Raw genomic sequence first — 121,896 nt, forward strand, 5'->3', positions numbered from 1 at the left:
GTGTATCCCATGACCATTTACATACACTGGGAATGTGTGTGCCGGTGAAAACAGGAAGCAGGTTGTCGACTAAACATTGTGGGAAAGTAAGAGCCTGGATTTCTTTTCTTGGACCAACGACTGCTAGAAGTTGAAGTGAAGTGTTTGCAAGACTTTGCATTCAGTGATAGAAGTCAAGTGACGACTGATCAGAAAGAGAATGCAGATGATGCTTCACATGGAGTTTTCAAACTTTACTGTTTTAGGTGCTAGAAAATTCTGGAGTGTCAACAACAGGCATAAAGGTGGCGATAGTGATGTCTTTAAATATTAAATCATAGCATTGTGGATATGCCTTTAGTCGTTGATGCAAATTCCCATGTAAAACATCAAAGTTGAGCTCGACAGGGAAGATTCACACAGATCAACTTTACCCCCGGAGAACTAAGACAAACAGCAAGTTTGGGAATCCTGCAAAAAGGATATGCAGATAATTATTTATCTTATACTTTCTTGTAGTAAAAAAATATTGTTTAAGCTTTTCAGGGAAAAAACCATGATGTTTTATTTACGTCAAAAAGATCAGTTTCTCTTGATCTCAACTGTTTGATGTTTGGCTCTTCTGCTCAAAAGGGATATATCACCATGATGAACCCAAGCACTCACCACATCTCTGCACTTACTATTCGCTTCTGTTGAGGCAGAGTGAAAATGCAGAGGCCACACATTCATATGTACCACAAGTGTCTGATAATGTTATCCCACTATTGCATCTTCTGCAGCACTTGTAGCAGAAAACACTCGCGACTCTCGAGAGTCCTCATTCTCCGCTCGAGTTGACCGCCGCCCGAGCCAAGAGAGGCGGTATGAAGTCATCACACAAGTCAAGAGCTACTGTGCCACAGAGACCGATGTTCAAGGAGGGAAGAAAAGTTGGCAGAAAAATCAGTGTTGTGTCACTGGAAAGGATTCGCAAGTGGGAGGAGGAAGGAGCAAGGGGAAGTATAGTGGAGGGAGGAACTGTGGCTGAGGCGGAAGAGGGATGCAATGGAGGGAAAGAGAGTAGAAGGAGGGGTGAGGGGAAAAAAGTTCTGTGGGACCAAAGTAAAATAAAGACGGGAGCGGAGCAGCGAGACGTGTGGTTGTGGCGCAGGGAGAATGCTGGTGTTGATAGGAGAGGTGAAAGACATTTTGTCTGGCTCCAGCCCCAGCTGGTGTCTGCGCTGCTCCGCTGCGGGTGTCAGATCTTTATTCCGACCCTGGAGACAGCTGGAGATGTCAACACCGCGCCAGCCTCAGTTATACCTCCCCACAAAACTCCAGTCATGTGTTTGTGCACGCAGCCGCCCCACTGTCACAACAAGCAGATATCATGTTGACACAGGGTCTCCCCCCCCCCCCCATCTTTGGGACTATTTGTCCAACATGCCCCGGAGGCAATGCTTTGGTTTGTTGTACTGCCTCTTCCAAAACAAAAAGTGTAAAATGTCCGCTTGAAAACCAGAAGTCACTTGTGGGATTTATAATCGAACATGACAAGAGCCAAAAAGAAAAGTTATAGAGCAGCTTTCATGCCCCATTTACATTGAAACAATCACTCACTACAGGGGTTTCAAATTCTCCTGAACCGCAAACAGACATTTGAGGGGTTAACCCTCCAACTACAAATCAAACTGGTAGGAAGGCCTTTTATACGTCTCCTAATGGCTTCCAGAGCAGAGGATGGCTCTCATCTATCGCGTGTGTGTGTCTCTCTCCGAAACTCCCATGTCACCTTTAAAACTTTACAGCTCTACATAAAGGAGAGGGCAAACGCCAGAGTTTGGAAAAGATGAGAGGGAATCCACTTCCATATCCGTCAAGAGTCGTGATTTCTCTTTCGATCCGGGAGCAGCGTCCTGAAGGGGAGATATATTGTCGGGAGCAGGAGGCGAGTGCGTAGGACTTAGACACATTCCTCGGTAATGAGGTTAGTTCTGGTCTGATAGGTGACAGAGGATGATATGACGGCCTCTAAAGGAATCTGGTAACGGCAGCGTCCAGGTCCAAAGATGATAAGTTCAATTCCAAAAATAATCCTTAAAAACTCAGGAGTCAGATTTGACAACGTGAATTAGCTCCTTGAATAATAATAATAATAATAATAATTGATTTAAAAAAGACAAGAGAATGAAAAATGGAAAACATCTGTCCTCTGCCGGTCTGGACTTCCTCCAGTTGAGATTTGATAGATCACCTCTCTGGTCCGTGCAGTCTCCCTTTAAAAAAATAATGAGTCCATTTCAAGAGGAAAAAAAACATTAATACCTATAAATCATAACGGATCAGGGGACGGCGATGGTTTGGCGAGAGAGGCTGAGTTTCACTTTTTCAAAGGGAAGAAAATCATCGGACCAAAGAGGGTTTGATTAAAAGTTTGCAAGAATAACTACGAGTCCCTTTTCACAATACTGCATTTACTTACTGTAGAAAATGAAAATAAGGAGTTAGAGAGAAGAAGAATTGAAAAGTGGATCTTCCTGTTTGCTCCTTTAAAAGGTGGATTCAGCTATGAGATATGTTCCACCTCCGTCAGGTCTGAGATGTTTTACATATCGCAGCCCGACCTCCATCGGAACTTCGCCTGCAGACGTGTTTATGGGCAAATGGGATGTCTAATAAATCTGTGGCATAATGTTATTGAATTAGTTGGGACTTAGGACCAGGTACCATATTAAATCCTGTCTTTTCCAGTTCACTGCTTTTGATAGCAACATATTAGATTCCCACATGATGTACTTTCTCATCCACCATCGTTTTTTTTTCCGCCACCTTCAGCGAGGGGGGGGCTGACGATGAATAATAAATGAGCCTGAATTTTCTGATGGAATTTCCATTTGTGCTGTGAACAGTTTTCAGGAGAGAGGATTTACACTTAATACCCGGCAGTGGCCCCTCCGACAGTGGCTGTTTGTAGCACAGATTAACAGAGAGATCTCCATCTCCTCCGTGGCATGATGTGATATTTGCAGCCATTTAAAGAGATACTTAGTCCGAGCACTCAAATCTTCAGATGTTCCAGATGAATTAAAGCAGCTGCCCGTGGCATAAATATTGATAAATCACAAGATCTGCAGAATACACAAGTTTAATGCACAGCAAATAAACACATTTTGGCCTAAAATTACATCTTTACACGTCTAAATCTTATGATTTCTAATTTTCAACAAGTATTTGTTTGGAGACAAAAGCATAACTTTTAATAGTAATACTGTGGAATCAACTCCGATATATCGATGACATCGTACTTATTACATGGATAATACACAATTCACTAGTCTCACAAATAAAAGCCAGAAATCTCGACCTGTCTTTCTGTGGTTCCCTTTGATTTCCGTTCATTCAATCAACTTTGTGCCGTATACATCACAGAATGTTACTGTTTTGGCAGCAATATTCTATTTGAATAATATGAATTATGATCTTAGTTATACAGATGAAAATGTTTTGTCCTTTCTATTAGGATTATGTACCTAAATTCAAACCGTTTTTGTTTTATTGTGAATAATTATAGTGGGTAATTTTCTTGTAATGATTTGATGTGTACCTTATGGAGGCCTGAATGGAGTCATAGTATCTTGTGGGCCAAGTATCAAACCTCAAGTTATTTTGAGTCAAAAGTACCGGGAGCATATAAAGTTGTGGTTCGTTTGTTTAGATTTGAATCTAGAAATCGTGCATCTTTTTTATATTTTTATTAAAGAGACATTGTACAACTGCTCGTTTTGAGAACTTTAGCTTATTTTCATTAAATAAAAATGTGATTTGTAGAAAGTTTTTTTCTTAGAGTGAGGAAAAGTAATGTTTTGGTATCGACATTTTTAAAGAAATGTATATTTATACCATAGAGGCGACATGTGATGAACATGAGTAATAAATATTTGAATACAGAGCTTATATATAGTTAAAAAATGTATATTCTTTCCAATTTTAAATTCATTGTTCAGTTTGAACACTCGTCATAAATGTCGTGTTGTTAAAGAAACATTGGAGCATCTTGTCTTTTGCTTCCTTAAGAAACCAAATATTGAGCATGAACATCGATTCCAGACAAAGAAAAAACAATGACGCGTCAGGAAAGTGAAACCTCATTAGAACAGAGACTCAAGACAAAAGGCCGGCACAGTAACAGCCGGACTTTGATTGACAGGTGATCACAACATAAAACCCAGACTGGTCCCTGCTTATCACCCCACATGTCAACAATAATCCCGGACTGTTCCTGGTCATAAACCTCTGGTGCGTCACCTCCGGGCCGTGAGGTTTCTTCTCCTCACCGACCTGCTTCCAATGTTCAGAAACCTCACTCCAGCGTTTCTCTGGATAAAAGCAGCAGCTCGGACCCTCGGATGTAAACGTAAACACGCTCACACGCCCACGCATGGCACATACTTCCTTTCTTCCCAGCATGGCTCGTAATTGGACGCCTGGATGCCCCTTGCCATCCCTCATTACCCAGCATTCCTCAGGGCTACATGCCGAGGGCGCGACAGAGAGACCCCTGTGTGAAGCTGGCACGGGGGGGGAAGGGGGTCCAGGTGACAGTGATTGATCGGAGTATGATTGATGGCTACAGCTGATTCTCCGACTTTGTTTTCAATTGTTGTCGGATCTGGCACTTCTCACCTTGTAAAGTCGAAGAGGCGAAGAGATGGAGGAAGAGGAGGGTAAGAGTGAAACGTACGGAGGCCGATATCTGTCCCACAATATTCTAGCATCCAGTCATCACAGTGGGTCAGACAACTCGATTTCCACCCGATTATAGTCTGACTTGGAAGTTGTAGGACGTCAGGTGACCCAGGAACTACAGTCCAAAATGATTTCTCAGCATCAGTTCTAACAGAAACACGAGCACGTTTGATTTTTGAAAGATTAGAAGAGATGAAGATGATACTGGGAAACAGAGGATTTGTTCATCAGGCTGTGGAAACACGGCCCCTGTGTTTTCGAGGTTTCCTGCAGGAAGTCATTCGAGGAAGTTTAAATGTGGGGTCTGTATATTCTCTCGACCTCGACACGATGAGAATTTACAGCTCTATAATCACCTAATGTGACGCAGTTACCATCTTAACAAAATATCTTGCAGTCTGACCCCGGCATGTATAAGAAACTCTTCATTCAATAAGCCCTGTAGTGTCTGTGGAGTTCTAAGAAGAGGATTATACACATATTATGTATCAGAAACGACATATAAAATGTGCCACATCAACAGCAATAAATACACACCTGCATTTTTACGATAAACACATTACACAAATGAATGAATACAAAAGTTTTGTGTCGGTTAACAAGACTTTTCTGTTTGCTGCTGCTTCTTAAATCAAATTAGTTTACTTCTTGCAGTGTCTTATTCTACTCAAAGTTATTTATATTTTTCTATTTTCTTAACTGAAAGTTAATTTATATACATTAATTTTACACTTTGTCTCAATGCTTTTGAATTGAAGTTTTTCTTTGAGTCAGCATGAGTGCAATGCATGATGGTAAATATTGCTTGGTTAGCGACTTTTACACATTTCTTTTCATGATGCATTGTGGGATACTATCTATATGGGATATAATGATACTCACTAAACACACTGTGGCAAACTCAATGAACTAGTGAGTGATTTAGAGCTCGGCCTGAGTCTTTCAATGCTCATCTGATCGCTCCATCTTACTACTGAACACTGCAGGTAGTGGATTTGCAGACTTTGTTTCACATTACTCAGACTGGAAAGTCTTTTTTTTTCCTAAGGCAGAAATCACAGCACATTTACCAGCTCCTATCTGAGCCAGTGGTGTAGGTTGACATGTCTGCTGATCCCCTGCCTTCATTGTGGCCGTCTCGTGCTTACAGGAGGACAATTATAAATCACAACGTCTCCCTGTTTAAACGGAAATACCTATTCTCTCCTTTCAAGTGCCCACGGGTTAGATGGTGCAGTGGAGGTGAACAGGTGGCACGGCTCATTCCTCTTCCCCACCGCTCCGCTGTTTCGGCCGGGAGCCGCATAGCTGACGTCTTCCCTTTCCGAGTTCCTGCTCTGCAGCCAGGACAGAGTTACTCTGTGTCCCAGCAGGGAGGAAACCTCTCAGCAGAGCCAGGGAGCTGCACGGCATGCCGACAGAGTACAGAAGGACATTAAAGCCTCTTCTGTGACCTTCTGAGACACCAATAGCCGTCTGCCCTTTACTCCACTGCTGTGGTCCTATAGTGCTGCAGAGCACCGGACAACACGCAGCTGGTTTCAGATGCATCGACGTCTCAGTGCTTTGGTTTGATTCAACTTGCAGCCGGATAGAACCAACATTTTTACAGGGGGGGGAGGTGAAAAAATACCAATCAGATACCGATGCATTTAAAAGAATAATACATATAAATATATATATTATAAATAAAACACATGCAAACTGAGAATGAATGCCATGGAGCGTCTATTACTATCTATATGCTTTGAGAGTCATTACTGAAAATGAAAATGTTGTGTATCTAGGAATATACAACAATTACAATTATTTTTCCGTCTGCTTTTAATATTCTGAGCATTGTCATATGAGAGCCTGTGACCCAAGCATTTCATTGCAAGCGACTGCTTAATGTAATCGTTGTGTACATAACAATAAACTCTTGAATCTTGAATCCATAAAGATAACAAAACTGAAGTACTGCATATGGTACACGTCATCTTTTACTCGTGGGACTTTCTAGCATTAGATAATTGCAAATTACTGACATTATAGCAATCTTTAAAAACATGGCATCACATCGGTACATAGATTTGCGTACTCGCCGATGCCTGGCACAGGATTTTTGGCATTTCCGACGCTTGGTATTGGAAGATATCTAAAAGAAATGTGTATCATGGTGCGACAAATCAGCAGAAATCTGGTGTAAAGAGACAAAAATCACAATCATAATAGCAAATCATCAGTGAGGGAAATAAGAAATATCACAGCCACACGTCATCAAAGTCATTTCAAACTGAACGATGGTGAATGCAGACTCCTGATGTTTTTAAATGAGGCCTTCGCTGTTAGACTTTATATTAACACAAAAAAAAAAGAAGCTGCCCCTCTCTTGTCGCGTACCAGCAGACATGATTGAACTAGAGATGGAGTCTGATCTGATTCCAACTCATTCTTTGATTTGGCTGCTCAGGTTCAAAAGCTGAGGGGATTTGTGGTTTGTATGCTGAGGTAATTGGACTGATATCTAATTGGGTGTCAGGAGAGAACGAAGCAGGCGGGCATGCTAAAAAACCTCCACGCGTGTATGAGCACGAAAAAGGAGACGCTCTATTCTTTTTTTGTGCAGTTTTCTTTGTCTTAAATATATCGGAATCAACCTTGAAATGTTGAAAAGGTGTCGCTCCTGCCACAGTTTGCACGTCTTGTCCTGATTTGATTTCGTTATATTTCAGGTTTTTAATCATCAATCATCATTTTTCAACACATATAATATCGTTTTATAGTTTTCTTTGAGATATATAGCGTCGAGCACGAGAGCTACACAGACAGGAAAATAATCTTTGTGTTGTTTTTCTTCTCTGTGGCCATAGACCAGTTATGGAGTCAGGAGTTGATCGATTTGTTTCCCCTAAAGATCCTCGAAGTTGAGTGGGATTGGTGACAAAGCCGCGGTTCTGTTGATATGGGCCCCCGGTGACCTGGCGGTATTTGAACTGCCCTTCAGGTCCAGTGATCAGAATGCTTTGTGTTATAGCCACGAGCACCAGAGAAGGGGTTAAGACTCAGTTGGTCCGCAAGGGCCAAGCCTTCAACACACTGGAGGATCTGCAGTTCTCTTTGCGAGGATCATGGACCTACAACCTGTCAACCTCTGCTAAATTCATGTCTCGCTGGCCGATGGAAAATATACCTGAAGCCCACCATTCAAGGGCAGCAAATCCAGTCTGTAAACATTTTATCCTTCAGAAAAAAAAGAAGAAGAAACGTTTCAGTGTTTCCATCGATATTCTTCCAAAGTGGGAATTTATTTGAAATGACCGACATATGATTCTCTTCACTCGGCTCCAGCTTTTTACAGTTTGGTCTTTTTGGTCATTTGTTCCTTTTCAAATAGTTTAGTGTAAATCCACAGTTTATATTCAGAATAATACGTAGAACAAGTATTTTGGTGATGTTATGTACCAAATATGTGTGGTGGGAGCATACTAGGACTTCTAGTACTGCAAATAATTCAAAGTACAGAGGTGGTTGTTAAATGTAGTGCTTCTCAACCACCAGAATTCATTCTTTACACTCGCAGCTTTAGCTTTGGGTGATTTTGTTGCTTCCCGAGCCTTTCTGTCTGTAGTTCTGCATGTTCTTCATTAGTTTACTGACTTTTAGGTTAAATGTGGAGGGAATCATGTCCATTAAATCTAGATTAACCTCCAGAATAACCACTTCTCCTTCAAGATGTGCCGAAGCATCGTTTCATGCACCCAGAAATGAGAAATAAAATCTAAAAGTATATATATGTAAATATGTTCACGTTTGGCGTGTAAAGCACCAGTGTCCGATGACAACATTTATGTCTTTGTGCTGAATATGACAGCACAGCTTCAATTATATGTTGGACAAATACCACAGGAAAAGAAGAAAACAGGTTTTGTTGCATTACTTCATGCATTTCCAGGCAATTTCCACTCAAAGAAGAATTAATCTGCTTCTAACAAATATAAAACATCAAAAAGATCCTCACTTTTTGTATAAAGACACAAGACACTCTGTTTTAAACCACTTCACTTTTTACAGTTTGGGGTACTTATATAATGATCTTGCTCAGAAACCTCTCAGGTCCAATTTATCAGCCACATAACCTCTCTGTGTTCGGCCTAAACAATCCTACTTCATATGTTCTTGCCTGTGAAAGTCAGATAGCTCTGTCGAGATACAGGCCGAGTTCACCGGGTCGTCCGCAGCTGAAACTCACAAAAATGGAATGCGGTTCAATAACACGCAGATTAATTTTCGTAATCAAACTTTTTTGCCTGTGCCGTATATTTATTGAAGTAGCATGTGAACATGAGGAAAAGAGCAAAGACGGAGACTGTGAAGTCGCCCGGCTCCAGCAGACATGCACGATGAAGTCATGTGCCCCACCAGGGATGCACAGTTTGCGTGATCCATCACATCAGACATTATCAGTCATGTAATGAAGGCTTTGGTTCCACTCCCATTCTTTCTTTTCTCTCACACTCCTCAGACGGGGTTTTTTTTTTTCTCTCCCCCCCCCCAAATAATAAGCTATCTCATCCCTTTTTCATTACACAAGTATTCCAACGCTGGAGTAGCCTGAAGGTTAGAGGAGCTTTCTTGTGACCGGAAGGTCACCACAGTCGGAATCTGCTAGATTTGCAATGAAAACCCAGGTGGGGGTGGGGGGGTGGGAGTACGAGGGGGGGGCGATTGAATGAGTACATCACAACCTCCATCAGCGTGCCCTTGAGCAACACACAGTGATTCCATTGGCCCCTGTGAAGCTGCTTTGTAACCTTTTCTTTTTTGTAAAAACTACAAAAACTTTAAATGCTCATAAACAAACAAATGTATTGCTTTTTGCAGAAGAAGCTCGTCAATAAAACGGTTGATGAATGTAGGTTGAGTAATATCTATAATTCCTCTGATACTTGAACCCTGTGAGGAGCAAACGTCTCCAACTGGAGGAGGCCAAGCGAGACGCTGCAGTTGTGTGAAACAATCTGGAACCAGATTTTACACTTCTAATTAGATCTATCAGCAACTGGGGCTTTCATGTCAAAGCCAATGTGTTTCCTGTTAGCTGAACACTGTTCGTGACAGCCCTGCAATTAATTGAAACATTAGAGAGACGGGGGGGGAATGCTCCGGGGCTCATGTGGCCTTGGCTGACGCGTCGCATGCACCACAGCCCCCCCGAAACCCACGGAAAGAGCAGGCGATCCAGCGGCAGCTTAGCCTAGCCTCAGTGTCAGCGGGCTAGCTTTCCTCCCAGTCAGGGGGAACCAGATGGAACCCGGTACTCAGCATCAGCACACGTATCATATGGAGGCAGTCGCCACAGAAACATCCTTTTGTGACGAGGTTGCGTGTGTGACTGTGGAAGGAAGCTCTTTCTCACGACAGCTACGTTCAGGACGCACATGTGATTCCCTGACTTACGGAGCTGTGTGTGTGGAGAGCAGCAGGACGGACTCGCAATAAGAGAGAGACCATAAGATAAGAGGTTTAATCTCAGCCACAGCTTGTGTGTCTCTGGGAGCAAACATTTGCAGAAGTGACGTATGGTTGAAGTATAAAAAAAAGGAAGAAGCATGAAAGAGTCATGTGCAAGATTCATGTCAGAGTCCTGAGAGAAGATTGTTTTGTTGTTGTAACACTTTGCATTACATTAGCATTTGTCTGTTTGTGAACAGGATTAAACACAAACTACTGAAGCTATTTTCTTTAAATTTGGTGGAAGGCTGTAACATGAGCCATAAAACAACCCATCAAGTTATGAAACAGATCCAGGAGATTGTTATTGCTTTATTCACCATTGTGTTGTCTTTTTTTTTCACTGATTTCCCAGGTAACACTTCATTGATCATGATTGATAAACAACAGGCATATTTAGGAGAATGAAAACTATTGAGTGTCATTCTAGTTCTTTTTGGATTTAACAAAAACACATTGAGACGTTCCAACCATTTTGACCCATTGACCCATTATTTTGTGATGCTGATTTATTTTTGCGTCCATGACTGCCCTGTCATGAAAGTAATTAAATCTGATCTTTGACTTGAAGTCCTCGCTTCCCAATTCATATCCACAAGTGAAGGCCTTGCGGGCACCAACTACTGTGTGCATCTGTGGCTGCAAAATCTGCCGGCTGAGACTTTGTAAGAACTTTTAAAGACCATCAAGAATGAAATTTAATACCCATGTCAAGAGCGACCAACATGAAGGAATATCAGAGTCCCAGAATACTTACACTTCTCCTTATTTGAAGATAAAGTGAAGTAGTCTGGTAGAGAGAAATTCCTCGATACGCCGCAGTATCTCAGAAACTACAGCCAGAGACAGAAGGTATCTGGGTTCCTCAAGGTTTCGTGGACTCAGTTGTCAGTTCCACATTGGTGTTGTTTATGGTTTTATACGAGTATAATATCTGGTTGATTGAGAAAGAACTCCAACGCAGACACTTCAAACTATGCATGCCACCAAAACAGATCTTTAAAAAATGCAATCGTGATTGAAGAAGCATTGAACGAATGTTAACATATTTAGAGCTATTGATGTCATATTTAAACACGTTTGAGACTTTTAAAATTCCGATTATACATTTTAAGAGTGTGACAGTATGTGTGTGTGTGTGTGGGTTTGTTCCGTGGGTTCATTACAATGGAAACTGTTGTGTGACATTCACAGCATGCCAGATCTTTAAAAAATACAAGCGCTATGGAACAAGCAATGAATGTTCACGTATTTAGAGCTATTGATGTGATATTTAAACATGTTTGTGAATTTTAAAATTCAGATTATACATTTTAAGAGTTTGACAGTATTTGTGTGTGTGTGTGAGTTTGTGTGTGTGTGTTCCGTGGGTTCATTACAATGGAAACTGTCGTGTGACATTCACAGCATGCCAGGGGTCAGCAGCGCCCGGGCTGCAGCGAACCCACACGTCAGTCAGGAGAACGCACTTGGAAACAATCTTAAGTATTATTTATGAGGCCGGCAACTGCGATTACAATGAACTATGACATCACGTAAGCTTGGACCAATAAGCATTTATTTGCAGCAATGTGTCACCTCACACATCAAAGCTGTCCGCCTGGTATTCCTCCGACAGCCTGCAGCTAATTACATGATCTGATCGCTACACGGGGAAGGTTGTGACTGGACGCTCACGGCCGGGACAGTAAACGTACTCGCCGCTACCTCTGAGACAACAACAGCTGCTGTGCCCTTGAGCAAAGTGCTAAACCCACAACCAGTCCAGTAGCTGCTCATTGGCCGACAGCGGATGAACCGGACGGCTCCGAGATATCGATTAAACCCTTTTTATAAGGGAATTGATCATTGGATATTAGGACAGTAGATGTTTTTAAACCTGATGTTGGACTGACACTTGTCGATATAAAGACAAAAATTGATGTTTCCTCATTTTAAGCAAATTTTCTCCTTTTGTATTTACTGATGAGGTGTAACTGCCTCTTCAGAACTTGACTCGTTTTCATAGAACACATCATGCCTCGTGTAAAATCGACATAAACGTAAAGAAAAGTTGCCCAAACACTGAAAAACATTTTTAAAGAAACAACGGGCAAGTTTTTCAACAAGAAGCAGTAACGAATTAAAAAAAACAGTCATGATATTATTATTATCATTCTATATATGATTATATCTTACAATCGTATTCTTTTAAAGCGCCACAGATTTGTTTTACTGATAGAGCCTGACCTATTTATTGGTTCACCGATTGAAAAACCTAAATAAACGCTGCTCTTATGTTCACAATTTAGATAAAGAACATTTATTGTTTATTTAAATTCTATATATTTGTATTTGTGTTTTATCTATAATTGTATACCATGAACATATTTTACATTTTGTGGTTTAACTTAATTTTTCCTCCCTAATATCTGTATCGGCCTCTTAATATCAGCATCTATTTAAAAGCACTAAGAACTTTTCTTCTTTGAGAAGCCACTTGTCTCATTCTTACTGTCAATCAGATAAAACACAAATACACAACAATCGTTTCCCTGTAGCTGCATGAAAACAGTATCACAGTCACACTTTGACTCTACACACACATTTGCCCTCTGGGATCAACACAGTCCATCTTTTCCATTCTGCAACTTTAATCTTCACACAACAGTCGACAAAAAAGGTTTGATTAATTGTCATGTTTTGAGATCCTCCTGTGAGGTGATCTCAGTTTCAAGTGGAAGATCGACGCAGCTTCTTTCAGAACGACAAGAACAAACACGACTTCTGTTCGATGGAAGCAGGAAGTTCACAAAAGCGTTTTCAGGTTACTATGCCACCGTCTCCACCTGTGACAGGTTTAAGCCGCTGGTATGTTTTTCTTTTCACCACATCAGAGCATCGCAGCTCGGTTTTGTTAGACTGACGTAAATTAAATGAAAGATATTTCCTTGTTGCAGGTCTGGACTCCATGTTTGTATTAATGTAAAGGGTTGTTGATAACGACAGTCCTGAAGCTACAAGGTTTCTGTTGTGATGCAGCGTGATGGAAACTTATTTTTTTTGGCTTCACATTTTTCACTCCAGTAAAATATCAGTTACACGAACCCCCATTAAAGAGCTGAGCTACCTTGTGAAATTGAATGATTTCAATGAAATATTAGTATAAAAGGATCAATGCTTCATTCAGACCGGACATCATCGGGTTACAAACGTGTTATTGATATCTTGTGTCGCCTCATGTGATATTTATTAGAGACTTGAGACTTTATTCAACTTTAAACTTCTTCATATTAAGGGTCAACGAGTGCTCAGTGGGTTTTTTAACTCTGCCGAGTCCAAGTCGATATTTTGACACCAGAATTCTGAATTATTGTTTGATGTAGACACATGGGGCATGATGCTGATTTATTTTTGTGATTTCTGACCATGGTCATAGAGGAAAAGTTTATTTCTGCCATAAGCCTGTAGAATGAATCCATCAAATAACCCTTTAACAAGAAGGCTGCCATGTTTATTACAAATGTGCATGATCAAGAATAAATCGCTGTGTGATGATAAAAAGTAATTATAGAGTAAATCTGTATTTAAATTAAAAGCCAGAGGCCTTAAGTGCACTATGCTAACGTGTGCCAAAATCTAAACTGTATGATATGCACCATACTTTAATTCATTACCAACCAATAAAATGAAATTATCACCAAATTCAATTCATTAACAATCTCACATATTAAATTATTCTTACTCCTCTGACTCATTATAAATCCTCCATGGGTCGTTGTTGTTATGCAACAGGTACGTTCTGGTTCTTGGTCTAGAACCTAAACATTCATCCCTCTGCACAGCACTGGCCTTTACTTTCACTCGGGCTTGTGTCACCATTGTGTTGACGGGAAATCAAAGCGGCCGCAGACAGAGAAATAGTGAATATGTATACCTTTAATCCCCCTTATCCTGCTGTTAGGCCAGGGTGTGTCCCCCGGTCTTTTATAATAGTCTGCAATGAGAAGCTTGAGTAAACACAATCAATGGAAGATACTAGCATATGCACCGCAGAGACTTACCAACTCCCCCCCCCCCCTTGTTCTATTCAACCCTACATATATTCGATTACACACCTCAACCTTTGTGGGTTCCACACAAATTACAATTGATGCAATATTACATGTGGGCACCAATAATAACCATCCACATCCCAGTCGTGGAAACAAACGGATTCTACGATAGGGGTGCCCTCTCTTTTTTTGTGTATATGTGTGTGCGTGTGTGTGTGTGTGCGTGCGTGTCGGGTGCTCTTCCATGCTCTCTTACTCCTGGATTACAATCTCTTCATCCATTATTAATGAAGTTAAACTACTAGTGGCATGCTGAATGTGCTGCATGGGAGATTTGCAGCTAATCCAGCGCAAAACAGCCCCAGTCACATAATGAAGGGGAAAAAAAGCACAAATGTCAACAGTTTCACACTGGGACTGGATTAGACACCCCCACCTCACCTCTCACACACAGACAGACACACACACACACACACACACTGAATCAGTCGCACAGCAAATCTCGCATCCAGCATGAGGAGTTACGAGTCTCGGCACAGCCTCCTCCCTCCGTCACCTTCTCTGTGAAGTCTGCCCGCCGGAGGATTAGTGAACCTGGAGTACCGGATCCAGGGAAAAGGCCGAGGAGAAGCTGAGGTCTGAGACTCAGAGTCGTGACGCTGCTTCCTAAGAAGAATCCCAGTCTGTGCTGCGTCTCAGTGGTGACAGATCCACTCGGTGTGAATGGATGTAGATGTGGATGTCACTCGGGGTTTGTCGTGTCGTGTCGTGTTGTGTTGCGTCTTGTGTACAGTGCAGCCGTGCATCGTGTCTCCATGAAAAGCAGAGATGAGCGTGAAACACTGGAACTAATCAGAACACATGACGTGGGACTAGCATGCTGATTTGAGATTAGCCATGTCGTGCTCGCCCTCCCTCCTTCTGTTCCTCTCTCTCTCTCTCTTTGTCTTCCTGTTGGATACGCTCTTTTTCACATCTGTCTCTTTCTTTCTATTAAATCTCTTTGGATCACGCGTGGTATATTCTCCTCTTTGCTACATCCCCTCCCTCCATTATTTTCTTACCACGAAACTGCCATCCATTTAATTAGAATGTTTATATGAAACAAAACTAATCTTGAATGTTACAGTTCACACTTTATGTTAACAAGACAGTGAAAGACTAACGCTGCCTCCAGATGGGGTCATATTTAGCATATTTTCAATTTCGTGGTATTCACGACTGCGAACATCAGAAAGTGGTGACATGTTTACAAACATTTTCCGAAAGGGTGCAGGGCAGGCCATATAATTAATTTTTCATCGGATGCTAACTTTATTTTTAGTCGTACAGATGAGTTTCTTTGTATTGTTGCAATACACCTAAAAATGTAGATTCCCAATGGTTTCATATTTTCCCTCTGTCATTATTCCTTTGTATTTCCTGCACTAGCCTACTAGCCGACATCTTAGCCACAAGCTGATAGTTGCATTTGCGGGCCTGAAAATACAACGAAACAACCCCCATCTTAAAAGGAGATTCAGAGACCTGGAATAATAACTTTTGATATTCCATCTGCACAACTGGCCATTTTCTTTTCTGAGGAATGTTATGTATATGAATCAACTTTTTTGAAAGACTAATTTCAACGATTATCACTACAGTACAACACTAGTTTCGAGATCGTCAGTGTAGCTCGGTTGGTTGGTTCACCACTTTTAGGCCAGAGATATTTTAACATCTACTGGATGGACGGCAAATTTTAAATGTTGTATTGTAATAAACGATCTGAATAATAACGACTTTATACGAATTATTTTCACATTTAATTAGTGAATTTGTGTGAACGTTGCCTGGATCCATCTTTCCCTCAATATACTTCCACCTAACATGCATGTCTTTATTTCTTTACACATTTTTTACGGGATTGATTAGCACATTTCATCCATCCTCTACACTCTCAACTGTCTGGATGAGTCTCTGCCTCTCTCTCCTCCATCTCTCTCCTCCATCTCTCTCCTCCATCTCTCTCCCTCTCCCCATGCCATCCCTCTCTGCCACAGTGGACCAATTAGGCCTAAGCTGATTCCAGTTGTGACCTTTGGGTCCGGCTCGGCTCTGCTGACAGGAGAGTTAGCATGTAGCTGAACTGTTTTACATGTTATTGACGGGCTGGGAGGCATCATAGTCATTTTATCACACCAATTTCATTCTTGGCCGATTTCCCCTCAGGCAGGTTAGTGGCAGCTTCCCATTGATTTTTCTCGTAATTGATCAGAGACCTGCTTGAGCAATTTATTGGCCCGCTCGCACCTGTGATTAAGGCTGAGGCCGCATGTGTTTATGCATGCACGGACTATTACCTTCCCCGAGATCAAGTGCGGGCAGTAAAAAGCGTTGCCGTGCGATGCCGTCCGTCTGCGGCCGTCGGCGTAATAAATGCCGTCCGAGTCTCAGGGACATTTTTAATCACGCTTGACCAAAGCCATGTCATGTCCAAAGTCAAGAGAAAATAGCGGCGCCCTCCTCCGACTGACCAGCAATGACAGGAGTTAATGTGCTCACATAAAAACATGGACCCGAGTTTAATTCAAAGTAATCCTTGCTCATTTGAAGCCGCCTCATGCATGGGATTAATATTAGAGCAGTCTGGAGGCCAAAACCACAGTGACATCAGCTAAGCATTTTCTTTGGAAGCCTATACGGGATAATTACAGAAGAAGACAAAGACGAAGAGCTGAGTACTTTTTAAATATACACCATGTTCGCCGGGCTCGTCGGGAGAAGTGAGGCTACAGCCGAACATGCAAGTCATCCACTGGCCCTCGCACATTACGCTGTAAACCACAAGCCCATGTTGCTGAGCTGGAGTGGTTAGCGTTGGTGTAGCTCATCTCCCTTTGGTACAGTGACAGAGCTGCAATGGTACGGATCAGGCACAAAGCCGCTCAACAAGCTCAAGAGCTATCAAAGAGCCACCCTTTTAATTTGGTTAATTTACAGGCAGCTTTTTCGCTAATAACATTCTTGGAGTGATACTTGACAAATGGAAATACACACACAGGGTATTTCTGTCTCGGGAGGAGAGAGAGAGAGAGACTCGTGTAGCGTTCGGTTTCCTCATACAACAGAGTCCCACCCCCAGAGCGAAGCTGAATCCACATGCCCGTTGCTTTATTTCTAACATATTAGCAGCACATAAACTGATTTGTTTAAAGATTTGTGGCTTTGGAAACACCAATTTGACTCCAAATTTTATTACATGGCCACAGAGCGTTGGCCAGACGGAGCGCTCGGCGACAATCACGTGTGGTTTGAGGCTAAAGCTGAAAGCAAAAGAAAAACCATGGCTCAGGCAAAGAACACCCCCACCCCACCCCCCACTACACATCTGCATTACTCAAGCTTCCCGCTGCACCAGAATGATGACCATCTATAAAACCAGGACGGTAAACAGTATATCACTGAATGCTGTGTGGGAAGAAGGAAAAAAATAAAAAAGCTTTAGATTCATTTTAAGCAACGGCCTATTTGGAATGAATTCTGAAGTCGTGGTGTGAGGTGGAGGGAGAAGTCGGAGACAAGCGCCTTCTAAATGGATTTTTGTTTCTTTTTTGATTTGACTGTAATTGATTCCTTGTGGCATGAGCAGGATGCAAAGGCTGTACGAAGGAGGAAAAGGCATTTGTCACAGGGAACCATTTCTCCAGAAATTAGGTGGGGTTCAATTTCACAATAAGACTAATATCTTTGCATCACGGGGGAATTTAGCATTATACACCCTCCATTTAACAATTATTATTGATGACATAGCTTTATTCTGGGAAATATAAATATAGGCCCATATTCTGGTTGAACATGTGTATTTTCACAATACTGATGTGGCTTTGTGGCCTAAATCTTTGCATTCAGCCACTTTAAATAAGTATATATGGTTTCCTGGCCTTGCAGATGTACATGCTGCTTCCAAGGAGGGAAATATTGAGTTTTAAGCATCGTATTATGCACATAACCGGTTCTTAGAAGGTTTTAAAAGTGCAGTTTAACGCTGTAATAAATCCCAGAGAAGAATAATGACCAGAAAAAAGCAAAGCAGATTTCTCTCTTCTTCTTTCTTTCTTTTAGTTCGCCCTATAGGTTTGGGAGGTTGTGTTAGTGTGGCCAGTCAATCATCTCTCCTCTTGAAAGTGCAGGGCTTGGATGGATGCGTGCTGATGTGCATGGAAGCTAAAGGAGAGGCTGTTTGAAAGTCCGTGCGCGATGCTGCTGCAGCACCAGGAGGAAAAGTTGAAAATGTCCAAACTGTACCGAGGGCTGATGTGTGCTCGTTAAGAATCAGGAGAGAAGAGGAGCAGGTCACCCCTCGTTTCTCACATCACAGGCCCGTCAGAAATTCTTCTTTCAAGTGTCCTTCTGCGTCGCCGAAGATGACAACGAGGAATCGATAAGCGCCTGAAATGAAAAGGAGCCGCCGGTTTGGCCCCGAGGCGAAAGATCTCAAACCCGCAGCTTCCTCCTGTGAACTTCAGGCATTCCTCTGCACCTTTCTGCGTGAGAAAGAGGCGGCTCGGGTGTGTGTGTGTGTGTGTGTGTCTGTCTCCCCTCCTCTTCCTCCTCCTCCTCTCTCTTTGTATAAGGAGGTAAGAGGAGAATAAAGCAGCCGAAACATCACCACGACTCCAGACGCAGCTCATCCTCCTTGTTCTCTCCGTGCATGCAAGAGGGGGGGGGGGGGGGGGAGATGTGCATGATGTGGAGGATGTTATCTGGACGTGCTTTGGGGTCATTTACATGTATTGTGCATGTGTGTGTGTGTGTGTGTGTGTGTGTGTGTGAGTGTGTGTGAGTGTGTGTGTGCACCACAATCCAATATTAAAGCGAACAGGTCAGGTTGCGCAGCACTAAACGAGCAGTGCTGGTAAAGGGTTGATGTTTTATTATTTTATTTATTATTTATTTGTTCCTCTCGTGTTGTTTTATCATTTGACTCCACGCACTGTACACGCACATGTGTTTACATCGGTGGGAAAATAAGAAAAAAATATAATAATAATAAAACAGCTCTGGCCTTCATGGGCCTCTGTGTGGAAGAGCCATTTCCCTTAATGTGTGTTTTAAACCCACTCTTATAATTACGCATTTGGTCATTTATCATATAACATAGGATGCTGGGAGGCCAGGTTCTGATTCACCAAATTTTATAGAATGCTGGAGAAGGAGTGAGGGGGTGTGGGTGGGGGGGAGGAGTGCGTGATGATGCGCACGGTTTGCTTCAGTGTTCCCTTTTTGCCTGGAAATTCCCGTGTGGATGTGCGCATTAATTAGGCTTTAATGGGAGTATGACTAAAAATGTAAAAGAAGGATTAGGCCAGGAGGAGGGAGGATGGGAGAGGGGGGGTGCACAGGCCCTATACGTCCGGTCTGCTCTCCTCACTTAAGATGCGAATGGAAACAAAAAAAAACAAAAAACACACCAGTCTGCATCTGAAGAAACGGATCTATAAAAACATTTGCATCCGAGCCAGCTGTTCACTTCACGAGCAAATAAATCCGCTACAGGCCTCGCGAAGCAGCCTAAATACGTGTGTTCTGTTTTCCAGACACCTCTCAAATATTCTAAATATTCTGTTTTGCAATTATAATAAAAAATGATGACTTAAATGACCCAATAGATGTTAATTGGTTGTTAATTAGACGCAGATTTCGTTGATTACTTGTGGTTTGGAACAAGGAATCTTCAAATGCTGAGTTTGATTTCAAGTAATTTGATATTAAGCCATAAATGTATTTGTTTATTTATTAGTTTGAGATAATGAGAGGTTGGATTTGTGTATTTAACGTTGCAGGTTCGACATTACGCAAATTCTGGTTTGTGTATCTGTGCCACAAATGGTGCAGTGCATCAATAAACGCATATGTCTCTTTTCTTTTAAAACATGCATGTGCGGTTTCTGTTATAATGTTTTTTATTGTTGTTGAAAGTTTGTCTTCTGCCGGACTACACCAGGGACAGACGTGTACATACACAAACACACCCCTTTAAAGACGCACACACACGCACACACACGCACACACGGGGTCCCTCTCTGAGCTCAAAAAAGAAGGAGGAAAAAAATGCGCCACTCTTGAAGCGTCTTTCCAGGGGGAAAAAGTTGCGGAAGACAGAAGAGGACGAACCAAGGGGAGACTCGGATGAAAGCGCCTCCTCCGCTGCTGCTGCTCCTCTCTCTGTAAACAGATGCTTATTTATGCGCATAAATGAAAACTATCCTGCGTCTTTCTCTCGCTTTTCTTTTTGGATAACATAGCGAGAGAGAGGGAGAGCCTGATCCAAGCTATTACGCACGCGTTTCCCGGACAGAAACTTCAGACTTGTGCGTATAACTGGACCTTGAAGTCTGCTCAGTCGTCGCTGTAGAACAGATTCTGTAAAACACGAGTGGGTCCCGGACGCTGGAATTTACCTCTTCACTGTAGAATCACTACGCCGACGGCTGCAGGGCGACGCACCGGTGTTTCCACGACTGGTAAGTGAAGTGTGGACGAGCCTTTTGAGAGGAAGCGAGTTGTGAGTTAATGCAAGTGGAGGAATTTGTTCCACTTTTTTTCTGCGCCTTTTTCTGGTGTGAATTTCCAAAGCTGAGGTCTGTGGCACATGGAGGAACATGAAGTGATGTGAGAGCCTCACAGGTCGCCGGGTGATAATGGTGTATCGTTAGAGGTGATGGAGTGTGGGGAAGTGAAACACAAGGGGGAGGTTAAGGGTTTGATAGTCATGTCCTTTGGTTCGTGAGGCTTTTGGGCAAATTAAGAAATATCAGCTGAAGTAAGAAAAACTGCGGATTTTGTGCGTAATCTGCGCGTTTTGGTTTGATTTTCTGGGTTTAAAATTGCGTAAAACGTGAGAATACACAACAAATAAATAGTCTAAACACGTATAGATACAAATGAAATGGAGTAAGCACACTCCAGCAAAATATAAACAACAGTGGAAAGTGATTATAAAGTGAATTCCGGTGTTTTTTACCGTCTTCTGCAGTACAGTGTACAGCGTGTCGAGAGGGTGAGAGATTGGGGAGGTGAGTGTGTGTCTGTGTGTGTGTGGGGGGGGGGGGGGGGGACGTTCACGGTCTCACGCCTTTAATTAATACGGGACCATATGGTGGAGGTTAGTCGATCCATCTCCCGGTAAAGGCTGAGGTCTCCTGCTCCGAGCACCGTGCTGATTTCAGAAGTGGAGCCAGTGTGAGTCGGTGCCAGCTTCCTGTCCGCGCTGGGCCCGGTGCCACGGGACTGACTCACCGACCCACTGTCGGTGCTGAGAGAGTCCGGGAAGAGCCGGGAAGAGCCGAAAGAGTCCCGGGCGAACGAGACTCATATAAACTATACTAATATTAAAATACAGAAATGTGTCTTAATCTGGTTGAAGAACACTGCTGCATTTGATGAAAATTAGCAGTATCCACCAATATTATCATTATTATTATTAATGTGTTACATATATTTAAACTTCTGTTAATTAATAAAATATGCAGTTTAAAAAAAATAGCACTATATCTATATAATTCATCCCTACCGTGTTGTAAAATTAGCACATTCATTTTCATTTAAAAGGTCAATTTATCAAGTTATTTACGCATTATATTAATCTGGGCTAAATTAGTATCGTATTGGTATTTAAAATGTTTTCTACTCTTTCATTTTTCACGTTATTTTACAATTATTATTTTTATCATTTAAGGGAAATACACGCCCTTAATTTAATTGTTTGAATTTTTCAACAAAAACAGAAGAAAACATGGATTAAAACAAATGATTCGAGGCTGAAAGTGAAGACACATAAAAACTGTATAAATAGCAGCGGGACTGGAGCCTCTCATTAAATCTCACTGATGAGATAACACGCAGGCTCATGCGGTGACCTTACACCTGACAGCCTGACCCGCAACATTTCATTTTGCGGAGGACAGATGCGGGGAGAGAGAGAGAGAGAGGGGGGGGAGGTTGCACAGGTATGAGACACACCGTGTAAAACTTAACCTGGAATATATCTGCATCCTCTGAATCTAAGGCAAGAGAAATAAAAAACCCAACCCCACAGATGATGTAGAGCAGGTGAAGAGAGGAAGCGATGGAAAATGGTTAACAGCATGACTGCATGCAAATTCCCTCCGACTTGAATTATCATAAGCAAACAGTGTGAGCCTGGGCTAATAAAACCCCATCTGTGTAACTTCATATCGAGGTAGTATGAGGGCTGCGATAATGAATTTTGTAATATCCCAGCGACAGACATCTCAATCAGACTCTAATCCTGTGATTTCCACTGCTCCTCCAAAGCGGCTGCAGGCTGCAGCAGAGAAACAGCAGATCCTGAGATCAGGCCAAACACGACGGCTCCTCTGCGATATACAAATCTGAGGGATGCGCAGAGAGAAATCTGACGCTGAGGGGGGGGGGGGGGGGGGGGGGGGGAGGGAGGGATACTGAACAATGCACCAGCGAGGAAATTTAAGTTTTAGACTTTAAACAAATGGGAGAAAAAGCAGAATCAGACTGGGGAGATTTTAAATGTTCTCCAAATAAAAATAATCTAGTTATTGTGTAAAATAAAATTGAGTTTTAAACAGAAGTGTGTTGCTCTCAGCTGTGGACTCAGGTCAAATAAAACTGGAATTAAAATAAATTAATAATATTAAATAAAAAAAGGTGTAGAACAGAGAGACTCGTTCAAATGCACATTTCTCTTACTATAGTGAAACAGCTGAACATCCAGAGTTTTAATTCTGCATTTTAATACTCAACTCAACTCACTCATGTCTGAATTTGGAGTTTGTTTCTTTCGCTTTCCTCATCCAATAAGATCTAAAGAATAATATTTGAATTTAAAGCCTCGTACCTCCACGTTGATTGTGTGATTTAAAGTCTAAATGCGACTCTTCTGTCTGTTTCTTTTCTTTCTCAGGAGCCGTTTCCAACACATTTGCCATAATGGATTCCCACTGCCGCAAACTGGCGACCACCTGCGCACAAATAGGTGAGTGTCTGGTTCATGGGAATCGATCTGATATGTTTTCTACCACGAGAAAACAGCAGGTTTTGAAAGTGTTGTGATTTTATATATTAAATTTGCATGGGAATTAATCAGGAAATATTTACACATAATATAAATAAATATATATATATGGCATGGTTATTAATTCTAGGGAATAATCGATGTACTAGTCTTTAGGTTATAGGGTAAATATCCCGAGGAGAAAAAAACACTAGAACATAGATATTATTTTGATATCCCATGATAAGTAAGGTAATAATGATAATAATAATAATAATAATGATTAATAATAATGATACTTGTTCCTTTAGATGTGGCTTTAATCTTAAAATCTATTTGAAATAAATGAACACTGGTCTCTGTTCAATTTACTGTTTTTACCAAAAACAAAAAACGTTAATTAAAATGATAAATTACACAGATTTCTCCAGAATAAAAATAAATTCTCACAAAATTCTCATATAAATAATTTTACAATATTAGAAAAAGCTGCTTATGTTGATATTCCACCGATAATTGTACTAGTATTCTTTTTTCTAAATGAGTGGTGGTCTCAGGTAGTTTTGGCCTTTGGTGATGTGGAGAACTGATGGTGGGGGGGGGGGGGGGCTCCAGGTTGTTCTCTGTCTTAGAGGGACACCTGGCGGCCACATGTGGGACCTGCAGCTCCAGAGTCGCTCGGGGAAGCGTGCAGATAAACAGAGCATCATCATCTCCCCAGCATGATTTAATCAGGAGGATATTTGACGCAATTAAAACCAATATGATTATTAATGAATACAAAAGGATTTAATTTGGCTTTTACAGGACTTGTGTTGCAATAAAGCTGCAGCAAAACACATGAGGGTCCTTAAGCATTTTCAAATCTAATTCTCATTCCAAAATAACGTCCCCGAGAGGGAGGGGGGTGGAGTGGAAGGAGAATAACAAGATAACAAGAAAAATCTGGGATCCTGCATTTAAATGTGTGATTTATTAATTATTCTCCTCTGCAGAGGGGGAAATCACATCAGGTCTTGTTAGGAAGGTAAACGAATAACCGATAACTCCTCATTCTGCCTCACTTACCAGCGTCCATGTGGGACAGAGCTGCAGTCAGGACATAGCTGCACATCGGGGGCGATCATTGATTATGAATTATAAAAGAAAATAAAAAATTAAACAGAGGTGGAGGACGATGCAGAGGCGTCGAGCACGCTGCAGTAAAATATGCAGCGCTCTTGGGGATCGACTCCGGGGAGAGAGAGAAAAGGAAATGTATAGCGGAAGCCCATTCGTGAGGAGGAATATCCTAATGGAGGAATGTGATGTCTGACCTAATCCTATGTAGAAAGCCTTGCTCGTCTCCTCCTGTATTGACTGAATCGCTAATTAATGGCCCTCTATGACAGAGGCCTGCTGCGCTCGGTAATCCGCAGAAGAGAGATAAAGCATTCACAAGGTAGAAATGAAGAGGAGACCGATAATCCACTTCAGGTTTAGTGGCGTTACAGTGGAGGGAGGAGAAGAAAGGAGCAGCTCGCTGTTTACTGAGGAACACGAAATTAATACACAGAAGATGGGATGTTGTAATTGTTGGTTTTTCAGTTTTTAAAAATAGATATTTTAGATTTAGACCTTTATAAGATTGATATTATTCATGAGCCTCATTTTCCTTTTAACTTTCACTTTAGAAGATGTGGACAAATGTAGGAGATGGATTTTATGTGTATTTATAAAAAGAATAATGTGTATATTTGTAGATTTAAAAATATATGAACGACGATAATTTAAAAAGCTTGCATCTCCCAAGCAGACGAGGGGTTATTGCTCTGTGTGATCGTGTGTGAGCGTGTGTGTGTGCCTGTGTGTGTGCGTGTGTGTGTTATATATCAGGGGCTTTGGCGGGATTAGACCACTACCTTCACAACAGCCACGATTCCAAATGGCCACGTTGATCTGGGAAGTGTGTGATTATCTCATGATGGTGGTGATGATGTTTTGTGGAATGAGAGAAAATGGCCAGAATCTCACCAGCGTGCACTTTTACGCACATTTTCCCCACTTGCACTTCTGTGAATTCGCGTAATTACGCAGCCTCCTCTCTGCTCCACGGCTGCTAACCTGTCTCCCAGATGACAATTCCCCTTCTTGGAAATTAAAGTCCCCTCAATTTGATTAACCGTGTTTACTTTGCCTTTAGACGCGTCACAATCTTTAGGGACTTTTTAAAAAAATTAAAGAAAAAATGACTGCACATCAGCTCCAACTCATTAAAAGTCATTTTCCAGAAATTCTTATAGGCAAATGAGAAGCTTATCAGATTAAAAAGGAGAGAACCCACCACGCACCAGGAGAGTACTCCCTGGCGGAGGGGCTCGAACCCACAGTGCAGAGACACAGATCCTCTGATGAAGTAATCCGTCGTCAACAAACCCGAGTGTGCGCGGCTAACTGCGGCTCCGCTGGGGTTGATTTAATGGATATGTGAACCTTAACTCCGTGGGGGGGTCAAGAGGATGGCCTCATTTGACAACTATATGACTGTCAATGCTTTTTCACCCCCCTGTTCGTAACTGGGGCTGTGGAGACCAGTGAACCACTCCAGGTCAGACTGGTCCGAGTTTTTTGTTGGACAATATTTTACAACATTCATCTCCTGAAGTGTCAGAGGATAAGAGTTCCATTGGGGAAACACTTTAACTGAATTTGTTGTGTTGCCTGTGACATCCTAAATTGACATCCAATTTACTAGCACTTAAATGGCACTTACTTATAGCATTTTGTAGTTTTGCTTTATTTTTTGAAGAATTTGTACTTTCTTGATTCTTGTTGTTCCTCGGGGTTGAATGCACTTATTGTAAGTCGCTTTGGAAAAAAGCTTCAGCTAAATGTAATGTAATGTAATAACATCATCATTAACTTATTTTTTTTAATATCTTGGATGAACATGCGATATTGGAATTGGAAACCAGCTGCACATGTGCTCTTTTTAACATACTGTACATGTCTGGTAGTTAGCGTCACTTGACAAGTGGGCACTGTTTGGGACCCCCCCCCCCCCTCCCTTTGAGGCTACCATTACCCCCCACCTCTTCCCCTTTGTCCTTTCCACGGTGCCATTCTGGTTGTGTGTTGTTGTGTGTTTGCTATTCAAGTGCACATCTTTATTTTCCCTTCAATACAATCCTCTCAGTGCCTCTCGCTGTATCCACACCGAGTCCCTGAGTAAACTGCAGAGCCAGGATCTCTGTGAGCTCGGGTATAGCAATAGAACTGAACGTCGTTTTGCTACAGGCCACTGGACCCAGCTCATAAAAAACGAGGCCAAACTATGTTATTCCCATTTTTTTATTTGGTCTTGGGCTGCTGCGTAAAGGCACCTCGGAGCGTCCCAGCTCTCTATACATGCTTTTTTATTTGGAAGAGAGAGAGAGAGAAATAACGCACCCCAGCCCCGGCATATAACGCATTCATTGGCAGACATATCTGGTTTCTGCTCAGCTCCTGGTTGGTCGGGCACACTGTCATATCCACATGCACGCTCCTGTCAGAGGAGAGAATCTGGGGGCGGGCGCAGCGTGGTGACGTGGATATCTGGATAGAGAGGCGCAAGGATAGAGGCAACAGCTGAAATGAAACACAGAGCGGTGTGGTGTGTGTCTGCCTCTGGATCTAATATCACCTACCTGTCCTTGTCACTCTGACAGTCCGCAAGAGGTATAGCCGCTGATGCCATGGCTGCGATCAATGGCCTCTTTTAAAAGCTTTTATCAGCTCAGACACAACCAGGAGCTTTCTACTCCACCGCAGGAGGAACCGCGCTGCTGCTGCTGCTGTGCGTATTTCTGGAGAGCCGCTGATCACATTCCGCACTCCTCGGACTTTTTCCTGCTCATCCTTCCAGTGCTGAGAGGGACTTAATCTGATTTTTTTTGACAGCGTGTGGTGCGATTTTTGCCCCATGAACTCTATGAGGGATCCATTAAACACAGACCACCACCACCACCACCACCACACAGGGAATAAACTTGCGTCCACGCACTACACGGTTCTGGCGATGGCCTCCAGCTTGCAGCCGCTGCAGCGGTCGGTGGACTCGAAGCACCGGCATGAGGTGCACACCGTGTCGGACACTTCCAGCCCGGAGTCCGTCGGTAAGAGCCGCCCGGGGTGCAGAGGGTCTCCGAACAAAAGATGGCTCCCGGTTCTACATGCATGCAGATAGGAGATCACAGCGGTCATTTTACCCGGATAGTTAGTTTTCACTCTGGAGCGTGTGTGTGTGTGTGGTGTTGAAGTGACAAGTTCCCGTGTCATGTTAATGAAGCAGAGCTTTTCTTATGTTAAATAAAATTAGTCTCAATGTCAACAAGGAATTAGAAGATTAACACAGATCCAATAAAGCTAATTTCACACCATGAAACGTGGGGTTAGTGTTAAAAACAGCGCGTCCGTTTCCCCAGGAGAGTCGTGGCTTCAGGATTGTATTTTAAAAAAGGGCCTTTAATCCGCTGAACCAAACTAACCCTGCTCTCCTCTCCTCTCCTCTCCACAGAAAAAGAAAAGAACCAGAGTAAGAACAACAACAACGACGACTCTTCGGATGACCCCTCGAAAAAGAAGCGGCAGCGGCGGCAGAGGACTCACTTCACCAGCCAGCAGCTGCAGGAGCTGGAGGCCACGTTCCAGAGGAATCGCTACCCGGATATGAGCACCAGGGAGGAGATAGCCGTGTGGACCAACCTCACAGAGGCCCGGGTCAGGGTGAGTTGCTCCCCCGGGTGTAAACAAAAACAATTCCTGTGGATCATTTCGGGGGGAATTCGTGCCAATTGTCCGGTTTTACTACAAATATCCTGGACTTTAGTATTTTTTTTCTTTACGCACGGACGCCGATCTTTACGCACGGCTGAGATTTCCAAGAAAATAATTAAGGACACAGTTTTAGATTAAGAAAAATAAATAATCAGATTCTTGTTTAAATATACAACTTGTTCGAGCTCGATTTAATTAATTACCCTGTATTTGTTCAGCTAATAAACTAAATATAATTACATGAAGCTAAATAATCCATTTTGGGCACAAATTAATTTGTAGCTTTGCAGATTTCACCTTTTTTCTGTTATTTTATTATAAAACAGGAGAAAACGAGCTTGTTTGTTAATTACCCTGTTGAGGTGTAACAAGACATTATTGACCTTAACAGTTTGAGTCGGTGACAGATACCAGTCGTGTTCGCCTGTTCGTGTGAAAGAGGTGCAAAGCTTGTATTTTGCGATTGTCGCCCTGGTGTTGTGTGATGAAGGTCAGCGTGTTTGTGGGAGCCTGCAGGGGAATACACATCCCCGCCACATTAGGATGGTGCAGTGACAGCCCGGTGTGTATTCAGATAACACACACAGTCTAAGCGGATTAATGAAGTCTGTGTGGATTTACGCACGGTGATTCTTCATGAAAAAAAGAGATTAATTTAACCTAAAACTATTTAAACAATTACAAATTAATTAAATAGGTTTACACACAGATAATGTGCAGGGACGTAGAGGTTTTTAAAGGATAATTCACCCTCGAAAATATTTTCTAACACTTTCCAATTTTCTTTATTCCAGGTTTGGTTCAAGAACCGACGAGCCAAGTGGAGGAAGCGGGAGAGGAACCAACAAGCCGAGCTTTGCAAAAACGGCTTCGGCCCCCAGTTCAACGGACTCATGCAGCCCTACGAAGACATGTACCCCAGCTACACGTACAACAACTGGGCCGCCAAGGGCCTCACGTCGGCCTCCCTGTCCTCCAAGAGCTTCCCCTTCTTCAACTCCATGAACGTCAACCCCTTGTCCTCGCAGACCATGTTCTCGCCGCCCAACTCCATCTCCTCCATGACCTCCAGCATGGTGCCATCGTCGGTGTCGGGCGTGCCGGGCTCCAGCCTCAACAGCCTCAACAACTTGAACAACCTCAGCAACCCGTCGCTCAACTCGGGGGTCCCCACGCCGACGTGCCCCTACGCGCCGCCGACCCCTCCTTACGTGTACAGGGACACTTGTAACTCCAGCCTGGCCAGCCTGAGACTGAAAGCCAAGCAGCACTCGAGTTTTGGATACGTGCAGAATCCGGCGACGAACCTGAGCGCTTGCCAGTACGCCGTGGACAGACCCGTCTAATACCCGAGCCGCACTGCCAAGAACGACCACCCTAACAAGTCATTAAAAAGGCTGAAGTGGCGTGATTTTGCGCGTAATTGGGGTGAGGAAAATCTGGTTTTTACTTTTTTTTTTTTGTTTTTTTTTAAAATGCATTTAGGGAAACTCCTCCATCGACTGGCATCTTCTATAGTTGGAATGCTGCATTGTTTTGGCCTTTTTTCCCTCTTTCCTCAACATATCGCCACTTGCCCCCTTGAACATTCCCCAACATTAAAAGAACTGTGTGAGATTAATCCCACCCGCTCCCTGTTGTTACGATTTTTTTTATTTTATTTTTATTTCAGCAGGAAAAAATTAAGATTTGAAGGTTGGCTTGTTATGGTGGTCATTTTTTGCAGTGTGTGCGTGTGTGTGTGTGGGTGTGTGTGTGTGCGTAATCACAAACAGCCGGCCACAGGAACAAGAGACTACTACAACTACTTCTTCTTTTTTTTGTTGTGTTTTTTCATTTTTTTTTGCAAAAAGAAAAAAGGGCACTAGAGACTGAACCACTGAATCAAGCTCAGCTCCGGGAGGTTTGAGGTTTATTCCTCCTTCGATGAGTCCAGGCCTGTTTGAAGAAGATGAAGAAGAAGAAGAAGAAGAAGAAACTCAAGCCTGGTTCATTTTTCATAAAAAACTCCTCATGAGAGTTATTTTTGTTTTCTCTGGACGTTAAATGTTGACTGAAAAAAAAGGTTGTATATATATATTTGAACTCTCATCCTGTCTGTCGAGGCGAATGCGCTTTAACCCTCAAAGTTTCTCTCTCCAGGTTCAAACTTATCAACGCATGTGGAAAAAAAAAAACTAAAACAGAACAAAACAAAACAAAAAAAAAAGATAAAACCCTAAAAAGGAATCATGTTTTGCTTGCAAACAAAAAGGGAATGTACATACTAAAAAAACGCACCAGTTGTGTGTTTCTAACATATTATAAATTTATTATTAATGTCTGTGTGAATATCGATTTAGAATAGCAATTCTGGATTTAAACAAAACAAAAAAAAATAAGAAAAAAGACGCATCAAAAATGTTCCTGCGACAAATGATTTGTTTGTTTTTTTTGCTCTGTGTAAACTATTTGGTACGGAATTATGTTTCTCTCTCCTTTTTTTTTTTCTTTTTTTTTTCCAACATCCAAAAAAACTATTGTGTTTTATTTAATGGAAGTAAATATATTGTTCAAAAACCCTTCTGCTGTTATTGAATCTTTGTGTCTGGCGGTGGGTTTAGCGGCGAGCAGGACCACTGACAGTCTGTCTATAGCCTTTCGATTATGTGAGGAGCTTGTGCCGCCTAATCTATAGAGGAAAAACAATGGGCCGGCTCCAATACACATAGCAGCGAGATGCTCCGGCAGATTAACTGCTGAATACATGTCTCCGGCCCCGGCTGGGCACTGGTGCTTGAAATAACACGGGAATCAACAAACAGGAGTTGGACCACACAACAATCACAAGGGTCCATTAGAGTCTGTGTGCGTCTCTGTCCCGGCGTGTGGTGGAACTCAGGAGAGTCTCTGAAGTGGATCATTAGGAAAATAACACAAAAATCCACATTTATATTGAATTTATGCTTTAATTTAAAAGGGATTTTACTAGAGTGAAAATGTCCAAATTGTGTGTGTTTAATCTAAGAATTTTAGACAATTTGAATTAACCATTAGGATAATTGGTCATAATTGTTGCTACACTAATTTACGCAGCCTCACACACGCATCTATCCGCCTTCCTTCTGAAACTTTGAATTCAAAATTAACACGTAATGTTAACGCAAAATGCGCCAAAGCAAAACAAAAGGAAAACTATCTCTGATTCACAAGCTTAAGCAAACAATCTCTTACACACACACATACACACACACACACACACACACACAGGGAGGTATGTGGGGCGATTCTGACAGTGGGAGGCAGAGGTGGAGGGGGACGAGTGCAGATTCGTGGCCGCAGGCAGAGCTGCAGACACCGGGGAGGAAGCACCGCCATGGGCCCCTTGCAGAAAGAGCCAGACAGATAGAGTCTGGGTTTTGTAGTCCGTCCTGTGAACTGTTTTGTAGTTTATTTACCTTGTGTGATTATATCAAAGTGTCACAGCAATTAAAATATCTATATTTTGTTTTTAAAAAGAGCAGTAACTCGATGGCAGCCTCTTGTTGGAGCTGATTTAGGAGCTGGTGTCAGGCTGGAAGAGGCCTGACGTCATCCCTGGTTGGTTGGCTGGGGTGGGATGGTGGTGGTGGGGGGGGTTATTATGAAGAGAAATAAATCAGACTTACTCCAAATTGTTTTCATAAAAAAAATGTTTAACAACAAACCTCCAGAGAAGCATTGTTCTCTCTCTCCTCACCGGTTCCCTCCTGCAGCCACTTCTCCACAATCACATTCCCTCTCTCTCTCTCTTTCTCTCTCTCTCTCTCTCTCTTTAAAAGAAAAGACAAGCTGCGGCCTCTGTTCTTTTTTTTTTTGATGGAGCCGGTAACGCGGGGCAATAATCAGCTGACAGGTTGGGGGGTGGGGGGGTGGGGGGGGATAAGCCTCGGCTGCTGTATAGGGACGAATACGCAAAGTCTGCAGCCTCAATACACATCGACACTTGAACAGGGGATGACCCTGAAGAGAGAGAGAGAGAGAGGCTTCAGAGGGAAATGTTCATTTGGATGAAACGGTGCAGAGGACTGCGGACCTTTGCCCCCCCCACCCACCCTCTCCTCTCTCTCCTCTCCAGCCTGCACAAGGTAAGAGCTTATTAAAGTTTAAATGGGAAAACAACATGGAGTACACTTAATCAGCTGCTGTGCACTTCAACCATCGATTTCTGCAGAGAAACGGGAGGATTGTGTGTTTGTGTCATTGCTGCGTTGGATCAGAAATCAATTGGGAATCGTTGGTCATCTTGTGCGTAAAAAAAAAAAAGTTCGGGTCAAAGTAAGAAACGTCTCAAGGTAGAAACAGCGCCAGAGAAACACACTCAATAAACGTCACAACTCGTGTAGTTCATGTTCCGACAAAGATGTGATTCTCGGTACATGTTTAAAGCAAATTTATACTTCTCCTCCCACATGCACCCAAAACGCACAAGTACATCTTGATGTGAGATTTGTTCCGCCAGCGTGATTAAAAAATAAAAAACCCAATTCGAGGAAACACACACACACAATAACACACACACACACACACACACACACACCGCTGCAGCTTTCACCTCCACTCCGATGCGAATTCAAATAAAAAAGCGAGCGAGTGCAAATATCCAAACATGTATCGTTACAGGCTTTAATCTGAATAATTAACAAGCTGTCAGTATTCATGAGTTCTGCTAATTACACGCTGATGCTGTTGCGTTTCTAGACCGTTTTTTTGCATGAGACAAATGAACTCACACACATAAATAAAGAAAGTTGTGGTTTTAAATTCAAATATAAACAGCATAAGCGTCAAAATGTAAATCACACACATGGAAATGGTGACTTTCAGCTGTATAGATTAGTTGCAGATATTAATGTGCGATGCTATGAATGGACAAAATATTTTAGATTATGCACTTGGAGAATTAACTCGTTCAGAGAGTAGCAGGTTATTTAGTTGGATCTCAGGTTGTGTTGTTTTTCCAAGTAATAAAAGGAAGAGTAATTCAGATGCTTCTTGGATTCATGCAGAGATTCATTTTGAAGTTATAGCAATGAGGGAACAGGGAAATATTTAAATCACAACACAGGAGGAATCCATTTCTGACACAGAGGAGCTTCAAAACCTCCAAGGTCTCAAGTGAAATCAGCAATTTTCAGGTTGTTAAAGGCACATTTGTAGCTACAAGTCAGATAAGATGGTTTTTATTCTTATTTTCACACAATCTGAGCATGTTCTCAGTCTTGAAAGATCACAAATATACCAATTAAGTATCGTACAAATGCTGGAAATACAAATATATATATTAGGCCAAATCCTTATAGCCTTGTATATTCCTCTATATGTTTCGTATAAGGATTAAATATTGGAAATGTATAGAGACGCACGTTTCTTGTAACCTTTAATACACGCATGTACACATTCACTTGCACGTACCAGGGCTTTTTATTTGAGGGACTAAATATACATCCTTCTATCTTCGTATATCCTTCTAGGTGTTTCATGTAAAAATTGAATACTTGAAATAAATATCGATCCACCTTTTGTGTATCCCTGCTTACAAACATAAATACTCACACGTGCAGAGTATTTGTAGGACTCAGCAAGATATTGAATTTAAATATGTCTGTATATATACACACATCTATATATAAATCACATAAGACCTGAATAATGGAATTGTATAGAGATACAACTTAAATCTCCACCTATTTACATACAAATGTTAATGTACACACACACACACACACACAGACACAGACACACCATTATATTCTTAGATATCCTGGTTTTATGTTTAACATAAGAATTGAATAATGGATACGTATAGAGATATGTGTTAAATCCCCAAGTACATCAAAGTGTACACATGCTTTCATCTATCCAGCGACGTATTTGATCAAAGGACAAAACTCCCTCTATATACTTATAGAATTAAATTGCTACACATGCAACCTCCACCCAGACTCCACTCCTCTCCGTCCCCTGTGAGCAGCAGAGAGGACTCCTGTGTGTCTGGGGGGAGGTGGGTGCTTGTGGCTATGGGGGTTTGGCTCTGGACCAATGGCGGCTGGGCGGCCTCAGCTAAAGGTCACATGGTGTGACCTCACACATTCTCACCCTCACCTAAGGCCCGAGGAGACGTTCCTCCATAACAAGACGCACGGGCCGTCCACATCCGAGCTGAACCACCTCAACCACGTCTCTAACTCCGACCTGCTCGCTTTGTTTCTGCAGAAAATCCATGAAAGATAAATTGTAGAGTTTGCTTTTTATTCACTGTCACAACATTCTCGTTTGTTTGCCGACTGTAAGAAAAAAGGGAAAGAGAAATGTATGTCTTCGCCTCGGGTTTGTGCTTTGTGTGAAAATATTGACTCGCTGGTTCATTTCTGCCTCCGTGCTTGAGAGTCGGCCCACGAAGCCACGCATCACTTCCTCGGCGCTGCACGCTTCTTGAGAGTGAACGTGTGTGTGTGCATCTGGCGTGCATACATGTATGTGCACATGTAGCGTGCAGATGTGTGTATCAGCTCCTCTAGTAGGGGGGGGGGGGGGGGGGCTCGGTGCTGTTGGAGGGGGCAGGCGTCTGGCCGGAGCGTGTGAAAGCAGATAACCAGGGCGAATTTCTGTGACGCACACACTTCCTGCTCACTGAAGTTCTATTAGAGAAAGATGAAAACAAAACACACATCTGAGCTGTTTTCTCTGCAAATCAATTTCTGCACATTAAGCGTGCTGGAGAGATCAGCAGCACGGCTCTCATGGACCTTGAAATGGGGAGGGTGGGGGGGGAGATGGGGGGTGGAGGGGGAGAAAGGATTCATCAGGAGAGACTTGTGAAACATAAAGGCTTTAAAAAAATTAAATAAAACCTTCACGAATACAGTTTACCTGTAAGTGTCACGTGAATTTCGCCATTTGTGAGAGGCAGCCTTTTCAGGAGCCTGGGCTGGGGGGGATGGGGGGGGGGGGTTCAAAACCTCAGTTGGCATCTTCAGTGGGAAGAAGTGAACGTCACTCATCGTGGGTGGGGGGGAAATGTTGGAGGCTTCTCGGAGGCATTTTGCTCTCTGAGGTACCCGAGTGGAAAACTACAAATACGTAAAAATAGAAAATGCACCGAACACCTAGTTTGCTCCTGGAGCTCTCTCTTGTGTGTGTGTCTGTGTGTGTGTGTGTGTGTGTGTGTGTGTGTGTGTTTGTGTGTGTGTTTGTGTGTGTGTGTGTAGGTGTGTGTGTGTGAGTGTGTGTGTGTGTGTGTGTGTTATTGCAGAAGAAAAAGCTTGCATGCTCAAACTCCTCTGGATAAAAATGCCATTCAAGTGGTATTAAGCAGCATTAAGGTCGACGTACCCAGCTGCAAGGAAAAAAGAGGGAATCCTGAATTATGTTCCCTGTTGATCATATGAAACACATCATATATTCTTCTATCAGATCCTATCCATGAAGAATTCAGTGCATAATCTATGGAAAATTATATAAAATGCCTGGAAACAAGGTATAATTCATAAAAAGCAAGGAGCCTTCAGGCCCACCAGCCGCCCAGAGTCGTCCTCCTGCCTCCTCATGTTAACCTGACAAGTCCAAAGCTGCTAACATTTTAGCCTTATCTGCAGCATCGTGTTCAGACACCTCCAGTTTACACAGCCGGCCCCAGATGGCATCTCTCTGCTCTGTTTTCTTTAGGCCTGTCATCTACTGTAACGTCTTAATTGACGTTTACCTCTGCTCGCCGCTGTCAGCCGCCCGGAGTCTGACGAGCAGCCTGGCAGCACCGGGTTCCCAGGCTCCGGCTTCCAGTTGGAAAATTACACCTGAGCGCTTCTGTTTGTTTTAGGTTCCCCCCCCCCCCCCTTTCTTTTCATTTTGTGTTGGACAATTTTGTGTTTCTTTCACACGCAGAGTGAATTCAGAAAAATGTATTTGTTGCCTCTCAGTTGATGCGAGTGAAATCCTGCCGGTCCGTCACATTTATGACAATAACCCTAATTGTACCTCTTAGAATATGATAAGATCTGATTCATGCTTCAATCAGGGACTGTATCAAAAACTCTGAACATACAAACAATACAGAAACTAACATTGCACAACAGTTTAAAGTGACCTTTTTTTTGTATAGGGACGTCCCAAAGGACAGAAAACACCAAACCATGCAGAGTTGATGTCATATACTCGAAACACTGATCTGAATCCAGCTTTGGGCATTAAACGAGCAACATTATAGAGAGGACCACTTAGAGAGGAGCTTAACATCCATTATTCCAGCCTGATGCCACGTTCAGTTCAAAGCTAGAAGTCAGAAAAAGTGTGTTTCCTAAATAAAATCTCTGGGCTTTCATGTGATCCAGTTATAGAAGCAATACGAATAGAAAATGGGACATTGAATAAGGTTTAAATCATCAAACAACGTAAAACAGTTTCTCATTTAGATGATACAGATACATTTGGTTTTCCAGATGGAAAATGTAGGTTTAAATTCTCACAGCAAAAAGGGGAATAGGAGCTCATGCAATGCAAAATGTGGTTCACTCAGTAAAGTGCCACAGCTTCACATTTTCAGTAAATAGAAATTAAATGAAACTTTCTGAAGCCAGGGAACTGACCAGCAGCTAAGTTTTAACCACAGTCACCAGAGATACTTTCCCCTTGATTTAAATCACAACTTTTAATCTCCTGTTGTGTTTAATCAGTGTCAGAGTGAGCTGAGTGACATCCCACAGAAAATCTAACTTTGCTTATTAATAAACAAACGCCGGCAGGAAACCGGCTGTTTCTCACGTGATGTAATCCTCTGTGTTTTTGTTGCACTGCACGTGACCTGAGATCAATGTGCTTGTCTCTCTCTCTCTCTCCTCTGTTTCCAGAGCTGGTTGCTGCCTGTGTCCGTCCTGCCAGCAGCAGCTTGTGGTTGGACACCAGCTGTAATTCAACATCCATCCACCGACATCGAGCAAAACACAGAAGCTCTGCCTGCTTAGTCACGGAAAGATGTTTGCTCCTCGTACAAAAAACAATATTTATTTATAAACAAAAAACAGAAGTTGCATGTTCCAGTTTTCCTGCTGTGATGACACAATCTTTTTAACATGATGTTTGATTAAGCTCCAGTGGTTACAACAGATGTCAGATTCACTCTCCTGTGGACGAGCAGCTGTTTGAAAACAAGCAACAGTTGTATACAAACAGATGTTTAACTGAGACTGTGAAACTGTAAATATTGATTAAATGTTGACTGCTTGCTTGATTTTTCTCATTCTAATGTGATCTGTTACGAGAACAATGCATTAAATATTATTGTTTGATTGCAATCTCTGTTTATCATCATATAATCATGTCGTTTATCAAAGTTGTATGTTGGACGCTCGTCAAAATTTGTACAGAAATGAGGCGATTTTCAGCTCTTGACCAATCGTGAGTGAGTCTCAGCTGATGTTTCACCCTGTTTTTATATTCCATTTTATAAAATTATATATTCCCCATTTCCATTGATCGTTTTCACGTGTGTTTGTGACATCATGATACCATAAATGACCACGTTCGGCAGTGAGGTGTACGATAACGCTCCACCTGGTGTACCTGGTCGCTCTGCACCTCCACCTGCCCCCCCGCAGCACTTCCAGCCCGACAAGAACAGACGGCGAGGAGAGCGACTTATTGGATTCGATTCCCACCCAGCAGTGACTTATACGCTCAACCTATATGTCACAGATGGCAGGATTTCACTGGGGCTGATATAGGAAACCCACTAAGAAGTATTGATCTGTGCAAGATCTGCTCCCAGAGCCTGATCTCCACAGGATCTGAACATATGCAGAGAGCTGCAGGGGAGAGGAGCCGCGGGAATCTCACTCTGGACCTGGAAACACGGAAGTAATAACAAGCAGTTAAAAAATATATGTTGTTCTTAACCTAAACTTAGCAGAACGCTAGCATGATAATCGCCTCCGTGTACAAAAAACAATGGTATATAAGTATTATTGACATTAACATACATCAACATTGATTTAAAATCCACAATTAAAATAAAATGTGTTGTAATGTTGAATCTTCAGTTCCATTCACCCTGATTGATCGACCTCATGAAAAAGTGTTGCATCATATCACAGCCTTCAAGCATTTATACAGTGTAAGAAAACATCCTACATGCTGTTATTAACAAATACTATTAATGCAGAATTTAATATGAATTGTGATTTTAATTTGATAACTCAAAGAACTATCCATTTGAACCATCAGTGTTTTGGCTGAGGAACTAAATAAAGATGAGAAAAGGGTCGAGCTCATTCTGACACTTTATACTTTGACTTTTGATTCCCCTGATTATTCAGATCTTAGAATAATCTAATAAATATTAGAATCTCTTAGACAAAACTATGAGGTTAAATGCATCTGCAGAGAAAACTTATTTTTGAAATTAGTTGCAGCTTTGTATAATTTGAATCCCGTTTAATAAAGAACAACCTATTTTGTCATAGTTTACCTTTGATTTCCAGCAGTGAGCCAGTGATTTGCTGTTAAATTGCCCGAGAAGGTTGACTAAGCAAGTCCATAGATCACTAACATAGTGTGTGTGTGTGTGTGTGTGTGTGTGTGTGTGTGTGTGTGTGTGTGTGTGTGTGTGTGTGTGTGTGTCTCAGACAGTTTTAATCTCTGATAAGACAATCACGTCCATCTTCGTCGTCTGCCATGTAAACTCTGGTGGAAAGCGACCTGCTGCCTCCAGGTCTCCACGGCTCCCCTTCATTACCGTGCACGGTGGGAGAGCCAGAGCGCACGGTGTGGTAATCCCTGCTGGAAGGTGTCACCATATACTGTCATTAATGATAACACACACACACACACACACACACACACACGCATGCAGGGCCAGGATTGGCTGAGAGATTAATGGTTACAGCAGCAGCAGCATGTTGGAGATGACAGCTACAGGTTTATATCTCTGCAGGTTATGGTTGCTCATATCATCCTCCTCTGTAGGAAGCTGTACACGTTTACATTACTCTGTTGTCAGGGATATAGGTTGTGTTGTACTGTTGTGTTGTTTAATGCCATTTGCTCAGTTATGTTTAATGCTGCAACAATCATGATATTTTAGAAATAGATGGGGATTTCTGCAGGGAAATTACCCTTCAAATATCTTTTGTGGTTTCTAAATTGTCTCCTAACCTTTTAACTTTCAACCCCCTATAAGAAAGAGCTAAGTATACTGCTCTTTTTATCTACTTTATTTGAATTACATCTAGAGTCATGAAGTTGTACATTCATAATGAAATGTATTCACAACATTAATGGGTCAGTAAAAAAAGCAGCCACTGGTTTGTGCAGCAGAAATAAATGAATCCACTCATCTCAGGACCTGGCAGGTTTATTTAACGACCCCTAGAGGGCAGCCACAGCACTGCAGTAAGATGCTTGACCTGTAGCCTTTGGGTTTTTAATAGTATTGTTTATTTTTTAATTTTCCTAAACTAAATTGGTTTCAAAGTGTTTATATATGATTTACTATATGGCGAGATCACTTATTATATGTAACATGGACTTTAGCCACTGAAATCCATCTACCTAGTAATTATAAATGCTACGATATTACTTAAACACCGATAAATGTTGTAACCAAATACAGTATTTAATTTATTATCCTTAGATTAGAATGTGTTGATATTGATTTAAAAGAATTGGGCTCCATCTGAATTAACTAATAACGTTTTGTGATGTTTCTGTAAATGAAAAGTATTATTATTTAATTTAAGCTCAAGGTTGTAAAATTAAATAATTTCTCCACGGGGTTGTTAGATGACCCAAAGTCGTAAATGTTATTTTCTTGATGATTTGTCAGTGAACACACCACCACCACTTATTCAGTCTTGTAATTAGACCACATGATCCAGCAGAGGGCGCCACAGACAGTTGATTTAGAAAATTAGCTGCTCCAATATTACAATTATTATTTTTAAACGTAGTTCAGCATATTCTGTTTTTGAAAATTCACCTAATGCTTGATACTGGTAAACTAAATATATAATATCCATCATAACACTATGCTGTATATTTCTGCATATATCTCAATATCTATCAACTGCACATAATGTTTTAATAATTTATGCCATTTATCTCATTTTCTGTAATAGCATATCCATAAAATAGAGTGATAACAATTTAAACATATCTATCATTGGATCACTAGCTTGCTTTAGGCTCACATTGCAACTGTCTTTAATTTAACGTTGATTTTACACATTTACACAATCACGAAACACAAACCAAACCAAACCAAAGTCAAGCAGACGCATCAAGTGAGAAATAAAAAATGGCAGAGAGAATAAAACCGAGGGTCTGACGTGACACTGGCTCCGTCTTCTCCTCAATTTATCAGGCATCACGGTGGGTAATGAAGCAGAAAGGTCAGGGGGGGGCGATTTGTTTTCATCCGCTCTAAACCAATAGGTCAGATTTCCACTTTCCACACCACAACTCTGTGACTGCAGCTGCTGCCCTTCTGGTTAAAACAATACATTCACCTGGGCCACTCATACATCATATCACCAATTCTCCATCTTATTGGCAATGTCACAGCGAGTGCTGCCGGGGGATATTAGAGAATAGATTTACTGCTGCCTGACAGACTCGGATATGATATGAACGGCCGTGTAATGTAAGCCATACATTATGAATCCAATTTGTTTGGGCCACAGCAGGTATGTCAAGAGCAAAACAGGTCGGCCTGAGAGTCACGCTGAGGCCACTAGGTGGCGGTAGGCTGGTGAATATGGGCCCAGAGGAGGGTTTCCATGGTAATAAAACATTTATATTAAAACTAGAGTAAGTAGCTGGGACACTATCAGGCTGTAGATTATGAGACAACCTCTAATAGAGATATCTTCATTTAAAAAGGCACATTTACTGCTCCATTTTGATTTAATGAAACCACAGTTCACAGACATTTATTTGCACTTTGCTCAATTGTGGTTGTTTTTAAATGTGCTGTAAAACAAAAAGACCTGACATTAAATATCCTGCAGCATTTTACTCCCTAGATTTTCCTACTGTTCATGTTTATTTTTATATAATGTGTTGTCTCCTCTGATTCTACATTATGTAACTAGTTATTTTGTCTGCACTTTGAAGCATATACTATTTTTTAGAAAGCACTTTGGACCTTTTGCAGGTCTGCACTGTGAGGTTTTAAGCAGCTTAGAGTTCTGTCACCACAGTTACTGGGTTACTGATGACCACACATCGTATTCGAACACACACACACAGACTTTGCACTTAATTAGATTAGAAAACAAGCCTCTTATTTAAGAACTATCGCCTGTCTCATTTCTTTAAGAGACGCTTATAGGTAATGAATACATGATACAAAAAACAATTTAATGAAATAAAAACACAATAATTGTTTTTTAATCCCCTTTCACAAGTCAAAGGTGACATCTGGTTTCAGATTGCAACAAATACTCCAAAACCTGAACATATTACACATATAATATATTATATATATAATATAAACAAAAAGATACAATTTGTTGTAATTTTTTCTAATAATAAATGACTTAATAATTCAATTTAACCTTAAAAATGTACTATTTCATTCAGTATAGGCCTTTATACATTCACAGTTGTTCAGGGGAAACTGCAAATACACTTCAGACAATCTGAATCTATCAGTGATAAACTTCAGTGCATCCAGATGATACGTGTTGTTGAACTCTTGTTTCAGGACAGACGGGTTTGTTTCAAGGACACACTGCATTCGAAACACTGCCAACAACAACAGTATAGGAACAAAATGTCACGAAGTTTAAAGAGCAGAATGTACCAAAGGGGAACGGGTTGAGGGTTACGAAGGGTCATTAAGATTCATGATCCCACATGTGTGGTCATGGGAAAAACAGGTTCACAACACAAAACGGTAGAAAAGCGTGAAGTGTGTGTTTCCAACAGATAAGAATCGGCTGTTAACAATGAGGAGGTTGTTCTACAGTCACAGGTTATCTGCTGAGATTATTGTAACCGAAGCTGCTCTGGTTTGTCTGACCCGAAGTGGCAGCTCACCACAGAAGCTCTTGTTTTGTGATGCGACGATAGAAACGAGCATCGATACTCGTTCTGGTTTCAAACGTCAGTGTTTTCAGCTCAAGTTCTTGAGACACCGAAGTCTGGCCCCCTCCCACACAAACACAAACACACATAAAACCTGCGCTGCTACACGTACATGAAATACCTGCCCAACCTCTTCTTCAGGGCAGAACAGCTACACGCTCACTAACTCACTACACACAAAGGAGAACACAAACACACACACACACAGAGAGAGACAAATACCTCTGTGCAGCTCCAGATACTTTAAATACCTGCTGAACTTCTTCCTCTTCAGGGCAGGCCAACAACACAGGTGCACTCACTAACTCACAACACACAGACACACAATGCATTCACACATTCCTCAACAGCGCGGGAGATTTATTAGATGCGTAGAGAACAGGGTGTGATGATGAAATCCTGCATGGTGCTGCAGCACAGCCCCAGCAGATGCTCCACCGGGACACGTTAAGATGAGATGTTCAGACAGACAGGTGAGAGGTCACATCGCTCGCTTCTACGGCTAAATTACACCCGAGAGACTCGTGGGAAACTAATGATGCGAGGATGAAATCCAACAGATGATATTTTAGGAGGCATAATTAGGTAACCGGGGAGAAAAGGAGACGGAAGGTGCGGGAACATAAGAGCAGTTCAGTGTGCTGGCTCAGGTGGAAGAGATTCACTTATGTGAACACAGAACTGATATTTGGCAGCGAGCTTCAGCTCTACTCACAAGCCTGCGTCCAACTTGAAAATAAACCAGTACACACACATCAAGAGTCAAGTGGCAGCCAGTATAAGGACTCATCATCATCATCATCATCATAATCATCATCATCATCATCTACTGCAGAGAATGGGACATATTTACAGGCCAGAAATTCCAATGAAATTCATCAACAGACAAGAACCTCGGCCAAGGGCCCTCTCTCACTTTGTTAAAGAAAGTGATTTAAAAGTTTGTGGTCGAAATAGACGCCATGTTTGTTGCCAAGAAACCATATTTATATATAACTATTCCAGAGAGAAATGTCAAAAAAGAACATGTACCTCCACACAAAATCCCCATTTCCCATTTTTAAAGAAAGTGGATCCACACCACTTCACTCCAGCAACCTTCATGGAGATCCATTCAGTACTTTGTGTGCAATAAACCAACAAACCAACAGACAGAGGTGACAAGTGGTAATAGCTCACTTATATCTTACAACCCTCTGAATGTTATGACACACCGACAGTCAACATAACTCAATGGATATGGATATAGGCAAAATGTTGGAGGTCCTCCTGGCTGAATGCAGGTGCATCCGAGACTCACAACACAGTTGCAGAGCAGAATGATCCCTGTTGTGCACAAACTGACACTTAAATCTATTTATTTGGAGTTAAAACAGTCCTCCAAAGCTCAGTTACACACAAAACAGCAGAGAACATCTTAATATGATGATGAAGAAGAAGCTGCGTCCAAGAGGAAAACATGAAATAAATCAAATATATCCACTTCTGCAGCTACACACACACAATACTGACAACAACAAGTTTATCAGAACATGAGTGTTGATATGTGAGCTCTGTGTCAATCAGCATCAGAATTCATCCACCACACAAGAACAAGAAAGGTAAATGACCTCAGCAGCTACATGTGGATTGACAGGTGAAGCTAGGTAGTTAGCGGCCATGATGCAACAAGCAGCCGAGCAGAAAGTGGCTGAGAGGAAACACACATATGGAAACACCTGCACAGAGAAACCTCACCTCACAGTGTCTGAGCAGAAGAACCTGACCTGGTGGGGGGGGGGGGGGGGGGGGGGGGGGGAGTGACCTGCTCGGCCACATGGTCCAAACTTTACTCCAAACATCAGGAGCAACAGCTGGGTGGAAGTTCACTCCACTGAGGCCACATCAGGACACAGCAGCAGCAGCAGTATTAGTATTACTGGTAGTATAACTATTTTAATTAGTAGTACTAGTACTAGTAGTATTAGTATAAGTATTTGTGCACATTCACAGTAGTTAATGGGCAGATGCGTCAAAACAGAGAGCCCGCCAGAAAAAGGGTGCGTTAAATATTCGACCCAGCAGGGGGAGAAAGTCACGTGACTGCAGGAGCTCAACCTGAGTTAACAAAGTAAACGTTCAGTTATGTTGTTTACTTGATTTAAAGACAGTGAGAGTCACCATGAACAAGAGTGGGAGAAATATCTGTGTCACCTCTTAAGGATTTAAAACAGCAATATATGTATGTGCAAGTTATGAGTGATGTAATGAAAAAGGAATATTTTCTATAAATCTCTACAGTAAAATCCTCTGAAACTTGACTTACAGACAGTGAGAGTCACCATGAACAAGAGTGACCTCGTAAGGATTTTCTAAAATAATATTTAATATGAGCAAGTTGATATAATAAAGAAAGTAGTCAACTTTCCCTTTGTGTTCTGAATAAAACATGCACATACTATTCCTTTTCATAAAATCATTTAGTCTATTTCCTTCTTTCATTCATACTATGGACTAATGAGAGTTTTTATCTGGACATTTTGTGAACACATGACCACAATAACTGAGTTAGGGCCAAAACCCACATCTACAGATATAAACAATATAGAAGTTATTAAAAACGAGTTGAACATGATGGAAATCTAAACTCACTCATTCACTGCTGGTAGAAGAGCAGTTCATTTTCTCAAGTTTTAAACCAGGTGAATTAAAACAGACAAATACATTTTAGATTATAATGCAATTCACTTTCACAAAACATGTAGGTCAGCGTACTGCCACAGGTAAACATTAATCATGGGTTAATGCAGTGATTTAATGGTAATATTATTTTTATTTATTTGGTAGCAGCTCCTGAAAAGGCTGTTACATCATTTAAAGCAGCTTGTAAATAACAACTTGTCCGCCCCCCCCCCGCTGATGGAGCAGATGCCTTGTGATGATTGATGAGCTGTTCCTGTTCTCGGTGTAGGGACCTGTCACTGGGCCTGAAGGAGACAGATGTGGGCGGTAGTTTCATCATCCACTGTCAGACGGGATGTCATAACTCAAAGTCCTCTGACACTCAAGTCCTTATTGACTGTGCAGAGATGAGTTGTCCGATTACCTCATTTACACGTCCAGAGTGAGATGTTGTAACAGTATGAATCCCAAACTACCTTAGAGGGAATGAGGAGTTTCACCACATGTCGCTGTCACAAGGGGATTCTTAAAAATAAAATAATAAGACCTGGTGCCCTTCAAAGTTTACAGACCACCTTTACTCAGTAAAAAGTTACAGCTGTCTCAAGTGCTGGTCACTCAGGATCTTGTGTATTTGAAGATGAATGTGTAGAGAGAAATCAAAGTGAAACAACTAATTAGAAACTATTCCTCTGACATCATGGTAGTATCAACCAGCGTGTTGTTGTAGACTGTCTCATAGTAAACTATCGAAACAAGCTACTATAGTCAAGGTGTGGCCCGGAACCGACTATGCGTCGTCCTCACTGAGCCAGTTTCCCACTCAACAGCTTGGAAAGAGGGCTTGTCTCAAAACGACTCGCCAGACCTGATTTACCTGCTGTTGCAGATTAATCACATATTCTATGTTAGGGCTCACACTCTCATGGGAAACCTGGAAAGAGTGCTCCGTCGTAAACACCAATAAAACACAATGTTTAAATGAAACTTTAACTTTCTTTGTTCCTGGGAAAGAAAAACTTCATTCTTACCAACTTTAAAAGTTCATATAGATACAGTAGTTTAGCCTATCTGCCCTCTTTATGTCAGATGGTTTCATGTAGTACTGAAAGAACGAACAAATCCTTTATATCCAGATACTGAGAGCATGTTCAGGCAGGTTCTTCTCATCTGTTGGATGAGGAAAGAAATAATCCATTCATCAGTTTCCTGAAACTGTTTTAAATCTTTGAATCAGGGTTTTTGAGTTCACGTGTTTTTCTGAGAGATCTTTGTGCCTGAAGTCAATGTGAAGCTGCAATAAAATCAAAGAAGCCATCATCAGGTCATAATTGAAACACACATGTATGTACACAGGTCATCCAGAGGGCACAGCCTGAATATCAGTGCTGAGAGGATACAACCTTTAGCCGTATGAAGACGGCTTCATGTACTTACAGAATGTCTTGTATATGTCTGAGTAGTGAATGTCTCCTCGGGCGGTGCCATGAATGCTTCACTTGCCCTGTTTACCTTTTTATCAGATGAAGCTTCCACCTGCGTTGGCTGATAAAGCAGGCGAAGCTGAAACTTCCATTTTTAAAGAATTTGAAATTAACTGAATTGAAAACTTATCTCAAAGCTTTTAATTTAAATTTGTGAATGTGAAAAATCAGGAAATCTATCTTCGTATGTCCATTCTTCCCTTTGTCTAACTTATGGAAACCTGTTCTAAGTTGTATTTACACTGTCTCTCTGTGTTAGTTAAGATCAGCGCCCCCCCGGGGGGCCGCACCATCTGTTGCTCTTGTCACTGTAGAAGGAAAATGCAAATGCAACATAGCACTGTACTTACAAATTCCAGAGTTTGTAGGCGAGCTAAAGGGCCTAGACAATAAAGGCAAAATAACATGGGTCAAACAAAAGTTGAAATAAACGTTTCTGTCCTTTTATGAAGTTTCTAATCACACTGATGTTTGCTCAAGTATAATTTGTGCAGGTACGTTTGGTTTTAATCCCTTATTGGATTTGATTTGTACAATACTGGGGTGAAACATCATGATTTACAACTGAGACTGAGCTGCTATTGGTCGAGCATGTGAATAAACTGTAAATATCTACTCTTCATATTGCACATATCTTTTTCCTGGTTTCTTGTGTTTGCAATATTTATCTATGTATTATTTATATTATATAATTATGCTTACACTGACAGCCCACAGCAAATTAAATACAATCCACCAGATTTGATTTGTTAAGCTCATATTCACACTTTTCTCTAAAGACAATTTTGTGGGTAAGTTTGGTTTTAATCCCTTATTGGATTTGATTTGTACAATAATGGGTTGAAACATCATGATTTACAACTGAGACTGAGCTGCTATTGGTCAGAATGTGTATCGGTGGTAAAGTGTAAATATCTACTCTTCATATTGCATCTTTCTTTTTCCTGGTTTCTTGTGTTTGCAATATTTATCTATGTATTATTTATATTATATAATTATGCTTACACTGACAGCCCACAGCAAATTAAATACAATCCATCAGATTTTAATTGTTTAGCTCATATTCACACTTTTCTCTCAAGACGACTTGACATTGAACCCTATAGAGGCGGTGGTGGGTGGGGTGTGGGGAGGAGGGTGTGGATCCGGCGGCGTTAGGACCCGGGGAGCTCCGCCCTGAGGAAGAGGGCGTTGGAGGAGGAAGCCACGGATAACACGCGCACATCCGCCAGGTCCCGGCCACTTCGCGAGCGATGCGTGCTAGCTAACACACGAAAATCAGTTCGAACCCGGAAGCAACCGGAGCCACGGTAACGTCCGGTCTACGAGCAGCAGCGGAGAGAGAGAGGAAGCAGCATGTCGGTGCTGGCTCTGCAAGAGTATGAGTTCGAGAGGCAGTTCAACGAGGAGGAGGCGATCCGCTGGATGCAGGAGAACTGGTAAGGACCGCGACCCCCTGTTTGGACCACCCGGGTCCCGAGCCTCCTGCCCGGGGGGAACCGGAGGGCTGCACCGGGGATCGAACCCCCCCGCTGCGCCCGCTCCCTCCATCAGCCGCACACCGAGCCTCAGACACATGCACAGGCCGAATCTGACACACACACACACACACACACAGACACACACTCAGGGGTTGCGTTGCGTTACGCCTCATGTTCACAGGGAGGATTTGTCCTGTAATTAATTATCCTCATCATCACCGGTTATATAGCGCAGCTGCAGAGGTCACCAGCTGCCTCAGCCACGGTTCACTGGAACATCTGCATCAGCCTGGAGAGATGCTCCCTTCATTCACTCCACTGACACTCTCCTGCACTTTGTTAGACCTGTGCATGGATATTAGATTCAAATCTGATTCAGTGTTGCTTTTAAAGTCTTTGAAAATAATGCAAACTGTGTTCAGGGATGAATTCAAATGATCTGAGCTGCAGGAATCAGGCTCTGAAGCTTGATTTGTCCAACTGATAGTTCAAGACTCTAAGATATGTAATTTAATGGCAAAGCAGCAAAGCAGCGGCCTCAATAAGGCAAAAAACACCGATATTAGTCGATATCGCTAATAACTATTGTCATTTCTTCGCATTTATAGACCGGACAGCAGAAGCATGTGATGGGGTGAGAGTGGGGGGGAAGGGGAAGAGGGCCGGGTCAGCATCGAACCTGCGGACTGCACAGGAGGCCTCAAGCCTCAGCACATACCTCCTCCATATCCATAATTATCACCATAAACTTTTTAAAACTGCTAAACAACTACGAGGTAGAAGTTTAAAACCAACTTCCACATCCCATTCGCACAAGGCATGAATAGAGTGATGTGTTTTAAACTTTTGCTATATTACTACTGACTTTATTGCCCATAATTGAAATGTGAACTAATCAAAAGTTGCTGCAATCGCTCTGGGTCTTAAAATCTGGGTTTCAGCCAAAGCAGGAGCAGAGAACACTGATTAACTGTCAAGGGATTAATTGCCAAACAATCTCCAGTAAAGTAACATGCAGATATGAATCCCCTGGAATCACTGACAGAAAATCAAAACTGCTTTTAGACCGCTGTGTGTTTACCCAGGGAAGTGTCTGGCAGGGTTTGCACATACTGCAATATTGCCCTGGACTAATATTTCACTGTTGATAGTGGGGGTTAAGTAAATATTGCCCTGCCACTGTGCATCTCAAATGTAGGCTGTGTCCAGAAAAACCTCCATTTTTTTTTTTTATGAGCATGAACTCACTGAAGGGGCCATTCTGGCTGCAGGTCTGTGCCAGGTTGGAGCTTGGGAGCAAAAACAGAATGAGTCATGCGTTAAGTTGGTACAGGCTTCATTAGGCATTCAGTGGCACTGGATTGGTGAAAAGTAGCACAGGCGGAGCAGGAGGCTTTCGTGTGGATTCCTCTGTCGTCTGGGAACGCTCCCGTTCAGCAGAATCTGGATTCAGTAGCGTTCACAGAGTCTATCTAAAAACTGTTTTATTATTCCTATTTGTAACAAATCTGTGTGTGTGAGAGAGGGAGAGAGACAGTATGGGAGCAGTGTGCAGGAGCTGTCCATACCCGGGTACTGACAGCCGGCCAATCGCATTCATCTTCTGATGTCTGCTGACTGAGAATTGGCCAATCACGTCAGGGCATGATCTGTGCTGACTCCTGTGGTGGAGGGTGTCAGGGCGGGGGGGCCGGTGCACATGGCCGACAGGGGCAACCACCGCAATTAATGGAGTTTCAGAGAAAAAAACCGCCCTAACGTTGACGAGGTGACTCAGTGCGACTACGTGTTATTTTTAGGATTTAAGGAAGCGATGGAAAGAAAGTGAAAGCATCTGAAGGCTCGAAGCAAGAGGAATAGAAATAAATAGACTTTATTAACACACTTATACTGCACACGTTGATTTATTAGTTAGGGTTAAAACACATTCAGTAAACCTTACGTCCACTCATCAAGTACAAAAGCTCATTAAATTAGTTTTTGGCCGAGGAGAGATCACTGAGCGGAGTTCGACATTAAGTTTGAAGTTTTTATGAATCAGTTTTATGAAGTTCAGATCGGAGTTTATTTTATTAGCATTTAAAAACAATATCTGTCCTCAATACAAACTTCTTTCCACTTTTCTCTCACTCTATTTCTCTACCAGTTTTCTGTCCCTGTGCCTCACGATCACAGGCGGTATAATTGTGTAATAAGGGTAAGCAACTCCCCAGTTTAGCTGATTCTGAGGCATCATAACCATAACTGCAAATGTTACATGGCATAAAAAAAACAGCACAATATTCTTTAATATGTCTTTAAAAGTAGAAAATCTGATGTTTGTTTTGGGGTCCAATGTGTTGATAAACTATGTTAAAGTGAAAAATGCATTGTCTAGTCATGAAGGCAATGCTGTGCTGAGGAGTAATTCAAAAGCTCAGGACTCCTCAGGGTTTACGTTCTACACCCCAAATATGCTTTCTGTGCTGCAGTGTCTTTTTAAAACTGATACTTCTATCCAACATCATATTGGATAGAAGTATCAGACGTGATTCTCAGGACAATTTATCGGTTGAGCTCGTCGTGCTTTGTCAGTTTATTGTAACTAAGTTCAATCCCATGTTAAACACACATATCTGTGGTGAAGTTGAGCAACTCAGAGTTTCACTGTCAGGAAAAAATGTTCTATAGGTTCAGACACTTACACACAGACGCTAACACTTACACACTTACACACACACACACTTACACTTACACACTTACACACACACACTTACACAAACACACACACACAGAGTGATGCCACTGCAGGTGTTTTACCTTTGACACCCTTTCTAAGAAATGCCTGCAGTGACAGAACTGGATTGGGCGAGGCCAGAGCTGCAACATGCCTCACGATCTGAACCTACAAGTCTCCATGTTGTCGGTGAACTGTTCCCCTTTCTTCCCTGATCATTCCCCATGAAATCTGATAAAACCAGGACTGTGTAGATATGAAATTTGCTGTTGGTGGTCAATCTTACATTTTGATATAAAAACCTCAGACGAGGCGAAGCCGACACCAAAGATGGAGAATCGGCTTTGATGAATGAAGAAAACTCCTCAGATCTCAAAGGTAAGACAACTTTATGTTTTAATATCGCCTATTTGTTTAATATATAACATTTTACAGTGGGTGATGCATGTATGTGTGCATGTCAGAGTAATTAAATCATCAAAAATCCAGATTAGGACTAACATAACTATCAGAGCACGTATCAGATTAACTAGTAAATTATATTCCAGATTAATAACGATAATGCAACCCTGGCTTTTACTCTTTTTATCCATCAGTACGACTTTTAGCCCGATAGAATCTTTCTTTATGTGATGAGCACTTGTCTGTTTTAGCCTCCATTAACACAACCGCTACTGTTATCAAGAGCTAAATTACATTGTTGCATTTCTTTAATCTGTTATTGAAACCTGAGCTTTGCTTCTGACTCATTTTCATATTTCATACGTCATTTGAGCGGCTCAATGAGTCATAAGTAATTATTTCTGGCAGATGTTTTCGGGTCACCTCATATTGTTATGTTAATTAATCCAGTTCATTTACTGCTCTTGGTTCATCCTGTCACTTTCACTTTCTGTCACAGTTAGGAGCGACACAGTAAATGAATATGTTTCAGTAAAGTAATTGTTTTGTCTCGCCTTGGGTAACGCACGCTGTGATACATGTGTTGACGCGGTGTGTTTACAGTGTGTACATGTCATTGTTTTGCAGGGTTGAGTGGAGACTGGTACTCTGATCTGATGTGTTTCCTGGAGACCGGCTGCAAACAGATCAGCATTGTGACGCAAAGACAAAAGAAGATGAAGAGGAGGAAGGAGTGGACATGGATCAAGAGGCTGCAACGACTTCAGTATCGAACCCTTTGACCCCTTTGACCCAAGCATGAGGCAGTGAAGGAACAGGACAGTATATTAGCTTTACATTTGAATTGGAAAGTAATTGGTAAGATTTAAATATGAAAGTAACATTATGAATTCATATTAGGTTTACTTATTATGTCCAGAAATTGTATCCACTGTACTTTCTGGATATAGTGTAGATTTTGAAAAGGGGAACTTTTCTTTACACATGACAGGAGATGTAGAAATGTAAGTTTTAGTCGTGTTCTTTTCTTTTTCCTAATGATGGTGGATGTGGAGCTTTCTATGAAATGCTGTAGGTTTACACATGTGCTGTCAGATCTTTCCAAATAAAGGATGTTACATCAAACATGTCATGTACATTTCATTGTGTGTGTATAGTTTGTTAGAGATTGTGTTCCCTTTCTCCTGATTATGATTATAGGTTGTTGCTGGACCCATCAATTATATCAACAGGACACAACACAAAATAATAGAATCGTCAGATCACTTGTTTAATCAAATGGAGAGAAACGTCATTGCAAATAAACAACTATCAGGCCAGTGATTAATATAGGAATGAGAATGATCTACTTGTCATTCCGATGGATTTGCTTTAGCCGCCTGTGATCCTCTGAAGGATGAACATATAGATAATGGATGGATCCAGATGGAGCTCTTGCATTGTATCGTTGCATTTGTGTTTTATTTTCTTAATGCACTAAATGCAATTCATTGTGATGGGTTAAACCTGCAGTTCAGCCTCTTCTGTATTGAGGTTGCGTGTGTTTCAGTTTGGCATCACTGTCCTGAGGAGTTCTGCTATCTGCTGCTACACACATCTTCATCCTGCTGACTCACAATGCTTTCCCACAGACGTCACCCCCCCTCATTGCCATGCAGGTTGCTGGAGATCTGTGTTCCCCTTCTTTGAAAAAGTCGGCATCCCCTCGGGTCTCTGCAGGTTTGATCGATCACTGGTGGTTTTGGCTCTGGACTGATAAGAGATCGAGAGCCGGAGAATGTTGCGGTGAGAATTAACAATGAGATGGCTGTGGTCTGTTTTGTTAATTCTGCCTCTCCCCACAAACTAGACACACTGGTTTCCTCTTAACTTGAGGGAGATGTTGTTATTCCATTTCTCTTAAAACGTAACCTCCAACTTCTTGCTTCTTGGCAGTCGCCATGATGCATGTCAGAGATGGCACGGAATCACTACAGGCTTGTTCTGTTCCCCTCGACCGTGACCTGAGAGGCACCCAGCCTAAAGGACATCTAGTGTGTTGTCACTAACTTGCTAAAGGAAGATAGTGATATTTGTGACGGACAACATATTCATGATTTATTCCGAGTGATATTAGATGAAAACATGAACTGCTCCGTCTTTTGTTTTCCCTGAACTGCCTTTCACTGATGGAAGGTGAAAGTGAAACCAGAGAGCACTGGCACTTCCGGCAGACCGTTGGTTTCTGAGCAGCCAGTCCACATCCTCATCTTTGACTTACAAGCATCCGGCCTGGGGTGGATTCCGTGTTAGTCAAGACTTATTAAGATCATCTCGTTCGGCTCTTGTTAAAATGGCAGCAACATGCTCGGGACCAAGACTGTAGATTCAGTGTGTGACGATCAAGAGCAACCTCTAGGACTGGAAAGGAACAGTTTCTATATGAAGCCTTGTATAGTAGCACATGTCGGTTTTTGCTGCTCATGCTTTCTTTAGTTGTGGAGTTTTATCATTTGATTTTAATATGAACATCAGCTAAAATAAAAACCTGGCATAACTCAGGGATGGTTCTTGACTCACCTGAGACAGTCCCAACTATTAGCCTTAACCATTTAAAGTTTTAAATCTAACCTTAAATGTAGAGATGGAGTCTCCCAAACCCAAATTTGCGATCAGGTTTCCAGTGTTTCCCCTAGGTTTACAGCTTTGGGGGGGGGGCAAACACGGACACAAAAACTTATAGGAATCATGATGTTAATGTGTTTCTTTTAATGATTTTGAACTGTACATTGGATTTCGGCGCTGACAGGCTATTCTGTGATGCTCAGACGTCATGTGTTTGTCCCTTCTGTAGGACTGGCAGGGAGACTATAAATGGCCGGGTCTGGTTTCCTCTCACAACTGCCTGTTTATGCTGTCTACGTATGCGACATAACATTCTTAAAAACAGTGGTGTATAAAGTACTTGAAAGCCATACTTGAGAAAAAGTACAGATATCTTACTTGAAAGTGACTCCGGTTAAAGTAAAAGTCACCCGTCAGAAAATGACTTGAGTTAAAGTCTTAGAGCTGCTCATATTAAATGTACTTAAGTATCAAAGGTAAAAGTACAAGTACCAAATTTTATTTCAACTGACTAAAAAACTATAACAACACTATATATATAATGTATAATTTTACAAATTTTGAACCCGAGATGCTGAGGTTAAAATAGTATTGGACAAGTGCATCTGAACTTCTAGCGACAACAAAGAATCAACACAACAGAATAAACAAACGCCTCTTGATTCTACCTAAGAACACTAATAGACCAAATGAACCTTTTGTGTCTATTAGCTGTATTTTGCATTTTAACTGCCTGGATGTTTACCTGCCTGTAATCCTGCCCGCCAGCTTGTCCACTCATCTACATGTAAGCCTGTTTATTTATCATTAGACTATCTTCACTGAATGGGCCTGGGGTTGTGTTTGCATTTGTTTCCAGCAGGGTGACAATACACCTGTAGGGTATCTTGCCTGTAGGGATGACAAAGTGAAGACACAACCCTGCTTGAAGTTGTACACATTAGCCAGTTTGTACAATACATATATAAAGACTCAACAGCTTCTAAGTTGTGTTGAGTCAGCACAAAGGGCTACTAAGGATTGGAATTGGCAATATATAGATATATAATATCTTTGCAAAAATTATATTGGCATTATAGTGAGTGGAAAACTGGGCCTGATTACTCAGGGTTCCATTTGGGAGGTCCATTAAAAAAAATTAATTGTGTGCGTGAATACGCAGTAGTAGTAGTCCATGACACAGTGTTTGTTTTTGGTTGGGTTGGCTGAAGGTTTTTTTTGCGTTTGCTTATATAATTGGTTGTGTTTGTTTTTCCATCTCGACTTGTTTTAAATCTGTTTGTTTTGTTTACGTGGACGTGTAAGACGTCCACGTAAAGTGTAGACACGGCCAACCAATGATAGTCTATTTGCCAACAGTTTTTGTTTAAACCAACTACTTCAAATATTTTCTTTAAGAAAAGTTAACCACTTGCTGCTTCGAGCTATGTATTTATGTGCAGATGTTGACACGAAGCAGGAAAGGGAAAACGAATGTGAATCGAAAAAGGAATACCTTCAAAAAATGATGTAAAGTCACCTAATAAAAGCCCTCAAAAAGCCAATTCATTTGCCTGAATAATAATCCTTACAATTTCAATAGGGCCACATGTCTGTCAGTGCCTGGGCCCTAATAATAAAGACTGGACCGAGCTCCTGCAGGAGCGAGAGAGCGAGAGAATGGTGCGCCGTGCGTAAAGCTGCACGTTCTGCCAACCTCCGCTGCTCAAGTAACGAGCCAGTTTTGAGAATGTAAGAAGTAGAAAGTACAGATATTTGTGCTCAAATGTAGCGAGTAAAAGTTAAAAGTCGTCAGAAAAATAAATACTCAAGTAAAGTACAGATATGTGAAAAATCTACTTAAGTACAGTAACAAAGTATTTCTACTTTGTTCCTCTCGCTCCAAAGTAGAAATAACAAAGTATTTCTACTTTGTTACTTCCCACCACTGCCTAAAACCAAAAAGAAAACTGAAATAATCCCCTATTCATTCTCTATGAACTGTAATTTATCTATCTATCTATCTGGCTATCTATTTATTTATGCATGCATGTATATATGTATGTATGTAATGTACGTATTTACTGACTTCCATAAGTAACCTGGATTGCCGGAATCCGGAAACATTTTTGGATCCGGTACTTATGTTTATCTCGTCCACACGAAGCCCTTTCAGGAAAACACGGAAACGCTGCAGCGGAGTGGTTGAAATCGCTGTAAAGACGTCATGGAGCATGCGCTTAAAGTGAAACAAGACTAAAGTCGAGATCCTACTAGCAATCTTCCCATCACGACTTCTCTACCACCTGAAATCACTGTTACCACAGCAATCAAACAGGACTAGTTAGAATAGAGCACTTCGCCATAACACTTGTTTGTGTTAAGTTACCGTTTTGAAACTTCCGTCTATAATAAAAATCTTTCACGTCAGATTTGCCGGTTTTGAACAATGGTCTGATGAAAATAGATTAGACAGTGATAGAAGGAAGTGACGCAGCGGGGTTAATAATGGTTCAGGCTGAGGTTGCGAGGCGAGGTGCGTTCACGGTTAAATACAACAAGCGGAGAAAGCAGAATCGCGGGCTGACCGGCGCTGAGAAATGCGCGTCCCGTGAGAACAGCCAGGCGCCTGCGCGCTGGAGAATTGCGCGGCGCGGCGCTTCGGTGTAATAAAGTTATCAAGATCAGTCTTGTACAACCAGGGGGAGTATTGCCCCTCTGACAGCCAAGCTGGGTCAGAACCTAGCATCCGTTGGTGACTGAGCAGATTCTTGTCTGGGGCAGGGTGTGCAGCACTCGGGCTCTTCTCTGAACTCGGACCCGGAGCAGGAGAGCTGCTCCTCGCAGCAGAGTGGCTGTTACCACCAGGGAGCGCGGATATTTTGAACTGCTTCTCAGGTGGTTCATGCGACATGTTTTCAGATGAATGCTCTCTGTCCGCTGGTGGGAGGTTGCTCACCTGTGTGTGCTCACACGTGTCTGTGTGTGAGAGCAGAGGAGAACTCTAACCGCGCAACCATGTCGAGACAGAAATGCAAACTACAGACCTGTTTTATAGGTAATGTAACCTTAAAATGATTTATGTAGAAATCTGGCGCCATATTAAAAAATAAAATAAATAATTAACTTGACCTTCCAGGGGGGGCGGGATGTGCCGTTGGGGGGGCGCAGCTAATTGAATGGTAGGGGAAACACTGGGTTTCAGAGAGAGGAACCCGACAGTTGAAGGCTCTGCAGAGTCATGAAACATTAGTTCATTCCCCAGGAGTGGTGGGTATGGATTTGAATGTATAACTAATGCTGACGTTGTGCTTAAAGTGGAAAGCTACAAGTGTCCTTAAAGCAAATTGTCTTACAGCTTGAAATAAGCTTGACTCAAGATGTTCTTAAGGGTTCACGTTACTTAACAGGCTGAAATAATTGCTGCTCGACAAAACTATTGTTTCACGAATAGACTAATGATAATTTTATGTCGGCCACCAGATGCAGAGTGAACTCAAAAAAGTGGTGCATAGTTTTGTTGGTAATTGTATGTCTCACTGTGAGCATGCATGCAGGGAAGGGGAGGGGTGCGTGCCACTAACTGGATTATATCTGGGCTCTTCCTGGACGAACTGATGCTGTAATAGCTGTGTCTTATTTCCAGCAGCTCCTGGTCTGATGCTGTGGTTTGCTGCTCATCCCACTCTCTGGCACAGTAGCTCTGGCAGCTTTCTACAGTTTTAGATGCAGCAGAAAATATATACTGTAGTCACCCACTCTGAACTGCTAGTGCACAATTGTATACACATGCATTAGTTGTGGGTGCAAGTTGTGTCTGCGTACGTGACAGCATATGCTTTGCCGAGACAGTTGGAGAGCAGCTCAGTGGCCCAGGCGTGCAGACTCATCCTCAGACTGCAAACTCAGGATTACGTAACGGCTGAAATCTCCTGGACCAGCTAATACAGATCCAAGTTCCACAGCAGGTTACCCGGCGGCTTTGTGCCACACTGTCCCTGGGGGGAGGGGAAGGGTCTGAGGGATCAACATCCTCATTATGTTATGCAGTGTTCCAGAGAGGACACATGCAAGTACACAGAATGTGCACACTGTGATTTACTTTGACAATACTCTGAGCTCATGTCTAGACCTGGAAATCGACTGCCAAAATGTGCGATGCCTTTTCTTGGTCGTCTGGGAGTCTTGTTTAAAGTTCAAATAAGCAGAGGAGGACATACGATGCTTTTACACACACACAGACTCTTCATAGCCCGACTGATACCTCTTCATCATCGCGATGTCATGTGACGTTATGATGCCCCACTTTGACATGACGTACAGCTAGTTGCTAGTCTGGCGTGGGCCTTAGCGCAGCCAGGTAGAGCGAGAGCGGAGGCTGACGTTTTCCTTCACGCGCTGGAAACCAGTTGACCAATCACAACCTGTGGACCAGGTGGCCAATCAGAGCAGGCTGGGCTTTATCGTGAGAGGGGGGGGGGTTGCCTTAAAGAGAGAGGAGCTAAAACCAAGACTTTCAGACAGTTGCTGAAATCAGCTGCATCAATTTTGTGAACTTTAGATCTTGTATACCCTTTTCGAGTAATAACCCAATTCAATTTGGGAACCTGGATATGAGGGTATTAATATCTGCATTACCCATCCTCATAAATGTTGTATTTAGTGGAAGCATTAGCATTTTGATGTGAACAGTTTTTTTGAGTTTTTTTATTTGTTGGATTTATATTCTCTCCTTTGGCAGATATGAGCATCCTTTTTTTTGATCTCAGATATCTAGCAGAAATTGGCAGCAGTGCAAACTGGGCCAGCGCCCACCATCTCACCCTGTGATAACAATCTCACATTAGAGAAAGAGATGCCAGCGATGCCTAACCGACCCACTGAGCAGCTCCTGCAAACCGTGCTGGTTGTGAACATCGATAACGGCCTCTGGAGTTGGCAATGTTCCTGTAAACTTAATATTTGACTCAATGTTCCAACGAAATAAGCTCTAAACAGTATGATTTCTCTGTAAAAGACCAAAATAAAACCGGTAAAGAATTGGACCATGTAAAATACGTATGCAGCGGATCTAGGACACATACTGACTTTGCTGCTTACTGTTATTTTGGAGGAAATGTCAGCAGGAAGAAAACAGCTGGTTTCCAACCAGGCAAGAAATATCTGCTGATTCTGTCCCCACTTCCTGCTGATCCTCCTCTAAAGAGCTCTGCCTTGTAGTTTTTCGCTGGTGCAGCCGTGGCCCACTTTCACTAACAGCAGAACAAGCCTCTTCCCACACCCTTCTAATATGTGTTGTCTACTCCAGCCACCCCACAACCTGCAAAGGACGAGCGGTTTCTAGAGCCTTTCATTGATTAATTTGCCTTATTATTGTAGTCTCCCCTATTATACTTTTCTAATTGTTGTTGATAAATGAGAATAAAGAGGATTACTTGTCTGATCTCCCTGCACCAGAGACCAGTGATGGAAGAGATCTCCTCCTACACTATTTCTACCATTTCTCTATTTTCACAGAACAGATTTATAAGACACATACTGTAATTTGAACAAGGATGAAGGTTTTAAAGAAGGACGAGCAGTGTCTATATCCTCGAGTTGGTCCGGAGTGGTTTTGAACTGGTTGATTAAAGTCTGGTTATAAAAGGCAGAACTCTTCGCAGGTGGTGAAGAAATGTGTTGAATGCACAGTTGGAGTCCGTTTCTCCCTCGATGCAGTGATGCTATTTCATTAGAATCTATCACTTGTCCGATGGCATTTGGTTTCAAGTGTCAGAAAATCCTGTTTAATTCGAGTAATCCCGTTTTATTTCTCAGACAAATTTAACTACTGAAGCTCGTGGGCGGAGCTAAGGACCCATGATGTGAAGGTGTGATGTGAAATTCCACTGACGTCTGAAATGCATTCCTGTGACTGCACACGGAGCTTGGCTGCAGTTGGCACTTCGGAGCATTTGCAAAGACAACAGCAGCACCCCCCCCCCCACCTCCTCCACCACTTTGCCAGCTTTGCCCGAGCCTGTGGGTTTCTTTACACTCGCATTATTCCTTCTGACATTACTGGAAACCATCTTCTAAACCCTAATGCATCAGGCTGTGCACTTCTTAATCTTTGAGTGAGTAGTAATGTACTATAGATAAAGATGGCTGATGTGACTGCTCCTCAAAAATCAATAATCACCAGACTCTTTTTGGCTGAACAACTGCCACAACAATGACGTCTCCGCACTTTGACCTTTTGGCTTGGACGGCAGCACACTGAGGGCGAATGCCAACATTGTTTCTCCTCCTCTGCGGTTCCTCTGGCCAGGCTACAGTATGTAGGCCAGCGTCTCTGTCCTCCCCTCATTAGTGTGTGGTTGAGACACAGTGCTGTCACTCTGCTGCCCAGGCCTGTGGTTGATTCTGTGGCAGCGGCTCCTCTTGACTGGGCTGCATTGTCCTTTGTGCACTGGAGGTGGCCTGAATCTGGGAGAATCAGGGAGTGGGCATCCTTCATCATCCATCCATAGAAGAGTGACACACAATGAAGTCTGTTATTATTTTCAACACGTTATTGAAACTTGGAACCGATGTTCATGATTTTTTTTGGGCTCGCGAACAACATAAAAGGAAGAAACCATTCAATATCTAACCCTATAATCTATTATTTTAATGTAAAATAAGTTTTTTAGTGTTGATTTGATATAGAATTGTTTATATTCCAAATGTATTAAAAAGAGAGGTGGGAAATGGGGATATCCAGACTCCTGCACACTTAAATCCCAGAGCAGACAAGTTTTTAATATTACAAACTGTCATTTTTGTGTGGCTAAGGGAAATAATCACCTTTTCTCTTTCTTGCGTAGCTTCACACCTGCTCAGTAAAACTCAGTGCTGCTGTAGCTGAGCTGGTTTTGCAGGTTGCTCATGTCACGGTTCTGTGAAAAATGTTTGCAATTGCATTAGAAGAAGTATGCAGAGCACTTGTCAAGTCCGCTTGTGGGCGTGTGAGCTGCACTCTGCAAAGACAGATGACGTTAGATGGCATCCAGAGATACAACTCGCCTCGAGTAGAATACAACTTGCAGTACGGCTTTAAAAAGAAACTTTACTTCATTCCTTTCCACTGAGCAATACATTTTTATTTAGCGATTACTTTCACTGTCATGTTGTGTAACCTTCAGACAGAAGAAAACAACATCTCTGAATTGGATCATCAGTCCTTGAGCTAGTTCTACACAGCTCATTATCTGCAGCGCTGTGGATCCCTGAGGTCCCTGAATGCCTCATTCATGGTCCCTGTGCATATTCCTCTGAGAACAAACCTGATTTATTTGTTTGTGTAACTGTACAATCTTCTTTATCTCTAAGTTTGTAGTTAAACACGTGTGACTGCACACTGTCTAATGCTTTGCACACGGCTGGTCGGGTTGTGTGTCGGCAGGATTACACAAAAACCACTGAACAGATTTCCAAGAAAAGGATGAGACACGGTGCAAGAAATAACCACGAACTCCAGGAACTTTTAACACTTTATGTAACGTTGCCTCAGATCACAATCAATGATCACTGATTGGAATGTGTGATAGGGCCCCTATTCATGGATTTTTATTTTTTGAATCAGGCCTGTTTAGGAGACTGATTTTCATGAACAATTGCAATTTGGTCCAGATAAAAATCCACATCTAGTGGATTGAAATGTGGTTTTGCAAGGGGACTTGTGATCCTTTGCTGAATTATGCTCCCTCCTGAGTTCCATTCACCTGCAAGACTAGAACTGGTCCAAACAGTTCCTCTGCTCTCTGTCCAATTCACCAAACAGTGTTCATGGACAGAGCTGCTCTAGCTTCAGGCAGCGTGCCCCATCTCCTACTCAGCATCGGGTCTGTCACGTCAGACCACCTGAGCTTTGTGATTGTGCTGAGCGCAAATTCATCCGGTCCAGGTGATGCATCATCACAAGTCCTCAGCTTCACACGGCACAGCAGGCATCTCTGAAAACTGAAAGCTAAGCGTTTGGCGACAGATGGAGCTGCACAGAAATTTGAATTAAATCATCACTCTGGGTATTTCCTGAAGTCGGTGCAGTTTGGGTTTGTGTTGTGAACAGCATGTTGTAGTGAACTTTCAAAAGAACTTATTTGAAATCACTGACACTGTTTGGTGGATCTAGAAATGCAGTGTGCATAGTAAATAGCTGCTTGTAGTTTAAGGATGGATTTCTAACTGATCAATAAAGGTTGTTACTGCTTCTGGATATCATTTCCATGTCTTCTTGTGTATTCCTTCTCAACGTGATCGTCACTTAAACCTGGGACCTGCACAGGCGATTAAAAGGTCACACAGAGGGATTAAAATTGTCTTTTTTGTTTGTGTTTGCAGGAAGAAGTCCTTTCTCTTCTCTGCCCTCTACGCGGCCTGTATCCTCGGCGGCCGTCATGTCATGAAGCAGAGGGAGAAGTTTGAGCTGAGGAAACCTCTGGTGCTGTGGTCGCTCACGCTCGCTCTCTTCAGGTCAGAAAGAGTTTTTTTAATTTATTGTTTTTAAGTCTATGTGGATTTTTTGATGAAACTGATGAACAGTGACTATATAGCAGGTTTTAACTAGATGTATTAAATGTTTCTCCACGTTAATACTCTGCTTTGTGTGTCTGTGTGTGCAGTATATTCGGTGCCATCCGCACTGGGAGCTACATGACGTACGTCCTGATGACAAAAGGCCTCAAAACGTCAGTTTGTGATCAGGGCTTTTACAACGGACCCGTCAGCAAGTTCTGGGCGTACGCCTTCGTCCTCAGCAAAGCACCAGAGCTGGGTAAGTCCACGCCTCCTTAGAGCTCATAATGCTCATCATGCACACTGGTAATAATGTGTTTCTCACAAAAACAGCCAGTTCAATGCAACTGATAACCAAAATATTTTCTCCTTTATTCATCTCAGATTTAAAGTTAAGATAAGGAAAACAGCATTTTAGTGAACCACAGTTACTCTCTTTAAAAATCCATTCATTGCAACAGATGTGTGACTAACAACATTGATTTTAGAGCTTTCCTCTTCCTTCATTATTGAAACGATAATAATATTAAATATTGACATTTCTTCATCAAATTGGAATAGATAATTGATTTTGTACACCTCTGCATTTGACATTTCACACATTAATTAACTTTAATCTCTGAAGAATAGAGTAACCTTTTATTTCTCCATCTTTCACATCAAATGTGACCTTATAACTTTAATTCTATGTGTAGTCCCTTTTCTCATCTATGTCCTTCTGATGTTTAAAATGACACAAACTCCAGGTTTAAACCTAGAGCCGTGGTTCCACTCAGTGAGAATCAAATAAAAGGCAGCACAAATACACAAGGTCATTACGAAAATGTTTCAAACTTTCAAACACGTGTACATTTACTTCCTGTATTTTTTAAATATAGGCTCGTAGTGATGTGACACGAAGGTTCCTTAAATTCATGTGGTTACTTTTCTTCTTCACTTCCTAAAATTAAATAAAAGCCTGATAATGAAGTCATTCACATCAATCAGACTTTATTTGTATGAATAAAAGCTATGTAACACAACATGCTTTTTTCGAATAATCCCAATAAAAAACAATAACAACCCTCCACACACATCCGTGCAGAGAGGAAATCAATATTAACAGGACCAGCATCTTAAATGTTGCAAACAAAACATGCAGTTAAACAACTCGACTGTCGATACAGATTTTAATGTGACTTGTGTTTCTGTTTATTATTTCAAGTTTTCATCTTTGGGGCTTTATCAAACAGTCTCTGCATGTTTGAGTGTTCTATTCATTTTGAACAGGCCAAGAGTAATGATGGTCTCTTTCCTCCTTGTCCCATTCCTTCATTCATCCTCCTCTTTCTCCTTCTTCTCCTCTCCCACCTCCAGGTGACACTCTCTTCATCGTCCTGAGGAAGCAGAAGCTCATCTTCCTCCACTGGTACCACCACATCACCGTGCTGCTGTACTCCTGGTACTCCTACAAAGACATGGTGGCCGGCGGCGGCTGGTTCATGACCATGAACTACTTGGTCCACGCCGTCATGTACTCTTACTACGCCTTGCGGGCGGCCGGCTTCAAGGTGTCGCGCAACTTCGCCATGTTCATCACGCTGACCCAGATCACCCAGATGGTCATGGGCTGCGTGGTCAACTACCTGGTGTACTCGTGGATGCAGCAGGGGCAGGAGTGTCCGTCCCACATGCAGAACATTGTGTGGTCCTCGCTCATGTACCTCAGCTACTGTGTGCTCTTCATCCAGTTCTTCTTCGAGGCCTACATCACCAAGTCCAGAGCCTCGGCTGCCGCCATCGCCAGGAAGAGGGAGTAAAAGAAAAAATGCCATAAGTACGGGAAGACGGGAGATAATGACGAAAGAGGGAGTTTGAAACGGAGAGAGCAGGGACAAGTGGTGGTGGTGGTGGTGGTGGTGGTGGTTAATGAAGAGGTGGGGTGGCGGTCGGGGAAGCGGGTGGGGGTGGGAGGGACCAGAGGATGGCTGGTGTTTGTGCTTGAGCATTACTAATAATGTGCAGATCTTAGAAACGTCCGAGGTGACGTGTCTGTTGCGCGACGCCACGTTTCAGAAGCCATCGCCATGAGCGGTCCCCCCCGAAGGGTAAAAACCCCCTGTTTTCAATCCAACATTAAATAGTTTTTAAAATATATTAAGAGGAAATTACATTTGCCACGAGCATATGTTTATCCGATATTTAAAATAATGAGAAGAAATGAATCCGTACATATGAAGATGGATGGAGTCTGAGTATGTGTTCTTCATCTGTGTTTGTCGTTTTGTTGGGATCTGTCTGGAGAAAAGGTTTTGAGACGCCGGCGAGTGCTCGGATGTGAAACCGACGGTGGTGAACGGCACTGGATCTTCTGTGTCTTACGTTGCAACACGCGATATATTTCTCAGGTCTTTTAGGTTATCTCCTTTAATACAATATGCATATCAAGACAAGGTAGACGTGGGTTAACATCAGCGAGGGTTTATAGTTCGGCCGGCCGGTCGGGGACTGACTGGGATGATCCCACTGCTCCAGGAGGGGAACCAGACCCTGACCGGGCCCGGCTTCACCGATCGTCAGGACCTTGCAGAAGCTGCCTACCACACTATGGGGGGGGAAAGGACTTGCCATGGATTTGCAAACGCTTGTCCACCAATGAAGAGTCTGTCGGACACTGAAATCATAAATGAAGGACAAACATATTTATGTTTAGCGAAAGGCAACAAAAAAAAATCAAACACGCAAATTGTCAAAACCTGCTGTTATTGACTTAGTATGTATCATTAATGGCGTCTGTTGTGCTATCGTGCATTTGCACCGTGTCAATGTCAAAAACAAATGTTGCTGAAAAACGTGACGTGCGGACAAAGAGTGCTCAAATGTGACGTGCCTGTCGTCTGCTTTTTTTGTTTTGGGTCTCAGCTGTGATGTCTTGGTTTTACACAATTTGTTTTTTTTTCTGGGTAACACTCAGGTCAGAGGACGATTATCAGTTATAAATATCAGTTTATCTTTTCAGCTGTTTTACACAGAGACTGTTTATTCTTCAAAACCGCTCATTTGACCCAAGTGTTAACAAGGACTCCAAAGAAATGCTGAATTGTATTATTACCCCAGTTTAAACAGGACACTCATCTTGGTTGTAGATTTTAATGCTGCTTGTATTTCATATGAATTTTACTATTAAAAAATAAATATTGACCCAGTTGTCTCCTCTTCAAACTGGAATTTATTGATGGTCCCTAAGTGACAGCCCTGTCATCCGATGTGAAAGTCCAACCTAAAACCAACTTCACTGTCTATGTGAAATGGCAGGAAATGGAGTCAGTCAAACTTTTATTTGTTTAGCCAATTTCATCATAGGGTTCATCCAGGTGGAACGTCCTCGGACCTTTACCCTCGACTGCAAAAAGGGAAAACTAATCTCCAAAAAAAGTTATACCCAAATTAATAAACCGCTCCAGCGAGAAAACCAAATAGAAAAAGCTCATTGGAAATCAGGAGTAAAGGACGACAAAAACAAAACTGTGTCTCTTAGTTTGAGTCACAACCATCTGTTCAAAGTCCTAACTGCCAAGTCAACTTAATATTTCCTTCTGGCTGTATGAAGGAGTCTGAGGAATCTGAACAGATCTGCGAAACTGAGGTAAGTGATCGAAAGAAACGTCCTGAAAGGGTTTAACAGGAATGGATTGTTTGTAATCCTCAGTCAACTCAGATGCTTCCTTATCTTATCATCTTGTTCCACTTCACTGAGCCTCACCTGAAACTGTCCAGAGCCACTTAGAAGACTTCTGGTTCATGTGTTATACAAACTAAGAGTTTATAGAGATATACAAGACTTTATCTTTTAAATCATCCTCATAATAATCTGTCATAACCAACGTTTAAAAACTTGTTTCTATTCAGCCAATGAGATTGTGCAGCCTCCAGGACTTTGGATTCAACTTGGAAGATTTTAAACTGGTGCAGAAAAAGTGGAAGTCAGAACTGGGAGATCCTTTGAGGTCTTTATTATATAAACTGATTTGTTTGTGTGTTTGTTGTTTATCTCTGAAAACTGGTATTTTCTTCTATCTTTATTGTTACTGAATTTCACACAGACCAGTCTGAAAAGGGACTTTTTCTTTTCTCACTACAGAGAGAAATTCAAACTGAACAGTTGCTCTATGGTTGAAGCTTGCAGGCCCCATTTCATATACTTACACAACAGACAATGAATTTAGGCTAAAACCCCCTTAAGGGACATTTTCCAAGATAAAACATGCAGATGAATAACACTTAATGCACAAACCAATTTCATAATATGAAACATTTATCACATATCAAAGCTTTTGCCCTTCACTGTTTAAAGATTATTATCATTGGATAGATTATCACTTTATTTCCTTACAAATTACATGTCACAGTTTGTGCAGTGGGTTTCTTTACACGCTATCGCCATCTGCTGGAAGAAAGACAGTGCAGCCTCACATGATTAGGAACAAGGCAGACAAATTATCCTAATAACTAATATTATGGTCTGTATGCTAGATATGTGCATGGAACTAACAGCTCTAGTTATTGGGATTTTCTACACAATAAATGATGTGTGTTTATTTTACTTTGGGCTGAGCATGGTTTTAATGTGAGAATATTAAATGTTTGATAAACTTTTATCTTCACAAGCACACAGGAGGAAGACAGAATACATGTTAATTTATATGAAAATAGTTAACAATACAGCTATAATTATAAGTTAATTAATCAACAACTATTATGATCAATTTAAATAATTGTTATAGTATGGCTGTTTGGAGATTTCATGCTTTTATTTGAAACATGACAGTGAACTAAGTATGTTTGAGTTTTTGGATTGTTGGTCGAACAAAGCAAAGACCTGCAGGGAATTCAAACTGGTATTTTTCCACCATTTAATGTCACTTTACAAACAAACTTGCGAATCAAAATCTATTTAAACTACACTCGTTGCATCATCTCTTTAAACCTTTTAAAACTACTGAACATTTTCCATCATCAGCAGTGTGTTTTCCTGAATTAATATAGTATTTGAAAAAAAGAAAACATATATTTGGATTGTAATTCACATATCAAATATCTCCAAATACATCCTCTGATATAATTCAATACTTTTAAATAGCTCCAAACAATATTGGAATATAAAAAAGACATGTTTATGCTGTCATTATGCACGTTGCAGCACTTAGAGGAAACAGTTCAGGCTCTAAACCAGTGAAGTCTAAATGTTCCCTGCTGCTCCTCAGGAGATTAAACTAACAAGGGAACTCCCAGGTTCTGTTCTTTCTCTCCCGCATAGATTCTGGCTCATGTATCCATGTCTAATATATGTATAAGACCACCCCCCCCCTCCACTTTTTAGACTTTAAATCTGCCAAAATCCTTTCAAACCAGTGTTACTCTGTCCTGCTCAAGAGCCGAGGAGACCAACCACTGACCTGGAGGATCACAGCAAAGCCTTTGAGTGGGCAGCTAATTCCCTCTTTAGCCCTCATCAGCTGTCCTCCGGGCCGTGATGGAGACGAGAGCGATAAAGCAAAGCTAGTCCCATCTGGCAGAAACATTCTAAAACTCGCTAATAGAGAAGGAATTATAACACTGCATTTGTTTGAGGAGGTTTGTAAAACAACGATTCGCACAATCACATCTCATTCCTTTATCATTTTAGTTTATTAGAGTAACTATTCAACTAATTAACTCTTATTTCCCTTTTCTTATATTTGTATTCTTCTGTTTCAGCTGACTTTTAAATGACAAAACTCAAAAAAACAAAACTGAAGGTTTAACGTTGAATATGTCCACAACATAAGTGACGTGAGATCCCATCGAGTGAAGATGATGGTTTTGAAACTATCCTCTCTCATTCTCTTTCAATTTTGTCTATTAAAGTTTATGATATCACACATTGTGACTGATTTATTTAAGGTCTGGAGCTGGTGACCAGTGAGTGTAGAGACAACAGTTTTAATCAACTTGTATATTACCACTGCATAAAATCAGCTAATTCATCGTTTTAGACTTTAATATGAAGAAGTAATAATTTGCTTTGCATTAGAAAATCGACCAAAGTTTGTATCAGCATCGATAATATCCATGTGAGGCCACTACTCATCGTCTCGACCCATGTTGTTGCTCAATTTGAAACTTAAATTAAAACCGTACAATCTCAACCATTGTCTTATAATCGTTAAACTTAATATGCAACAATCCAAACCAAAAGAAAAAGTTTATAAATGGCTCATATTCTGACTTTTATATAAACAGCTGCAGGATTGACTCAAACACACGTAAGGTTTCCACACAGTATAAATGAAGCTGAGCCACGTTCACCCTGATTCAAACCCACTGCTTATTGCCAGCAGGTCGTTGAACAGAACAATAAATATTCCAATCACACAAGCTGCAGAGTCTCAGCTTCATAAAGTCTGCCCTGATTTGAAGGGATGAACCTGTGGGACTGTATATGTCAGTTTATGAGGTGCCTCTAAAATACAGGCTGATACAACACTCCTGTGATTTACTCTACCGTAATGAAGGCTGTATATTTCTAATAACATTTAAATCAATGCTGCTTCCATAAATCCGACCCCCTACCCCCCTGAGGCCCCTGTTACTTACAGTGTCAGTGACTCTATTGCCCCCTGTTGCCCCAATTGAGGAGTAATGCAAGATAAATTGACACTGGGCCCAATTTCATCTTTACTTTGAAGGCTGATCTGCTGCTGTTTAGAGCGGCGCCCTAACCTATCTGTCCGCCCTAATGGAGGCCAATATATATAGATGAGTGTGTCTTGCCAGGAAAATCAATATCTATGTGGTGGCTGATGGTTTTCAAGTGAAAGTGCTTTGTTTTCTGCCACTGCCTCGAAACAAAGAGGCTGCGGCCGCTTCTATTAACAATCCCCAGTCAACCTTGAGACTCAGGGAGAAATAGACAGATGGGGGGGCGGTGGTGGTGGTGGTGGTGGAGGGTGGCAGCAGTGGTACCAGCATCACTAGAGCGTTAGATTTGGTGGAGGATAGAAAAGCATCGTCAGTGGAGCATGGGCAGGAGCTCTGAAGAAGCGATGGGCTGTGACGAGCTGTGAATGGACAAAATAATCTCTCAATTATAACAAAGATAATGTCATTAGAAACGTGTGTTTTGAACATAGAAGTGGACGATAGAGAAGAACGGACTAAGTTTACTGATGGTAAAAATAACCTCACGCAAACTGAGGTTAGTGGTGAATAAGGTGAATGTAGTTTTATTGGATTAAAAATAGGCTTCATCTTGCAATTTTCTGCTTCCAGTGATAGTATCAGATAATCAGAGCTAAATCCCAGATGAACACAATATGAATAAAATAATTCTGGATGTTAAGAAATCTTCACCCACTTTTGCTTTATTGAAATGAGAATAAGTCAATGGCAACATCTTTTTCCAAACTCTTCAACAGTTCTTGTCTTATTCCTTAAGCACTGATTCAAGAAATCTTTTGAATAAAATAGTTAAAGCAAAACTTTGCAAACAGTATCACGGTTGTCATGTTAGGTTTTTAATGTAGTTGTTCTTGGGTGAATGTGACCATGTTAATGCAAACAATTTTGTTTTGCAAGAATATAATAATATAAACCAATATCTAATATGAGTCTTTCAATGAGTCTATACAAAAGTAAAGTTTATGGTTAAACTGTAAAATATCAAATCTCAATTACATATATACTGTATATATATATATATATATATATATATATGGCTGATACGTCATATCGAAAATGTTTTACTCCCTATTATCACTGCATCGGCTCCAAAAATGCTTATTTCTCAGTCTCTAAACTTTGAATCTAATTATGCCTCTGAAAAAACCTTTGTCCTACAATTACTCCATCAATATGTAACAAACAGTGAGAACATAACTAACTTGCTAACAACAAAACACAACAACACAAAGTTTGTCCCTTTATAACACTAGCAAGCAGTTGCACATGTGTACATGACTGAGAATCTCCACAATACACAAGCAATACGGTTTATGATTTGCTTTCCTACAACCACAGTGATCCAAGGAAATTCAGAAGTTTGTTTGGATATTAGAAAATTAAAAACTTTTTCAAATAACTGCTGTTCTTGTTCCAGTTCAATGATAAAGATATGTTCAATGTGAGTGTGTGTAGTTGGGCCTCTACTCTAGAAAGTCTGTAGGAAAGACGAACTGTACACATGTATCTTACACAGCAAGTTTTTTTTTTGCCAGCTACAGGTAAATAAGTATGAGAAAGAGTTTCAGTATATAACTTAATAAACTTACTGAATACTAAATTAACTAGGAATCAATATCCTGCATTACACCAGGTTATTACTTCCAGAATGTACATATTCTGCAGCTTCATAATGTTTAATGTAGGAGCGCTCGTTGCGGTTTTTCAATGCATTGGATTCTGTGTGTGAAAGCAACAGCTCCAATGGGACTGAAGAGGTCATGTTTGTTGGTTGTTTTTGTTATCCTGCAGAACGGATGGGACATGGGCCAAGAAAGAGACCATCGCACTTTGGTGCTGATCCAGATAAAGGAACTGATGTAAGAGTTTTTAATCATTTCCTTATCATTGCAAGATTTTTTGATGATTTCACCAATTTGCCAGGAAATTAGTAAAATCTTGCGTATCTGTGTGTGTGTGTGTGTGTGTGTGTGTGTGTGTGTGTGTGTGTGTGTGTGTGCAGCCTAATTTAATTAAAGGGGACTGATAGTCTTTAGTCTGACTCTTCACCTGCAGTTCGTACATTAACCAGATATTTCATCACGTCTCCGGTGTTTAAACTCTACAGCGCTGTGTCGGTTCCCTCGGCTGAACTAGGAAGCAGGCGACTCCAGGCTTGTTGTCTTGGAGACCGGTGCTGTTGTTTGTGGCTTTAAAGATGAACACGTATATGAACTTGCTGGTGATGGACTTGTAGGTTGGGTGATCTCCATGGCAACAGCCGACACCATTGAACACTCATACCCTCTGTTGTGTTTGGACAATGTTTCTGTCTCCTCAGACACGTGGTTGTCACCTGATGGACAAAAACAACCAAGTATAATTCATCAACAAGGAAGAAAAGAGTATTAAACAGTTTAGTTGCAGACTCATTTTAAAAGTTCAGTTTGAAGTACCTGTGTCTGAAGAGCAGGATGGACAGATGGCTCTCCTGGGACAGCCCATGGCAGGTACGACTCTTCCTTCTGCACCACTTTCCATCAGCAAGTAGAACTGCATAACCACAGAGTAACTTATTTAATGATGGGAAATAATTGATCAAAATTGACTTGAAAAATGTATTTTCTTTTTGGCATTTCACACACTGAGGAAAATGAAAATAGTTAGTTGCAGCCATAGTGTTTTGCTCCATAGCTTATATAGAAGTTCATGGTGTCATGAACTCAGTTGGATATAATTTAACCTGAATCTGCATTGCTTGATTAACTAGTAACCATGGTGATGATGGTCTTACCCGAGGCACGGGGGTGGTTTCTGACGTGCTCTCGTCTGTCACACTGGTCTCACTCACGTTATCCACTGACGGCTGTTTGCGGAAGAATTTTCTCGTTCTGTAGAGAAGAGCGTAAAACAGTGTCATCAGTATCATTTAGTATTTTAATTAATTTATAAATTAGTCCTCAAATTCAATGCATAATTTTAGACTCACAAGGCATGAATATCCTAATTCGACCTGAATTTTGATTCTATTTTGTAACTTAGATTTTGAAAAGTGCTCGATAATTTAAGTTATTATGAAAGTGATTATGTTTTACAATTTAAATGGGAAAAAGGAAAAATCTAAGAAACTAAGAAAACCTGAATACACATAAATAGTGAAAAGCACATTTAAGATTTAGAAAAACAATTTCAACCTATGATCACAGCTATAGATGTTTCTCATCTTTTACTTTTACATACCTGTTGACCAGAGAGAGTCTAGATTCACTATATTTGTTTTTTGTTCGGTATAAAACCACAGAGCACGAGACACAGGTTTTTATTCCACCCGGTTCTATGTGATGCTTTCCTTGTTTGTGTCTCAGAAGAAACTAAACCACCAAACTCAAAACCTGCCCAAGTGCACTTGCAGTCAAGTGCAGAAGGCAATTTGAGGCAGAGCTATTGGCGGCCATGTAGCGTTTCCACTGGGGTCATACCTCAGCGGCTTCCATTTTGTAGCCGAGAAATGACCTATTTTTATGTGTAATTGCTGTAGAACAAGCTAAACCAAGCATGTAATTGAAAGCGTGCCACTTCCACAGGGGAACCGAGGGCTGCGAGCGACAGGATGTGGTACTTGTAGGGGGGGGGAAAGGAGAAGTGTGCTTTGTGAGTCAAAAGAGTGGAGGATACCAACAGCCTTGTCCGTAAGCCAGCGAAACAACCGTAAAACAAATCAGCTACTTAGGGACAGCTCAGGTGGAAACACAAGGGGGGTGGAGGAGGAGGAGGAGGAGGAAGAGGAGGGAGTGTGGTTTTACGTATACGCTCCTCGCTCGGCCGGGTTAGGGTTGCATGCTGCCATTTCGTTCCACTTGTGATCTGCTCCCTGACCCCCTGCTGTCAGGCCGAGACACTGACATTACACGGATCATGCCACCGTGGGTTTGATAGACATCTCTAAATTCTGTCAGCTCATTCATTCCTGAGGCCGTCTGTGCTTCCCCTGTCCAGACGACTACACACAACACTGCTTAGACTATACATCTTTACATGGGTGAATACACAAGCACACACTGTGACATTAGGTAGGTGTGGATCTACATGACAGAACCTCCCCTAGAGTATGTTTTTAAAGCCTATAAGACCCGTAAGTTTAACATTTCGATAAAACCCAGTTGAATTAAATCATTTTTGATCTCACTATGTCCAAACAAGGCAAGTTTTTTAGGGGAAAACCAGGTTAACCTTTGTGGAAAGTAGTTTTGATCAAATGGTTTAAATCCCCCCTCAAATGCAGATTTAAAATGTTTTCATTATTATCCTCTCACCCGTAGCAGTAGGTGACACAGGCAGCGATGGAGAGCAGGGAGATGAGGAGCACCATGCTGGCCGCGATCACCACGTTCCTCCTCTTCTCCTCCTCGGCCTGCTGCAGCTCCCACCACTCCAGATCACTGAACTGACAGCGCTCGCCCATGTAGCCCAAAGGACAACTGCAAAGACACAGGTTTAAAATTAAAGTAATTAATGTACTTTATGCACATTTACTATTGTCACGTACCAAATGAATCTATTAGAATCTATTATTGGGCATTCATACATTACCCACTTTCAAATCAGTGGGTATTGTATAAATGCCACCTTAAATAAAATCACAACAAAAATATATTTTTTACATTGTGCTTAAAACTGACTTGTTGCACTTATCTGAGGCCAAATTTTCATAATCACAAAATTATCAGCCAAAGTTCCCGTTACAAACTTCACATAAAGAATATCCTAATGGGCTGTCATGTCAAACTTCCAGAGAAAAATGCAGATTAATTGAAATATGTAGTCAAGCAATAAAATTGACGTTCCTTTTCACCACAGATATGAAACAATCCTTCTGATGCAGTGGCTTTAACCATGGGACAATAGTGACATCTACTGGTTGTCAGCTGTTAAAAAATAAAATCACTAAATGGCTGGTTTCATTCCAAACTGAAGCGAGATGTAACAAGAAGTTTGGGAAAATAACCATTTCCCTGTAAGATATTTGAGTGGCTTGATATTCTACAGCAGGGGTCACCAACACGGTGCCCGCGGGCACCTGGTCGCCCGCAGGGACCCCGCGAGTCGCCCGCAAGGCATGCTCTAAATTAAAAAAAAAAAAAAAAAACGAAAAAATAATTAAATTTGAAACTTAAAAAATAGTCAAACCGCCATCTCACTCTATGCCAGTGATTCTCAAACATCTAGGGCGCGCGACCGGGAGGAGGACGTGTGTGTGTGCGTGTGTGTCCAGACAGCACATTCTCAAACTGTGTGGGGCGCGCGACCGTTAAGAGGAAATGTGAGGCGCAACTAATATTAGAGCCGAACTAATGTTCTGACGTCTGCATCTCTTTAACGGCGGAGCAGTACACAAATCGCTCTTTCGCCGTAGCCAGTGGTCGGCAGCCCGCGGCTTCAGCCCCTCTGCAGCGGCTCCCTGTGCAGTGACGTGCACGTCGCGCACACACTCAGGCCCCGGGGCTCCGCCCCGCCCCCACCCACTCACTCAGAGACACACACAGTGGAGAGCATCGTTCACGTGAAGCAGCCGGTCAGGGACAAACAGACAGTGTTCAAAAACCAAGTTGAAAAGAAAGTACGATGAAACCTGTCTTGCTCTTGGGTTCACAGTCAATGTGGTAGGACATGAGGAGACACAAGTGTGTATTTTATGTCTGAAAACTCTATGAGACCAAACAAATTAAGAAGACACTAAGAAACATTACACCCTGTTACATGCATGTGTTCTTTTTGGTTGAGCTTTATCATCTTTGTGACAAAGTGATTTTAATTGAATTAATTTTTTCTCTATTTTTTAAAAAGTACAGACTGATGGAGGAATGTAGTGATAAATGTCACCAAGTTGAAAAGACAGTAAGATGAAGCCTGTCTTGCTCTTGGGTTCACAGTGAATGAAGGAGGACATGAGGAGAGACTTGTATGGATTTTAGGTCTGAAAACTCTGGCAGCTGACAGTATGAGAGCTAAAAAAATGAAGAAGACACTTAGAAACATTACACCCCAGTCATATGCATGTGTTATTTTTGGTTGAGCTTTATCATCTTGTAACAAAGTGCTTATAAGTGGTTATTTGGTTATTTTTTATCTACTTTTGAAAAAGAACAGACTGATGGAGGCATGTAGTGATAAATGTCACCAAAAGTACTTCAATTAAGTTGAATTTAAGCAAAGTTGAAACAGTTTAACAGAAATAAATGTTGCATGTATTAATTTATCTGTTTCCTACAATCATTGTTGTGGAAATCATTGTTAATAATTATTCCGAGGAATAATTAACATTAACTTGATCAGACAGTAATATAATATTATATATATATATATACAATAATATTAAAAGGTGATCTGTGCAACTCTGTTATTCAGGACGTTTGTATCAAACAAGCAGTGGTGTATAAAGTACTTGAAAGCCATACTTGAGTAAAAGTACAGATATCTTACTTGAAAGTGACTCCGGTAAAAGTAAAAGTCACCTGTCAGAAAATGACTTGAGTAAAAGTCTTAGAGTTGCTCATATTAAATGTACTTAAGTATCAAAAGTATCTGGTGTTGAAATGTACTTAAGAATCAAAAGTAAAAGTAAAAGTACCAAAATTAAAAATGCTAAGTGCTTTTTATAGTAGGCCTTGTTCAGTTCAGGATTTATTTCAACTGACTGAAAAATTATAACAACACTATATATATTTGTATAATTTTACAAATTTTGAACCCGAGATGCTGAGGTTAAAAAAGTATTGGACAAGTGCATCTGAACTTCTAGAGACAACTAAGAATCAACACAACAGAGTAAACAAGTGCCTCTTGATTCTACCTAAGAACACTAGACCTGCCACTAATAGACCAAATGAACCTTTTGTGTCTATTAGCTGTATTGTGTAACTGCCTGGATGTTTACCTGCCTGTAATCCTGCCCGCCAGCTTGTCCACACATCTACATGTAAGCCTGTTTATTTATCATTAGACTATCTTCATTGAATGGGCCTGTGTTTGTGTTTGCAGTTGTTTGCAGCAGGGTGACAATACACCTGTAGGGTATCTTGCCTGTAGGGACGACAAAGTGAAGACACAACCCTGCTTGAAGTTGTTCCAATATTTTCTTTAAGAAAAGTTAACCACTTGCTGCTTCGAGTTATGTATTTATGTGCAGATGTTGACACGAAGCAGGAAAGGGAAAACGAATGTGAATCGAAAAAGGAATACCTTCAAAAAATTATGTAAAGTCACCTAATAAAAGCCCTCAAAAAGCAAATTCATTTGCCTGAATAATAATCCTTACAATTTGAATAGGGCCTCACGTCTGTCAGTGCCTGGGCCCTAATAATAAAGACTGAACCGAGCTCCTGCAGGAGCGAGAGAGCGAGAGAGAGTTGCGCCGTGTGTAAAGGTGCACGTTCCGCCAACCTCCGCTGCTCAAGTAACGAGCCAGTTTTGAGAATGTAAGAAGTAGAAAGTACAGATATTTGTGCTCAAATGTAGTTAAAAGTCGTCAGGAAAATAAATACTCAAGTAAAGTACAGATATGTGAAAAATCTACTTAAGTACAGTAACGAAGTATTTCTACTTTGTTACTTCCCACCACTGGAAACAAGTAGCCCTTCGTACTACTCAGTACCTTTGAAGTAGCTCTCAGTCTAAAAAAGGTTGGTGACCCCTGTTCTACAGTATGCATGCTCATGGTTTCTCTTTAACATATGAATAGAAGCTTATTATAAAACATATTTACGACTGATATGAGCAAACTGTCTAATAACGAGGTTGCACGTGACATGAGAAGGTTTATTTACTTGCAGGCATATGACTTCAGCTCAGGGAAGTAGAAGCAGACCCCCTGGTACAGGCAGTAGGACTCATGGGAGGGGGGGCAGCTCTCCACTGAGTCACTGATGTGGTGCAGCGTGGTCACGTCAGCAGGGCTCCTGGTCGTCAACAGAGTCGATGCCGCCTCCGGCTCTTAAAATCAGATTGAATTTGACAATTACACAGAATCTCACTGCTGTGCATCTTTAATTATCATCTGCTATTTCAAATACAATTTGTTTCTTAGAGTATACAAAGGTTATAAAGGTTACTTGATCCTTTAAACCACTACTATCACATACGCTATTTAAAGTGATGAGACATCAGGCTCAAAATGAGTAATATGTGGCAAGAGTGAATATAATCGTCCTTTATATTTGTCATAATCTAAAATCATATCTAAAAACAACATATTTGAATATTTGCTGTAAATATTCTACACCCACCGTGACATGTTTGCCCGTCGCTCTGGAATCCAGCCTGACATTTGCAGAGATACTTCCCCAAAGTATTTTGGCATTCTGCATTTCTGTTACAGTTGTGTGCTCCCAGGTCACATTCGTCAATATCTGAAACCAAGGGTGAAGAAAAGATTAATAATATATAATATGTGACCGTATTCTGAGTATCACACGTCTACAATTGTATTAATACAGTCAAATAACATTGTACAATTTAAAAGTATTATTTTATTGATCAACTTAATTGTCACACTCTTCCTATTGATTAGCAAGACAGGAAAAATAAGGTATGCAAATTAATTTATAACAGGAACTACAAGAAAACTAAGCTCCTCTCTTTCATATATGTTTAAATTATGCTCTATATCATTTTCTTCCAGAGCATCTCTGCCTCTAAATAAAGTCTCTACATCAAAAACTCAGTTCCATCCCCAGCACCTGTGCTAAAGCGAAGGCTCCAGCTCAAACCCCTGCTGCAGAAGGTGAGATAAAGAGTTCTCTGAGGCAGATGTGATACCCGGAGCTTTACGGCAGGACTTGTACAGAACTAACTTCATCCCTCTGAGATACTCACCCTCACAAACCTGTCCATCACCTGTGAAACCCTCCAGACACAGACAGGCTGGGCTTCTGGCCCGAAGGAGGCACTGGGCGTTCACGTCACAACGCAGCGAGTCACATTCGTTCTGGTCTGACAGAGGAGGGCACACGAGGGGAGGTGACATTAGGTTAGGGAAGGTAACGGGTTGTGATGAGTGGAAATAGATTGATTTTAAGATGTTACCTGAGACCATCTTGTCGGTGAAGAACGTTGGTTCACTGCGTTTCAGGGACGTTACATCAGTGGGGTCACTCTCTCCAGATTCTACACATTTAACACATGGAGTCAACATTAGGGTTTAGTTTTATTACATAACTCGTCAGTGTCTCCAGCTGATATAGGACGACAGGAGAATGAATCACCTGCTGTTTCGTTTGAGGCATCAGCAGACGAGCAGCTTCTCCTGTCGGCTGACAGGATGTAACGTGAGAGACAGGAGCAGTGAGCCAGTCCCAGTTTGCTTTCACACACCTGAGCACAACCTCCGTTCAGATGAAGGCAAACATCTGCTCCTGGAGATGAGGACACAAAATGATGAAGCTCAGCAAAGGGTTTTGTTTGTTTGTGTTTCAGCAGGATGACGCAGAAACTACCACTCAGAGGATGAGACATGGACCAAGAATAAATCAATTACATCTTAGGGTGGATTTTAACTTCCCAAGAGTTATGCATGTGTGTTGATGAAAGAATCAGGCACATTTAGGGGACTGATATCTGGGTATGTGCAATGAGAGGCAGCTTGATTGAATATAAGGGGAGTAATGGGCCTGGCTCTCTACTGAGACCTGTTCTAATTGGATTATTAGTTTTTTCTGTTGCATATGCATATAGTGTCTGTACAAAGTTTGTTTTTAAAATACTTCACATGAAGATTTAAGTTGTTTTCAAAATTTGAACTCCAGAAAATGTCCAGTTTCGAGTCCGTCACACGTTGAAACTTCATCAACACGCCCACTCACTTGCTGGGATTCTGACATGCTGTTTTCTCACCCGGGCACACTCAGACATTTTCTGGACTTTTTAGAATGTCTGGACTTCAGTACATGTCTGAAAGCAGCTCGAGAAAAATATTGGAAATATAAAGGAGTTTGTTTTGTTGAAATTTTTGCACATCTTGATAACATCATAACTGTTTTAAGCACTATTTGGGGTAAGAGAACATTTCTCTCCTCCACCCTGCTTTAATATAAAACATGATTCTGTTATAATCATCACACCCCCACCACTCCTCCTAATCAGAGCTGTAAACTGAAACTCCCTGACTGGTCCTAGCCTCATCCCAGTGGTCTCTTTGTACCTGGCTTTGCGAGAGGATGAACCACCACAATGGCTGCCGGCTGGACCATGTTGCCATGGATACTCTGGAGTTTCTTCCCAGTCCGCTTGTGCACGCTTGTCAGCTGCCGGTGCTCCCGGTCAGAGATCCAGAGCCTGTCCTCGAAAACTGCCAGGTCAAAAGGTCGACCTGGACAAATCAGAGAGTAAGAGGAGCACAACTGAATTGAATTGGTGGAACCAAGTGGGAGTCGTTTCCTCTTTGTTCAGCTGTTAACTCAGTGATGACTGTAAAGGCAAGATCATACTGGTTGAAGGGCAAATTCACAGGATGAGTCAAGCCAGGGAATGAACAGTTAGTGGGGGATTACTGAATTTAGAAATAATTAGAAAGGAAAAGCTTGCACCCCTGAGGTACTCTGGTGAGCACAAAGACTCAAAACTAACTTTCTAAAGAGTTTTATCAGTAGAATGTTGTATTGTAAAAGTGAAAAGACAATTTAACAAATGTCTGGTTATATTTGGAAACAGAACCTGTAAATGTTGTTGTCTTGTTTTGTGTCTATTAACACAGCCAACTTTTAAGGAATAAAAATAATGATCAAAGAGGGTTTTTTAACGTAATTTAACAAGAAAACAGGTCATAATATTTCAAGGATAAAGTCGTTATTTAATGAGAAAAGTAGATATTTAGAGAATAAAGTCTTAATTGAATAGAGAAAATCATAATGTCCTGAAAATAAAGTTGTAATTTTACCAGAAAAGTAAATATTTATAGAATAAAGTCATTTAACAAGAAAAAAGTTATTTTCTGTCTTGTAGAGTGTAAAAAATGTGCTGTGATTCACATAATTGAAAAAGTGATTGTCATTTCAAAAGGCATTACCTAAATGTATTGGTCATATTTGTCTTTTTGTTTATACCTTATCCAATTAGTGTAGGTTTGTTTTATATTGTGGTCCCAGAAGAACTCTGTTGTCCAAAAACAACACAGCAAGTTTTGATCTTTATTGTACATGGAGTCAGAGATGGTTCCACCTGAGTTCAACATGGAGGGAAGCTCACACAGCTGAGGATTAAACTGAGGGAACCTTCCTGTTCCTCTGTGACTTTCCTAACAGGTCAGTTAATGGGGTTAAAGTTATAAATGTTGTGGATATTAATGGAGTGAAACCGTCATTCAGAGAAAATACACAAAGAAGGTTAGCTAAGAGCTAACGTTAGCTAGCTAGCACTGGCTACAGCTAGCTAGCTAGCTCTGCCCCTGGTTAGTTCAAACTGCTCCAGCTGCCTGATTTATTTCATAAAGAGGTTAATTCAGTTTATCTTAATGTTGCTTAAGTTCTACGATAATGACACCAGAGTGAATTTAACCATTACAACTTTGTTTTTGACATCTGAGTTATTTTAAGTGACCCTAACCCTTATTTCTTTAATTTTGTTAATGTAGAGACGTTGAACTTTGAAAGGAATTAACATAATATAACAGTTTTTTGAGACCCACAAGACATCAGCTTCTATAAAACATAGTTTTTTCTTGTTTTATGCTGTTTTTCTTGTATTTGCCGCCAGTTAAATCAGAAGGTTATGTTTTCACCCCAAAATGAACAGGGACAAGACATTAGGGCAAAGTTCACAGAAGAGCCGCCCACATCTATTAGCATAAGAACAAATCTGTTAACCTGGTTAACACTAAACTTATGGGATTAGTTAAAAGTTTTAAAAAGATGCATTTGATAACTATTTTCACTGTTCTGACCTTTTTGACATTTCTTCCCCCGTTTATGGCGGCCGCTCGGGGCATTTAAAGCTCAGCTCGTTAGGCTTAACACGGTCGGAGTGCTTGAGTTCAGTTTCTAGCGTTCTGAGTGGGCGGCTGTGGCTCAGGAGGAAGAGCGGGTCACCACTAATCGTGAGGTCAATTCCCAGCTCCTCCAGGCTGCATGTGTCCTTCTGCAAGATGCCGAACTCCTGTTAGAATGGCTGTGCCAGTCGTAGAGGATGCACTATGTATAGCAAGCACTGTCTGGGTGGGTGTCAGATCTATTAGTTAGATGGGCTTATAGTTTCTCAACTATATTTGTATTATTATTAAATGTATGAGCTTTGTTTTTTATTCCCAGTACACCTCTACATGTTTGCTTGTGCACGTTTCAAACAAGCCTCACCTACTTGGTTCTCTAGCAGGACCCGTCTGTCTGAGCCGTCCAGGGCAGCCGTCTCCACCAGACCTCGGTGTTGGTCGCACCAGAACAGACGATCCTCTGTGAAATCGATGGCCAGGCCGCTGGGGGACACAAGGTTGGTGCTGGCAATAATGGTTCGCTCTTTTCCTTCCAAAGACGCGCTTTCCACCACAGGCTGGGCACCGATATCAGTCCAGAACAACTTCCTCAAAACAATAAAAAGAATTATATTAGGCGTATTTATTCCACAGACCCTGTCCCTCTTGTCTATAATCACAATCAGGCACAGAGACATGTATCCAATCATTATTACGCAGGATGCAGCATATTTTTGTAAATAATTGAAATAGAGTATTTAACACATGCACTAGAAATGTCTTTTTTAAATTAAATTATATTCTGCAGTTATTAAAACAGAAAATACACAATTTTCTGCTAGTGAGTCACTGTAAATTTATTCTTAAACACTCACTTTTCCAGGGGATGAACTATGATTCCTCTTGGTTTCTCCAGCCCTTTGCTCACAATAGTTTCTCTGCTTAGTCCAACCAGACTACTGCAGTCAACAGTTGAGCGACTGGAACGCAAAAGTTAACAAAAGTGTAAAACTGAAAACAAAAGACATGCCAGTTCTGCAAATTTTTAGCAACAGAGCCTGGAAATACTGCCTATCAAATCCAAAAATTACAAAAAATGCCAATGTCCCAATGAATTTAAATGAGATACAAAAAAAAACAGACAAGCAGAATCTAAAATGACCCAAACATTAAAAGTCACATTATCAGTTTTGTCAAAACAAAAAAAGTAAATATCATTAATTTCTCCTCCACACACCACAAACCTTTCATCCGTCCAGTACATCCTGCGATGGACCCAGTCAATGGCCAGTCCCTCCGGAGAGTTCAGATCCTCAGAAATGACAATGCCTCTGGATCCACCGTTCAAATCAACCCTTTCAATTGTCTTTCGGTTTATACTGGAGAAGTACACCTTCGAAATGCATTGAAATTTAATAAATAAATGTGTTTATCACAAAACCCAGACAGACAGAAAAGACAAAAAACTGCTTGTGTCACGTGTGAACATAAAGGCCATGAAGTTACAGTATCTGTCCACCAAGTGGCAGTAGATGGTTGCACCTGAATCTGCTCCTGTTCTCTGTATTAGTTGTGACATCTGAGGTTAGAATCACACACCAGCAGCGAATAAACACAAAATAAAACATGGAAAGGCAAAATAAATGTTCATCTTACATTCTCTTGGACAGGGTCATAGTCCAATGCCACGATTGTTCCTCTGGGCTCCTCCACCAGGGTTTGATCCCCTGTGCCGTCAGGGTTAATTCTTAGCACATCTACAAAATTGGCAACTAGCAGATACGGTGGTGGTCCTGAAAAATACCAGTGCAGTGTTTTTTTATTTTCATGTCCTGCAGCAAATATCAACCCAGTTAACAGTGAGATTATGACAGACAGGAAGTGTGTTTATCTGCGTGGGCTCGTGTGCCTCAGCTCTCTGCTTTGCCACGGTATGACTCACCGGTTGCAATGCACCGCTTGCCGTCCTGGTGGAGCCGGTAGCCTGGCAGACAACCACACTGCCACTCACTGGGGGTGACAGGAGTACAGAGCTGGCTGCAGCCCCCCATGTCCGTCGATGAGCAGCCTGCAACAGCAAAGGAAAAGACGTTCAACCGATTTGATCTCTGCAAACAGGCTCAATGTTACATAAACACCGATACCGGTATGTCTGTGAAAGGCTCATTTTGGAAGATATCAGCCAATAAATATATCGCCCAGGCTCTAGTTTCTTGTAAAAGCAGCATTAAGCGTTCATGCATTGTATGTATTTAACACCAGTTTCCAGTATAACAGAGTCTAGAAGGCAAATAAAGAAATAAAACGTACCTTCAATCCTTATTATGTCCTACTCTAAAGTTATGCCATCTTTTTTATGACCATTATCTGTTATCCAATAACATAAAGCCACCAGGGGACCAATACACCAATACTGCACATACCAGTACAGGCTTGTCCATCTTCCTGCAGTATAGATCCCTCAGGGCACACACACACGTTGCCCTCATCTGTTGTCAGACAGCCGTGGCCACAGTTGGTCATATTCCCTTCACACGGCAAGATCTCTGATAGAGGAAAGAAAATGTCTTGAAACACTGCAGATTTTTTCATTTTGACAGTTATGGTAAAGAATCTGATGAATTAAATCCAAGGGAGATAAACTCAGACAAACAGATTTCCGGCTGAAGGAAGGTAACGAGAGTCATGCAGTGATGTTACATGTTGAGTTATTTCCTGGGTTATTCTTGGGGCCCAGCAGGTAGTCGACTCGAACGGAGCCAGATGGACAACAAGCTTCTTATTCCCTCCTCTGCTAAAATCCCTTTTTATAAAGTCAACCATAATCCCATCAAAACAGGTGAAAGTGTGATGGATGCAGGGGAAGCCCTCGCGGTGATGTAATGTTACCTCACAGGTATGTGGTATGTCCCTGTATCTGTCAATATGGACCAGGTACTGTACACACAGGCAGGGTACAGGTATCAATGTAATGTGAAATAGTTACGGGACCTGTCACTGTGCCTCTGACTGACTTCCTCCTCGTACGATTATTGCTCCAGGAAGGTTGATCTTTGCTTTTTTCAACTCAAAAATAGTCTCAGTAAATAGATATTGTGGTTTAAACATTAACTGAAGACTACATTTATAGGAAAAGCTGAACTGCACGTTAAGATAATGAAGGAATGCAAGGCAACGTGAGAAGTAGAACATTCAAACATTGCATTTAAAATTCACTCAAAAACTGCAGTTTTCTGTGTGTTTGTTTGTTGTTTATTGTAAATTTGTTCCCATTTATTTGTAATTAGTTGAAAAAACAAAATCCATTTGCAGCCCTGTGATATCCTCCTGCGTGTTTCCCCTGCTACTGCCTCCATTGTTTAGTCTGCTCCTGCTTGGCTGAATGCTTGTTTCTCGTGGACCTTGGCAAAGGTTGCCTGCTAAACAGCTTAGACGGACAAAGCTGCTGACCAGATATGTTCCCTATCGCAAATGTCACCTCATCATTTAATCTTGTTGTGTCTGTGAATCTTTCCTCTGCTCTTGGCCTCATGGCAGCGAGATTAGAAGAGAAGAGATTACGATAACGTCTTTAATATGTGAGGAAGTTAATCACAGCGTAGACATTAAAGCCATTAACGGGGAATTGGACACTTCAAACTCTCGCTGTTTCATTCTTTGTTTTGTTTTTAAGGTGGCAAAAGATACACAATACAATCACTATTATTTGGTCAGTAAACAAATATTCTATATAAATCACATTGCCTATCTTTGCAGAATGTTACAATAACAAAGAATTTTAAATGCCCACTGTGATATTTTCGATTGAGGCCTTTAAATTGATATATTCATCGAATCCCTACAGACAGACATTGTATATAAACTACTATCTTCACTGTGACACCCTTGTTTTTCGTCTCTTCAGTCTTTACACAGCTTCTCAGGCTCACCACAACTAGGCCTTTAGCGAGTGTGACAAAGTGTCTGTGTTTTGACCCACATAACCTAACACACAATTGGCAGTTCACATAAGTCCAGCCTGTCTGGTTGTCTGTGACCCAGCCTTTTTATTGGCCCGGCAGGGTCAAGATAGTGTCTAGGGGACAAATGCCACCTTTCATAGTCCCCAAATAGGGAAGACGCTCCAGTTCAAAAACAGAGCAACGTTTATTATCCCGCCCGAAACAAAGCACAACTGTTATTTCAGTTAAACCAAAATGTGTCTTCTCTCCTTTCCATATATTTAAGATTCTTGAACGTATCATAGATACTCTTAACATCTGAGCAGCATCACCCAGAAGTTTATTTACAATCTCGAAAACCTTTAAGTAAAACTGAATTAAGTCTTTAGTCCGTCAGCAGCGATCCTGCCAATCCCCAAGTAGCAGCTTACACTAAGTGACCTTATTACATATTAGTTTCTTGCCATAAAACTTAATCTGCTAATTTATTTGTTATTTAATAATAAGTAATTTAAGGAATCCTAACAGAGAATAGAAAACAATATTAGAAGACAATAGAACTAATAGAAATTAGTTATATGCTTAACTTGATAGTAATGAAAGCAAATCTGTTTCCACTCTACCTCCACATGTCTTCCTGTCTGGTAGGAGGGCGTAACCTTTTGGGCAGGTACAGAAATAGGAGCCTGGGATGTTCTCACACCCGAGAGAGCAGCCGTGGTTCCAGTGGGCACATTCATTCACGTCTGTGGCAAACACAGACAAACTGATTGGTATATTGTTATGACATCTGTGAGACTCATACCCCCCTTAATTAAATAAGCAGTCAATGGATATTTTTACATGTTTCCACAAATACTGAACTATAAACTGACCGAACAACTAAATACTTGCAAAAATACAAACCTTCACAATGAGTCCCTTGCTTACTGAGAGCAAATCCCTCAGTGCAGTGGCAAACCCCTTGTTCAGCCATGTTGGAGCAAACATTCATACAGTTTCCAGTCTGTTTGTCACAACCTGTTTGAAAGGGTTTACAAAATATATATATTACCAAAATATTGTCAATTGAGTTATAGCTAATAAGATAAAAATGTTCTAAAATCATGTTATGTTACAGACTAACGTAGATGTCAAAGTTCGGTGGATACCTGGGAATGAAGATAGGGAGTCGGCCAGTGGCTGGTTGAGGGGATGTACCACCTTGATCTGAATCGGGGGTCTTGTCATTTGCTTTGTGTTCACATCCAGTGCTTTTCCTCCAGTGTACTTGTTCATTTGTTTTATAATCCGAGATCCAGCGTCAGTGTAGTATAAATTCTCCAGAAAAACTGATATCCCCAGCACCCGAGACCTAACCACAAATAGAAGTAGTAAAACATCAGTAGAAATAAAAATAAGTAAAAATATGTGAAAGTATTTGGAATACAACATACTCACCAAAGTGGCTGATCTTTAATGTGAAGGGCGTTTCCGTTGTAATCACAGGAGGCAATGGCGCTTTCTCCTTGAAGACCAAACTGAACCCAGAACAGTCTCTTGTCTTGTCGGTCGATCGTAAGTGAGTTGAGTTGCTCTGACATCTTAATAAGTGTAGTTTTCTCCAGGCCGGTCAAATCAGACCTCTGGATACTGGGAGTCATCCCACCAGACAGCCAAAAAAGAAACCTGCAAAAAGTAAGTTTGGAACTGAGAGAGAGGACTTTGCAAAGGAGTGATCTGAACCTAGTAGGAAATAGGAAATGTAAGATGCTCTCTTACATTCCACTGAAGTGTCTTTGCTGCAGTCACACCAACTTTTTCCATCAAGCTTCCATGTTGAGAAATGCACATGGATAATTTAACCCTTTTAAAAGGTCACGCCCAATGACTTGTGGTCAAATGCAGGGCAGGGGGGGCAGTGATGCAGTTCTTTACTAGATTGTCAAGATAGTCAGACGCACCTACACCCACTTGCTCCTGCTACATACACAGACGGCCTCTTAGTGCCTCTTACTCCAAATGTGCCATTAGAATAGCAATCCGCCAAGGCACAAGTGCACTTAGCTCTTAAAAGGAATATGAAATGTCTCTCTGTGTGGTTAATTGCATGTTATGCCCAAAACACATCTTTGATTAATCAAGAGGTTACGAAGAAGGCTTTTCGAACGACGCACCTCCTGCTGCGACCCTTTTATTCCTGCTCATAATCTAGCAAAGGGGAATGTTTTACACACACTTCAGACCAGGTGCTTAGATCATTAAAATAGAGCCGTCAGAGTCGGTCTGGCATTTTGCACTCCTGTGTCAAACCGTGCTTGACGGAGGGAGATATAACGTCTGCTGAGTAGTAACACACAAACAAAATGCCTGGAATCTGAACCGTGTGAAGATCTGTACGGGAATTGTTTGTTTCTTTTTTAAATTAACCTACGTGAGATTAATACAGAATTGATTACCTGTTTGTGGGGTCAACAGCTATGGAACTCGGTTGGTTCAAGTGCCTTAATAAAGTTCTCTCATTTTTCCCATTTAAATCCATTCTCTTGATTTTTCCCTTTTCTCGACTTGTCCAATAAACGCTGTTCCAGATCCAGTCCACTGCCAGGCCCGAGATGTGCTTGTCAGATGAGTGCAGTTTCTGGAAAACAAATATTCCAATTAATATGTTGTGGCTCAAATCTCAGACTAAATAGAGAAATTTGATATTATTGGTCATTTCTTGGAAGTTATACTGATGAGTTTAATAACCTGTTTTTGTGCCCCTCTCACTGACGCCTTGTAGATGACCCCGGTGTGTTTGTCAGCCCAGTAAACATCTTCATCTCTGTAATGAAAGTCGAACAGGACCGATCTCCCCACACCGGCCAAAAGTCTCCTCCGGTGCTTCCCCTCCAGGTTCATCCGATGAACGGCTTTGCCATGGCCGAATATCAGGAAAGGCTGCGAAGCTTAAAAACAAGAAAATCCAACATCACACACGTTCCCAAGATGTAATGGGCTCTTTCATGGCACTGTGTCCCATCCTCACACCAAGTTTAGTCTTAATCTTTTATGAAGTTTTTGCGTAATCCTGCTGACAAACAAACAAACAAACCAATCCACCAAAAAGAATACGGACAAGGGCAAAAACTCCTTGTTTCAGGTTATGACACAATATTAGTTAAATGGCAAAGACACATTTTGCTTGATTTGCAGCAGCATATGTACTCATTGAGATTTATGTAGAGATTGAGTTTGTTGCACAGACAATTTGCAGTCGCTTGTCGTCCGTTGAAGAGAATCCCAAGGACAGGTTGGTAACTGTGGCAGCATTTAACATTTCAATAGCAGCTTTATTCTCTTTGTGTCATTCATTTTGTCAAGTTATGTGATAAAAGCTCAATCAAGGCTGTATCGGGGTGAAGTTCAAGACAAAACCTTGTCTCTTAGCAACAAATTGCTCCTGGCATCGACCTGAAGTTGTGAAACAGCTTTTAGCATTAGCTGTGATTTCTACATTTTTCAAATATATATTTTACTTTCAAAATTAGTGTTGTAGAAATCTGTTGTTTAAACACGTAGTTTTATATAGAGACAATATTTTGACAAACGTTTGCTTCTCTGAAATGCATCGATAGAAGGTGTTCCGGTCAGTCATGGTCATGAACAACCATGGATACTGCTCCTGACTCTATGGAATGAGGAAAACAATGAGCAACACCAGAGAAACCACACAATGAAGTGTCTGGCCTGACATCCCTAAGATGGCCACTGGTGCTGAGTTGCTAGGGAAGCATCCTAATGAATCATTGATTGACAAGTTCACAGGGTGGTCAACATGATTCTTCACCTAGTTAGCTCAGTTCACTGGATGTTGATGACAAAACGGCTTCTGTCAAACCACCATTTTCCATTTAACAATTAAGGTATTGGACCTGAAAGCAGAGGGACACAACAGAGGGTTGCTCTAAATGCATGGGCAGGTAATCAGTAGATAATGATTTTCAATTTTATATTAAGGTAAAATTCAGAGTCGCTGTGGTTGTTTTGGCTGCTGAGCCAATTCATTGGGTTTGTAAATACAATCCTGTTCCTCATCAAAACATCAAACTTCTTGAGTAATGGAACTGTGGATGAATTGTTAAAGACGCACTTCAAAGACATGAGAGAGATATATATATCGGTTGGCCTATATATTGATTTTTATAGATAATGTTCAGTTTCCATATCCAGATATGTAGAATGATTTTAGTGAAGGCAGCATACGGTATTAATTCCTGTACTTATGTGATCAGAGGAATAATATCCCTCTTGCCACAGCATGGTCAAACTGGATAAGGGGCTTAACTGTGACAAATACATTAACATGAGAGGGAACGAAAGTAATATAATAAAAAAATGCCCCTGGATGTTTGGTTATCTCTTGTTTCATGTGTTGGAATCGTTATCTTTCCTGTTGTAGTCACTTCGTTTGGCCCTCCAGGCTTTTTTACATAAAATATTAGTTTTATTGCTAGATTGGTTTAGGATTGGCTGTAGTGGAGAATACAGTTAACCAGGTCAGAGGGGTATTTTCTTTATCTGACCATAATTTATCACAAGATTTTTTATGTTGTTTCTACTTGTTTATGTTCTGTTGAGATAAAGATGTTCTGGCCATCTGTTACAACAGTGGCTGTTCCTAGAAGAAAATGCAGTCACCATTTGTAAGCTCAAGGTGAGGTCCCTGTGGCATCCCACAAAAAACTTGGGCTCATTCTGAGATACACCCACTCGTCACAGGCCGTCTTACAGTGCACATTTGGTACAGTGCATCGTATTGTCTGTTAAGCCAAGTTCAGAGAGTGGCTGTGTTCCACCATCTGTTGCTCTGCTGTTACTTGAGATGGGGTTGTTTTCGTCCAAGCAACTTATTTTGTTATTTTACATAATAGCGGATAGCAGATTATGTAATAGCACTTGTGGTTTAAACTGTACCTGTGAATCAAAATGTTGTCCTTTTTCTTTGCCAACCACAATCAATCTCGAAGAAAATCTTTTAACTACTGTCACAGATGGTTAAAGGACCCTGAGACCGCAACACACATGAGAATCTAAAGCAGTCTACAGTACTTTCGGCGTCACTTCTGTCAGTGCTCTGAGTTGGGATTATCAGTCTTGACCGTGGAGGTGTCAAACTCACCCACACAGCTGCTGTTCCTCCCCGCTCGTGATAGGCGTTCATCCCAGCAAGCTGTTCCGAGGGCCAAGGCTCCAGATCTTTGCACCATAAAAAAGATCAGCGCTGCTGCGATCGTTGCAGCCAACATAATCCTGCGCCTGGCCCCTGCCACGGGAGCTGCACTGGTTCACTACTTCTCAGGCATTCCCACTATCAGAGCTGGCGCCCAAGAATTCTCCAAAATTAAGCAACGTCTGCTCATTGACTGTTGGCATCCTTGACCAAGATCTTCAACCTGCAGTGCCAGAGAAGCTTCACATACCAGGAAGTGTCCCACTAAGAGATGAGCCCAACGCCTAAACCCCAATGGAAGAGATGGAGAACTAAAGGAGGTGGGATACAGAGGGTATTACTGCTAAGAGGAAGAAAAAAAAGTGAGTGGGATCCTGCTCGCTCCCCAGTTTGGCCCCCGCAGTGCCAGTCTGTTTTGGAAGCAAAGATTGAAATTCCTGACACCCCCGTGGTAAATTTTGCACATGCTAGTCCAGCATAGGAGCAGGATCTTCTTTAAGCTGCAGTCAGTGTCTCAAGTAGAATGTGGAATATTCAAGAAATGAGGCTGGACTGACGATAGGTCCCACACAACAACAAGTCTTACCCTCACCCCACCCCCTGACCCGTGTCCTCTCTGGGATGGACGAGAGTATTTGTGTCTGGGAGAGAGAGGGACGTCACATGTGAGGCTATTAGCCGAGACGCAACCCGGACATTTTTTATTTATTTAGTCATTGGGAGAAAAATGTATCTTTTGTGCCTTTAAAACCATATCACCACTTGCAAATGACCCACACTTACAGTAAAAGTATAATTTACGCATGCCACACAAACAACAGGCACTCTGTTTTGTGTCCTGTGTGTGAATGAGAAGTCAGTGTGTCAGACTGTCTCCTGCTCGACGTTCTCCCAGAGAGAATCTGTAAAATTAGTCATTTATAGAGAACGGAGCAGGAGTTGAGCCGATTATCCCCTAATTGTTTGTCCTCATTTTGCCCGGGAGAACAACTAACAGACAGCAGGAATCAAACCCTCCATTCAGACCCGACATGACTGGGATATTGTCAGCAACAACGTCACCAGTGAGCTTGTAGAGGAGAGGTAGAAGATTTACACTGCTGAGAGAGTTGCCTTGTCTCCTGACTAATGTTAGCCGTCTGAAGGGCATTGACCTTTTCCCACGGTATCACCCTCAGCAGATCACAATGAATATGTTAATGTCACTTCAGGTGACAATTGGACCGAATGACAACCCGCACATGGGGTTTGAAACATCGGTTTCTAGGATACAGCAACAGAGAGAAGATGCTGCAGCCATTTTAAATGCCACCTCACGTCATTGCTCTTCCCCTCCATTCCAAGTGATGGATCTGGATTAAAAGAATCCCATGTTTAGGGGCTGATATCATTTCGTTCATGGAAATTGCTGCAGATCCAAATGAAAATCCAGATCTAGTGAATTTAAATGTGGTTTTATAGGGAGTAGGCATTTTCAGCTTCTGCACATTAACCGACAACAACCACCAAACTGTAGCCGAGATCAGTAGGGAATCAAAAGTCTTTATGGGTCTTCTATACTTTTAGAACTCTGTCCAAAAGATCCTTACAGATTTGGTGCATAATTGAAGGGGACTGCTGGGTCCTAGTTGAGTTATGAGCTCTAACCTAGAATCATTGCTACCTAGACCTTATCTGTTTGGTGGACTATATATGACAATAGTGACCAGGGTTGTCAGGTCACACTTACCATCATCAATTTTACAAATTTACTATACTGTTTTCCTGTTCACGTTACTTGAGAGTAATGTCAATTGGTCGCTCATTTAAGATTCACTGTGATAATGTGTTATTATTGGAATCATGTGTTTCACCTGTCTCATCTGTGTCTAGTTTGATTCTGTGTATATATATACCCCAGTTTTTTGTAATTATTACATCTGACCAGTTTTCCACTTCTCTATATCAGTGATGTTCCTGGATAAGAAGAGATTTGTGATGCAACCGCTTGAAGTATCTTTCTTGCAGTTGCAATGTGAAGGTTTGATTTAATGGACTCCAGCCAATTGGCAACTATGACACAATAGAAGAAGGCAAAAATCCATCAGCTATGAAGGATAGATAACTCTGAGGCAAGAGGACCAGGGCAACAGAGAGAGGGGGAAAGAGAGAAAGACGGACAAATTGATAGAGTAATTAACCGTCTGTTCAGTCATAGTTTATCGATCGTTAACAGCCGATCCGTGTCTACCATCCATTCATTCTGTTTGTTAAAACCTGGCTGTTGCCATAATAACAGCACAGCCGGCAGTAGAGATTACTTATTGCTGCATGCTCCTACAGATGGTGGCACAGAGGTATCCATGGGAACAGTTTCCCAGGTTCACCCATCGTCTTATCGGGATTTAGAGCAACGCCTGTTCAGACGTGCAAAGACAACTGACGTAACAAATGCAACCCATTGATTTTTTCAGGAGGAAAATGCTGTTGTTCATAACTGAGTGAGCACAGCGGACATGTCTCACCCCTATTCATAAATAACACTAACCCAATTTACGAGTAGCAACCTCTACTATTCTGTTAATAATAGATAACGTATCTTTTTTCAGGCACTCTTCTCCTCTCAGTCTGTATTCCTCTGCCTGAGAGTAGCAGAAATCACAGAAATGAGAATTACGCTGAGAATAACATGGACTTCTGTTTACATGTCAGATATTTCAATGATTTTGGTGTTATAGAAATACAGAAATGTGTTATTTGTTTATGAAATGGTGAGAATTATGCATTGTTGCATGTGACAGCAAACCAGATAACATTATGTTCAATTCAACACTACCAGTCATTATTTACAGTGACATGTAAAAATGCTTCCCGTGAAAAAGGACCATTACAGATTTGCTTGTTTATGATTAAGGGATATTGTTGGATGTTTTCAGACACTGACATGTAAACAGCACAATCACATTATAACACCCTATTGGAGTTGTCACAACATTTAATGACTTTTTGGGAGTCACCAACATGTTACAAGTTACTTGTAGAAGGATATAATGTTGACTTGACAATATGCTCTGTAATACATAAACAAGAATATGAATAGAATATAATATTCTCATTAGAATAAAGTCAATAGCTGTATATTGCTGTACATGTAAAACAAAGTCACTGATGGGCAACAATTGTTTTTGATTCTTACTCACAATATGATATATCTTTTATTTGAGAGTGCATTTACCTATTCAGATAACATGGTACAAGTACATGGCACAAATATACGTCAACTGTTTAATTAATGGTTCATTAAAAAAAAACTCAAATATATACATAAAGTGATAGAAACTGGCATTGATTTTTTACAGATGTGTCGCAAAAATTTGATCAAACACACTGACAGTGCTTTTGTGTCCAGTAAGGCAACAATCAGCTCAATGCTTAAAGCAACAGTGATGTTGTGAATGTGATGGGCTGTGGTTAATGGGTCCTCTTTGACACACCATGCGATATTCATATCTTAATCTTTGGCATTGAAATAGTACTGAACACCACACACAGCAGGTTCTTTGTACCATACTAGACACAATTCAGTTGAACAAAGGTGCTGTGCTGTAGTGACAACTATTGAGATTTTATATAAGGCTCCAAAATAAATAAAACACGTCAGTCATTGACGGATCTGATCGTGGTTTTACAAACAGCATCCATTTTTCATGTCAATTACGTTTTTCTAAACCGTTGAATACATCGGTATATGTTGATAGGAAGTGTAGAACAGCAAATCAGTGCTGTATCACCTCACAGAAGTGATAAAATAGTATTCATGAAGAATTCTGAATTATTTTGTTGTTAATATCACTGTCATGAAAGGCAAATAAAGAGAATGTCACATAATGTCTCTCTAAAGTGGCGTTTGGGCGTTGGCCGTGGATTCCTGACGTCAGCAGAGATACTCAGACCGGGAACTGTCGCTCTTATAGGTCATCTGAGAGTCTATGCTCGACCTGGAGCAGAGGAGCAGGCGCTCTGAGTCATGAGTTGCTCTCCTCGCCCAGAACTCAGAGGGATGAGAGTTCAGAGTTCGTTGTTTCATTGAAATCGTCTCGAACTTGACATAGCTCTCTTTTTCCAGCTCCTCCTCATCCAGATCTGGTTCACGCCCTTTGCAGTAGAGATCGAGGATCTTGTAGAGCAACAGGGCAATGAGAGGCACAGCCAGAGCACAGGCGATGCCGCTCATAATCATGAAGACCTGGTTCTGACCACCTTCCTCTACAATCTCCAGTGTGTAGAAGTCAATGCACGGATCCTTTCCTGCATCACTACCTTTTGCTATGAGGCAAACCGAGTACCTCATCCCAGAGGAAAGACCCTCAAGAAGGACTTTTCCACTGCCAGCATTAGTTTCTTCTGTCCTTTTGGTGTCATCCTCACCATCCTCACCATAGGGGGAAAATACAACTGTTAGTGGGGCATCGTTTGGTAACCCATCTGCTGTCCAGAGCAACACTGCACTGTCAGCTGTCTCCTCTACAATCTTCAGGTCCTTGACGGACTTTGATACTTTGCTTTTCTTGCTTTTTTCATCTGCTGCGAGTTTCCTCCCGTTCCCTCCTTGCTGGGTCTTCGTTTGTTTGAGTGAGCCTTTCTGTAAACCGTTGCTGGGGGTAGTTGTCGGCTTCTTGGGTACAGGAGGTTGGGTTGGTGTTGTTGTTGTCGGAGGAAGTGTAGATGTTATAATAGGTGAGGTAGATATTTCCGTAGTGGGAGTCAGGGTTGTGCCTTGGCTGGTTGGTGCAGTCTCTGTGCTTTGCGTCTCTGGAGGCATCGTGGTACTGACGGTACCAGCAACTGAGAGGGAAATAGTAGCTTCTGCGCTGCCAGCAACATTCGTAGCTTTGCAGCTGTAGTTGCCAGCGTCTTTGGGCAATATTCCATTTAAACTCATGATGGACCACTTGATGCCCTCTCCAGGTGACTCCTGAACTATAGGGGGTAAAAACACAAACATCAGTATATGGAACAAGTCGAACATAGTCTTGGCCTGCTTTGCCTGTTTTCAAAAGGCTTATAACATTGGGGCACAAGCCTTACAGAGATTTTTTGAATTAACACACATTAGGTTACCAAAAATTCCATTCTAAAATTGGTAAACTTTCCAAAGACTACATTTCATACCTGTGTTGTTAACTGGTGAGCCTTCTGATCTAGCCCAGTACAGATTTGGTGTTGGCATCCCTGTAGCATCACATCGCAGGAGAACATTGCTGCCCAGATAAGATGTGATCTTGGTTGCAGAGGTCATGACGATTGGTTTTACACAATTCTCAAGTTCAACACGTTGAAAAAGGTAACCAGACAGATTCTCCGGTCCACTGCAGGTCAGGAACAAGTCCATTAACACCACTGGGCTGTCTGTCATTTTGGACATCTCTATAAGCTTGGAGATTTTACAGTCACAGTACCAGGGGTTATCTTGGAGACCTAAAGGTGAAAAGACAAATTCGAATTATTCTTAGCTTTTTTTTCAACCATTGCACCATCTCTTAAATGCTATATTTCGTAAAGCCCTTGTTGTTGGACACACTAGAAAGAATCAAGGGTGGTGAGAGGACAGTGGTGCAGCAAAGCAGCAAAACAAAAGGGTAGCGTCTGCCAGATTTCAAAATGGAAGAAGTTCCCCACTTTTAAAACAAATGCAGTGATGATTTGTGCTCTAAAGTGATGGTTGGAAAGTGAAAACTTTCCGAACATTATTTAACAAACAGCCCTTTCTCTTTCTGATGGGAAAAACCATGACACTGAAATTCGAGAGCTATGGAAGTGAACCTATCCTAGGAACTTATGTACAGCTCCCATACCAGTTGCGCAGGTGCAATAGGTAAGCACATGTACTGATGCAGATGAAAGCCCCTTAACCAGATTAGTTTGTCTTAACAGTGGCAAAGCAGCTAAGCTGCCTCTGGCCCTCCTCCAGTTTATGGCAACACTCTCTTTCCATTAGCTTCTCTGTTAGCACAGACGTTAATGGGTCACTAAAAGCTCTAACCCATTAATATCGCTGTGTTTTATTTTGAACTGATAAGTATTTGTTTGGTTACAAAAAAAGAAACTGACAATTGAGTGATCAGGTAAATTGTCATTTTAAGTCCAGACTGTATTGACATTTTTTTTAAATAATTTTAAATCTGTTTATTTGTACTGAAGTTGATATAATTGTGTTATAATTCCAAGCTGAATGTCTCATAAGATATAGACAGAAAATAGACGTCTAAAGAAGCTGTTTGAACGGAGTCTGTTTTTCTTTTTTCCCTAACGTCTAATCCTGTTTATCCTATAAGCTAGTTTGCCCTTATACAGCTTATTGACAATATCCCTCCCACTCAGTGCTATGCAGATACAGCAAACACACAGTCACTTACATGTAAGTCAAAAAAACTCATCTGACAAAAGTGAATTAGCAAGTTGCTATGGTTGAGACAATTTTCCTAGAATGAATTCTCCTTTGCCAAAAAAACTATTAGAAATTTCTGCCAGTTATTGCCAATCAAGCTAATCAACATATTATTAGCAGTTATTAGACTTTGAAACTGAAAGCAGGTGACAACACCTATCTGTAGTCCCTCATGAACACAACTTAATTAAACTGAAATGTTGATTCACTTTTTGGAAAAAAACGCAGAGCGTTGATTACCTGCATTTTGTACAATAATCGTATAAATAAAATTTTGACACACAAAGAACATTTCTGCCTACTTTTGTAATTAAAAGGATAAATTGTTGACTGTGCAACTTAAGACTTTTGGTTGTTTTACAACAATACAAAATAAGATATCATGTTGCCTTTAGAAACTCTACGGAAAACAATCTTCTCTACTTTGTTATTCATGTTTGCCAAATGTCATGGTCATATGGGATGATCAAGTTCACCTGCAATTTAAACCTAGATTGGATTGTCACCTCGTTAAACATTCAACATTAATTAGGAAAGAACATTTATAATACAAATTAAGCGTCAACTCTGGCGCTGCTGGGACTAAGCTTATTAAACCCGAGTCCTGGCAGTCACTATCAAGGCAGGTTTGAGTCAGTCAGAACAAGTCTGGCTAGATTAGCAGGTGATGGACTAAAGTTCATGAAGTAATTACAATTCACCTCAAAAGTGTCCTTCCTTGGCTTTTACATCCTGTGCAACCAAGTACTTTCTCCTTACCTAACACGATTTTCTGCGAGGAGTTCGTAGAAATGGGGGCTCCATTGAAGGGAGGCCAGATATCCATGAGGTCAAAGGGCAGGGTTGCTAATTTATTGCTGGATAGATCCAAGTAGGTGATGTTGAGGAGGTAGGGGATAGCCTCAGTGGGAACATTGGTGATTCTGTTGTTGTGCAGATCCAGTGTCCGCAGCCTTGGCATCTCTTTTAGAGACTCCCAGGGGAACACGGAGATCATATTTCCATCCAGCCTGAGTTCGTGGAGCACTTTGAGGTTGTAAAAACTTCCACTATCCACTGAGGTTATTGAATTGTAAGTAATCCACAGATATCGCAGATCCGCCAGGTAGTAAAAAGCTTCTGTGGGGACTCGGCGTACAGCGGTTCTCTCAATTCGAAGTTTAACCGTATCCACTGGAACGTTGACAGGGATATCGGCCATGTCTGGGTTATTGCAGAGCACAGATCTGAGAACAAAAGATAAATTATTTAACTGTTCAAATCTATGTACAGATAACGAAACTGATGTACAAAGTCAAAATGTTCTCTAATCCATTTTCCAGGGGGAAAGCAAGTGATGGATATTTAAAATGATCAATCCACAAGCTTATTAGTATCTATCGGTATCTGTCCATTCATTTATCTATCCATCCCTCCATCCATTCACCCAGACGCTCTGTTGTGATGTGGGCGGCTGTTTCTGACATGTCTCTAGTCCAAGGCCACTTCCTGGATGGCAAGGTCAGAGCTTATCACTGTCATCATAAATAATGACTGATTATGTAGAAGCACTCAACTTCAGGAGGAGGAATATATGGAATCCATTATAGTCGTGGACAAAGAGAGAACGATTTAATTATAGTTACTGTAGCATTACATGATTACAGGGAGAAAAAGAAACTTGAGCTTTGACTTTTAGCCTTTCACCATGACTGTAGACGTCAGTTGACACATTTTCTATGTTTATATTGTTTAACTTGTTCATGGAAGAGAGATCCATCCACAGTGCTAATAGGACTAATCATGCAGGGGGCAATTAGATCTTTCTCTGGGATAAGTGGATTGGTACTGTGCCAGAGAACGTACATTATGCCAATACAGGTCAGGGCATCCTGTACAAATCACACTGTGGTGGATTTTGGATATAGACTTGCCTTTATTTTTAGCGTCCGTGAGATACCTAATTCAAAGCTGATTATTTGACTTAATGCTGGTCTAATTTCCCTCCATCTTCACTTGACAATGAATGGCTCTGCATTTTAGTTAACTGTTGCTCATCCAAATTAAAAAAACACCCCGATGGACATTAGCAGCTTTATGCTCCTGATTCATCATGTAACTATACCTTGTTAACTTGCCATTGATTTAACATAGATCAATACCAGGCGGTCTCAGAGCTATGGTACTTTTTCTTGTGCTCATTCAAATGAATCAACAGTGCAAAATACACCAACTTTTTGAAAACCAGTCCTACAAACTAATTCCAGGAAGACAGTCAGGTAAAAATGTAGTAGGACCTGTATAGGACCATATTTTTGTTTATTTTGTAGGCAACATCTAGTAAAGGTGACCTAACTAGACAAACCAACAACTTTCCAAATTCATAAAAGACACAAAATGTAGGTGAAATGAGTGAGCACAAGTTAAAATGCACTTTTTACCTGCTTCCTATTCCATCATTACGTCCATGGAAGACACAGGTGCACTGCGACGGACAGAAGGGCTGAGCCATACTGAGGCAGCAGAGGAATACGTGCACGCAGAGAAGTCGACGCATGGTTTCGCACCAAAATTCTCACATCGAGGAGAGATCAGGAGAAAAGACATCGGGATTCATCGAGAGCCTGGAGAATTATCCTTCCCAAAAAGAACAAATCCAAGAAAAATACCAAGTGGAAAATAGAGAAAAGAGCTTTCAGAGTCCATCAGAAGCGACGGTACACGGGCTTGAAGATCTAATTACAGTATAGGTGACCTGTCAGATTGACGGTGTGTGTGTGTGGGGGAAGGGTTGGGGGATTAGCAGAGGATTTCTTGGGTTTGGCTGGGTCACGCGAGTTGCAGGTAGACAGCAGAGCAGGAGCAGTCGCTTGGACATGGAGCTAATCGGCTAATACCGAAGGATTCTCCTCACATGATCAAGCCAGGCCTCTGGTTAAGCCATTCCCTTCCCAACCACGCCAGTGTGTTTTGTAGGTTTTGCTAAATCTCCATGTTCCCATAGTCAAATTTAGTGTTGGACACATTTGATAACTAAGCTAGGATCAGCCTTGTCGGGTTATATCCAACCAGCTTTTTATTTGTAATGATCGGCACTGTGGTTTTGACCCATTGTTGTGAGCTTTCTTGTGAAAGGAGGAGACTGTTTTTCTTGGAATCTGATGTAAGTTCCTCTGCTTCTGAAGAAATACCTTAAATGTAAATGTATTATTGAGCTAGAGGCCATACGTAAGATGTGTGAGCGAGTTCTGTCTGGCACCGGGGTGCAAAGTGTAATCTTGGATGTGATTTATTACCTGACTGGGTACAGACCAGCGGCTTGGGCTCGGGGCCAAACCCTCTTTCATATTTTCTGCACACGTCGGTTGAGCTTGGGAATAAAAACAGTGATGACTTGAATGGGTTAAAAACCTTCATACTGTCCAGTTTCCTCCAGACAGTCCTCTATCTCACATACAATAAAATAATAGTCTTCTGCAGGTAAAATTATACATTTTAATATATCTTTGTAATTAGCTATTATATAAATTGTTGATAACTCCTAACTTAAATGTGTGATTAGTAAACTTTAAATAATGGATTTAATAATAGGGGTCCTGTTACTATTAGTCCAGGCTAACTGTATCATGAACGAGGAAGAGGAAAGGGAGACATCTAGTGGTTTGAGGTAGCTACTGATAAACATACATTTTCCAGTTTTCTATAGAAATAATTATCTTTAATCCTTCCTCACCACAGTTAATTGAATAACGTATTGGCTCATACAGTTGGTATTAAGCTATAAATCTAGATGACATCAATTTTGGTAAGACAAAAGTCAGACTCTGTTAATATTATGGTTTTATTTCTTCTTTTTATTAGGTTTTTATTTTAAAAACGATATTAGAGATTTCAAAATCTATTTGAAGGTGTTTAATTGTCTGAAATTGTATTTATTTTGTCTTATTTTAGACTCACCTGTTATTTGTGAAGCACTTTGCACTGCATCTGTATGAAACGTCCTATATACAAATAAAGTTGGATTGATTGACATTGCGCAACACTCTCAGTGGGAGGAAGTGACATCAAAACAAAAAAGCACACGAGAGACGTCAAGTACTTATTAACAAGTACACAAGTGAGTTTTATTTATGCAAGCAAATTTGATCATACAGGTCAAATAAGCCACCTCAAGCTGTTGGCACATGAATGTACAAAACAGAGTCAATTTAAAGCCTGCTACTAGAAGCATTCGTAGTGAAAGTACAAAAGACTAATACAAGGAAAAAGCAGAGAGCGTTTTTTTTTTCTTCAGATCACTACAGAGTAAGCAATGTTGGTATTAGTTTTAAGACATGGTTGAGAGCTCATCACAAACTAAACAGACACAAATCAAAGACTACAGTCTCTATTATCAGTAGCATAATGCGGTAAGCGTGGGGGGGTTAAGTACTGCACATATAAACAAAGGGTTGATCCAGCAAGACAGTCATAATCGTCAAAATAAAGAAGTGAAGTAAAGTAACGTTTGAGTCAATAAGACTATATTAATGCATGTCCATGCCACGAGAAACATCTAAATTCACAGTCTTTACTAACAGTACAGTTATCCAACTTTGAGTTGAACATCAATGCGCTTACATCTAGAGATAGAGCACAGAAATGGTCAAATAAGTGCATGAAACTAGCTTTTTTTTTTTTTGAAATACTGACAAAACAAACGTTGCCAGTCGATGAACCGACATGTTTGTAGTTGTATGGCATCGAGATGTGTAAGCAATACAGTTACTGTCATGAACAAAATTACTGTGACACACACTTTCTGACATCTGATAATTCCACCAAGCAGAGTGCCATCACACCAACAACACTTCACACCGTCAGGGATTAATTTCCCGGTTGAGACTAAAAGTGGACGTACGGTGACCTCTTCCTCTTCTTCTCACCCGAACTGTCCCTTAACGTCAGTGGCTAACATATAGGTATGCTTTGATATATCAGTATTTACAGTGCAGAGTTCTGCCAAAACAGGAGTTTCATATTTATAAAGTTCCACTTTTAAGAAATAAAAAAATTGGTCATGAAAGCATGTTTACATGTGCTTTTTGTGGCTCGTGATTCAAAGACAATGGAATCATTCACAGTCCTAAAATACATTTAAAATGGCAGGATTATTATAAAATAAGCCATAATTTCTATTTAATTAACTAATTTCCATCTTTGATAGCTATCAAACTTGTTGTCTCCTGTTTAACAGGCTTGGCACGTCTAGCAATATTTGTTTTAATCTAACGATTTGGTCTTTGTGTCTTGTTGCTACTGTGTAACTTCAAATAGAAAAAACAGATTGAACTAATTACTTTCACGTGAAAGTGGTTTTTGATCCCTGGGAATACTGGTATGACAAAGGCTTACGCTGCTTCCTATTGTTGCATTGTGAGTTTAAAAATATTTCCAAAACTAACCACCCGTTACAGTACATAGTTTTTGAAGATGAAATCTCCGCACACACACACACACACACACGACATGAGAAATGTGCTTGAAAACCGTTTTAAGCCCCTGTTGACCCCCTCAGAAATCAGCAAAAAATAAATAATGCATGAGAGCAAAATGACACTTAGCATCAAATAAAAACTCAAAAGAAAAATAAAACAATAATACGCAAAACTTATCCAAAGTAAAAAAAAAAAAAAAAGGAGAAATACTACTGCTACTTCTGATTCTACATACTACACTAACACTACTATCAGCACTAAACAACTTGTATTCAAGAATAGTATAACTGCCATAACGATAATCGTAACACCATCCATGAGAGAGGTAAAGGGGCTTGTTTCATCTGAAATGCTGTTTGTGACTGGAGAGTTTGAGTGATGTTTCCCCCCCCAGACCACATTGTCATATGACGCACCAGTGACATCAGCGGTGGTGAGGGCCCTAGGCGCCATCCGCCCCCCCTCGGGAGGGGATGGTAGAGAGACAGAGAGAGACAGAAAGGGGGAGAGGAGAGAGAGAGAGAGAGGGAGGGAGAGAGAGGTCGGAGTGGGTCAGGGCCAGGCCTCCCGCTGCTCTTTATGTGTAGGCGTTGAGACGCTCCTTGGAGCGGGTGGAGTGGATGTCGTGAAGCTCCTGCTCCTCCTTCGACTTGATGTCCTCGTACTTCTGCATTCGGCAGGCGTCCTTCACGTAGGCCCAGTTGGCGGACAGCACCATCAGGTAGTGGATCTGAGGGGAAAAGTTCAAAAGTGTGAAACTTTGCTGCTTTCAGGGTAGAAGCTAACACAGTTTAATGACTGTTCCGGCTTAATCAGCTTTATTATCTCCTGTGGATGTAAATCCTACAGTAGTTGCTAAATAATCTGAAATTCAATTAACAGATTTTAAAATTTTAATTACAGATTATGTTCCCAATGGTCCAGCAGGTGGCAGCATAATGCTAAATGTGGTCTTGGGCTTGTTACCATGGCAGCTAAGGCTATAATGAATGTATTGTGCTTTAATGACTGAGGTTGAAACACAGCTTCTCTTTGTGAGACGCTGTCTGATGTCTGCAGTCAGACAGATAATTATTAGACTGGGATTCTATCGTGACAAATACAAATATTATTCTATTTGTTTTTCTTGCTAAGCCTATTTTGTTTGGTGCATTTTTTAAAGATATTCTTTTTAGCCCTGCTTGAGTTTGCCGACATCAAAGCTGACGGATTATCTGTTGTGATGATTTGTTTCCACCATTTTCCGGGAAAAACAAACACGAGTTATCATTGTCCTGCTATAATTTGCACCATCATACCTGCCTATGAAACACTCTGTTTTCTCAGAAAATGGCTTCTCGCAAATTACCGAGCGATGTTTGCAACAAATTCTGAGCCTTTCTTCTCCCTGTTTCCATGACAACACATTGACATGTCTGGCGCCTCCGAAAGAGGGAGGGAGACAAACCCTGTCTTTTCCACTGCGCCAAAATGCCTTCCACCCTATCTGCAGCTATTCTCTCACAGGCGAGCACGACGCAGGCCAAGTAGGAAACAGCCACAACAAAACACAGCTATTTTCCCAGCATCTCCCCTCAATTACCCCCCTCTTTTATTCAAATTCAGTTCCCTCCTACCAAATGATCTGCTAACAACGAGGGGAAATCTGTGCTTTATGAAGAATGAGAGATGCTTCACTCGTTGATGCAAACACTTGATTTAAGAGATATTTAGTCGCATCCCTCGAGAGGGGGGTTCAGCTTTTATAGGGGTCTCACCATAGCAATAACAGCAGCTCCTGCTCCAGCGAGGGCACAGATGAACAAGTGGAACGTCATGTCGAGCTGGAGCAAAAATAAATCACATATTAATATATCTGTCAATCAAACACCTGCATGAAAAGGCACCTGTTAAATGTTAAGAAAATTTGAAATGAATTATGATCACACAGACTCAATAATAAAAAAGACAACAGCAATAAGGTAACATGTATTTATCAGCATTAGTAAAACAAAATAGAACAAGATAAATAATAATAACGTATAGATAATAAAACCATAAACTAATATAGTCTACCTAAATAAGTGTGCATTTAATTAACACATGAAACATCAACAATTTGATATTTCTCCTCTCAAATCCTCTGGAAGGCTGATATTGATAATTTTTTCATATACACTGATTATTGACGTGGTTCGATTACTTAAACTTGCTTCTATCTCACCTCATTGGATTCACACATCTTGAAGAATTTCTCCGATCCAGCACACACGGTTTTGGCCTCGGCGATTGGCACGATTCCTGAAAAAAAAGTCACGTTAATCACGAAACAAGTGCAACGCAATAAAAATCTGACAGAAAACAGGTGTGCAAAGCGTCGAGAGGCATGATATGTACCGACAGACCATTACATTACTGTGAGCATACAGTCACACACAGGTCTGTGATGTGAAGGTGGCGGCACAAATAGTTGTTGACACAGAGGCGGCGTTAATGGTAGCTGGTGGCTAATGGAGTGGAAGAGGTGGCACTAATTAAAAATAACGAGCCAGCCACATAAGCTTGTGATATGATGGACTGTTATGGAGCAGTTTTAATGTAATTTTTTAATTTGGATCATTAAAGTTTACAGGACAATAATATGAGGAGGAAACAGGGAGAATCATCCTCAAATTGGACCCTTGTTGTGTTTTATTTTGAAAGGGGGCTATTTATTAAAGTAGCTTATTCGGTAACATAAAATAAATTTAATTAAGTGTGAAATGTATCTTGCAGTTTATTACATCCCTGTGTTTGATAAATGCATTATTTATCCACGATTTAAATATATTTTCCTGTAGAAACACAAAGGGCCATGAACTATATATTCTCCAAGACGTTGAAATAAAAGCAGAACTCGGGGCCACAGAGATCAGAGCGAACTGAGATCTGAGCGGTTGTAGGAGGGAAGAGATGGAGACAGAATATCCATTCTTACCATACTGGCGTGGGTCCAGGCAGAGTGTGGCCCCTTCCAGCACGGTAGCGTTTTGGCAGATGTTCCAGATGTTGAAGTATATGAAGACCGGCAGGGAGGTGAAAGCAGTGACTCCGAGCCAGGCCAGCATGAAGATGTATGTCAGCATGATGAACTGAAAGGGCAACAGAAGGAAAATAAGGATCACAACTAGAAACCGTGTAAATCAAGAGTCTTAATTGAATCTGTGTACGATTAAATGATTGAGGACTAGAGCACTTTTACTTCTTCCACTACATTACGGGTTTGGTTCCAGTTCTTGAGATTTTACAAGTTGATTGACGTTAATCTGTGATATATATTATATGGTACAAGGTGTTTCCTGGTCTGCTCCATGGCCCCTTACCCATTTCAGCCAGCTATAGTCTCATGTTGGTGTGGATATTTCCATGGTCACAGGATTAACCCCCACTAACTTAATGAACTCATCCATCACAAATACTATAGCGTGGCTTACATCCTCTGCCTCCATGTGGAGCCTCAGATTGGCTGAGCAATTATATTCCAGCCATAATCCTGTTAGGACGGCTCCCAGCTCTGTGATGTGCTCCAGATGAGAGTGCTCCTAATTTCTGCATTGTTGTCAGCAGCTTAATATTAAATTATTTTTGACTGATGTTTTTAATAAAACAAATTTAGAGCACTTGTTATTAGAATTGATGCACACGTGCAAATCAACACTTGTCTTCAGGACACTGAACCAATGGTTTGACTGCTACGCTTGATCAGATGTAACCCTGTTTAACCCTTTTCAGAATAACTGCAACAGAGATGGATATAAAACCAATGACCCGCATGGTGTTTGTCACTGCGACTGCAAAAATGTGTGACCTACAGAAACCTTCACGTTCTCAACCTTTTTCAAGGGAAACTCCCTCAGGAAACTACCTGACATTTAGATTTCCATGTGATTCCGGCAGCAGAAGGCTGCACAGTATACTTCAATACAGTCATAGGGTCGGACACTGAATAGATACATAGATGGATACATCTAATAACGAAAGAGAAAATGGGAAATCATGTATATAACACTCGAAATTAAAGATTGAGACCATAAACTCTTTAAAAAATGTTTACTGACGTTATAGATCAAGTGAGAAGTCCTTTTCTCAGAGACACAACCAAAAATCGAAGCTAAGCTAAATTTCACAAGCACTAAAATGTTCATCCTACCCAAGCGCTGACACAGCGTCCGCAGGTGGTGATCTTGAAGTCTCCATACAGGTCCTTGATGGCTCCACTGGTGAAGAAGCCCTCCACCATCAGCAGGATGCCATACACGAAGAAAGCTGAGGCGATGCCGTAGATCACGTACTTTATGATGTCAATCCTGGAGAATGAATATGGAACCAATGAGAAATTGCACAACAAGACCATACTTTAAATGTACTTATGTGGGACCATGTCCTTAGTAACATAGACAATACTTATAATCTATTGTTTATAAGGTAAAACATAATGTGGAGATCTCGTGCAGGGTGGTGCAAATATAGTATGTCATGCATGTATGGTTTTCCATTTGTGGGCAAATAACCAATTCCTAAGGGTCGTAATGTTTTCTTCTTAATCTAAACAAACACTCAGAGTCACTTTTACCACTCACATGGTGAACACATCCAGTGCATCCACGGGGCTCCTCATCACCTCGAAGTAGTTCTGCAGGATGGTGACGGTGCCGGAGAGGGCCTCATGTCCGCAGCCGCAGAACAGAGCCACGCCGGCATACAGCAAGATGGTGGCTATCAGGGATGGGTACGGAATCCCACCCAGGCATTTGATGCAGCATTCAAGGCACCCTAAACACAAAATATATGCAACTGTTAGTCACCAACGACAGAAAAGGAAATTTCAGTTTTGAATAATTCAGCAAAACTTTGCCGACGGGCGAATGCATTTGCATGTTTCACGCTGTACAGCCATTTACTTTTTGAGAATCTCCAACAATCAGACCACGGTTGGGCGGCAGCCATGCATGCATGCGTGCACAGTGGAGCAAAATACCACAACTTCTTAAAGTGGCCTGACCTCAGTACAGTACATCTTCTCCCTGGTAGCAGAACTCGTAGTATTTAAAGCCAGAAAAGAGAACGAGATATTTAATGGCCTCTTCTCTTTTATCTCCGCCATTGTCTAGCGTCACATTTTGCCCTTATACCCTATCGCTCCACACACTGTATTTGTTGTGTCAGTGGTTCAGCCTTACAGAGGATGCTGACATTTTATTCAGCACTAAAAAAGGTCCGGCTGAGCTCTACATAGTGATCCTGACCTTTAGCCCTATTCTTCTTTCCCCCCCGAGGCCCCTTAAGGTGACTAATCACTGCTCAGTTCTAACTTCAATCTCCTGTCACATAGATTGCTCACAGAGAAGCTGAGACTGTAAATACTCGCGCACGCAACTGTGTCTGTGTGAATCTATTAGATTTATGAGTCTCCATCTTATGTCGGTGAGTGTGTTAGTGTGTGTGTGTGTGTGTGTGTGTGTGTGTGTGTGTGTGTTTGGGGCACAGGCACTCAGTCATTTCTCAGCGCAGCAGAAACAGAAGTGGAATTTATTTCCCGTGGAAGCACAGAACATAACCAGACTTTATGGGGTCTTGCAGCGCATTGCGATATATTAACCACACGTTCCCATTTTTCACAAAGCCAAACCCATTCTAAATCAATTTGTGACTCCTCATCCGTAGTTGATGATAACCTACAACCAAAATGTGTGCAAAGCTGTCTGAATCACTACACGCGTGTGAAATGTGCATCATGTAATGCTGTGTTCATAAAACAGAAGACTCCCCTCGATCGGTTACATCTCGATCATGGCTCATGATTAAATTCATCTGCATTCAGAGGCTCGATGGCGGCACAGAGAGTTTCAGTCGTCAGTTATAGAGACGATGAAAGATTTCAGGATCGTGCTTCAAGGCAGATTTCGGCACCATCTCGTTTCTCGTTATCTCGTTGTCTCTGCCTGTGTTACAAAGCAGGAGTCAGCGCAAACATCCCCTCTCCTCCTCCTCCTCCTCCTCCTCCTCCTCCTCCTCCTCCTCCTCCTCCTCCTCCTCCTCCTCCTCCTCCTCCTCCTCCTCCTCCTCCTCCTCCTCCTCCTCCTCCTCCGCCACCTCCTCCTCCTCCTCCTCAGCTCGTTGCTGGTGACTCTGATCTAAACCTGAGTGGAATACCAAGTAGCTGGTCTGTGCAGAACACTCCGATAGTCGCTGCAGCTCCGAGCCCAGCCTAGACTTCCCTAGATTTATCTGCATCCGCTGATGTAATCCAGTGCCAGACTATAGAATATCTGCTCTGCCTTTATTTCTCAATTTAATTTGTCCATGAAAGGTTTGCTGTGATTATACACTGTTTCCCAAAATGCTGTTTATGTGCTGGTCAAATTCTTAGCATCTGTTTGAGAGTGTTTTCTTATATCAATTGTGTAGAGTTTGAAAAATGTCCAGTTTATGAACAAATGGTTTAAAGAGGACATACATGTCTGCATAGGAGGGTTTTCTGTGGCTTCCCCTTCTTCCAGAGAACTCAGAGAATAGCGCGTCACAATATGACAAATATGGAGAATCCCTCTCTGAATAGTTTACACCATCTGCCGGCTGTATACAAAATGTCTATGTCATCACTGCCCTGGTGTTTCTCCAACATTCGTATCAGCTAGTGTTCCCAGGAGTGGGACATCACCTGGGAAGAGACGTCAAATTCAGGGACAACACTTTAGGCTTTTGGTGACTTGTAGACTATCAGGTAGTTTCGGTGTCACCTGACATCCACAGGAGCTTTTCACACCAATTCACACCTTCATTCATGTTACTCCGACAACCTGCACATAGGACTCCCTGTCAGCCAGTGAAACTGATGGATGAGGACAGGAATAGTGTTTTTGTGTGTCGTACATTAAAAGGGAAAAGTTCTCTCTGTGAAAGTTCCCACTTTCCTTCGTTTGACTTCTCTGCACAGTCCTTGGTTGGTTGTGGAGTGTTCTATTTGAAGTTGTGATATCGATGTGGTGATACATTTGTGGTTTTAGGAACCAAAACCAGATATTTTGTGAGAAAATGCCGCCCCCACATTGATTTGGTTTAGTTCTGCCAACACTGGAACACGCTGGAAACAAAATGCAGGATAATTCAAACCAGTGGAACCTGAGCAAGTGGTACCATTATTCATTTATTTGAATAGTTAGATATATGTAAATAGTCGACATACTTTATTGATCGTCACGAGAAAAGATAAAATGACCGAATGTGTTTTAACACAGGTCGGTTTTTCAGTTGCGAAAGGCCGCTAAGACAGAAAGTGATCCTGTCAGCGCTTCCTCCCTCAGACTCATTATCCTGAGTTACCTTATCGTCTCAGGAAGCCGGGAGTGACAGGACTTATTGATGCGAGGGTGTTTACTGACGAGATGAGAGTGACAGCGAAGCCAGTCACAGTTCTCCCTCTCGCTCTGGGTCAGTGTGCCTGTTTAAGCCCCAGTAAGAACTCACTGTCCAATCTTCTGAGACACTCACCCAGTGGATGAGAGCATTGATTTGCATGTAGCTTTGTTCTTTTTCCTGTCGTTGAATCTAAACTATTGGGTGAACATCATAAAACAACACTTTTATACTGAGGGTTTCTTTGTTAATTTCCTATTTTAGCTCCAGTCAGACTTTTGAAAGACCTTAATAAGGATTTTTCGTGGAGGCAAATTATAAACTCACACCACGAGCAAACTCACTCCAAATAAAAATCATGTTGTTTTTCCCTTTTTATATCCACCTTAGGGACATCCTGGTTAAATTTGGTGCTGTGGATGTTTGGAGCTCGTGCTCGACATGAGGAGGGACGAGCAGGAACATAAATGATTTACGTCGTGGCCTCAATCAAGGTTTACTACCTCTGCATTATTTACATTTCTGCACGCAGATTCAACCGGCTGAAGCCAGCTTCTCGGCAAGTCCTTTTAAAAATCGTATTTTGAATTTGTGTTTCACCACCGGTCCTATGAGGAACCTGGAGTCACTGCTGCTTATTACAACTCTAATTAACAGAGCTGAGCGACAACAACATCCACTTGCACGTGACTTGGCTGAAGGAGGGAGCGTTTCCATGGAAACAGTTGAGGATGAAGATACAGGGTAGGACGGGAGATTTGGGGAGTTGTTTTAACAAGAGTGATGTTTAATTGATTGTGTGCCCTTAATTCTGTGGAGGAGAATCTCCTCCGACTCGGTAAAGAGAGGTGTGGAAGAAAAGGGCAAAATTAGAGGCAGGTTTACATTTAATAGTGAGTCTAATATAAAATGAAATCAGACAAGATTTTCTTTCTGTTTTCAGCTTTTCTTTGTCTGTTTTTTAAGTCGTCATATTTTTATGAGCACAATAAAAAATAAGTAGGCCGTGCCATGACAGCTTTACAGCTTTTAATTAGATTTGATTTGTTTTTGTAGTTCTCTTATCATGTGTTGTCGCCGCCGCTGCTGCGTTAAAACAAAACCTCCTCCCATACCGCCACAACCTCTCATTTCCCCCCCGTGACTCCCCATTGATCTTAACTGACTGCCGAATCGAACTGGTGAAAAATGGCGAAACGGCGGCGTGAACAGACTCGAGAGAGAGAGAGAGAGAGAGAGAGAGAGGAGAGAGAGCGACTGGATGCTTGATCCATAATTTAGAGGAGGCACAGAGCAGCAGAGCGCGAGCCTCTCACATTCATTATTCATGCTCTCTGCTTTAGCCCAACATCACCTGCGATGTAATAAAAGGATCTTCAGCTTGAAGAGGAGCTGCTCCAAGTATCTGAATTGATCACGCCTGCAGATGTAGTTACTACTTGTTTTCTGAAACCTCCGCTGACATGTCAGTCCAGTTGGGAATCTGGCCTAATTGACTTTGGCTAATCTGATTTATTGGCGGCAAAGATGTGGACCCTCATGCACTGTATGTATTTTACTTCATCAGGTCTATGCAGGGAAATAGTTTTGATGGCAAAATAGACAAATTTCTCACTGAAATTGCTTAATTTTTTCTTTAGATTATTATAGTTTAAAGGGTTTTACCCAATGATTCATGAGCAAAAAGCTTTCAAAATTAAAAAAAAAGTCGTCTTTATGACTCTCCCACAAGGAAAGAAGATCTGAGGATCTTCTTCCCACCTTCACATGTATCATAATGTAAAATCTGGCAACAGGATATTAGTTGATATGTGAGGGGGTTTTAAAATGTTATATCCTCCGCACAAAAACATCTCTGTTTATGGGTAGAAAAAAATAAGTGAAGCCCACATGACCCCAAACACTGCGGTCCAATCAACAGAAGGCGTCTCCCTAATACAAAGAGAAAGGATGACCCCCCTCCCAAGGCCCCTCCTGCCTCCCACTTCTCCTCCATCTGTCAGTGTCATATCCGACAGGCAAAAGGGACGAACACACACACACACTAAACACACACTAAACACACACATGCTCCCACTCTCACTGACCCAGTCAACGTTAGCATGAGGTTATCCTTGAATTAATCTTAGAGGTAAATTACGTCCTTCAAAGGAAACTTGGCTCCAACATGCGTCAGAGAATTGGAGTTAATTAACCAAAGATTATCTGCCCTTGTTAAGTACTAATGAGATGGATATTGTTATATTTACAGTTCTTTGACCTCGCGGAAATTTATTTGTGATGGACCCACAGCAGATCCATAATAACATAACATGACAGTTTAAGCAATCAATATACTTATTAGCTCACTTTTTCAAGCCAATGGGTTCTGTTTAAAAAGTAAGAGACGTTTCATAAACTGTATTTATAAAAATAGAGACACACCCCGACTCTACACAAAGAAGCAAATGTGGAAATGCCTTATTATTATTGTTATTATTAATGATCAAATAGACGATAAAGCATTGTTTGCATACAGTGTGATTGACAGCTAGTACTGTCCAATAGGTGCGGGTCGCAGGTGTAGGGCTCCCCCCCCACACTCTTCTTAATACTGTTTTCAAAATACCAGTACGCCATTGGCCAAAATGCAAAACTCGTTGGGTTGCCATTTGGTAGCCAATATATGTAAAAGTTTCAAGAACCACCAAACATCTTCCTCTTCAGAATGTTTCAATAACCATAATTCTAATGGTTAGTTTAAAAAGTGATATTTAACAAATATAGCCTTAATATTGCAGGACGAGTTTAATGGCACATGTCCGTTTGAGTAATATTTGATGTTCTGTGGAAGAGACTCCCTCATTATTTTCACCACATGCAGACAGAGCCTTAATGGTTCCAATCAGCATAGGCAGCTGTGGCATGAACTATATCAGTGCCAGTAACTTCCCCTCTTTAACCTAAAACAAACAGTGACTCAAAGCGGTGCGACTAGCATCCGTTAAGACGCACACAGTCAAAAAATCACCTCCTTATTGTCTGTGTTGTCATTTAAGATGCCGACAGACACAGAGACGAATAGATGAGGATTGTTTACACCAGTAAATGTTGGCCTGTTAACCAGAGTGCAGATGGAATGGACTGGAATGGTAGCATTCGGAGATGGCGAAATATTCAAGATAAGTCTATATCAATAATTGTCACTATTATTACCTGAGAGTTATTTCTGCTCCTTGGTAAAGATTGTTTAATTGATATTGTTTGTATTTCCAATATTTCTTTAAAATAATGGAATACTACTTATCCTAATACTGATGTGCTACAGTACTAGAAAATAAAAATCGATAGACCATTTTTCACTATATGATCTAGCTTCATGTGATAAGAAATATGTCTTCAAAATCACTAATATGTTTTAATTTGTTGCCATTTTGTCATAGTTACATGTAAATTATAAATGGAATACATAAAGTAAACCTATACATCTAATAGGAATATAAATTGCTGATTCTACACAAATTAACATCAGGCTGATTCCAATTAATGCTTTTTAATGCAGATACTGGCCTGTAATGATTATACATGTCTTTGTTGGAACATGCTTCATTAAAATCCATCATATAGGAATGTTAAGCTTTGCTTTTGGTGCAGAGAAAAATTAATAAGACGCAGAAGCAGCGGAGGGAATGAACCAAATTGAATAAAGGAGGTGATATAAAAGAGAATAATAATCAAATTTTATGTCTGGTGCACGTTGACTGCAATTCCACCAGGAGACGTCCAATCAGACTCAATATTTGTGCATCCAACTACATGTTGTTAGTTCCTTGTTAGTGGAGGAGTCTTGCATGGGGGGTGGGGTGGCAGCGAGCCTGGTCCTGGAGAGGGAGGGAGGGAGGGAGGCAGGGAAGCAGGGAGGGAGGGAGGTAGATCTCAGTGGGGGATGGTACGTCTGTGTCAGCCTGAGAGTAATGGGCGTATACGTGTCTCGTTGCTTTCCTATATTTAATGCGAAGCCCCCCTTTCCCCTGAAGCAGGCAGGTTTTTTTTTCTTTCTCTCCCGCGCCCTCACACCCCCCATCTCCTCTGCGCATGTTTAATCAACCAGTATGGTTGCCATGCCAACCGCAGCACAAAATCTGCGAATAGGCCGGGTACATCAGAGCCGTGACCCACTTACTGTATGTCAACAAATTCAGTGGGACAATAGTGAATGAGACACACTATACAGAGATAACCCCTCTGGGCAAAAAGGACGTTACAGGCCAGGTCCAAAAGCTCGGCCGCTGATTTCCTCTCTTCATTTTCTTTTCTTTTTTTTTTCGCAGAGAGATGGAGGAGGATGAACACGACTGCGTGACTGCCGAGCAGAGACGAGTCTTTTGTCTGCGTCAAATTCACTTCACAGGAACTTAAGGGCAAATGTCAAAAACTCAGGAGGGGAGAGCAGGGCTGTTCTCTTACTCTGAATTCGTACACTTGACTTTATAAGAAGCCAACAGCAAGAGGGTGAGGGATTGAAGTCACAGATACTAAACTATAAATCTTTATAATAACCTGTCCTCGGTTTCTGATTGATTCTGCGCAATTGCGTTCGGTTCACAACCGTTTCCACACGCTCCCCTTTACAAAGAATGACATAAAATATAGGAAAAACACTATAAAATGCCCATCTTTGTATCTAAATTGTATTTTTACTATTACATTTAAAAAATTAAAAGCAACTCTGTGAGTACTATCATATTACAATCTTAAAATCTCATATTGATATTTTAAACACCTGTTATCCTGGATCTAAAAACCTGTAGCAGTGAGTCATTCCTGTGAGAACAATCAGAAACCCTCCAGTTCTCCAGTAATAGACCAACAAAGAACATTTGGTGGAACTCCCCAAACTTCTGCTTGGCTCTGGAAAAATTAGGATTCAGAACAATGAGGGAGAGAGCGAGAGAAAGAGGGGGGAGGAAATCGCTGTTGATATTTAGAGGCCGTCATGGGACACAAACTCTCCATTGATGTGTTTACCAAATTGAATTAGGATAAGAAGCTCTTAAAGGCAACATTATCAGTCAGAGTGAATGGCAAGAAAACTCAAGCTGCCTCTACCTAGAAATGAAAGAACAACTTCAAAAACACAATATTAAGCCCTAAAATTAAATGCTTTTTGCAAATATGAGTATGTATCACATGCTTCTGCTTCTGTATCTCCAGTTGACCAAATAACGTTTTTTTTTTTTTCATGTTTGTTACTGTAACACAAACACTCCTGGATGGAATTCCATGAAAACTTGGTGAAAGAATCATGTGTGAATCACGAGTTGGTGCAATTTCGTGCAAAACCAAACATAATTCCAGATGTAGTGAATTTACATGTGCTTTCCTGAGGGGCTGGGACTATGAGTGCATTACAGGTTTGTCAGTTATGGTCATGTTCTGTGTACTGGCCCAACGGCGTCATATATTCAAATCGGCTTTTTCCGAATTCACCAAGCCTGCAAATTTCACATTTATTTCTGGAGATGCAGATTAACTTCATTGTTTATTCTCTCATTTTACAAAATCTCATGTTGTTGCATGATCCACCAGAAGGGAAGTGGTGCCTTGCAGAGTAGATTCCTGGCACGGGAACGGTGAACAGTTGGGCTCTTTCTTCAGATTTTTCATTAGAACAAATGTGAACTACATCTCCAAAATATTCTCCCTCATTTTCTCAAGCATTTACTTGTGCTCATTTGCAAAACTGCAATCATTTTAACCCTGAGTTCACACGAGTGGAAAACTGCTTTGTCAACCAAAGGGTGTTGGTCTGCTCCCTGTTGCTCTTGGCCCTATCTGGTCCATGGTGTGTTCACTGCTACATTTGGCCAACAGCTGAAGTGAGCAGTTCCCACCTGGTGCGTCTGACGCATAATCAGAGATTTGCACCTTGAGAAAATGAAGACAGAAGGACATTAGCATGCTGTGTGTGCACTCGTTGACACCCACACCTCGCCTCAGGTTGAAGCCCCTATTTGTCCGCAATTCACCATCAGCTATGATGATGATGATGATGTTTAATCAGTAGATTAATTGTCCTTTAAGAATGTCATATACATAGCAAAGGTAATACCAGTTGACATTAAAGCAGCTTTTAAAAGTGTTATCGCTGCACAGAGATATTGTTGCAGTGCTTGTGTTTGAAAACTACTGCTATGAGCAATGTTTGCCAGATTATTCAGTGTATCCCTGTGTTAACTCTACCTCTGTGTTGACCTTTGATGCACTGAGGTTTATTCTGGGAGAGAGCAACAGAAATCATTGTTGGTCTTTTCTATTTTTCTTAGAGTAATTTAATACCAAATATGATCCTGGGGTACAATTCGCTAGTTGCACCTTATAACTTGTAATAATGCTTATAACTCAAGTATGAGCAACACAGAGAAACGTGACAGGACACCTTTAATGTTCATCAGGCCTCATCAGAACTGTCACATCAACCTGTTATCTTATATAATGCCGAGCTGTCAGTTCTCAAGTCAATCATTTGAGGAAAGTGAGCCCTGCTGTCTTGTTCTCACACATTTATCTTACATTCTGTCACTTCATCAATCAGAAAAATCTCCTGAAATTGTCTGTCATGATTTCTCTGAGGCCTGGTGATAGATGGGAACGTGACTTTAATTCTACTTATAGCACGGGACAGGGGAAACGTACATAACCTTCCAAAGGTTTTGAGAGAAAACTTTTTCCTCAAGTAGTTGTTATGGCTTGAACACTTGACACTTGAACATTGCTGTCCCCATATCAGAACAAACAGTTTTATTCAAATGTTTAAAATGGTAATGGTCACCCTGCTATGTGGTCAAATCAACATAACCAACAAAGTGTAAATTACACAAATCAAATTGTTCTTCACACGTGGCCAGTGACTCATGGGGCGGTGTCACCATGGTAACCATAGGGCTGAGATAGGGTGCATCTGTCTGTCAGTGACCAGATTGAACGTTAGCTGGTAACAGGTTGGGCATATCCTTTTTCCTTTTTATTTTTGAAACAAACAAACTGTAAAGGAACACTAACAATGTATGACATTGAAAACTGCAGCCATTAATACATCATATTTGGCCAAAAACTGTAAATGTTTGTTAATTTTCCCATTAATGCATCTTAAATTGTATCCTGGACTTGTTTTCCCAGCTAGATATTTTATCAAGCTCCACATCCTTCCTTTCTAATCATACAGCAAACCAATTACGTCACCGAAAAAATATAAATAAATAAATCAAAAAATAGGGAAATTACATTACTTCTCAACTCTGACTGTGTTAAATAAACAAAAATCTATGTAAAGCCTTCTGCTTGCACGTTAGCAATATTTTCAGATTTCAAGAGGAAAATGCAAGAAAATGCCAGATTTAGTCTCACTGAGATTTCAGTATATTTGCTCACATACATGCTGCTAATGTAATAACAGAGTCTTTACAAACCCACACTTCACCCATGTAAATGGACACATATGCACAGCTCGCATGGCTGCATCTTCCAGTTGGGTGAGCATTTGCGTTTGTGGCCAAGGATGACAGCTTTTGCTTTCTGAATAGGATCGTGAGAGTGCACACCTAGTAATGGCGGCCAGGAGGTATTGGCTCGAAATCTGTTTTCAGTGGCTCAATATGAATTGTGGTGTGAGCAGCTCCCTCATAAATAATCTTCTAGCAATTTTATCAATCCCTTTCATCAGCAAAGGAATAACATATAATCTTTGAATTACTAACATACATGATTCTCTTTCTTTAGATGATTATGCTTTTATGTTGCACCTCACGAATCTCTCATCCCTTCACTTTCCCTTCATCTCTGACTCTGTATCTCCTTCTGTCTCTTTGCTTCCCACACTCCAAGATCTCTGCGAACTATTCCTGTGTTATTGAAATGTCATCAGCAGGAGTGGGCGAAGAAAGAATAGATAATGACTACACTTGGCCACTGCCATGGCAACTGTTTCAGCTCATGTATGTGCCTGAGAGGAGTGCTGGGCTGCAGGGAGGAGAGATGGGAGGAGGGCGGGAAGAGGAGGAGAGGGGGGGGGGGGCGGCAGAAACACAACACAAACATACGAAGCCATGCCTGACACATGAAGTAAATCTGAAAAGATAGCGATGCAAGTGTTTTCTACATGACAGCGTTATCCTGGTCGTCATTGTGCGTGTGTTATTTTTTGGGATGGCTTTCAAAAAAATAACAAGCCTATTGAAAATGCTGCAGTCCGCTGGTAAACACAAACACATCAACACAACACACTCGCTTGTGTGAGTCCCAGCAGTGCACTGAATCATTCATGCAGAGAAAAGGTGATGGTGCTGGGTGTGGGTGGGGGGGGGGGGGGGGTGTGGGTGAAGTATAAATAGCAATTCCACTTTGAACAAAGCCAACACTGCCCCTCTACAAAATGAACGCAGAGAAACCCCAGCATCTACATGAATGTGTCTCACGCACACAAAGGACAGAACCTGGCAGCCGATGGGTTCACTTGGTTTGGTTCCTTCACTCTTCATGTCACCGTGACAGGCATGCAAACCTTATCACACAAACAAAGGCAGCCCCAGCCCTCTCCTCTGAGGCAGCTCACACCCCTCAGACTAACCCGAACACCGCACACAGACACGCACTCCTCACTGGAGTGGCTGCATCTCAATGGACAAAGGAATTACCCCCCAAACAGCTGCTCCCCTATTCAGAAAGGGAGAGGCAACACATTTGTGCGTTTGCCTCTGCGGAGAGGGAGGCAGCACTGGGAAAAAAACACCCAGGTCCGATTTTATTAAAGGGAATCCACCCGAACGTGAGCTGAATACTTTCTTACCTTTCTGGGTCTGCCCCTCATCCATGTCCTCTTCCATTGTGCTGATGCTGGTTTAGAGCAACACGGGATGTGTGATACAAATGCTGCTTTTAAGACCCTTATTTGCTTTTTTAAGGGGTAGTCCACACAGCACCTCTCTCTGGATCTCACTTTCCCACTATCTCTCTAGATGTCCCTACTGAGCGCCGAGATTGCCTTGTCAGCTGTGGTTTCCGTCAAGCGTCCGGGTGATGCAAAGGGAATCACTGAGTCTTTGTGGTGCTGTCCATTGCAAAGCTGCTGTGGCAAGTGCTGAAAAACCCCCTTAGTCCCTGGACCAGGAGGAGGAGGAGGAAGAGGAGGAGGAGGAGGGGGGCTGGATGGAACAGGGGGTGGTCTCTCTGTGGCAGGAAGGCGCATGTGCGACGGAGGGGTATGCAGCTGAAGACGGCAGGTGTGTGGATAGATGTGGAAATAAAACAACGATAGCAGCAAAGGATTTAAAAACTGAGTGAACCTGGAGCCTCAGGCTGTGTCATTTCATTTTACCCTTCCTCACCCAACCCACCCTAAACATCCCTAGCTTTCAGTTTGAATGGTTAAGCCTGACAAGCCCCCCCCCCAACCCACCGACAGCGGCTCTGCTGCATTAACTGAACCTTTCCCTAAATAAGGGAGGGAAGGGGAGAGGGGGGGGGGCATCTGATTTCAAAATGGGATTCTCCTAATCTTATTAGTCATACAGATTCAATTATACGATCAGAAAGGAGGTGTCATTGGATTCTTATCACAGTTTGTGTGTGTTTTGGTGAAATTGGTTTTCAGTGAGTTGAGGTTTTATAGCCTCTGGTCACAAGAGAAACTTTTAACAGCCAATGAGTTCCTCCTTTTTTATTTATTTATTTTTAATACTGCACAAGAACCATTATGTGTTAAATTCCATAGTGAAGATCACGTTTAGATGTTGTTTTGGGTAGCTAGATTAAGAGACCATTACAAAGGGAATAGTCAAAACTTCTCCTGGGAACTTTTGGACACCAAACCTTATTTTCCTAGATTTATAGTTAGTTTATAGTTTCAGTGATTACTTTGATATAATTCTGATTCTGTTAGAAAACCAAGAATTGTTACCTCTGACTGTCTTTGGCTTTGAGAGCAAGATAATTTAGTCATTTACTGATACTCAATATTGTGGTTGAAGCAAAACAATCACTGTTTTATCCTTCTTCGTTTTTTGTCTTCTCCAATCATTTATCTGGTCTGAACAATAACAAGAGGTCTGAGAACTGATCCCTGAGGGACTCCGCACATCATAGAGACTCACTGTCATATTCATATCATCATGACAAAGATACTCGCGTCTTCTAAATAAGACCTGAACCAAATTTCGAACGCACCGGGATGTCCTGCTCATTCTCCTCACCTGTCCAACGATATTCTGTGATCGACAATGTCCAGTAAAATAACAGTTGACATTTCAATTTTTATCAATATTCAGCCATTTGTCAAGTTTCTTTGTTTAATTTTACTATGGTGATGAAGTCGGAAGTTTATTAGAAACAACTTTCTCAGTAATCATAGCCAGAGAGACATTTAGTATTTGCTGCAAATCAGTTTTTCTGACTTAAAATACATTTTTAAAAAGTCTGATCGCATCGTGTCAAGACAGGAAGTGAGTAATATCGGATTGAAAACTGTTCATCGAGGAAATCGTGACAAACAGAACAAACAAACAGAACCTATTACATTTCTCTATGGAAAGTTTCTGGGGATTTCTGTTGGGATTGTGAGCTTGTCAACTATATGGGAAATGGAGTGTGGGTATAATTGATGTTCCTCTGAATCATCTGAGCTCATGCAATGGAACAGCACGGCAACAAATTCATACACAGAATGTACAATTTATCAACTTTTTATGATCTAAAATGCGTGAGGTGATGCACGTAGATGGATGGGCGATCACTGAGGTACATTAAGCTGCCGTGGGATGAAAATGTGCCGTCTGAGGGAGATCTGACTTGAAGCGCAGACAGATGGTGGGATGGGTGGACGATCAGACAGGTGGATGAGATAAAACTTTAATGATCCCTGTGGGGAAATTGAGCTTCTGCTGCAGCAGAGAAGATGAAAAGAGGCAGGAGGGAGGCAAGTGGAGAACTCTGAGAATGATCCAAGTAAACACATTTACCAAAATAGATTGTACATAATACAGGGATGGGAAGTGTTGAAAGCAAAGTGAGTGATTGAACAGGTCGGCATCGGCTCAAGTGGCAGATGAGGTGACAACCTGCCGCTCTACACATGAACATACTGGGGAAATGTATTTTTTTCGTCCAACACTATAGTTTATCCGCCCCAATTAAATTAATGATGACAGCTGCATTCATGGGCCGTCTATCACATCGTCTTTATATCAATTATGTTTTAAGATTATTGTAATTATTTATTTATGTTAAAATGTAATGAGTTATTCATGTGTCATGGCTTAATGTAAGATTGTTAATTAATAATTTAATTAACCTGCTTTAACATATTGTCCAACCGAAGGTTTGAAACACCTGTGTCCACCGAGCTTCTCTCTTTAGTGTAAATGAAGCAGCTTAGCTTTTTATAAGAGACAACTGACCGTCTGTTGTTCGGACAAACTGTCATTTAATCGATTTGCTCCAGATCAAGCTAACCTTGATTCCTCATCCCCATAATTAGCTTTTCCATCTAATACCCGGCTACAACGGGATGATTCTTGGTATCTCTGGTAAACAAAAGTCTCAAAATTTGTCGTCCACATCCCCTTTGGAGATTGTGCACTGAATATTTTTGGTCCACCCATTTACTGTATTCTGCTATTTGCAAACTGAGAGCTAACCAGGCACCAGCAGGACAATTTGGAAGACTCATGAAAGAATTCAGCAAACCGTGCTTAAAAATAGCAGCGTGAAGCAGTGGAGGTAAATATTGCCAGTAGCTTAGAAGTGCTAGCAGGAAATTACTTATTCATTTAATTAAGGTTGTATTTTGCCAACACAACCTAAACTTTAGAGTAGCGCTGGTTGTCAGCTTCTTTAAATGGATTTTTACCTCTTATCTTGTGTTGTCCTTTTCGGCTTAAATATAATTTTGTGATTAAATTTGAATTGTATCTGGATGCACACTTTAAATATACAAAAGTGTATATTATATATACATTTGTACCGTGATCAGTACTTTCAGTAAAAGGTATTGTTGAAATATGACTGGCTCCACCGCTTAACAAGATATACAGTTTTTTTGTCCTTTGTTCAGAAAAGTAAGTGGCAGTCGAGCTCTTGACCCTCATGTTGTATTTTTACTTGAATGCATCTTCCTGTTGCCAGTGACCTTTCTATTGTGAGTCTACTTGTAGCAGGTTTGCTCATTTCAGCTCATTTCATCAGTGCAGTATTCTTGCAGGTGCAGGATGCTGCAGTCACTGGTCTCACTGTGCTGATGTATTTAAACTCCACTAATCACCTGTTTTTTTTTCAAGACGTTTGTTGCAGCCGTTGCAGTTTTTGATCAAAATCTTGTTTTGAGTTTTGCTCTCAGATGAATGTGAGTAAATGATTATCAAACCTCCTTAAAGCAGCGATAATCATCATTATATCAATATCTTATTTATATTTGATATCTGTTTGAGGTCTATAATTTGCATATGGAACATAAAGAAATACTCATTTCACTTAATTATCTTTAGTCTCATGGGATTGGACAATAATCACATCATGGTCCAGTAGCTTTTTGGTGACTAATGTTGTTGTTGTGTTGTTGCTGTCTCCCGACTGCTCCCATGAGGGGTCACCACAGAGGATCACCATCTGCTTATTCGATTTAGCCCTGGTTTTTATTTTATTTTTTCATGCCAGATGATCTCCCTGATGCAACCAGGGTTTAGGGATCGAACCACCAACCTGATTTACCTCTATAACATAAATAAATTGAAGATAAGTATTTAAATAAAAGCAGAATATCAGTGGATAATGAATATAAATATCACAATCTGACATGCACGTGACTTCTTC

General features: G+C 41.3%; 5 protein-coding genes and 2 long non-coding RNA genes across 12 annotated transcripts; 4 read left to right on the forward strand and 3 right to left on the reverse strand.

Moving 5' to 3' along the window:
- Positions 1–23,204: 23,204 nt before the first annotated feature.
- On the forward strand, positions 23,205–29,411 carry pitx2 (paired-like homeodomain 2). Of its 2 annotated transcripts, none has more exons than XM_061079953.1 (3): positions 23,205–23,250; positions 27,806–28,014; positions 28,860–29,411. In XM_061079953.1, the coding sequence occupies exons 1-3, from the start codon at positions 23,205–23,207 to the stop codon at positions 29,409–29,411; spliced, it is 807 nt and encodes a 268-aa protein (XP_060935936.1). The 2 variants fall into 2 exon arrangements, with proteins under 2 accessions (XP_060935936.1, XP_060935935.1); XM_061079952.1 differs by lacking the exon at positions 23,205–23,250 and adding an exon at positions 27,212–27,404.
- Positions 29,412–47,533: 18,122 nt separating this feature from the next.
- Positions 47,534–63,924, forward strand: elovl6 (ELOVL fatty acid elongase 6). The gene is made up of 4 exons (XM_061079355.1): positions 47,534–47,749; positions 61,857–61,988; positions 62,138–62,289; positions 63,387–63,924. The coding sequence occupies exons 1-4, from the start codon at positions 47,667–47,669 to the stop codon at positions 63,827–63,829; spliced, it is 810 nt and encodes a 269-aa protein (XP_060935338.1). The 5' UTR covers positions 47,534–47,666; the 3' UTR covers positions 63,830–63,924.
- On the forward strand, positions 50,820–52,034 carry LOC133011590 (uncharacterized). The gene is made up of 2 exons (XR_009680757.1): positions 50,820–50,885; positions 51,537–52,034. It is a non-coding gene; the product is annotated as an uncharacterized LOC133011590 (long non-coding RNA).
- A 36-nt stretch (positions 63,925–63,960) lies between the features above and the next one.
- LOC133011338 (uncharacterized) lies at positions 63,961–79,628 on the forward strand. 5 transcript variants are annotated; one of them, XR_009680744.1, is made up of 6 exons: positions 63,961–65,655; positions 70,521–70,588; positions 71,050–71,218; positions 73,028–73,213; positions 77,386–77,487; positions 78,180–79,628. It is a non-coding gene; the product is annotated as an uncharacterized LOC133011338 (long non-coding RNA). The 5 variants fall into 5 exon arrangements; XR_009680742.1 differs by lacking the exon at positions 71,050–71,218 and having other exon boundaries at positions 78,180–79,627; XR_009680743.1 differs by lacking the exon at positions 71,050–71,218 and having other exon boundaries at positions 73,028–73,200; positions 78,180–79,627.
- On the reverse strand, positions 70,862–89,875 carry egf (epidermal growth factor). Its single transcript, XM_061079046.1, has 22 exons — positions 89,749–89,875; positions 87,336–87,535; positions 87,044–87,225; positions 86,046–86,273; positions 85,757–85,959; positions 85,512–85,625; positions 85,229–85,351; positions 83,088–83,210; positions 82,607–82,732; positions 82,321–82,457; positions 81,909–82,057; positions 81,540–81,644; positions 81,050–81,273; positions 78,904–79,071; positions 77,969–78,118; positions 77,790–77,870; positions 77,580–77,696; positions 76,532–76,697; positions 73,022–73,186; positions 71,483–71,599; positions 71,165–71,280; positions 70,862–71,064 (listed from the first exon to the last, which is right to left on the reverse strand). The coding sequence occupies exons 1-22, from the start codon at positions 89,873–89,875 to the stop codon at positions 70,862–70,864; spliced, it is 3,324 nt and encodes a 1,107-aa protein (XP_060935029.1).
- A 3,837-nt stretch (positions 89,876–93,712) lies between these two features.
- On the reverse strand, positions 93,713–98,762 carry lrit3a (info leucine-rich repeat, immunoglobulin-like and transmembrane domains 3a). The gene is made up of 4 exons (XM_061080132.1): positions 98,647–98,762; positions 96,986–97,452; positions 94,951–95,256; positions 93,713–94,758 (listed from the first exon to the last, which is right to left on the reverse strand). Exons 1-4 carry the CDS (start codon positions 98,760–98,762, stop codon positions 93,713–93,715), a joined length of 1,935 nt encoding a protein of 644 aa, XP_060936115.1.
- Positions 98,763–102,259: 3,497 nt separating this feature from the next.
- Positions 102,260–111,675, reverse strand: gpm6aa (glycoprotein M6Aa). The gene is made up of 7 exons (XM_061079205.1): positions 111,594–111,675; positions 106,281–106,473; positions 105,851–106,007; positions 104,639–104,792; positions 103,886–103,962; positions 103,440–103,505; positions 102,260–102,412 (listed from the first exon to the last, which is right to left on the reverse strand). Exons 1-7 carry the CDS (start codon positions 111,673–111,675, stop codon positions 102,260–102,262), a joined length of 882 nt encoding a protein of 293 aa, XP_060935188.1.
- Between the last annotated feature and the right edge of the window lie 10,221 nt (positions 111,676–121,896).

This window comes from Limanda limanda, chromosome 10 (assembly GCF_963576545.1).
Source record: "Limanda limanda chromosome 10, fLimLim1.1, whole genome shotgun sequence".
Taxonomy (NCBI): Eukaryota; Metazoa; Chordata; class Actinopteri; order Pleuronectiformes; family Pleuronectidae; genus Limanda; species Limanda limanda.

Bases quoted from the DNA above. Each gene is read 5' to 3' on its own strand.
- gpm6aa (XM_061079205.1), bottom strand. From the start codon at position 111,675: ATGGCGTACTGGTATTTTGAAAACAGTATTAAGAAGAGTGTGGGGGGG. The intron at 106,474-111,593 runs GTACTAGCTGTC...TTTTGTGTTTAG, and splicing joins CGACCCGCACCTATTGGACA to GGTGCCTTGAATGCTGCATC. The intron at 103,506-103,885 runs GTGAGATAGAAG...TTTTTGCTCCAG, and splicing joins AGATGTGTGAATCCAATGAG to CTCGACATGACGTTCCACTT.
- lrit3a (XM_061080132.1), bottom strand. From the start codon at position 98,762: ATGCGTCGACTTCTCTGCGTGCACGTATTCCTCTGCTGCCTCAGTATG. The intron at 97,453-98,646 runs GTAAAAAGTGCA...TTTTGTTCTCAG, and splicing joins AATGATGGAATAGGAAGCAG to ATCTGTGCTCTGCAATAACC. The intron at 94,759-94,950 runs GTATGAAATGTA...TACCCCCTATAG, and splicing joins CTCACCAGTTAACAACACAG to TTCAGGAGTCACCTGGAGAG.
- pitx2 (XM_061079952.1), top strand. From the start codon at position 27,212: ATGAACTCTATGAGGGATCCATTAAACACAGACCACCACCACCACCAC. The intron at 27,405-27,805 runs GTAAGAGCCGCC...TCCTCTCCACAG, and splicing joins TTCCAGCCCGGAGTCCGTCG to AAAAAGAAAAGAACCAGAGT. The intron at 28,015-28,859 runs GTGAGTTGCTCC...TCTTTATTCCAG, and splicing joins TCACAGAGGCCCGGGTCAGG to GTTTGGTTCAAGAACCGACG.
- egf (XM_061079046.1), bottom strand. From the start codon at position 89,875: ATGTTGGCTGCAACGATCGCAGCAGCGCTGATCTTTTTTATGGTGCAA. The intron at 83,211-85,228 runs GTAGAGTGGAAA...TTCCTCTATCAG, and splicing joins AGACAGGAAGACATGTGGAG to AGATCTTGCCGTGTGAAGGG. The intron at 71,065-71,164 runs GTACTTCAAACT...TTTGTCCATCAG, and splicing joins ATCCTGCTCTTCAGACACAG to GTGACAACCACGTGTCTGAG.
- elovl6 (XM_061079355.1), top strand. From the start codon at position 47,667: ATGTCGGTGCTGGCTCTGCAAGAGTATGAGTTCGAGAGGCAGTTCAAC. The intron at 47,750-61,856 runs GTAAGGACCGCG...TTGTGTTTGCAG, and splicing joins CGCTGGATGCAGGAGAACTG to GAAGAAGTCCTTTCTCTTCT. The intron at 61,989-62,137 runs GTCAGAAAGAGT...CTGTGTGTGCAG, and splicing joins CTCACGCTCGCTCTCTTCAG to TATATTCGGTGCCATCCGCA.